Source organism: Lutra lutra, chromosome 2, assembly GCF_902655055.1.
Source record: "Lutra lutra chromosome 2, mLutLut1.2, whole genome shotgun sequence".
NCBI classification, from domain to species: domain Eukaryota; kingdom Metazoa; phylum Chordata; class Mammalia; order Carnivora; family Mustelidae; genus Lutra; species Lutra lutra.
The window spans coordinates 198,486,462-198,630,640 of NC_062279.1; the positions used below are offsets into that span (position 1 = coordinate 198,486,462).

The 144,179-nt window shown below is 36.4% G+C and overlaps 2 protein-coding genes and 1 pseudogene across 5 annotated transcripts; all 3 read right to left on the reverse strand.

Moving 5' to 3' along the window:
* Positions 1 to 308: 308 nt before the first annotated feature.
* Positions 309 to 39,168, reverse strand: LOC125093787 (sulfotransferase 1 family member D1-like). The gene is made up of 8 exons (XM_047719454.1): positions 39,007 to 39,168; positions 15,134 to 15,292; positions 11,291 to 11,416; positions 10,390 to 10,487; positions 8,015 to 8,141; positions 7,047 to 7,141; positions 3,273 to 3,453; positions 309 to 676 (listed from the first exon to the last, which is right to left on the reverse strand). The coding sequence occupies exons 2-8, from the start codon at positions 15,279 to 15,281 to the stop codon at positions 564 to 566; spliced, it is 888 nt and encodes a 295-aa protein (XP_047575410.1). The 5' UTR covers positions 15,282 to 15,292; positions 39,007 to 39,168; the 3' UTR covers positions 309 to 563.
* Positions 39,169 to 50,004: 10,836 nt separating this feature from the next.
* LOC125093788 (sulfotransferase 1E1-like) lies at positions 50,005 to 74,420 on the reverse strand. 4 transcript variants are annotated; one of them, XM_047719456.1, is made up of 9 exons: positions 74,113 to 74,420; positions 73,397 to 73,468; positions 64,427 to 64,589; positions 61,560 to 61,685; positions 59,783 to 59,880; positions 55,947 to 56,073; positions 53,971 to 54,065; positions 52,654 to 52,834; positions 50,005 to 50,373 (listed from the first exon to the last, which is right to left on the reverse strand). In XM_047719456.1, the coding sequence occupies exons 3-9, from the start codon at positions 64,572 to 64,574 to the stop codon at positions 50,261 to 50,263; spliced, it is 888 nt and encodes a 295-aa protein (XP_047575412.1). In that variant the 5' UTR covers positions 64,575 to 64,589; positions 73,397 to 73,468; positions 74,113 to 74,420; the 3' UTR covers positions 50,005 to 50,260. The 4 variants fall into 4 exon arrangements, with proteins under 4 accessions (XP_047575412.1, XP_047575414.1, XP_047575411.1 ...); XM_047719458.1 differs by lacking the exon at positions 74,113 to 74,420 and adding an exon at positions 73,997 to 74,056; XM_047719455.1 differs by lacking the exon at positions 74,113 to 74,420 and adding an exon at positions 73,618 to 73,780 and having other exon boundaries at positions 73,402 to 73,468.
* A 9,471-nt stretch (positions 74,421 to 83,891) lies between these two features.
* Positions 83,892 to 85,004, reverse strand: LOC125091984 (histone H1.8-like; annotated as a pseudogene).
* Positions 85,005 to 144,179: the final 59,175 nt, after the last annotated feature.

A 144,179-nucleotide genomic window follows, 5' to 3' on the forward strand; every position in this document is an offset into this window, starting at 1 on the left:
TTGTTGTTTAAGATCATTAACATATAAACAATACAGGAGACAAAGATTGATTGATAAACTATCCAAAATGTAATCTGTAGTAAAACATTCTAGGGCAATACTTTTCAGTGAACTCCTGGCACAAAGATGTCATCAACCTTATATTACACTGGCATCATTTTAAGCATACAACAAAGAGAAATTAAAGACTTTTTAAAAGAATGCTTTGGTTCTAATCCACCCATCTTGAAGACCACCCTAAATATCTTCTTTGCAAATCCAATGACCCAGAACTTGAATTTAAAAAATAAAGCAGATATACGTATATCGATTTTAAACTTCAGTTTATTATTTTGTCTTTAAGAATAGTAAGAACATTGTGGAAAGTGATTAAAATTGTACAGACAGTGTTGGTTTTTCATATGCAGCTTTTGAAATTCTTTGAATATTCTATTACAAAGCACGAATATTAGTAAGTACAGAAATATTAGCATATAGAATTTTTGTCATTAAATGTTCAAAGGAATTTTTATTTTTTGTAATTTAAGTGCCTGCTAAAGGAGTCGGAGAAAGAACAGGATTTCTTAAATCTCCGAACGAAACCGTAGCGTAGACCCTTTCATTTTCTTTTCATAATCTTCTTCAAATCTTTCATATTGGGCTACAGTGAACTGATTTTTCCAATCTCCTGAAATGCCTGAAAAGAAAGATAAAATGGTACATTTGAGACTACTATAAAATTTCCTTCTTAGATCAGTTTTCATTTGAATTGCCATACGTGTATTTTTAATCCTTTAACTTTTTCGTATCTGCTCCATAACTCCATTCCTCACTCCCAAACTCCTGGTCCTTCTTAGTTTTCAAAAAACAAAAACAAAAACAAAAAAACACATAAACAAACAAGGATTTGTCCAGTATCTTATATAAATAAGTAATTCTTTCAATATTTCAAGAAATGTCACTGGGAGAAATTCCAGTGTTCCAAAATCTTTATTCTTTGGCCTTAATAGCATTGTTAACAAAAAACAGAGAATTTTTCAGTCCTTTTAAGACTGTATTTTTCCAATATCAAGTGGTAATTTATGAAAAAAATTTCTATGACCAAGTAAGATTTAAAAATGACTGGGTTAAATGTAATTAAACATATGTATTATTACAGGATTGTTCAATTTTCTTAAGGATTTTTAAAATTTATTTGACAGAGGGATACATAGCAAGAGAGGGAACACAAACAAGGGGAGTGGGAGAGGGAGAAGCAGGCTTCCATGCTTCCAGAAGAGGAGGGAACCTTATGTACGGCTTGATCCCAGGACCTTGGGATCATGACCTGAACCAAAGGCAGACACTTAACAACTGAGCCACTCAGGATTGCTCAATTTTCAAAAGACTAACCATATCTTAAAACCTTGAAGGAAAGACAGAGAGCATAGCATTTGCAAAGAATATCTGATAATTCACAGACCTGTATTTCTGGGGCAAATAATACATTATATGTTAATAAAAATAATTTAAACAAACAAACAAAAAACAATGCCTTTTCTCACAGGTAATGAAGAAGACATTTGCAAGCCAAGTTTTAGGAGAGAGAAAAAAGGGCAGTGAAGAAAACATGCCAAAATAGCTTTATTAATCCACTCCAGGATTTCTCAACTTTGGCATTTTATTAATTAATTAACTAATTAATTAATGATTTTAAAATTTTTCCACGATTGACATTCAAAGCTAGACCACTGGCTGGGCAGATGTGAGATTGCCCTGTGCATTATAGTGTGTTTAGCAGTATCCTAGGCCTAGTCACATTACGTGCTTATAGCACAACCTCAGTCATGACTCTCAAAAATGTCTTTGGATGTTGCCAGACATTCCCTGGGAAGCAAAATCATACCCTTTTGAGATCTAGATATTCCTAGAAAGACTTACCCATGGCCTACTTTCTAACTTTCTAAAAATTATATAAAAAAAAAAATCTCTGGGATGCATGAAGACACATCATAATTCATGAAATTACCCTTACTTGTCCCTATATAAGCTGTCACCAAAATACTTGTTTCTCCAAAGCTGTCTTAGATTATATTAATAATTATTTACTCTGTACTGTAAGATTTTACACCACTGACATGTGTTGTGTGATTCCTCTTCCCCTCGTTAGCTTTGGCTTGGATTTTGAATATGTTTGACTAATGGAATTTGAATATGTGCAATATTCACCACATCTAAACAGAAACTCTAAAGACATTGCAAGTTTCCAACATCTCTCCTGCTCTTCTTGTCTACTATGATCTTGGGCATGTCCCACAAATGGGTAGCTTTTTCAGCCTATGTTTCAGAAAGAGAAGACATACGAGGCTGAGACCATGAAAGTCAAGTAAAACTGATCAGAATCAAAAAGAATTAGCAAAACTGCAGCAGCTGCTGGTGGCCAGAATTCAACAACATTAATCAAAAATAAAACTTGTGGTTGTAAGCCACTGAGATTCTTGGAGGTACTGTGTTTTTGTTTCTGTTTTTCAAATATTTCATTTATTTATTTGAGTGAGAGAGAGAATGAGAGAGCATAAGTAGGGGGAGGGTTACAGGGAGAGAGAGGGAGAAGCAAGCTCCCCGCCATGCAGAAAGCCCACAACCCCTGGGATGAGGACCTGAGTTGAAGGCAGACTCTTAACTGACTGAGCCACCCAGGTGCCCCTTGGAGTTGTTTGTTTTATAGCAAAACTAATACATACACAACTAACAGAATCTCTCCTTTCTTTCTCTTTTTCTCTCTCTCTTACACACACACACAATTCAATTCAACACATCTTTATTAAGGAACTATTTTTTGCAAGATCCTAACTATACACTGAGATACAATGATTTACCATATGATTTATCAATGATTTATCATAACAAGAACCTCTAGGAATTGCCACTTTTCATTATTCATTTGATATGCTTAACATCATTTAAGCTGGCTACCCATCACAGTAAAAATTTTAAGGAATATGAAGAATATCTAGAGAGTTCAGACAAATGAACTCTTTGCCAAGAATGCCAAGACTCTTGCTTATCAGTGCATAGGCTCTTGACTAAACATTTCTCATTTGAAGGTTTGCCATACATGTTGTGCTTACAGAAATTATAGTTTATGGGCCACAAATTATTTCACCTAAGATTTTTTTGTTCCTATTTCTTTTTTTTCTTGCCAGCATACTCAACCTTTTTCCATTTCCTATAATATTATTCTTTGTTTCCTACCTACACCCTCCATGACTGTAATTAGCAAGCTGTATAGAAACTGGTATATGATTTCTCACCCTTTCTCATGAAGGGAGATACAGAATGATCCATATCAAAATCTGGTACAGTGCTATAATTTGTACTTGGATTCTGCTTCATCACATCAAAGGAGCTATGATAGAGGATTTTATCCACGGTTTCTTCTGACAGTTCTTTGTCTAGAAACTTTAACAACTTCTGAATTTCATGCTTTGGATCCTAAAAAAATTACAAAGAAAAAGAATTATTTCAGGTAGATTTAGTCATAAAATAGACACTGCATTTAATATGGTTCTACATATGTCAATGTGGTGAAAGAAATTATTTTATATTTTTGTGCCCTTTTCATTTTGCTTTCCAAAGTACATGTCCTATTCTTGGCCAGACCACCATCCGCTAAAAGGAAGAGTAAATTTTGATTGTTTGTCTGTTTTTCAAATTTTTATTTAAATTCTAGTTAGTTAACATATAATGTAATATTGGTTTCAGGAGTAGAATTTAGCCATGCATCTCTTATATATATACCCAGTGCTCATCATAGCAAGTGCCTTCTTTAGTACCCATAATTTTGTTCAAACAGTACAAAAAAAAAAAACAGGTTAATATTCAATCTTTCACACTCAAAAATAGACTTAACCTGTAGAATAACAAATGGTAATAGTGCAAGCTAATATTATCATAAGGTATAATTTTTAAAATCCTTGATCTCCTTTTTTAAATCATATCTAATATAAAGAATAGATTATTTACCAAATATTGTTTAAAGATTTTATTTCTTTATTTGAGAGAGAGAGAGATAGAGAAAGAACATGAATGGGCTCAGGCAGGGAGAGGTACAAAGGGAGCAGGAGAAGCAGGCTCCAAGCTGAGCAGGGAGTCAGATGCAGGTCTCAATCCCAGGACCCCGGGATCATGACCTGAGTGGAAGTCAGATGCCTAATTGACTGGACTACCCAGGGAATCCCCACCTACCAAACACTGAAAGAAGAATTAATACCCATTCCTTTTCTTCTCAAACTCTTCCAAAGAGTAGAAGAGGGAGTAACAATTCCAAAAACATTTACAAGACCAGCATTACCAAAAACCAGATAAGAACAATACAAGAAAATTAAAGTCTAACATATCTGATGAACATCAATGTAAAAGTCCTCAACAAAATACTAGCAAACAAAATTTAACAGCACAGTAAAAGGTTTGTATGCCTTGATCAAATGGGATTAATTCTAGTGATACAAAAGCGGTTCAATATCAGCAAACCAATATAATAAGCCACATTAACAAAATGAAGGGTGAAAATCATATGAGCATTTCAAAACATGCAGAAAAAACATTTGACAAAAGTAAAACAGTAAAGGCCATATATGACAAGGCCATAGCTAATATACTCAATGATGAATTTGATGATGAAAAGCTGAAAGCTTTTCCTCTAAGATCAGGAACTGTAGTCAGCAATAACTATAGTTAACAATACTGCATTGTATATTTGAAAGTTGCTAAAGAGTAGATCTTCTCATCACAAGAAAATCTCTTCTTCTCATCACAAGAAAAAAATAACTATGTCAGCTAGACTTACTGTGATCCTTTCATAACATATACATATATTGAATCATTACATTGGTAATATTATGTTATATGTTAATTATGTCACAAGAGAAGAAAAAAACATTACCTATTCCCAAGAGTTATAGTGGAAAAGAAGATGCTCTTTCTACCTCACTCCTCTATAGATTTTTTGATAGTATGAATATAAGAGGAGGAAAGTAGATAAAATCCTATCCATTTCCAGCCAAAGAGTGGCGGAGAAGAGAAAGAGGCAATGATGAAGAGGTGAGATATATTTGATGTATTTCTTATGATTTCCGTCCTCAATGCTTCAGACTCCTTAGGATAGCATGTAAGAACAGGGTAAGAGTAGCACTCAGGCCAAATAGTATGGGCCTTGTTACCCACTGGAGAGGTGATCTTCTTGGTGGTCCAAACCAAGGTGAGACTGAGAGCCATAATCTTAGTGACCTGGTGCAGTCAGGCAGAAAGGCAATCCATTTAGCTTTATTGAGGTGCCCATCTCAATTCATGGAACTAGAACCAGAGTTTCTATAGTGGCTCTAAAATAATCTATTTCTTGTAGAAACAGAAATGAACTTGGTGGAAATCAGACACACATCTTAATTATTCAAGGGGAAGAACCACAGAGAAGTCCCAGTTGTATCAGGTCTATCCTGTGAAAGTTAAATGGAAGCATGATGGGGAAAAGGTTCACTGCTTAAGCTTGGAATGGGAATATTTGGTGTGGATTTGATGGCACTGCCACTCTGGAACCCTTCAGTAATTTTGAGCCTTTTCCACCAGCAGATGTAGATTCTCCTCCCATACTTGAGGAGACTAAACTTCTTTTGCTTAAAGACCTTATTATATTTAATGTGGGAAGTTTTCTTTCCAGATAACACCTATCCTCTTCAAGATCCCCAACAACACCTACTTGTTGTTTCTAGACACATAATTAGGGTAACATGTCACCCCTTAATCTAGAGTAACAGGAAAAAAAATGCTTTAAACAGGATGTAGAAGAAGCTGGGGATTTAACTAATGAATCTCCCAGAGGGGGTCACCTTAGCTGAGTAAGGTGGTTTCCCTAGAGGCTATAGAACAGATTTCTCAAATAAGAGATGAAAGGTAGTCATAGTTATCTAAAGGAATTTAGGTGTGGACAAGCTTCCTGAAACACATTCAACCTAAGAGATATGGAACACTTCTTAAATGGACTATTTAATCAGATCAGAATAAGTTTTTGATCAAAATGGAGAGCGAATTAATTTTCATGCTAATAACCAGATAGAAGATGAAAAAATAAAAACTAGATGTTTTATAAATTAAATTACATGTTTTCTCCACTGTGCTGTCCCTTTGGGGAAACAATCACAAATAAGATAATTTTAATCCCTACATTCAAGGAACTTACATTATACTAAAGGAGACCAAGACAATGTAAGAAACACATATGTAAAATAATTAGAAGTGGGGTGGATGTTATGAAAAAAACATTAAGAAAAGGGATTTTAATAGATAATATAAAGTGAATTATTTGACACTATGGATATGAAAGAACTCTGTGGAGAGTTAACATTTAAATTAAGACATGGGGCTCTTGGGTGGCTCAGTGGCTTAAAGCCTCTGCCTTCGGTTCAGGTCATGATCCGAGTCCTGGGATCGAGCCCCACATTGGGCTCTCTGCTCCATGGAGAGCCTGCTTCCCCCTCTCTCTCTCTGTCTGCCTCTCTGCCTACTTGTGGTCTCTGTCTGTCAAATAAATAAATAAAATCTTTAAAAAAAAATAAGATATGAAGGAAGAGAAAATGTTAATTTGAAAATAGTGGAGAAAAAACTTTTCAGGCAGGCTCACTTAGTAAGAAGAGGAAAAGTGAAACCAGAAGCGTTTGGAGAGATAGGGACTAAATAATGCTGAGCTCTAAATTATCTTAATGATTTTATAGTTCAGGTAAACAGAAATCATTGACGTATTTGAAGAAGACAGCAGGCATACTCTTATTTAGATTTCAAGATCATTTTCTCTGAGTGGACAATAGAGGCAACATGAGGTACTCCAAATAAGTTAAGATAGGTGCCTGAACTAGAGCAGGAGGCAGTAGTGGTAAATATAAGTAAATTGAGTAAAAGATCAATTTTCAAGGCAGCGTTACCAGGGCAGGGGATTAGTAATATTTATAGACCAAGAGAAAGGAAAATGTGATACAAAAAAAAAAAAGATGAAACTTAGGTTTCCTTAAAAAATAAAAATTATAATTGCCTTTTACCTCTTTCATGTCTTCATAGAATAGGTAATGGATACGATAATCATTCCTCTTCTCCCACCAGCCCTTCACATGGTCATACCAAGAACCAAACACCACTAGATCGAAAGATTAATGTTTTGCAAAATTAGAAAAATTTACATAAAGAATTGTTAAATATTATTCCATGTCCTCATTATCAACACAAACACACTTCTTAGTTCAAGGAAGAGGGATGGTAGGATAATTCCCCCTGTTCTCACTGAATTTGCAATCTACTTGGAAAAGAGTGGCAGGAAAGTTCATAGAAGAAGGAGAAAGGGAGAGAAAATCTTAGGGATGGAGAGGTTAGGAAAGGGCTGCGAAGGAAGAAGAGTATATTTGAATGTAAGAAGAAGAATTGGGGTTTGATAATGATAAGAATGAGTAGATATTCTATGGACAGAGAATAGTCCAAGTAGCAGGGGTAGTAAAAGTTTGCAAGAAATCATTGAGCTGTTTTTGCCTTGATAGAAGAATGTTTATATGAGAACTTTAAGTAGAGCTACTACTATTGGCATAAATATGTCTCCCTGAAGGAGAGAATGCATAGGTAGAGAAAGAGATCCTTGAAGATAAAATCTTTACCCAACAATTTTCAGTTTATATAATAAAAATTAGGGAATGGTAAAGAAAAGAGAGTCGATGAAATATATGTAAAATCAAAACAATGCAATGGATGCACAGCAAGAGAAGAAAACAATTGTCACTAAGCACTAATGAAACAATAAGGCAAAGGACTGAAATATCTGTATTACATATTCCCCAAAAGTTCTCAAAGGGAAGAGACAACTATGTATTCTGCTTCCTCTATAGTCTTCTTAAAACATTAGTAGAGTCCTGGGCACATATTAGGTTTATAATAAACACAGATTTATATTTGACCTTTCTATCTCTTTGAAAAAAGACTTTTCTCTATAGAACTCCTTGATTAAAGTAAGAGTTGAACCCACCCTTCCCAGTCATGAATTTATCCAGGAACTCCTCCCAGGTGCCAGGCTCTGGGTGTAATTTTGCCATCTGGTAGAAATAATAGTAAGACACAGCCACATCCTTAGCATTTCGTGCCACATAGACCATCTGTGGGGAGATATGGGAAATCATGATTTCATTTATATTATTTAATAGTTTGTAAACTTTTACTTATCTTGCAAGAATGCTTACTTTCTCTTTTCTATTTCCTCTTTAGCCTTTGAAAAGAACATCTCCAAAAACACAAAAAACCAAGTATCATAGGAATAACAGTAAATATTAACAAAAATGAGATAATATTGTTCTTAAATTTACAATATTTTTCTGTGTCACTTATTAAAACATATAAAAAGGAAAATAAAAGTTACCAAACTTAAAAAGATAAGCTTTTTAAGAAATTTTTTTACTATTAGTTTTTTTGAGAGAGAGCACACTTGTTTGAGTTGGGGGGAAGTTCTGAGAGAGACGGAGGGAGACAATTTAAAGCAGGCTCCACACTCAGTGCTGAGCCCAATGGGGGACTCCATCTCACGGTCCTGAGATTATGACCTGAGCTGAAATCAAGAGTTGGACACCTAACTGAGCCACCCAGGCACCCCTAAAGTAAAATTTTTAAAGCTGAAAAAATGTCCTATTTTGAACTGAAAATAAGTTATTATTTGGGTACATTTAATCAATAATGAATAAACATTCTTCATTCTGCTCACGATCACATAATGATCATTGCTGTTTATAATGATTTGGTGTGAGATTAAAATTTCATTTATGTATAGAGCCCTAAAATCTGCTTGGAAACAGAAATTTTGAGCATATTTTCCAAGAGAAATGACATTGTTATGTCTCGGTGATAATTTGGTTTTCAGGCAAGTCCACTGAAATCCATTAAGCTTAACTTCTCCCCTGAAGTACATCTAATAATAATACTGAGGCCCCAGGCATCCATGCAGTAAATAAAACCTTAAGGGAAAATGTATTCAGGAAGAAATCTCCTTTCATCTAATTAGAAACAGCTTTCTTCTTTTCTTTTAGTTGATGGGAAAAGGAAATGGGAAATTTTATATCCCTGAGTTCCTGATAGTAGTTCTCATATTCTGGGATAAAAGAGGAGTGGGTAGAAAGATTGAGTGTAGAGTTCTAAGATTTGAGACTGCTGCTGATGTAATTTTTTGAGATAAACATGTCTAATAACTTCCTATTTTGATACCAAGAGACTATGTTAATGAGCCAACTGTCTTCTTCTGTGATCATCACCTCTAAGTTCTTTAGGGAGGACTGTTTCTACTTGCCTCAGTAAAGATAGAATGTGCGTTGGAAGTACTATTTTAATTACCAACAAATAGTATCCATCCAGCTATCATTAATAGTACAGTGGGTAAGTTGGTTGGGAATATTCACAAAGACAATGGAATTCCTTATATCAGTGGTTCTCAAACATTAGCATGATTCAAATTCATCTGGAGGTTTTATTAAAACTCAGATTTCTGGACCTCATCCCCATAATCTTTGATTGAATAGGTCTGAATTGGGCCTGAGATTTGCTCCTCTCACATGCTACTTTTGCTCAGGGTACCACATTTTGTGATCCAGCAGGCTACATTAAAGAAAACAAAACAAAAACAAGGTGACAGCATGATAAGAATTGATCTCATAAACATTCTTTTAAATGAAATAAGTTCAATATTCAAGATTATATACTCTCCTTTTACAGACAAACTAATTTATAATAAAAACATTCAGGATAGTGGTTATCTTTGAAGATAGGGATTGCTGCCCAGAGTGTGAAGAAACAGAGCTTTTGGGGTGCTGGAAATGTTCAATTTCTTGATCTGGGTACAGCTTTCATGGTTATTCTCACTTTGTAAAAATTCATCAAGCTCTATGTTTAAGATTTACGTACTTTTCTCCATATATGTTATAGTTGAATTAAAATAGTTATTTTTAAAACAAAGCCAAAAAGGAACCCATTATATATATAAATAATATAAAATATATAATTATAAGCCCATATTTGTAAATTATAATTATATTAAATTCTTGAAGAAGCAGTTCTAGCATTATTTAAATACTTAGATGCTATTTAAAAGTAGATACTGAGTAAAGGGAGTTAGATAGAAAGACAGGCATTTTAGAGAACAGAAAACCTGAGAGACTCTCAGTGTTTGGGCACTAAATCTGTATCTATATAGTTATAGCACTTGTGTCCACTGGTGTTATTTCAACCCTTGGACGTAGGGACCACACTATTATTTTTGCAATGATTTACCCAGGGGTTGTAATATCCCACTGTAATTTCTGCATGATGAATAAAAGAAATTTCAACACAAATAAGGATTTTTTTTTCTTTAAATGTTGCTACCTTGCAGTTATTTTTCCAAAATGAAGAAGGGAGAAGTTGAACAGGCAGGTGTGTTTTCACTAATCGAGGAGGCTTCATGTTTTTCAAGTCCTCCACACCTATAAGCACAGAAGTTAAGCTACATTATAAATGTGGAATCATAAAGGTCAATTGCAATAAACTCTAAGACTTTGTAAACATTAAATCCACCATATGGCTTGAAATAACTTTTTGGCTTCAGATACATATAAAATCTACCATGGGATCAAAAATGATAAATTCTTGTTAGTTATGCCGTTTTATTTCCTATGTAGAACAGACAATAACAGTCCGTAAAATCTTCAGGTGTAATACCTTGCTGAGGCAGAAACAACAATAGGAAAATGTCAAGACATCCAAATTTTTCCTTCATTTATCTTTCTTTTCTCATTTACTATATGGGGAAGCTGAACTAGAAGATTTCAAAACCCCTTTCCAGCTTTCTTATACTCAAATTATAAGACTGAATTAAGCCATAAAGCTCATAACTAATTTTTAAAATTTTAATAATACAAGATCATCCATAATTCTGTTTCTTGAGTCTGTGAACATCAGCTAACAAGCAGTAGACATGATTTTATATTGGATCAGACAATTTTCTGTATATAACAAGTGTACATTTAAATGTTGAAGAGCTCCATCTGTGCAATTAAGAAAACATATATACTCATCAAAATCTCCTCTTATGCAGATATTATCTTTGGGTGCAAGAGGCATATAATATGGTTGTTAAGTACAACCGAATTCTTACTCTTCTATTAGAAACACTCAGGATTTAACTGTCCAAGCTCTGTCTATAGCAGTCCATCGTGATTCCTCCAAACACCACAAAATGATAGGGGGATTTATTCCTATGGTAAAAAGGAAAATTCAGGGAAAATACCATTCTCGATTCCAGGAACAATCAATTCCATGAACGGCACTCGTTTGTATATTACATCCCGCTTACATTTCTCCACATCCCCATTGTTATAGATCAAATCCAATATTTCACTGACCCAGGTTGTTCCTAAGGGGAAAAAAAAAAATGGAACAACTATAAACTTCTCCATCAAAAAGGATATAAGAAGGTCAATATAGGTAGAGAAGTTGTACAATATCAAAAACAAAAAGGTGCTCTTCCTTTCCATCCCCCTTTTCTCTTACCACTTTTCTGAATAAAGATCCTTATCTATCTTGAACATGTGTATTTGTGAGAGAGTGACAGGAAGCCTGATTAAAATAATCATAAAGTAAGCCTTAAAAGGAAAGTAAGATGTGGGTAATCTAAGAGACAGTATGTAAGTCATGTAGCATACCCTTCTGAGTGGAATGCAGAGGGAAGCAGCCAATTTCAAGTAGGCTGACTAGAAACTTGTACAGTTTTTATTAATATCACAAATATGATCAGGCTTTGAGGGCTGAAGAGTTTCTGAGGAAAAACATTCGGTGGAGGTGTGAAGAAAGATACAAAGAGAACTTTGCATCTGTGGTGACCAGGTACTACTTACAAACAAAAGAACATTGATCCTAAGTGAGCGGAGTGGATGGAGTCACTCTGTTTTTTTCTGAGATTGTGTCTCATTAACCTTGAGAAATGGATCCAAAGTACAGTTGATCACCTACCGACAATGGTTCAACTTAGGATTTTTTGACTTTACAGTGGTGTGAAACTCATAGGCGCTCAGTAGAAACTGAACTTTGAATTTTAAATTTTGATCTTCTCCTGGGCTAGTGATAAGCAATATGAAGCTTTCTCTCATGACGCTGGGCAGAGGCGGCTAGCTGCAGCTCCCAGTCAACAAGATAAACAACTGATTCACTTATAACCGGTCTATACCCACACAATCATTCTGTTTTTCACTTACAGTACAGTATTCAATAGATTACATGAGCTATTCAGCACTTTATTATAAAACAGGTTTTGCATTAGTTTTGCCCAATTACAGGCTAGTATAACTGTGCTGAACACATTTAAGGTGGGCTAGGCTAAGCTATGATGGTTCGGTATCAAATACATTTTCAAATTATGATGAGTTTATAGGGAGGTAACCTCATCATAAGTCTGTATTTAAGGATATGGCCTCTTTAATTATCTACAGTATTCAATGATCAGGTTATTGAGGATAGGCTGACAAAGCAATTTTAAGATTGGAGAAAAATATCTTCTTAACTGTTCCCATTCTCTTCCCCTTTATCAAACATATAAGGAATGATAGTCTGTAAAGTGAATAATCATGGGTGGAAACTCAAAATTAACTTAAGTAATTAATCTATGTACTGCATAGATTTTTGGCCAATGACCTCACAAAGATGTACCTTTGATTAGTTCCACAAATTAGAGTACTTTAGGCCTCCTTTTTAGTCCTTTCTTGTGGACAATTCTTCCTTCTTTTCATCCCTAAATCATGAATGTGAGACTATCTCCCTCATCCCTCTAACAGAGACAATTACAGTACTAAGAAAAAGGTGAGTGAAATTAATACTATCCTTGAAGAGTTTGTTGCCTCATCTTGCTTAGTCTTAAGCAAAGATGCCTTGGGAAAAAGAGACCTAAATTCTGGGGCACCTTGGTGGCTCAGTCATTAAGCGTCTGCCTTGGCTCGGGTCATGATCTCAGGGTCCTGGGATCCAGCCCCACATCGGGCTCCCTGCTCTGCAGGAGGCCTGCTTCTCCCTCTCCACTCCCCCATCTTGTGTCCCCTCTCCTGCTATGTCTCTGTCAAATAAATAAATAAAATCCTAAAAAAAAAGAAGAAGAAGAAGAGTGGGGCACCTGGGTGGCTCAGTCATTAAGCTTCTGCCTTTAGATCAGCTCATGATCCCAGGGTCCTGGGATCCAGCCCTGCATCAGGCTCCCTGCTCTGCAGGAAGCCTGCTTCTGCCTCTCCACTACCCCTGCTTGTGTTCCCTCTCTCACTCTCTCTCCCCCTGTCTCTCTCTGTCAAATAAATAAATAAAAAATCTTTAAAAAAACGAGAGAGAGACCTAAATTCCAAAGTACAACAGAACACATTTCATTTCCTGTCAGTAAATTAATTATGGTCACCGAAATCTGATGGAAAGAAATGCCACTTTAGCTATGCTTCAAATTAGAAATGTTTATTTTCCATAATTTTCCATAATTTTAAATTCCATAATTTTTTTCATAATTTTACTCATATATGGAGTAAATGAGCTTTAATCCTTTATAACAAAATTAACAGGGAACTGATATATTAATAACTTTAAAACACGTTCTCAACAGTTTGTAAAGGGAAAAAAAAAATCAAAGACAAAAATGACCAAGAGTATATAATTACTATGTGTAGCCATCTAGCCATCAGCTTTTTTAGAAGAAATCCAGCTTCAAAGAGCACTTTCGTATATAAACTGTTTGTATGATTATATTATACCTTCCAAAGATGATCTTAATGGTTTTCTGCCTGTGAATATGTTTTTTAAAATAGTGAAAACAAAAGAGCATGTACATTTTCAGTAACTGCCCTACCTTTCCTAAATTTGTATCTCAACAAGGAGATGCAGAGCAGTTTTGGTTCCAAACAATTTGGGATTGGTGGATGGCTCAGAGAACAATGTGTATAGTAAGAAAAGAAAGAAAAAATAAGCATTTACAAAAACAAGCTTGCGGGACGCCTGGGTAACTCAGTTGGTTAAGCCTCTGCCTTCGACTCAGGTCATGATCCCAGCGTCCTGGGATCTAGTCCCACACCAGGCTCCTTGCTCAGCGGGGAGCCTGCTTCTCCCTCTGTCTCTGCTGCCACTCTGCCTGCCTGTGCTCCCTCTCTCTCTCTCTCTCTCTCTCTGAAAAATAAATAAATAAAATCTTAAAAAAAAAAAAGAGCTTGTTTTCTATTTCTTCAAAGGTCTGTATTGTACATTTGTTTCTTTCCTGAGAGGATCTCTTTGTTTACATAACAGTGTTGTTATCTTGATATTAGAATCTCCAAAAATTCAGGTGTTTCCTCCCAGGCTTTGTTACATATCCCTATGAAGGAATTTTAATATTTATCATATGAAAAGATTAGTAGTCAATGTACTTATTAAAAACTTCTTGTCCTTAAGTCCTTTAAGAAATGAAGCAGAAATATAAAAGAAAGTTGACTTTAGGGAATTTAACAACTGGAACAGTTGATTGGCTACAGGCTTAAGTTAATTAAGTGGATAAAAGGCAGGAGAAAACCCATTCTCTGATATCTCTCTGTACATCTATCACTGAGTAAATGGAAGACTCTGTCATAAAAAGATCTGGAGAAATAAAAATTATTGATTCTTACTGAGGCATTTTAAATTCTCCTTTCTGAGATCACATACCGAAGTCAGTAGCTGTTTAACAGTATAACAAAATATTTCTAAACGCATTTATAAAGTGTTTAAAATAATAAAATATTAATATTTACCCATTATATTTAAAATATAATGAACAAAATATGTAAACATTAAAATGCATAGAAGGAATATAGATATGTAAAGATCCTAAAGAATCTAAATCATTTTAGATATGCAGTTTTAATAATTTTTATTTGAATTTACAAAGGAAAATAAAACAACAACATTAATTTTCCCTCAGGTTAGCCCCCATTCAAATGAAGGCGCTTTAGAATAGAAAGTGAGTTTATCTGATTTGCGACAAAACTGTGCCAGCAACTGCTACTGTGTACCCTTGACCAATGATCAGAAGATCAGTGGGCTTATACATATGGATGTATAAGCAATCAATGCGTGCAAATACATTAAAAGATCTTACCAGATTTAGGGTAGGTGGCGATCAGAAGGTCATCTGGTCGACTCTCAAAGGTCTCTACCTGGGACCACTCCTCAGCAATGCTCCAGAAGAGTGGGACACCCTGAACATCCACTAACTCCCTCCTGTAGATATCCAGCTTCTTGTCCATTTTTCAGAAACTAGATTTTAAACAAAGGGAAGCATGTTAAGGAGTCTTTGTTTTAAAAATATTAATAATGGGGTTCCTGGGTGGCTCAGTTGGTTAAGCATCTGCCTTCAGCTCAGGTCATGATCCCAGCATCCTGGGATTGAGCCAAGTCAGGCTCTCTGCTCAGCAGACAGTCTGCTTCTCCCTCTCCCTCTGCCCCTCTCCCCTGCCCCTGCTCTCTCTCCTCTCTCTCTCTCTCAAGTAAATAAATAAAATATTAAAAAATAAAAATAAATTGATATTTTATTAAATAAATTAGTATTTGATTACTATAGATCCAGCAGCATTAGATCACCTTCCTGTACATTATGAATCAGTGGGAAAAGAATGAGTACACAAACTAATAAGGTCTTGCAGGACTTATTTTATATACGCTGCTTATATGTTAAATATCAACACCTTCCACTGGTATTTTGAATTGTACACAGCATTGCTTTGGGCAAAGAGTGCTGGGATAGATGATAAAAGTATTGGATTTTGGAGTAAGGGGAGTGTAAGAACCACCGAACTGCCCATTCATTGCAGGGAAATTTAAATAAGCCTTATAACTGCAGTGGGCCTTTTTAACTGAAAACTGAAGAGTAGCCTAACGTAGTACTTCCTTCCTTTAAATTTCTAGGTGGGACTGGTCAATTATTCCATCTAAATTATATGTAACAGTCCACAAGAAGGAGAGTATGGATAGAGGGAGGGTGGGAAAGAGGAACTAAATGACCAAAAAGGCTGGGTAAAAGAAACAAACTGGAGGTAGGTGTAGCATCGGAGATAGATTGCTCTGACGAACTTTTTAAACATTGGTGATGTGTCATTTTCTATTCTGAGCATGACTCTAATAAAGGTACTTTTATGTCTCTTTTGCTGTCATATGTAAGACATACGACATACGACATTGAACTAGATATCCTGAGTCCTACTTCAAAACACGTTGTTGTTTTCCCAATTTTGCAGGAGCCGGAGTGGTTATTTTTCTTTCTCTGAAGTTCTAGAAAAACAGAGATTATCTAACAAGCTTAAGTTTATAAGGCTTCATGAGGTCCTCCGGCACTTGCTGAATTTCTCTTGAACCTTTTTGGATATGCAATTTCTTACCATTTTTTTTTCATGACCTCCCAACTCCACCTCTACCCTGCCCCATGCAAATAATTTTTATTTTCAAAGGTCATAAAATAGTTGCAGAATACCAAATCAATATACAAAAATATTTTGTGTTTCTATATGCTAACAAACTATCAGAAAAATAAAGAAGACAGTCCATTTACAAATCCATCTGCATCAAAAATAATAAAATAACAAGGGCGCCTGGGTGGCTCAGTGGGTTAAGCCGCTGCCTTCGGCTCAGGTCATGATCTCAGGTCCTGGGATCGAGGCCCACATCGGGCTCTCTGCTCAGCAGGGAGCCTGCTTCCCCCCTCTCTCTGCCTGCTTCTCCATCTACTTGTGATCTCTCTCTGTCAAATAAATAAATAAAATCTTTAAAAAATAATAATAATAATAATAATAAAATACCTCAGAATAAATTTAACCAAAGAGCTGAAAGAACTGTACACTGAAAACTCTAAGATATTAATGAAATACATTGAGGAAGGCACAAATAAATGGAAAGATATTCCATGTTCACAGATTATAAAAATTAATGTTGTTAAAATGTTCATACTATCCAGAATAATCCCAGTTATGTTCTCCATTATATCAAAGTGTAACATAGTGTATCACTGGGGCGCCTGGGTGGCTCAGTTGGTTAACCGGCTGCCTTCGGCTCAGGTCATGATCTCAGGGTCCTGGGATCAAGCCCCCATCGGGCTCTCTGCTCAGCGGGGAGCCTGCTTCTCTCTCTCTTTCTCTCTCTGCCTGCCTCTCTGCCTACTTGTGATCTCTGTCAAATGAATAAATACAATCTTTAAAAAAAAAAAGTGTATCATAGAACAAAAGACAAAATGTACAAGTCCTTGCTTGGCTAGCTACCAGGTTTCTGTTTGTTTTCTAGAACAAGGTGTTGTTGCTATTGATTTTGTTACTTATTTTATTTTGTTTTTCAATACACTTGTACATACTAACAGATAATGTCATGAAGGCAAAATTAATTAATTAATTCAAAAATATTTATTCAGTTTCTGGCAGACTCTTTTCATGAGGGAATCTAATGAATATAAAAACTTGTGGCTATGTTCATGGTGCTTAGAAGTAAGGAGGAAAGATAGATACCAACCAAACAATCATATCAATAAACTGAAATTTTCATTGGTGATAAGGTCTCTGAGGCAGAGATATATCCATAAATAGAGGGAAGTTGACAGAATCAAGCTGCTTAGAAATATTTCCCCTGGGAAATAAGTAAGTGTTAATTTGGAGAAGAGGCGAACTTTCCAGCCAGGATAAAGCACGTGCATAGACCCTAAAATGGGAGAGAGAAATAAGACATATGAGCATAGAGTGCAGATGAGGAGTTTCTAAATACTTTGCCAAGTTATGTGGTAAGAACTAGAGACTTCAGGATTTTTTCTGTGTAATTAAATGTGTCTGAAATACATTGGGGTCTCAGGCATTCTCCACCCAAACAAGGAAGTCCACTGACCCACCATGACGCACGGTTCCAGCAATAGTTCTGTCCTGATATGAAAGGGTAGTGACACACTGTACTTCTGGATGTTCAAGAGCATCACTGGGGAGGTGCATATATTTAAATATTACTATTTTGCTTTTACCAAAAGTCTTAGGATTTATAAATGCCATAGCGTTCCAATACAATAGGTAATAAATATTAAGTTGTTTCTTGGGTTTGCTATACCTCTAAAGTAAATTTATGGCAGCATTGGGTTATGATTTAATGGTATTGCTGCTACCATATTTCCTATTAATACTTGCTAATTTTCATGGCTATCTGTCTGTGAAAAGAAAGCATAAAAATTATAAGAAACAAAGTTTTAAAAGCTCATAGTTAGATATTATCTCCCCCTTCTTCCCCTCAGTTCCTAAATAACAAATTCTGTATTTGCTGGGAAGTACTAGGTACCAAATGCTGTTTGCAGGCAAGGACTGCACTTACAACACCTTTTTTTTTTTTTTCTAAGTGCAGAAAGTATATTTTTCAGTCTCCCTTACAGCTGGATTGGGAACATGTGACTAAGTTCTGGTCCCTGAGCTGTGGGTGATGTAAATCCTTTCCTTGACCTCCAGTCCTCTCTTCCATGGTCACAGAGCCCTTCTAGTCTGTGTGTTCAGATGCCCAGATTCGAGACTGAGGTGATCTTCCCACCCTGCTTCAGACTGCGACAGTGAAAATAAATTCTTCATTATGTTAAGCCATCGGTATTTTGGTGTTTTCCTTTTTTTTTTTAACTGTAGTATACAGTACATACTGTATTATCCAACATACTGTGGAAGCTACAGGAAAATTTACAGATGAAATATCTACTTTTATGGAGTTTACAATCAATGTGCAGTTAGATAAATGAAGAATAGACAATATATGGGGATAAGTACAATGAAGAAAAATAGAACATGGTGAAGTGATAAAGAATGAAGAGCTTAGTAGTAAGAGAAGAATAATAACTAGAATACATACAGAAAGGACAGATAAGTGAGTGTCCACACCTTTAAGGTGACAAGCCTCAAATGTAGCTTCTGCCTTCTCATCTACTCTGTAAACACACTCCACATGCTGATCTACACATATATATCACCAGCCTGACAAAGACTTACATATCTGAACATTTCCATGAGTGTCGAAACTGTTCCACAAACTTAAAACATTAAATCCGAGGTCATTTCTTTCCTCCCAAATATGTTTTTCTTACTATGTTATCTAGGCCCTACCTTAACTGTAAATCTCTTTAGAAACTCACTAGAAACAACAGAAGGGAGCTCCTCTCTACTTGCCAGATGGGAGGCTACCCAAATTATGAATCATTTAATAAATTAGATCTTAAGACTTGCTCTGTTGAATTTTGTTACCACATTTGAGATCCAAAGTAAATGATATTCAGGGACAACAAGAAACATGGGTGTGGCACTCTCAAGCCCTTTTGAGTCCATTGTTTTTCCTGCCCTTTTGGAAGGCTATTGGTAAGTGCCCTTGGTTTCAGCTCTGTTGCATTCAAGCTACTGATTCAGTTCAGGTTAGCGAATCAGTATAGACTCATAGGAGGCTCTAATGGAGTACCTCCTTAGCCCTTGTTTCAGTCCACAATTCCATGTTAGAATCTCTTCCCCATTTCCTGTCCAAAGTCTCCCTGAATGGAGTCTGCTGGTTTAGTCCACATTGGGGATTGCTGGTGGCGTGCATAGGGACTTCTCTTGGCCAGTCCATAGTGACATGTTTTGATTACTACAGGTGTGTTAAGGTGCACATGCTAGTTTGTCTTACTTTATATAAATAAAGGCTATTGCTAAAGGAATCTTGGAGGCCAAAATCTGCAAAAATTAGTGGGCACAGGTTGAAGTAGAAGTCAGCAAAAGGTAAAAATTATTTTTTTTTCTCATTTTTAAAAATTTAAATAAAATTAACTAATTTACATATAGTGTATTATTAATTTCAGAGGTAGAGTTTAGTGATTCATCAGTCTTTTATAATACCCAGTGCTCCTTACATCATGTGCCTTCCTTAATGCCCATCACCAGTTACCCCATTCCCCATTCCCCTGGCCTTCAGGCAATCCTCAGTTTATTTCCCATGAGTAAAAGTCTCTTATGGTTTATCTCCCTCTCTAACTTCATCTTAGGAATTATTCTTCCCTCCCTTCCCCTATGATCCTCTGTTTTGTTTCTTAAATTCCACATAGGAGTAAGACCATATAATTGTCTTTCTCTGATTGACTTATTTTGCTTAGCATAATACCCTCTAGTTCCATCCACGTTGATGTAAATGGTAAGTATTCATCCTTTGTAATGGCTGAATAATATTCTATTGCATAAACATACCACATCTTCTTTATCCATTCATCTGTCAACAGATATCTTGGCTCTTTACACAGTTTGGCTATTGTGAGCATTGCTGCTATAAACATTGAGTTGCAGGTGCCTCTTCAGATCACTACATTTGTATCTTTGGGGTAAATGCCCAGTAGTGCAATTGTTGGATGGTGGAGTAGCTCTGCTTTCAACTTTTTGAGGAATCTCCATACTGTTTTCCAGAGTGACTGCACTAGCTTGCATTTCCACCAAGTGTAAGAGGGTTCTCCTTTTTCCACATTCTTGTCAACATCCACTTTCTGACTTGTTAATTTTAACCATTCTGACTGGTGTGAAGTGGTATCTCATTGTGGTTTTGATTTGTATTTCCCCGATGCCAAGTGATGTTGAGCATTTTTCATATGTTTCTTGGCCATTTGGATGTCTTCTTTGGAAAAATTTCTGTTCATGTTTCCTGCCCATTTCTTGACTGGTTTATTTGTTCTTTTGGTGTTGAGTTTGATAAGTTCTTTATAGATTTTGGATACTAGCCCTTTATCTAATAAGACATTTGCATATATCTCTTGGTTGTCTTTTGGTTTTGTTGACTATTTCTTTTGCTGTGCAAAAGCTTTTTAACTTGATGAAGTCCCAAATGTTCATTTCTGCCTTTGTTTCCCTTGTCCTTGGAGACATGTCTAGCAAGAAGTTGCTGCAGCCAAGGTCAGAGAGGTTGCTGCCTGTGTTCCCTTCAAGGATTTCGATGGATCCCTGTCTCACATTTAGGTTTTTCATCCATTTTGAGTCTATTTTTTGTGTATGGTATAAGGAAATGGTCCATTTTCATTCTTCTGCATTTGGCAAAAGATAAATATTCTTACTAGAATGAGTTCTTCCTTTTCTTTTTTTTATATTTGCATATACATTTACTAAAAATGGATTCCAAATTTCTATGACAATACATTGAATACAAAAATAAGAAAGACAAAGGGGAAATGTGTATAATTTATCATAATGAATTGCATATATGGTATTTTTATACATTACTATTAAATACCCTAAATTCCAATATCTTCTACTTGGCAGTAGTATAATAATCTTACTCAAAAGTCAGCATGTCATAAAATAGCTAATATTAATATTGCAATCCCTGTAATTTATTATTTATTTATTTATTTGGTTGGTTGGTTGGTTGGTTTTGGTTTCAGGTTTTTATTTAAATAAATAGTTAACATATAGTGCAATATTGGTTTCAGAGGAGTAGAATTTAGTGATTCATTACTTATATATAATACCCAGTGCTCATTGTAACAAGTGCCCTCCTTAATACCCATCACCCATTTAGCCAATCCCCCTGCCTACCTCCCCTCCATCAAACCTCAGTTTGTTCTCTACAGTTAAGAGTTCCTTATGGTTTGCCTCCCTCTCCTTGTCCCCCTTCTCCTATGTTCATCTGTTTTGTTTCTTAAATTCCACATGTGAGTAAAATCATATAGCATTTGTCTTTCTCTGACTCTTATTTCTCTTAGAATCAATTCTTCCTAATCTCTGTTTGTAGTGCTCAGTAGAGATTATAAAATAAAATGTCAAATTGACCTTTGTTAAGGTCATTGTTAATTGAATTTTTCTCTCCCAGAGATAGCAATGGCCTTCTTGCTTGTCTCATTTTCATAATTGTGCTTGGCTTTCTGCCTGCCTGGAACATGTAGGCTGTTGGGTTTTTTTGTTTTGTTTTGTTTTTGTTTTTTTGTTTGTTTGTTTTGTTTTTGGTTTTTGGTGTTTTATTTTTGGTGGGTTTTGTTTTGTTTGCTATTTTTGTAAGTGACTCTGGCTTTTGAGAAGGTAATATTTTTTGAACCATTTTTGGGAACCCATCTTACACCTGAGTGGGGTTATTTAATATTGCCAGAAATATTTAAAATTAAAAATATGTATGCAGAGTGAAAGAAGCAAATTAAGGATAATGTAGTTGGATAGGTAGACCAACCTATAATGTCAATTAAGTTACCACCCAATTCTTTGAGGACTTGAGAAAAAACTATCCTTATCTTACACACCCTCTTATAAAACAAAAGTCAGCTCTACAGGCTATTCTTTTCAGCAGTATTTATGTCTGCTTAGTTTTCCTAGATCCTTTTGGTAAGCTAAAACCTTAAAGTTATGCTAAATTAAATGATGAGTTAAGTTTAATTAATGTCTAGGGGGCACCTAGTTGAGTCAGTCAGTTAAGCATCTTTCTTTGGCTCAGGTCATGATCATAATAATTTGTGATCTCATTTAGTGAAGTGCTATAAGGTTGTTTATAATATTTTTGACAAACTTCTTCAAATCAAATTCTAGATGAAGTCTTTTTCACTGGAATATTTCAAAGGGTTTTTAAATTAATCAAGCTTATTTGATATGTAATTTACATGAGAAGCATTGTCAAATAAGTAATACTAAGCCTTCTTTATACTGTATTTGTAAGATTGTGGCACATGTAGATAAAGCTCATTCTGGTTCTGCAAAAACTGACCCCTCGTTTTCTGACTTTTGCCATCCCGATGGCCTTGAAACATGGCAATGGTCTGTTTCAAAATCAGAAAGTAAAATGAATAAATAATGGTTGTAAATTAAAGAATGTTAGGACTCTGGGAAAACCAAGACACCTGTTTGGTTCTTCCCAGCTCCCTGACAAACCCCATTTTTCAGTTTTTGCAGTTTTTTCCATAATGCATTTAAGATGACTCAAATTATGAAATTATGAACAGACATTGGTGGAGAGTCTTCTGCAAAACTTGTAAAAGCAGTCTATTAGCAATGTCTGACTTTTCAGGCCCTTAATTTTGGAAAAATAATTTTTGTCTTCAGAGGCCTCAGACTCCTCCCTCTGGACCCTTTGAACACCCACAGCTGGACTTCATTCAACTACCTCTTAGTGTGGGTTATCAATATGCTCTAGTTATTGGATGAGTGTTTCCCAAATGGGCTGAAATTTTCCCCTGCTGCAAGGCTAATGGCCCCACCCTAGCAAAGAAACTGTTGGAAAGTGTGTTCCCCACTTGGAGTATACTGTGCATGATCTCCAGTGATGGAGGCACCCATTTCACTAGATAAATCTTATGAGCCTTAACAAAAAACTTACTAAGTTCTTAAAATTCTTTCAGTATAAAACCTTCTGCTGGTCCCTTGTCATCTTATGCTAGTATGACCAATGACTGTAAATCTCTAATATCTTGTGCTCAAGCCTGTTACCAGCAGGTTAAAGAAGGCTTTTGGATCTAAATTCATGGGGTCCTGCTGGTCATAGTCTGGATCTCAATGACTGGGTGTTGTAGAACATCATCAGAGGAAAACAGCCCTCAAGCCCCATCAAAAAGGACCTTACTGAGTGCTCCTGACCACTGACACTGCTATAAAACTAAAAGGTATTAAGTCTTGGGTACACATCACATAGCTGAAGAAGGTTCCATATGATACCTGGTCCTGTAGAGATGCTTAAGACCTCTACAACAAATTGATGAGGAAGAGAAGTAGCTGACATTGAGATAGACTGCTTCTACCCAAGACAAAAAAATGTCAGGACTCCATACTTTATTTTTTTTAATTTTTTAAATAAACATATAATGTATTATTAGCCCCAGGGGTATAGGTCTGTGAATCGCCAGGTTTACACACTTCATAGCACTCACCATAGCACATACCCTCCCCAATGTCCATAAGGACTTCATACTTTAAAAATGAAACTCTTTCTCCTTTTCCTTTCCTTTATTCTGACATTACCCTGGAAAAAGAATGCCCTCATCTGTATCTCCCAGGTCATTACTAAGTCAGGGAAGGAGAGATGGGGGTAACCATTTAAAAAAAGAAAAAAAAAAACATTTATATGTCAAATCTGAATGAATATAAGTAGCAAAAAATGTTTTTTATAAAGATTCAAAAAAGAAAGCAAATGGGGACATTAGGAAAGACTTGGAAAAGGATAATAATATTTGAGATAACATATGAGGGGTTGATTGTATTTTAATGAGCATAGACATTAGGATTATTCATGACAGTGTGCAAGCATGAACAATGATAAAGGAGAAGATAAGTATAAGATATGTTAAGGAAAGGATGAGTGGGTCATGTTGACTGAAAGTTGCTATAGGTTTAGGAAGGTGTCTCATGCATTCATTGACTCCTTTAATGATACCCGGTAAGTGCCATCCATGTGCCAACAATTGGCCAGGCAAAAGACAGTAAAGCTTTTTCCCTCTATAAAATTTGCTATCTAGTGGGTAATGAAAGACATGACTGAAAAATTGTCCTTATTGTGGACAGCTGTGAATGTTGGACTGCCCAGTTTGTATTCAATTAATAAAGAGACAAAGGGCCACTTAAGATTTTGAACAGAGGAATCATGTAACTGAACTAATATGGAAATGTGAGGAAGAGTTAAGAAGTGATGAATGTAAATAAGGAAATTTATATAATTCTCCTTATAACTTTCTGGTGCCCTTGCAATGATCAAATACAATGTAAGTGATTAAATCCATATATTCTGAATTTCTCCTCTCTTGATTTCCATGTTATCACATTCTGACTGATCTCCTATCTCTTTGTTAATTCTCAATTTCCCAAAGGAATATTTCTATCTATTTAGGCCAGAAGTGTCATTTTTCTCTGGAGTCCCATATTTGGCTCTCTTAGTTCCCCAGAAGTTCCTCAACTTCTCAAATTCAGTAACCACAGTTTAACTCATTAGCTTTGCTCACCACTGGACTAGTTCTTGTCCTGGATTCTTTGTGTATCTCATATTCTGGAGATACCACATTCATTCCACTACTCAAGTCAGAAATCTGTGAGTCATCTTAGATTCCTCCTTCTCGAATCTCCTTAATCCAGATGGCTCATAAATCTGATTATTTTTATCTTTCAAATATTCCTGGGAAAACAGCTTTTCTTTATGAAAAAGACCACTAGCTTAGTGGTTTAGACTGTAAGGTCTGTAGATTCAGAGTTCATATGCCAGATCCGTCATGTACTATCAGTTGGACTCTGGACATATCATAAACACAAATTTCAATTTCTTAATCTTAAAACAGAGTTAATTATTTATTTAATTTATAGCGCTATCTTGGTGAAACAAGATGATGCATATAATGTGTATATTGATAAAACATAGGGTATATTTGGTAAGAGGTAGCCGTTATTAATTATTATCATAATATATATCATTATATATATATAATATATATATCATTACTATGAGTGCCCCTAAATTTGCCTTTATGTCCTTTTAGTCATCCACCTTGTACTGTGACAATGGTCTTAAAATTAGTTTTAGTTTCTTATCTCCAAGCTCAGTTCCTCTCCCTCCACCTGCCAACTACCAGTATGATCTTTAAAACCTGATCACAACCCCAAAGTCAAAAGGCATATCCTGAATAGACTGATACTACTTCACATATTTCAGTGTGTTGTTATCTGTTTACAATGTCTGTTTCCTTGATTAGAATTTAGATTCATTGTCCCAATATTGCAACAAATATTTGATTTTGTAATCCCAAAGCCTTTACTTTATTGATACAGATAAGCATATTGAAATGAAATGGAGCTTATGCAATTTTCTAGGTGGGATAATCAGGGATTAAATTATTTTATCTTACCACTGTAATTATAATTATTAAGCCAGCACTTTGGGATGTCCTGAAAAGTATCAGTAAGTCATACATCCGATCGAGAAGGAGCTTGCATTCTAAATCATTATTCAAAATGCACACACATTTACACATATTTACACCGATGTACACAGACACACACATGGACACACACATACACAGCCCTGCTTTAATGAAACATTTTGTTATTTAATTCCTCATAAAAATGCTCTAAGTTTAGTCCTATTATACCCATTTATCAAGGGGGAAATTAACATAGAGGAATTTGCCCAGATCACACAGGTCAGTAAGTAGCAGGACTGGGTTTGAACCCTGATCGTCTTGATTTCAAGGCCAGTGATCTTAATCACTATCTTGTACTACCTTCTAAGTCTAAACACTGAAGACTTAATTCCTAATGCAAGGTGACATTTAAAAAGTGCCGAATTATGTGGAGGTAGTCACCTAATCTATAGAACAAAAGGTGTGATTTGATTTTGACCATGAGGTTTGCCTAATAATAGATACAGAAGACTATTCCAATAGAAGAGAGGAAAAAAACAGTATTCCTTTTTATCCAATGTCTCACACACAATAAAGTACCTTATAACTACATAAAGAAATCATCTACTAAAATGCATATGAAATTATTTTTAGAAAAACAATCATGCTAATGATTTGTTTTAATAATATTTATCCTCATTTATTCATATGTTTCATCTAAAATTTTATTTGGAACAATTTCTAAAGGGAGAAATTGTACATTTTTAACTTTGTTTCATGTGTGAAAACTGTATAATGAAATATTTTAATTTATATACAGGTTTTTGTAACTTTTGGAATATTTCTGTTTTTAATAATATTTGGTTATTATAAAGTATACATTAAAGGTGATAAGTGGGTGTATTTTAATATTTCCTCAATCTGATTCAGATTTTGCATGAGCTTAATATTCTAAATTAGCATCATGACTCCTAAAAAGTTCTAAGCAAAAGTATTTGTGTAAAACATGCAGTCATATTTAACTTACCTTTAAACTCCTCTGAGAGTTTTAAATGAATATCCTCAAGTTAAGAATCAGAGCCAAAAAATCATTAAAAGAATGGTATATTTGAGTTGCATAGCACTCACTATGTGAGAGAAATTGAGTTGATAAGAGCTCAGGATATGTTGAAAGAAGATGATTGTTTCCCTTGGGTCTCTTTTGTTTGCTTCTCTGAAAATGTCCCTTGAAATATAACTTCCTTTGAAAGATCATTATAAGCCCTTGGAAACTACTTAATATTCTTTGCACTGATAAAAGCCAATGTTAGACCATGTTAATTGAACAAAACAATTGACTTTCATGCCCATTAATGAGTTAAAATAATGAAATCTTGAACCTGAGGATATGATGTGCCTTAATCATAAAAATATTAATATTAAGATCACAATAATCAGGGGCGCCTGGGTGGCTCAGTGGGTTAAAGCCTCTGCCTTCGGCTCAGGTCATGATCTCAGGGTCCTGGGATCGAGCCCCGCATCCGGCTCTCTGCTCGGCGGGGAGCCTGCTTCCTCCTTCTCTCTCTGCCTGCCTCTCTGCCTACTTGTGATTTCTGTCTATCAAATAAATAAATAAATAAATAATCTTTAAAAAAAAAAAAAGATCACAATAATCAATACGTTATTCTCCTGGGAAGTGACAATATTTTGATATTCAACAGATTCTTGGCCTAAATGGGATAGATTTTATTAACTCCTTTTTAAATGTGTAAAAACTCAACTGTTTCAACAATACAAGGAACCTGAAGAGAGACATTTGGGCACACACAGCTCTCTCACGACTCTCTCTATATCAGCAGTAGAGCCCTGAGCTACTCACCTCATATTTCTGAGCCATATTTTACCTGTCTAAAAAAATGTGGGAAATGCACAAAATTGTCACTCCTATTTATTTCACCTCTAACATTACCTAATTCTAACTAAAATGAATATATGCTTTAAGTCACAAAAATAGAAACAAGAAAGGAGGAAGATGTTTAACAGAACACTCTAGTGCTAAAAAATTCTGTTAGGAGCCAATAATTAAAACACTGCTTCACTTCTATCAAAATTTAAAGTGCACATTTATAAAAGCTTCCCACTCATGAAATCTCAAATAATACAGAATATTCTATATTTCTCACATGACCTTGTCAATTTATCTCTGTAATAAATTATCCAATTAGTTGCCTTTCGATTGTTGTTTTTTGTTTATTTGCTGTATACATAGAAATGAGACCATGTTCTTTTCCCACACATTGTATCTTATAAATGATTGTAGCTTATGTTGTCAAATTAAATGGCTAAGATAATATGGTTTAACATTAAGGCATAATAAATGAAGAATATTAAGATTTATGAACACTTATAGTCATTATAATTTCCACATTGTGTTTTTCCATTTCAACTTAATAGCTTTGAAATTCGTATTATCACTAGAAATTTTCAGAGTGTAAGAAACTTGCCCTATGACACAAGATGTATATATGGTAAAGTCAGGATTTCAAATCCTGGATATTAACACATCTAATGGAGAAATCACTCACTTTGTTGCCAGAAAGGCCACTGTTAGAAAAATCTAGATCTTACCAAATATGCAGTTTTGGGCAAGTGAACATTTTTTGAGCTTAGAACACTTTATGTGACCAGATAGTATCCATTTCATAGAATCATTGTCATTGTGTCATGGTCATTGTTATAATCTCATAAATGAAACTAACTAGAATTTAAATAAAACTTGAATAAAATCTCATAAATGAAATAATTTAATGTGTATGAAAATGCCACAGGCTAACTGTTGGGCTGGCAGAAAGAAAGGGCTACTTAAGATGGCAAAAGTTCCCGCCACAAAACCTGAGCTCGGACAGGAGAACAAAGACCCAAGCAGGAATCTGAAAACACCCCCGCCCCGGGCTCCCGTGGACCAATGGGACCCTGACAAGCGGGAATCTGAGACCCCGCCCCGGGCTCCCGTGGACCCATGGGACCCCGACGAGCAGGCGAAATATCCAGATAAGGGAAACTTGCCAAAAGACCCCTGAACTCCCCTCGAGGCCCCTTAAAAGCCCCCTTCTCCCTGCCTTGGGCGCGACTTGCGCCACTCTGCTTTCCAGAGTCGCGGAACCTCGCCCGAGGGTGCCCACCTCCTCCCGGCGCAACTTTCCTGGCTCCCCCCCTCCTGAGCCCCGAAACTTCCCCGGAGACGCCTTTAATAAATCTTGCCTTGCACCACTTTGCCTGGTGTCGTGTTTATCTCGCCGGAAAAAACTTTACATTTGGTGCCGAAACCCGGGAAGGAGATTGAGCCCCCACCCCAGTGGGGAGGCTCTCCTTTCCCTAGCCGGACCCGGACCTGCCTTTCCGAACGCCACTTCTGAAGCCGAGTTGAGTTTCCCCCGATTCCGCGCCTCTTTCCGGAAAGCCCTGCCCTAATCGCAGCCGCGTCAGGGCGGACCCCGCCGGTCACCAGGTGGCCTCCGTGACTCCGAGAGGCTGGGAGACGTCCTAACCTCTATGGCAGTCGACACAGTTTTTCCGCAACCCAGTGGTGGACGAGGGGACGCCTTCCTCCAGCCCTCGGGTTGCCTGGCAACGAATCGTGGGGACCTCCCCATCCAAATTCGACCCTAAAACATCCTGGGGGTGTTTTAGGCCTGTTGGCCAATCTTAAATCAGTCCCAATGGCCTCCGGAAGGCAAGTTTAATTATCGGATTCTCATGGACCTAAATAACCCCAGCAGACACCAAGGCAGATGGGCCAAGGTCCCTTATGTTCAGGATCCCTGAACAGGCGCCCTCGTCTACCCCTCCCCCTTCCCCTCCCCACTCCTATCCGAACTCCTGACAAAGTTAACAGCAGTAAATGTGAAACTTCAAAGTTTACTGAAGGTCAAATAAGCTCGTGTTATTTGTTAAAATCTGTTAGCAAAGAAATGACTAAACTGATGGTTAATTGTCTGTCTCAAAGTTTTAAGGGGTAATTGCTGAGATAGGTTTCAAAGTCTTTGGTAAACTGAAAGTTTAAAGTTTTGCTTGGATGACAAATGGAATTAAATTTGTTAAACATTTAGGTCTTTTCCAAAGAGGATAAAATGCCAAGTCATTGAATACTGAACATAGGTTTGTGCTTTTGACTTCTTACAGCAAAGAAAATAAGAATATTTAAATCTGTTAGTAAGCTTGGTTTGTGCTTAACTGATTCATGAATTGGCATCTAAAGAATTCTGTTATAACTGTTCACAATTGATTAATAACTGACTAAAGGTTAAGGAGTTTCTAAGAGTACAAAATTCTGCTAACTGTAAGACTGATGGAAATAAAGGAAGCAACTCTGTATGTAGGAAAGTAGAAGATATGTAAGAAAGATTTAAGGAATGAGAGTACATTTTGTTGAATGTAAAAGGAGGTAATTTTGTCCTAAATGAGATGGTTGTTTAGGACAAAACCTGAATGCAAAGGAAAGTTGTAAAAGGTTTGTGAAGGGAAATCATTCAGGAACCCAATGAAAACCCGGCCATGTTTCTTTTTTTTTTTTTTTAAGATTTTATTTATTTATTTGACAGACAGAGATTACAAGCAGGCAGAGAGACAGTCAGAGAGAGGAGGAAGCAGGCTCCCTATTTGACAGAGATTACAAGCAGGCAGAGAGACAGTCAGAGAGAGGAGGAAGCAGGCTCCCTCCTGAGCAGAGAGCCCGATGTGGGGCTCAATCCCAGGACCCTGGGATCATGACCTGAGCTGAAGGCAGAGGCTTTAACCCACTGAGCCACCCAGGCGCCCCCCGGCCATGTTTCTTAACCGACTTAACTGAGGCGCTGACTCAATACACTCACCTAGAGCAGGCCTCTCCGGCAGGGGCGACTGTTTTAGCTACCCACTTTATTTCTCAGTCAGCTGCCGACATTTGGAAAAAATTAAAGAAAGCAGAGGAGGGCCCTCAAAATCCCATTTCTGATCTGGTGAAAATGGCATTTAAAGTCTTTAACTCCCGAGAGGAGGCAGCGGAACTTAAGTGCCAAGCCAGACTCCAACAGAAGGTCCAACTGCAGACCCAAGCCCTGGTAGCAGCCCTGAGGCCGGCAGGTTCTGGGGGTCAACAGAAGGGAGCACCTAACTGCGTCCCTCCAGGAGCCTGTTTCAAGTGTGGAGCCAAGGGACACTGGGCCCATCAATGCCCCAGTCCAAAAGCACCTACTAGGCCGTGCCCTCAATGCTGCATGATGGGCCACTGGAAATCGGACTGCCCCAGCCTCAGGGGATTCCCGGCGCCTCCACATGGGGGAGACCCTGAGACGGTAAGTCCTGCCTTCCAACTTCTCGGATTGGAGGATGACTGATGGAGCCTAGACTCAGACACCCCTCTCACCCATGCCGAGCCCAGGGTCATGCTCCAGGTAGCGGGTAAGTCCACTTCCTTTCTGCTGGACACTGGACATTCTGTCCTGCCTTCCTACTCGGGTCCTACTCCTCCCTCCCCAGTTGCAGTTATGGGAATTGATGGTACTTCCTCCATCCAAAAGCCAGCCCACCCCTTATATGCAGCCTGGATGGGTTCCCGTTCTCACCTCCTTCCTCATTACCCCTTCCTGCCCCATTCCCCTACTAGGCAGGGACATCCTCCACAAACTTCAGGCCACCATTCGTCTCTCTCCCTCTCCCTCGACTTATGCTCACCTCGTCCTTCCTCTACTTCCCTATGACTCGTCCTCTATCCCGGGCTGTCTCCCCTCTGTAGACCCGCAGGTATGGGACATTTCCAGACCTGTAGTAGCAACCCACCAGTGAGGACTTAAGCTCATCAGCAACCGCCTCGGCAGCAGGATCTCCTTATCCCCATTAACTCTCCAAGCAACTAGATGTCACCGCCTAGGGATGGCAGCCCTGCCTCAGGGCCCTAGCAGCAGCCACTTCTCTGACAAAGGAGGCCCTCAAACTTACCTTAGAACAGCCCATCAGGGTCTTCTCCCCCCATCGACTGATGGACTTAGTCAGCCACAAATCCTTGGCACAACTCACTCCTTCCCATCTCCAACTCAACCACCTGCTGTTCATAGAAAACCCCCAGGTCACACTCTCTGTCTCTCCTGGCCTAAATTCCACCACTCTCTTGCCGACACCTTCGTCTACCCCCATTCCTTCCCATTCCTGCTCTCAACTCCTGGAAGAACTCTTTCCCTCCCATCCAGGACTTTCGGACCGGCCGCTGCCTAATCCTGATCGCACTCTGTTCATGGATGGGAGCTCCCTCATAGCTCCAGATGGACAGCGACATGAGGCCTATGCAGTGGTCACACTGGATGCAGTATTAGAAGTGGCCCCCCTTCCCATTGGGACTACTTCTCAAAAGGCAGAACTCGTGGCTCTTACCAGGGCCCTTCACTTATCTGAGGGCCAACGGGTCACTATTTATACTAACTCCAAATATGCTTTCCTTATTACCCACACTCACTCTGTCCTCTGGCGAGAAAGGGGATTTCTCACAACCAAGGGAACCCCCATAGTCAACGGGCCTCTTATTGCCAAACTCCCTGAGGCTCTCAAGTACCCTACTGAGGTGGCTATTGTCCACTGCCATAGCCATCAGGCCTCCAAGGACCCCATTTCTTTGAGGAACAACAAGGCTGACTCTATTGCCCGACAGATGGCCTTAGACTCCTCCCCAGCCCCTCTCCTGTTTCTCAACACTCCTCACAGTCCCTCGTACACTGATGAGGAGACTCAGGCCCTCAAAACATTAGGTGGCAGGTTGGGTGACAAGGGATGGACAAAATTGCCCTCCCGAACAGCCTAATCCACACCCTCATTACTGACATCCACCAGTCTCTCCACATGGGTCCAAAGGCCCTATACCAATTTCTCCAACCTCTCTTTCACCACCCCCTCCTACAAAAGACCACTAAGGAGGTTCACTAGGCCTGCAGAACCTGTTTTTCGGTCAATGCCCAGGGCGGCCTCCGCAGACCAGGACCCACCTACCAGCTCCATGGGCATCAGCCAGGCTAGGACTGGCAACTTGACTTCACTCACATGCCTCGACACAAAACCTTCAGATACCTGCTAACTCTTGTGGACACCTTCACAGGCTGGATGGAGGCATTCCCCACCACTAGGGAAACAGCAGACGGGGTCACCGCTGTTCTCATTGAGCACATCATCCCGAGGTTTGGACTCCCTCGAACCCTACAATCGGACAACTGACCCACCTTCATCTCCAGTGTAACCCAACAGGTAGCTGAGAGCCTCAACATAACCTGGAAACTTCACATCCCATACCACCCACAGTCATCGGGTAAGGTAGAAAAGGCCAACGGGCTGCTCAAAGCCCAACTCACCAAACTTACCCTAGAGACCTGCCTTTCCTGGCCCAAGCTTCTGCCCCTGACTCTCACCAGACTCCGGGCTATGCCCCGCGGGCCTTGGGCTTAAGCCCATTTGAATTACTATAGGGCCGGCTGGCCCTTTCTTATAAATCATAGCCTTCCGGCCATTTCCCCACCTCTTTTATCCTATCTACCTTACCTCACTCTCCGAGCTCTCTTAAGGGCCCATGCCAACACTGTCATCCCAGCCCCAAGCAACCATGCTTCCAAGGGGGGACCTGCCTATACTTAAATGAAGAATGTTGTTACTTTGTTAACCAATCAGCTATAGTTACCGCCAGGATCAAAGAACTCAGGGATCGGATTCAAGCACGGCAGCGAGACATGTCTTTCTGGGGCCTGGACCCCTACACCTGGGTAACCTGGCTGCTCCCTTTGGCGGGACCTGTATGCATAATCCTTCTTCTAGTCTCAGTTGCTCCCTGTCTTTTCCAATGCTTGCAGAGTCGCCTACAAGAACTTGTCCGAGTGTCCATCAATCAACTCCTTCTCCAGCCCTACTCTCGACTGCCCACTTCCGAATACCCCTATGACGACGCCCCCCCCCACCCCCCTATGACGACGCCCCGCCCCCCCCATCAGCAGGAAGTAGCCAGAACTGAGTCAACGCCCCTGGCACCATTATATAAAGCAAAAGGTCGGAATGTTGGGCTGACAGAAAGAAAGGGCTACTTAAGATGGCAAAAGTCCCCACCACAAAACCTGAGCTCGGACAGGAGAACAAAGACCCAAGCAGGAATCTGAAAACACCCCTGAGATCCCGCCCCGGGCTCCCGTGGACCAATGGGACCCTGACAAGCAGGCGAAATATCCGAATAAGGGAAACTTGCCAAAAAACCCCTGAACTCCCCTCGAGGTCCCTTAAAAGCCCCCTTCTCCCTGCCTTGGGCGCGACTTCCGCCCAATTTGCCTGGTGTCGTGTTTATCTCGCCGGAAAAACTTTACACTAACATATATTTCTAAAAGAGTTATATTATCACCATTTATACCATCATAATCTCAAAATTCATCCTCTTTTTAAATTTCAACCCTGACTCAAATCAGGAAAAAAAAAATTCTCTTTCACCTGGAGAACTATTCTCCATGCCTGATTCAGTCCCATGAAAAGAGATTATGGGTCAAGGTTTTTATACTTAATCTACGCTTTGTAATCAGTCTTGAGCAAGTAATTAACCCTAAAAGTGCTTGGCAACTTTAGCCTTTAAGTGGAGATAATTGCATCTGCCTGTCTTCTCCATCTCATACAGACATTCCCAAGTTAGATGGACCCTATTACTTGATATCCTCAGGCCCTCTTTGTACATAGGCAGGAAGGACTGGATGCCATCTGCTCTTTTATCACCAAAATCTTTTATATAAGAATTTGATGGTGAAGAGTTAATTATACTCTTCTCCATCTGCAATCCCCAGGGCCTAATAAAATCTAGAAAACAGCTCTCCAGTACCATAGCAATGGAAGAGAATGGTGAGGTCATTTCAGTTCCTGAAGCATAAACAACTCTGCTTTAAATTGGGTCGGTTTGTTTGTAAGCCTAAATGAAATGTTAGGAATAGGGTAACGAACATGTATCTTCCTTAAAAATATAATTGTGTCATGTGTGCTTGTGTATGGGTTGTTTTTTTCTTTATGTCTATTTTGTCTTTGTTTCTTTCTTTAAAATTTGGTTTTTCGTCACCATGGTGCTGTATGATTTTACCTGAAAAGTAGGAGATTTGGATTTCTCCTGCAGAGAGATAGACTCCACAGAGTTGGAAAAAAGTTGAACAAAAGTTTCTGTTTTATAAGATCAAAAGGGGCAGGGGTAGATTGGAGAAGGTAGAGAAATAAACATTTCACAGCACCTACAATGGATTGGAGCCAGTTTTCAAAAGGACCTTTCAAATGTGATTTTGAATAATTTATGTAAATTTTCTTTGCCAGATTATTCTCATCTGTAAAATGGGAATTATTTTATGTCATATCACATTGAATAGCTGTAAGAATTAAATAAGTAGGGATGCCTGGGTGGCTCAGTTGGTTAAGCATCTGCCTTTGGCCCAGGTCATGATTCCAGTGTCCTGGGATTGAGCCCCGTGGCCCCTGCTCCACGGGGAACCGATTTCTTCTTCTCTCTGCTGCCCCTCCTTTTGTTCCTGCTCATGTGCGCATGTGTGTACATGCACACACTCTCTCTCTCTCAAATAAATAAAATCTTTAAAAAAACGAAGGAAGGAAGTATTTGGAACAATGTTTGACACAGAGTAAAGATCAATAGAATATTAACAATAAAAATAACTTTAATAATAATTTACATTTATAACAATATTTGAGATAGATATTATTTATCCTTGTCTTTCAGAAAAATAAACTGAAGCTTAGAGACGTTATAAGCAATTCCCAATATCAAACAACATGTACATAGTGAAGTAAAGAATCATAACCACAGGCAGTAATTTCTCTGACATCAGCCATAGCAACATTTTTCTAGATATGTCTCCTAAGGCAAGGGAAACAAAACCAAAACCAAACTATTGGGACTACATCAAAACAAAAAGCTGTTGCACAGCAATGAAAACCATCAAAAAAACAGAAAGACAACCTACTAAATGGGAGTAGATATTTGTAAATGATATATCCAATAAAGGGTTAATATCTAAAATATATAACTAATTGATAAACTTAATACCAAAAAACAAACCAACTGATTAAAAATGGGCAGAGGACCTGAATAAACATTTTTCCAGAGAACATACAGATAGCTAACAGACACAAGAAAAGATGCTCAACCTCACTAATCATCAGGCAAATTCAAATCAAAACCACAATGAGCTATCACTTTACACCAGTTAGAATAGCTAAAATCAAAATGACAAGAAACAAGTGTTGATGAGGATGTGGAGAAAAAGGAAGCTTTGTGCATTGTTGGTGGGAATATATATTGGTACAACCAGTGTGGAAAACTGTACTCAGTTTCCTCAAAAAATTAAAAATAGAAATACCGTATCATCCAATAATTCCAATACTGGGTACTTTCCCAAAGGAAAAAAAAAGCACCAGTTCAAAAAGATATATGCTTATCCTATGTTTATTGCAACATTATTTACAATACCCTAGATATGAAAGCCACTGAAGTGTTTATCAATAGACAAATGGATAAAGAAGATATGGACTACTTATCAGCCATAAAAAAAAGATGGGATTCTGCTATTTGAGGCATCATGGGCAAAGCTAGAATGCATTACGCTAAGTGAAATAAGTCAGAGAATACTGTATGATTCCACTCAAAAGTGGATTCTTAAAAAAAAAAGAAAGGAAAAGGAGAAGAATAAACAAACAAAAAGCAGAATCATAACTATAAATAGAGACAACAAACTGATAGTTGCCAGAGAGAGGGGTATGGGTTTGGGCAAAATAGTGAAAGGGAGAGGGATAATACAGGCTTCTAGATATGGAATGAATATATCATGGGAGTTAAAGGCACAGCATAAGAAATAGGCAATGATATTTTAATAGTGGTGTAACGGGACAGATGATAGCTACACTTGTGGTGAACCTAACATAATGTATAAACTTGTCAAATCATGGAGATATACACCTGAAATTAATATAACACTATGTATCATCTATACTCAGAAAAAAATCATAACCAGTTTCATGGATTCTGAAGACCATCTTGTTCCTTTTTTGTTTTTTTGTTTTTCAGTTGAATAATTAGGTTTTTCTTATTTAATTTGATAGGAAAGTATTTAAAGTTTTGAATTTGTCCCTGGTCAGTTTTAGCCAAATCCCAGAGACTTTAATATTTCCAGGTTTTATATACATTTACAACATAATTTGTATTTAATTATATGATGACTGCTAACCTATAGATTATTTTAAAGAAAATGTATTTGATTTGCTAATTTAATTTGTTGCATATTACAATAATTTTTAATTAGATTCTCTATGTTAATCTGCTGGTCTAAAGAATATAAACACCATAAATTTTGTATTTTATATCTGATTGTGATTCTGTGTCCATAAATGATCAATTTGTTGCAAGTTATGTTGTCTATTGATAGTATAAGCATAAATATGTGCATATATATATATATGCATATGTACAAATGAATTCAGTATCAATATATTTTTAAATCTCCAAAATCTTTTTTAAATTTAATCTATTTGAAGATTAATATTGTATAAGATTTCCCTCTGTACATGTTTCTATCAATTTCTTTCAAACTTTTAACATATGCAGTATATGAGTTTTTCTTTTTACTTTGGACATATGCTTCCTAAAATATAAAATTGTGATTGTGTTTATTATGGAATATAATATTTAATATCATAGATTCACCTAACACTTAATCCTTTTGATTCCTATCTTATGAGACAAAAGCATTGTTACTTTTGTCTTCTTGGTCTATATTTGTTATGTTTCTTACTCATCCTTTAAAAAATTGATATATATGTGTGTGAGTACTGAAATACTGGTGTATAGATATGTGTGTGTGTATATGTGCATATACATGTATGTATGTATGTTTTTTCTGTTTTAATGTTTAAACCAACTTGAGAGCTTTTCTTTTTTTTTTTTTAAAGATTTTATTTATTTATTTGACAGACAGAGATCACAAGTAGGCAGAGAGGCAGGCAGAGAGAGAGAGGAGGAAGCAGGCTCCCTGCTGAGCAGAGAGCCTGATGTGGGGCTTGATCCCAGGACCCTGGGACCATGACCTGAGCCAAAGGCAGAGGCTTTAACCCACTGAGCCACCCAGGCGCAACCTTGAGCACTTTTCTTAACAGAAGTATTTCATCATTCTCCTTTAAAATATTTCCTTCTTCACCTGGGTGGCTCAGTCGCTTAAGTGTCTCCTTTCTGCTCAGGTCATGATCCCAGGGTCCTGGGATCGAGCCCCGCATCGGGCTCTCTGCTCAGCCAGGAGCCTGCTTCCCCCTCTATCTCTGCCTGCCTCTGTGCCTACTTGTGATCTCTGTCTGTCAAATAAATAAATAAAATATTTTTTTAAAAATGTAATGCTTTATATTCTCATTACTACAATAAGAATTTAATGATATCAAGTAAGTCTTCATTCATTAAAACTTTCTCTACTGACATGGGGTTCTTAGACTATTGCTTTGATAATAAATCCAGGGGAAAAGTCAAAGAGCTATAGAAGAGACCATTCTGAAGTAACTATTCATTAAAGTGACAATAGAAGTGTGCATGTTGAAAAAAAATACAACATAGCTCAACTCTTATCAAAAATTTATGGAAATTGAAGAACACATCGCTCTAGTGGTTCTCTAATTTAAAAATTAAAAGAAGGTCATACATGTATTGTAATGAAAAACATGCCATATAGTCAAATTATATTTGAAAAAAAGAAATAAAGCAGTCACCAATGGAAAATGCATTTATCCAACATCTGTACAATACAATTCTTTGGGAATCTCAAGAAGTGCACAAAAGCTGACTTGTATCTTTGCCTAGCAGTGGACCATACAAGAATATTCCTTTGAACTAAACAGAAACTGAGAAGGTGGATGACTAATAACCTTTAAAACTGTTTTTTAGCTTTACAAAGCTAAAGTTAGTAGAGTAGACTACACAACACTATTTTAAATATGGAAAATAATCCTGTAAGTTTCTGACAGAAAATCTGAACCTAAGAACTCCGAATATTTCCCTTCTTGTAGTAAAACATCCATACTAGAATTTTCCATTTTTCACTTTCTAATTTTTCAGTTGTTAAATTAGTCGTATACAAAATATGGGCACTTTAAGGAGAGAGCTGACAAGTCACTTACCAGATAGATGCCTGTCTTGAGAAACTGGAAGTCCAGATTTTGTTTCTACAGAAATTGAATACTAGAAATTTCCCTCTGTATATTGTTTAGGCAACCAAGACAATTCATCTAAGCATTAAGAAGGCAAACGTTAAAGTCTGTAGAGCTTTATGGGGTTAATGATTAACTGTAGAAAATCTATTACTGGTTTAAGTATTAAATGCTTAAGTAAGGCTCTTTATTATTACTTGTGGTAGTAGATAGAAACAAAGAGCCCATGGAAATCTCCTAAGCCTGGCATCTAGAATTAACTCCTATCCAATAATTATGTGTAGTAAATAGAAGCCTTTATTTTTACTTTTGCTTCTGACTCCAACTGTAAAAGCCATACAAAACAGCCACATGCTGTTTCATGGCTCCTGTGCTCTCATTAGTAACCCTTATTTAAAGGTGCTTTATCTGTACCTCTAGAACTGCATGGGCAAGTCAGACTAGCAAGAACATGTTCCTTGGGTAGAAACAGGGAAAAGGATGGGAAACCCAGGAAAGTTGTAATATATTCTTTTCCTTAAATGATGCCTGTACTATCCAGAGGCAGATCTGTGTATCACTTTTTTAAGCTGCTGGTAATAGTGATGACTGTGGTAAAAATTCTGTTTCAAAATCGAAAAAAAAAAATGGTTTGAAACTATTGCCATTTTCCACATGATCAAAATATTATCTATGATGTGGTTTCTTTTGTCTCTAGATCTTTATAATGTGCTGCTGACAAAAGGCAAAATTATTTCAATCTGTGAATTTATCAGTCTGTACAAAAATGGAATTTGAAGTTGAAACCTCTCATCAACAAAGTATAAAGATGTAATTAAGTATGAAGATCTAAAGTATAAAGATATATCATTATCCTTTGTGAACATCGCAGTGTCTTTGACCGTACTGGAAAAATCTTAAAATTTTATCTTGTAGTCTGCTTCAGGGAAGAAACTAAGAAACAACCTGAATGTCACACTGTTATGGAATTATAGGAAGGCAAAACAACTGGAGACAATTAGATACTTTTCACAGATTAGTCTGAAAAACGGGGGAAAATATTTCTAGTTTGCCTTCCCCCAGGCTTTACAGCTAGAAAATGATCCTCAAGTTCTTATCATGTCTCCAGTTATGTCCCTTAAAAGAGATTGGAGATTTATGTTCTAGAAAAATTGCAATTTAGGGATTCAGGATTTAGGGTCACTAAGATGCTGCTGAAGAAAATGTGTCATTAATGAAAAGAAGGGAATTAAGTGATGAGACCCTTCAAGTTAGTTTTATAAGAAGGATGCAGCCCATTTAATTTGATCTCATAGGAAAGACCCAGGGAAATAATCAACTTGACTTCATTCTCCTCCTTCTCTCAGATCTTCTGTCAGATAGAAACCAGAGACCCCTGCATCTTGTTCATGTAATCCATACACATCAGCCTCATAGGGCAGAAAACAGGATGAAATCTGGAGGGATAAACTAAAGATATCCCACATAGTAAAATTGCCCCACTTTTCAGAGGGTCTATTTTCCCAAATTCTAATTATTATTTGTCTAAAAAGCATTGTCAATTTGATTTCTGAAACAATATTTTAAAAATTATTTTCTGTAGTGTTACATTTCATAAATAAATATTATTTAAGAATAAATTTTACAAATTTGCAGAACATTATGTGTATATACATATACACACATATGTATATACATATATACATACATATCATATACATACATACATATATACATGACTATGCGTAACCAGAATGGTGGTAACACATTGGTGGATTTCATCCTACCCTACCCTCTTGGACAGGACTGAAACTTAAGGCAAGATATTTCTAAGTTTAAATCTCTGGTTTCTTATACCTATGTTAGTGTGTATGTAGTACGTTCTCTGGGTGATCTTTAAGGTATGGAGCAAGGCATGGTATAACAAGTTATGGTATGAGAAGTTATCATATGGTAAGGTATGTTATAGTAAAGTATGGTATTGTGCATTTCACAAGCCTTTATGTGATGAACCCAGCATTGTGTGATGAATTCAGCATTTTCACCAGAAGAAAATGAATAACTGACTGAGCTGTAGTGGGGCAGGGGGTTAAGAGCAAAACTGGGAAATGCTTGAACTCTTCATTATGAAATTCTTTCTGTAGGATATAAAATCAATGTCAACATTTTTTGGTAATAAAAGGTTGAAAAAAGTGAGAGAAGACCATGGGAGCTGATGATATTAATGTAGGCAAATATTCATTATTCTCCACTTTACTTCTGAAAGAAGTATATTATCCTCCCCAGCAAATTTGAATTTAGGCCATGATCTCTTTGACCAATTAAATGTGAGAAGGAAGAACATGCCAATGATGCTATGAGAAGCATTGCATTTTACCATGGATCTCTTGTTTTTTGTCTACCATGCAAATGAGCATGTCTCAAAAAAGGGCTGCTCCTTCACCCTGAGACACAAAATGAAAATACATGTGTCAGAATCTTAGCCTGTCTAAATTCTGGAACCATGGCAGACCAAAAGCAACATCAACAAGAATAACCCTTTGTTGTAGTTAACAAGAAGTTTGAAATCATTACATTTCTTTAGTAAAGCTAATACAATCTCTTTTGACAGAACTTCCCTAAATCGTTGCTAAGTTGGAGACTAGTTTAATATTCTTCCTATGAGCAGTTGCTCTAAAATATCTGCAATAAATATGGCCATTCACTGTATCATAATAAAGGAACTAACCAACAAGATCTAACAATTGTAAACATATATGCCTCCAGCTTGAGAGCATCCAAATATATAAAACAATTAACAAATAAAAAGGAACTCATTGATAATAATACAATCATAGTAAGGGACTTTAACGCCCCACTTGCATCAATGGACAGATCATCTAAGCAGAAAATCAACAAGGAAATAATGGCTTTGAGTAACACACTGGACCAGATGTACTCAACAGATATATTCAGAACATTTCATCCTAAAGCAGCAGAATGCACATTCTTTCCAAGCGCATACAGGACACTCTCCAGAATAGATCACATATTGAGTTACAAATCAGGCCTCAACAAGTACAAAAGATTAAAATACCATGCATCTTTTCTGACCACAATGCTATGGAACTTGAAGTCAACCACAAGAAAAAATTTGGAAAGATCACAAATATGTGGAAGTTAAAGAACAGTTTACTAAAGAATGAATGGCTCAAACTGGAAATTAAAGAATAAATAACAAAAATAGATAGAAGCACATGAAAATGAAAATATGCCAATCCGGGGCGCCTGGGTGGCTCAGTGGGTTAAGCCACTGCCTTCGGCTCAGGTCATGATCTCAGGGTCCTGGGATCGAGTCCCGCATCGGGCTCTCTGTTCAGCAGGGAGCCTGCTTCCCTCTCTCTCTCTCTGCCTGCCTCTCTGCCTACTTGTGATCTCTCTCTGTCAAATAAATAAATAAAATCTTAAAAAAAAAAAAAAAAAGAAAATATGCCAATCCAAAATCTTTGAGATGCAGGAAAAGAGGTCAAGGGAGGGAGGTATATAGCAATATAGGCTTACCTCAAGAAGCAAGAAAAGTCTCAAGCATGTCACCTACCCTTACACATAAAGGAGCTAAGAAAGGAACATGAAGCCAGCCAAAAAGGGAAGTAATAAAGATGAGAGCAGAAATAAATTATATAGAGACTAAAAAAGAGAAAAACAGATGGTGAACCATGAGAGACTATGGACTCTGAAAAACAATCTGAGGGTTTTGAAGGGGCAGGGGGTGGGAGGTTGGGGGAGCCAGGTGGTGGGTATTATGGAGGGCATGTATTGCATAGAGCACTGGGTGTGGTGCAAAAACAATGAATTCTGTTACGCTGAAAAGTAATACAAAAAAAAAAAAAAGAAGAAGAAGAAGAAGAAGAAAGAAAGAAAAAGAAACTGGGAGATGATTCTTTGAAAAAACTTAATAAAATTGAAACCCACAGCCAAACTGATAAAGGGAGAGAGAGAGAAAGGACCCAAATAAATAAAATCACAAATGAGAAAGGAGAAATAACAACCAAAAACAGAGAAACAGAAGCAATTATAAGAGAATATATGAAAAACTATATGCCAACAAATCAGACAGTCTGAAGGAAATTGATAAGTTCCTAGAAAAATGTGAACTACCAAAGCTGAAACAGGAAGAAATAGAAAATTGAAAAGACACAATCAGCAAAGAAATTTAATCATATCTGATAAATGGTTAGTAACCAAAATATATAAAGAACGTATAAAACTGAACACCCGAAAACAAATAATCCAGTTAAAAATTAGGCAGAAGACATGAATAGACATCTTTCCAAAGAAGACATACAGATGGCTAAAAGGCACCTGAAAAGATGCTCGACATCACTCATCATCAGGGAAATACAAATCAAAACTACAATGAGAGATCACCTCACACCAGTCAGAATGGCTAAAATTAACAACACAGGCATCAACAGTGGTTGGCAAGGATGCAGAGAAAGGAGAATATTCTTACACTGTTGGTGAGAATGCAAACTGGTGCAGCCACTCTGGAAAACAGTATGGAGATTCCTCAAAAAGTTGAAAAAATAGAACTACCCTATGACCCAGCAATTGCACTACTACATGTTTATCCAAAGGATACAAAAGTACTGATTTGAAGGGATACATGCACCCCGATGTTTCTAGCAGCATTAGCAATAATAGCCAAACTATGGAAAGAGTCAAATGGAGAAGAAGTGATCTATATCTGTATCTATATCTATTATCTATCTATCTATCATCTATCTATCTATCTATCTATCTATCTATCTATCTATCTATCTATCTATCTATCTATCTATATGAATGATGGGATGTTACACAACCATTAAACAGAATGAAATCTTTCCATTTGCAATGATGTGGATGGAGCTAGTGAGTATTAGGTTAAGTGAAATAAATCAGTCAGAGAAAGACAAATACCATATGATTTAACTCATATGTGGAATTTAAGAAACAAAACAGGTGAACATGGAGTGGAGGAGAAAGGGACTAACCAGAACACAGACTCTTAACTGTAGAAAACGAACTGAGGGTTACAGGAGGAGAGGTAGGTGGGGAGATCGGTTAAATGGGTGAGTAGTATTAAGAAGGGCACTTATGATGAGCACTGGGTGTTTATGGTATGTACGTAATGTATCACTATATTCTACATCTGCAACTAATATTATACTGTATATTAACTAACTGGAATTTAAATAAAAACTTGGGAAAAAAAGAATAATAAATAAATCTGGCCCTTTAGAGACAACTTTGGTTTTGATATTTGGAGATTTGGACAAAATTACTAAATAATTCAATTAAAATTAATGTTCAACAGTTTCATGAGTTGACATAAATAAAAAAATGGCATTTTCATTGGTAAATCAGTAAGGATTTTTTTTAATTCTTTTGATAACAGATATACATATGTACCTGGATAGACATTCATTCATTCATCAAATACACATGAATACTACGGTGAATAAGTCTCCTTTCTATGCCCTTTGTTTTGATCAGTGAATAACACAAACTCCCTGTCTCCATGGAGTTTAATTTGATTTGGGTTAGAGAGAGACAAAAAAAAAAAAAATGTTATCCTTGGTTCCTTTGTCAAACTGGAGTCTTAATTTTACCATTTTACCATAATTACATCTTAATTTTACCATTTCTCTTTCTTTGTAATTGATTAGTATTTTCTGGAAAGATACACTTAGTATTTGCAATATCCTGTTCCACACTGGGTTAGTTACATATTGTAGTGTAACAAATTACCCTAAAATACAGTGGCTTAAAACAACAAACATTGATTATCTTGTACAGTTTCTGAAGGTTAGGAAGCTAGATATGATTTAGCAGGATGGTTCGGTCTTAGTGCTCTCACAAGTTTATAGTCAAAATGTGGGTGCTCCAATAATCTAAAGGCTCAATTTGAACTCAAGAATTCAATTTTAAGATGCTTGACTTGCATCGTTGTTAGCAAGAAGCCTCAGCTCCACTCTGGTCAATGACAGATGACCTCATTTATGTGCCATGAGGGTCTGTCTACAGAGCTAAGTGTACTTATGACAGGACAGCTTTATTTTTTTTTTATTTCCAGATGTTAAAGGGATAATTTTTTTAGTTGAAATGAAATTGACATATACATTAGATTAATTTCAAGTATACAACATAAATCGATATTTGTATATATTACAAAAATTACCACAATAAATCTACTTAACATCTGTCGCCATACATAGGTACAAAATTCTTTCTTGTGATGAGAATTTTTAAGATGTACTCTCTTAAGATGTACTCTCTTAGCAACTTTCAAATATTCAGGACAGAATTATTATTATTATTATTATTATTATTATTATTAGGAAGGCTTATATAATCTGTGTTTTAAATGAGTCCTGAAAACTTTAGGCCACAAAAGTATGCAAATTCCTCTTTTTATTTCTTTCCCTTGCAAGTGGAAGCATTGCTAAGGGCTAAGAAGCTACTGGGGTCTGGCAGGCAAAAGCATGCTTGGAGAATGAGAAAGTGGCAATGAGGCCAAGGGTCAAGTAGGGGGAAGGACAGAGAAGGTGGCCAAGATGATCATAGGGTTGGGGGAACTGAGCAAACAAATAAGTACATTAGAGATAGTGGGAACAAATTTACAATTTTGGAAAATAAGAAGGCTAGACAATCCCTTGAGGTTTTGGATTTGTAGGTATTAATATAAACTTGTATTTTTTTATAATTAGTATAGTCAGACTTAGAAATAAATTTATATGTATTTATAAAAATGCACATGTGTGTATGAATATCTATGTTCTTTGTATTTGTGAATGCGTAGTGAAATTTAATGAAACATTCAGAAAAAGACACAGGAGAAGGGTAAAGTGAAAAACTGGATGCAGTAGTTATAGACAATTCTCAAATGTTTCTGATATAAAGAAGAACAGAAAAATGTAGGACTATCTGAAGGATGTTTGATGCAAATATTTGTTGTGTTTTAAATTGTAAGATATTCCAACATTTTTGCTGATGGGAACTGATCATGCAAGAAGAGAAAATAATGAGGATACAGAGAGAAATATCAATTGCTAAACTAGATGACAGTTGAAGAATTTAGTGCACAAGTAGAGAGGCTGGCATTACTCAGATACCAAGGACTGTTCCTCTGCAGTAAAGGAAAATTCAGATTTTAAGGAGAGACATTTTTGTTGTTGACAATGGAGAAGCTATTTTTTTAATTTGCAATTAAAAGAAATAGCAAAAATCCTTAAAGTACTCTTTCTAATTCCAGTACTCATATTTTTTAAAAACGTGTTGTTTAATTTTGGTACAGATTAACCCTAGATAAAGATTTTAACTTCCAACACTTGTCTTAATATACTTGTATATTTAATATAAGCTAAAAGACACTTGATTCTAGCAATGTGGTTATGTAGATATTTTGAAAGACAGTCAACAAAGAGCAAGTAAGTTATGGATAAAATATACCATTTGGTGCATTCCTAGGCTTTCTAAAAATGGAAGGTGTCTCTACACTTCCAAAAATGGAAGAAAGAAAAAATTAGAGAGGCTGGCAAATTACAGCCTTCAGACCAAATCTGCATTTCTATTTGTTTTTGTAAATAAATTTTATTTTAACAAAGTGACACACTTATTCACTTGCGTGTTGTTGTCTCTGTCTCCCTTCAAGCTATAGTGACAGAGCTGAATAGTTGCAATGATGACCATATAGCCTGCAAGTTGGAAATATTTACTATCTGTACCTTTACAGAAAAAAAAAACAAAACACAACAGTTGCAGGAAAGAAAGAACTTCAAAGAGTTTCTGTACGATTAGCATCCATTTCCCCCTATTATTAACCTCTTATACTTCAATGGTACTTTCATTACATATTAATGAATTGAAGTTGATACATTATTATTTGCTAAAGGTTATTCTTTATTAGAATTCTGTAGATGTTAGTCAAATTTACATCTAGGGTACCACATTATATTTAGGAGTCATGTGTCTTTAGACTCCTCTTAACTATGACGAGATTCTCAGATTTTCTCTGTTCTTGATGATCTTGATAAAACTGGAGCCTTGGTCAGGTATTTTTGTATTGTTCGTCCTTCAATTTGGTGTTATCTGATTTTTACAATTTTTTTTTTATTTTTTAAAGATTTTATTTATTTATTTATTTATTTATTTGACAGAGAGAGAGAGATCACAAGTAGGCAGAGAGGCAGGCAGAGACAGAGGGGGAAGTTGGCTCCCTGCTGAGCAGAGAGCCCAATGTGGGGCTTGATCCCAGGACCCTGAGACCATGACCTGAGCCGAAGGCAGAGGCTTAATCCACTGAGCCACCCAGGCATCACTGATTTTTTTTAATATTTTACTTATTTATCCATCATAGAGAGAGAGAGAGAGAGGTTGAGAAAGAGAGAGCATAAGCAGGGGGAGCAGCAGGCAGAGGGAGAAGCAGGTTTCCCACTGAGCAGGGATCCTGATGTGGGACTCAATCCCAGGATCCTGGGATCATGAGTTGAGTCAAAGGCAGATGATTAACCAACTGAGCCATCCAGGCATCCCTATCTGATGGTTTTTCTGTGGTTATACAATGGTTATAAGTTTTGGGGGAAAAGATCAGCAAGTTTAGAGACATTTTCATCATGTGCCAGAGGTATTTTCTATGAATGTGTCTTATCATTGAAGATGTTAACCCTGATCAACTAGTTGAGCTAGTATTTGCCAGGTTTCTCCACTGTAAAGTCACTCTCCCCTCCCCACTCTAGCCTTGACCCTTTCCATACTCTTTTGAAGTCATTATTGAATCCTATACTTAAGGGATGGAATGGGAGTTATACATAGCTAGAATTCTTCTGTATGGGATATTTATATATGTTCCCTCACATAACTATTTATTCAATTAATTTATATCAGCATGAATTTGTGGATATTTATTTTATACAGTGGGTTTTAATCTAGTACTATTTTATTTATTTTGTTGCCCAGATTGAATTCTCAGGTATTTTAGCCATATAAAGGAACTCTATGCCATGGTTCAAGTTATGTGCAGTTAAAACTGTCATAAATAAATGCTTACTAAGCACTTTCTGGTCTTAACATGGTATCAATCAGTTAGTCAGTCAACAAGCATTAGTGCTTTTAAATATCTAGCACTTGTCCTGAAGGCATCATTCTAGAGATTTAATTATTGGGAAACCTTAAACACTAAGGTAACCAGAAATTTCTAACTTTCCAGGATGCACAGAACCAAAGCTACAGTGGTTATACCTGCAGCCCCGCTACATGATGCTATCCAAGGCTCAGTTGTCTCTAGCTCACACAGACATGAAGCCCAGCTCAGGGAAGATGACAAAAAATCTCAGAGGGTTTGAAGTTCCTATCTGAATTTCAAACTAGATCCTAGTCTCTTTCTTTCTCCAAAAAAGTTACAAAGATTTCTGGACAAGCTATCAGGAAATGTGATTGATCTAAATTTCAGTCAGGCCAATTTGGAATACACTGGTTCACTAAAGAACTAAAGTCAGAGAGATACATGAGTTTATTCTTGTTTAGTTATACAATTGGCAACAGCCACTGTCAGTTCTACAAACTAGAAAATTAAAAAGCTTCTGTTATTATAAACTATAATGTTAAATGGAAAAATAATCAGAAAATTTAAAAATTATTCCCTTCAGAGATTGAAATTCTACTTCTCATCCCACCCCAAACAAATCTTAACTGTTTTTGAGACTTTCCAATTTTTACATGATGTATAACTATGTTACACATTTTTTAAAAATAACTCTGATTCTGAAAAATCATAATTACTGAACAGAGTGTTGAAAAATCCCAAGACTTTTCTCCAAGGTGTAAGAATACAAATCATATCAATTTATCCCTGGATTTGGCTTTTTAGCTTACTAATTAAAGATACAATATTCTACAAAAGGCACATAGTGTATTTTTCATGACCTTGTGTGTCTTCTGATTTAGAGAAAGGAAGCATTTAGTGTTATGATAAGCATAGTATAGAAAAGAAAATCACCAATAAGATATAGAAAAATAGGAGACATAAGCCAAAACAACATTGCTTAAATACAAAATAATAATTATTCTTCTCTTACTTTTGTTTTTGTTTTGTTTTACTGGCAAATATCACATTCTTTAATACTTTAGTTTACAGAGCTTACATTCCATACATTGCATATTGGACAGAAGGACCTCTACAGCATAAATGTTTCAGATTAGCTGAAGACATTCAAGCATAAATAGTACTCATTAGGATTATTTATACAACTGGAAATCAGTTCGGTTCTGCCCAAAATTTATATTAGACTAAGGTAAATTCCTAAGTGATTTTGCAGAAAATGAAAGAAAATCAAGAAGGAAATAATATTATAATTATGCCTCCAAATGTATTTATTCTTTAGTTTTTCTCCCACGGTCTCCAAAGTCCATGCAGAGTTATTAATATACATATTTATGCATATATGTGTATATAAATATATTCATATACTAAATGTACTACTAAATGGAAAAAAGTAATCACAAAAATAATTTGGAATGCTTTGTTGTTTTAAATGAGACTCTGACAATTCAAACTGTATGTGTGTTCCTACATCATACACATAGATCATAGATTTGTAATAATTTATAGATTATAGATTTGTGTAATATTTGTAAAAGATAAGAAGAAAGAAAAAAGATTGTAATGGGGAAAAAATCTTCTTTTTATATGAATATCTCAATAATCATGTGAATCTGATCATGATCCTTCATATGACTTCTTTTTTTTCTTTTTAATATTTTATTTATTTATTTGACAGAGATCACAGGAAGCAGAGAGGCAGGCAGAGAGAGAGGAGGAAGCAGACTCCCTGCTGAGCAGAGAGCCCGATGTGGGGCTCAATCCCAGGACCCTGAGATCATGACCTGAGCCCAAGGCAGAGGCTTTAACCCACTGAGCCATCCAGGCACCCATTTCATATGACTTCTTTACCAATCTAATTTTTTTTTTTTTAAAGAGAGAGAGCCAGCACGAGTTGGGGAGAGGCCCAGAGGAAGAATGAGAAAGACTCTTAAGCAAGTCCCACACTCATCACAGACCTCGATGTTGGGCTTGATCTGACAACCCTGAGATGACAACTTGAGCCGAAATCAAGTCAGACACTTAACCAACTGAGCCACCCAGGCACCCCTCTACCAACCTAAACTTTGAAAGAAAGTGAAGAATGATGAAAAGAAAGCTTTAATCTCATATATATTAAGAAACTCTTCTTAGATTTCAGTTCTTAACTTCAGTGTAGACCCCTTCATTTGCTGCTCATAATGTATATCAAATTTCTCATTCAGAGCTACCGTAAAGTGATTCTTCCAGTCTCCTGCAATCCCTATAACAAAAGAGAAAACAGTAAATATTATGTTTTCCAGCCAGAATCATGATGTTTTCTAATATTCATACTTTCATTAACACCTAATCAAATTTTATTCTTATAATCTTCAATTATAAAAATAAAATATATACTATAAATAGTGTGTGAGTGTGTGTGTGTATACACACATATATATATTTGAGCTTGTAAAGAAAGATGTGTCCTGATTATTAACAAATAAACAAAACCCGGCAAATTTCTTTCTCTGACCCTTTCCTCTTTTGCTACTTTATTTAATTTTTCTTCCCCAATTCCCCCTGAAATGTTGGAGTTCTTAAGATGAGATCCATTTTTGCCACACTTCCAAGATATTAAATATCATCTTCAAAAGACAACTATCATATGATCTCCCTGATATGAGGGAGAGGAGATGCAACATGGGAGGTTAAGGGGGTAGGAGAAGAATAAATGAAACAAGATGGGATTGGGAGGGAGACAAACCATAAGTGACTCTCAATCTCACAAAACAAACTGAGGGTTGATGGGGGGAGGGGGGGTTGGGAGGGGGGGTGGGATTATGGACATTGGGGAGGGTATGTGCTATGGTGAGTGCTGTGAAGTGTGTAAACCTGGCGATTCACAGACCTGTACCCCTGGGGATAAAAATATGTTTATAAAAAAATAAAATTTAAAAAATAATAATAATAATAAAAAATATGAAAAAAAATATATCATCTTCATACTGACACTCAAATCCAGGCTTATGTATCCATAGCCCGTTGCCTCCTGGATTCCATAAGAGTATCTCAGATTCAACTAATTCAAAATTAAATCCATTTTCTTCTCCACCAAATTGTGGGTTTTTCATGTGTACTTTCCTATAACCTGATTAATAGCAGCACCAGGTATCCAAAGCATAAATTTGGAAGTTGTTCCTCAACCACAATATTTGATTTTATACTCATATTCAGACTCTCTTCATATCCATTTCTTCCATTCCATTTTTGCTGCCACTGACAGGTAAGCTTCTCAGCATCTCCTACCTTGTGTTATTGCAAGACTAGCAGGTCCTTTTCTTTTGAATTCCAACACATCCAACGTTCCCCCAGCAGAAGGAGTATCTTAAGTTAGTAGTGTCCTTACCCCCTTAGTTAAAGGAGCTCTAAACTTTCCCAGTGAAGTAACCCCAAAAGAGAGAAAATCTGTGTCTTCAGAATTAGGTAGGGTCTAAGGGTATAGCACTAAGCAGCCCTTTACAAGCATGACAACTATTTTAATTCCATTAGTCTTAAAAATACATGTGGACCTTATGAAAAAGAAAACTGAAATCATCTGAGAACTAGGCAATTAAAATATAATCCATACATTAACTCGCTTTTTGGGGCTTTGTGGTGGTGTCAGTAGCAGGTTTGTTATTCTTATCATCTTAAAAATTCCTGGCCCTGTCACTGAAAGTTCAGTTCAAAGGGCAAGATTTTCTCTATTCTGTTTCTGTTTCACATATTAGTAGACTGATGTCCCAATAGTCTACATATTCTACATGCCTTTGGATTTATAAACTGATCACAGCTCCTCAGATCATTCCTCCTCCCAATAAAATGTCACCTCATTGTATTTTGATATTTTGCCAAACAAGGCTATATTTGGCAGTAAGTGCTTTGAAACTTAATCTTTTCAAACAGCTTTAATGAGATTAACTGATCTACAAAGAACCGTACATATTTGTATAGCTTGATGAGTTTGGGTATTTGGCACTTAGTTTTGAAAAATGTTTGCTGCTTGGTCAAGGAAAAGATAATTGTTCTAGGCTTTTTTCCTCATCTCAAGGTGAGATAATTATAGAAGTTTTCTTTTGAGTTTCTTACATGACTTTGAAGAGAATAAGAATTTTAAAATTATATACATTTATATAACATACATGGTATAACACCAAGGCACACAGGCTTTATAAATGACCGTAGCGTGTGGTATTAGTGCTGATAGTGAGGCTTGGGTGGCTGTTGACAATTCTTAGTATGCTCCATATACTAAGTAATCAGCAAATAGTAGCAATTTAGCAGCAGCAGCAGCAGCAGCAGCAGTAGTAGTAGTAGTAGTAGTAGTAGTAGTAGTAACACTACTATTTTAATCTCCCTACAGAACTGGTAACTCAGGAAAAATATTGCTCAAATGTGAAACAGCTTTGAGGAAAACAAGCTGGGTCCACAGGCAAGAACAGACTTCAATAGGTGTTTGCCTATAACTCGTTCAACTTGCCACTTTGTAGAGCAATCGAGGCAAATTACGTGACTCTCTCACCCTTTCTCATGAAGGGAGAAATTTTTTGGTTCATGACTTCATCTGGTAGTGTTGTATAATTGGTAGATGGATTGTTCTTCATCTCCTGGAATGAAGTGTGTTGTACAATCTTGTCCACAAGCTCCTCTGACGGCTGTCTTCCCAGAAATTGTATCACTTTTATCACCTCCTTTCTGATATCCTAGGAAGAGAAAACATTTTGAGGACTCAATTACTAAAGTTAAATTCATTACTATTTAGATTAAGAGAGAGAGAGAGAGAGAAATTCTTCCCTTTTGTCCCCACTGGTATTGGAATTAGACTTTTAATGAAGAAAAACACTTCCTGGAGAAGTGGTATTTTTTTAACTTCTCTAAGCATAATTGCCCTTATCCATAAAATGGACATAAAAGTTGCTTCAAAGATTGTTATAATACTAAATGAAATGATGTTTATAAAATATTTATTGTAGACTTTGATGCTTAGTACATGCTCAATAACTATTATCTATGAGTATGAATATATACTCTCAAAGACTAGAGTCCCCTGTGAAAGATTAAGTTTGGGGTTGAAAATATGTACATAGTTTTACTTTTCTCTTCTAATTTATTGATGTACATACCAAGAAACAAAGTAACCAAAAAGATTAAGAAAAGGTATAAAAACTCAAATATCCAACATGGAACATCAGATGTATATGAACCATAGCTCAAGTATCCCCAGCCCTACACGTCATTTCTGTAGTGTACCCTATTATCCAGATAAACCACTTATACAAATATTCACAATACCAATTATAATGCTTATTTTGTCATATAGTTCTCTTTACAAAGAATGTTATTCTCAAATTCTCTGTCCTGCAAATTACAACTTGCCTATCAAACTTCAGCTTAAGTATAACCTTCTTTGGCATGATTTCCTTGACTACTTCAGTTTGAGTGAGATGACCCTATTTTCTCGCCTGTAAATTCCCACATAAAAGTCTTTATTCTCATAATTTTATTCACTTGTCTGTTTTTCTTTATTTTATGAACTTAAGTTCTTTCAAATTTTGTATTTGGTAATTTTTGGAGATTTGGGTTTCGACATATTCACAGTAGAGTTCTATTTATTAGCTTCAAATCTATGCTAAAGTATCTGGATTATTGTGATTTTGGGAGGTAGCTGCATCATCTATTTAAAGGCAGATTTTTGTAACTACATTGTTGTCAAATGCTAATATTTTAGAAATTACTAAGTTGCCCATATGTTTTCTTTTTCTAAAGTATTTATTTTAATAACATAAAGTGTTATATTAGTCTCAGGTGTACAATATCCCATATGTTTTCAATTTCTCACCTCCTTCATGTCTTCATAGAAAAGAAATAGCACTTGTGGATTATTTCTCTTTTCCCACCAAGATTTTGCATGTTTATACCAGGACCCATATGGCACTAAAGTTAGAAATAAAAACAATGTAAGAGCATAGTATCATCTTTATACAGCTTGAAAATGAGTATTCAAACAACAGTAGCAACAAATAAATATAAGTGAATTATCATGGAATGAAAACAAGAGATCAGTCACACATCTTTTTTTTTAAGATTTTATTTATTTATTAGAGAGAGGGAGAGTGAGCACTATAGAGAGAGAAAGAGAGAGCGCCAGCGGGAGGAGAGCCTGAGGGACAGGGAGAAGCAGGCTCCCCACTGAGCAGGGAGGTGGTGCAGGACTGGGTCTTTAGGACCCTGAGATCATGACCTGAGCTGAAGGCAGATGCTTAACCAACTGAGCCACTCAGGTGCCCCATTGTCACACATCTTAAGCAAATTTCTCTGCAGCAAGAGAGGCAAAGTATGTTGAGTAATTTGTGTGCAGAAACATATTCTAAACTTTCATCATTATGACATGGTTAATGACACAGAAAAAGTAAAGGAAATTCCCCTTTCACTAACTTGTTTCAGGGCTTATGAGGATTTTTGAGGGGTGTGTGTGTGTGTATGTGTGTGTAAAATCAAGCTGTCAGTGAGGAGAGTAGAGTGGGAACTATTAATGATCTTATAATCTGAATTCAGTCTAGGTCTCAAATTTACCATTTACAAACTGTCTTTGGCAATTAAAGCTAGTAATTATATAATTTCTTATTACACTACTTGCAGTTTATATAGCAGGGGTGATTTGTTAGGGAGCCTTAGTGCTATTCTCATTTCAAAAAAGTTAGATTTTCAAGATGATATGATATGACATGCTGAAATGCTGTCTCTGTCTAACCCTCTCTTCCCTTATCGTGTGTCATGCTTATCTCAATGTTTTACCCAATAAAAAGCTGACAGAATAATATAATGTTGTCTGAGTCAAAGTATTCTGCTTTGCGTTGTCATTGACTACCATTTCTGTTCTTTGACTCTATTTACAATTGCTCCTAAAAGAAAAAGTCACACAAGGATATTTATAGTGCCTCATTCATCCGTTTTGCAGAAGAGTAATACTGTCTTTCTCCACCTTACAATGGGGATTTTGATGATCTTGTGGCATTTGTTTAATTCATGATGGTTTAGCATAATTTTTTCCCAAAATGTAACAAACATAAAACATATGTGTTCTGGTTTTATTAAGCCAATATTATCTTCTCTGAATATAAAGATGATATTTTATTATTATTATTGCAGTTATTATTACAGGATCAGGATGGCCTTCTTTAGATAATACTGGACTCTGCTGAACTCTTTCTTCTACAACTTTAGATAGTTGCTGTAGTCTGAAGTTAAAGAAAAAGGTAAAATTTCCCAGAATTTCAGCTCAAGTAACCCTTGTATGGTTCCGAGAAATCTAGCTGAAACATTCAGACTGTACCCTGGTGGAAAGAATAAGAACTTTGTAGATATTCAGACTTCTTTATGAATTCTGACCCCACAAAACACTTGAAATTTTCCTTGGAAACAAATGGGCATTCTCTCTTCTCTATTTCCTTGCCCTTTATTCAGTAGAATTGTAACACTGTGAAATACTTTTCTAATAAAAAGAAATGAGAGAAAATTGGACACTGAATCTCAGTCGTAGAGCAGAAAATCTGTTACAGCCAATCTCCAAACACACTTTTATATATTTATTTTTAGGCACTGAACTGGAATGTCCAAATTCTGCAATTTGCCACCCACATCTGGAAACCCTATGCTTGCTTCAGAGTTCAGAATCTTCTGGAATTTCTGTGTTTTATTTAAGGATCAGAGAAGATAACAGACCATAACAAGAACAACAAAAATTTTTGCTCAGAGATGTCATTTGTCTTGTATTATTTACCTTTAAGGAGTTGAGAGTAAAGAAGCTCCTCTTACCTTGTCCTTCCATGAATTTTTCCACAAACTCTTGGAAAGATCCAGGATCTGGATGAGCAGCTACCATTCGAAAGAAATAATAATAAGAAACAGCCACATCTTTGGCATTCCGGCAAAGATAGATCATCTAAAAAGAAGAAATTATATATGAAATCATTTTAATTTTTTTCAAACATAGTCTCCTCAAGATGTAAAAAGAACACATTTATGTTTTCAACTACAAATATAATACACATTCATTGTAGAAAGTGGATAAAATATATGAAATTATATAGAAGAAAAATTCTTCAGTAACCTAAAATGATAGCATCTTGTGTACAGTTGTTCAGGGCTAGTTCTCACCTTACATTTTTCATGCCATTTTCACATATAATAACTTATTTTAATGTCACAAATTTCATTCAATCTTAGAGAGAAAACTTGTTTACTAAGGGTTTACTTAAATTCACACTTATCTCAGTAAAAATATAATCTTCACTAATATTTTTGAGTTTCCATATTACATATAGAAGCAGCACCAATCAGACATAGCAATCAGGAAGCCTTGTTTTCATTGTCAGTCTGGCACTAAAAAGTTCTATCATCTTGTGCAAAGCACCAATTTTGGTTCTAAATTTTCTATCCAATAGAAATTTTCCATCCAATAGAAATCCAGTTTTCTCTCCAATAAACAAGTGAGTTGGGATCTTTAGTCAGTCTGCAGAAGTAAACTCCAATATCCTGTGGTCTCCACTCTCTCCCTTGGCCATCTGAGTTAGGGAAGGCTACTCATGACTCTACACTGTTTACTGGTTTTCATTTGGCTCACAAGCCTGTCTTAACTTCGCAGGCTTCTACACTTTCAAACTATTTTAAAGAAATCTTCTAGTTTACTTTGAGAAATATGGTTCTTCACTATCACTTTCTCTTAGATAAATAAATAAAATCTCTAAAAAAAATATGGTTCTCATTCTGAAGGTCATGCTAGAAAAACTTCCAATTACTGCCCCCCCCAAAAGTGAGTTTTCTTTTCTTATCAAAGCTATCATTAACCATATTGAACTTTTTCAACCTAACTAAATACTCTTCCTACTTCTTTTTGCCTATTAGCTGAATGGAACTCTTTGCCACTATATCTATGAATTCCCTTCAGAATTTTCATCCCTTGCATTTCTTCAGGCTGTTCCCTCTGGTCTTGAATATTCTCTACATCTCAAAATGCTGTCCATATTTAAAGCTTGGCTCCAGGTCTCCATGAAACTTTTTATTTCCCCAGATGGGGATAAGGTGTGAACAAAAGCCGTCCTTCTTCCCCTAAACTCCCATTAGTTTATTTTATCTCCATTTTAGCAGATATTACTCTATACCTCAAACATTTTACCCCACATGCTCTTCCTGCCTTCGAGGAAAAGCTAGTACTGCAGCTCTCTCAAGTCAAAATTTCTAGTTGACATACAATTCACTTGGGATCATAATCCATTTTAAAAATCCTACACTTGAAAAACCTCTGTTCCTGTGATTCTCAGTTCATACCTCTAGAAAGCTAAAGCCCTTCTACGCTTGTGGTCATTCCCTGGCTTTAACTGAAAATGTGAACATCGGCCTCATAGTATTATTCTCCGTTCCTAATCTTGTCCTCATCCAGCATAATTTTAGTATCTGTATGCATGAACCATTTGATTCTCTAGCTTCTTATATTCATTCATTGTTGCTTTTATTTTATTTCAGCCAACCACTTTTATGTCCAAATCATGAATCTTGTTATCACTCTAAAGGTTTCACTTCGGAAGCCTTATTCCAGAGCATCATGTTTTCTTTCAAGACAGTCTTACTCTTCCCGTCTTCCTTATCAGTTATTCCCAATATACTTGTCCAGCAACAATTCCAAAGCCTCACATTTATTGGCCTCAATTGTTTCTCTTATTTGTTTGATCCCTTTCCCCCCACTTTTTAAAAATCACTTACAGCTTCTGGTTCACCACTCCAAATACATTTTTACTAGTACTTTCAATCCATATATCTTTCTGTCCCCCAGTGAATTATCCCAGAAATACTCAGGAAATGAATCCATCTAACTGTTTGATGAATCCCTAAGATAAGCAGTTTTGTGAAGGCTGAACAGTTTAGTGAAGACTAAGACTATTGTAAATGTTTCTGTTTTCATTTGAGAAGTGAAGGGGATACAACCCATTCTCCAAAGGAAAAAAGTGACCTGGTCAAATCTCTTGAAAAAGAGGTGATTACACATCTCCTGCCAAATAAATAAATAGCATTAGCTAATGAGAGAATATTTATGTATGGAATGATGTCAGCAGGATGTATTGTTCTATCTAGTATTGCTTTTGATAAAAGTTAAAAAAAACAAACAAAAAATAGACTCTTCAGAATTTTAGACCATGGATCTCCAGAAAAATATCAAATACACCAGGTAACATTAGAGTACAAAATAAAAATGTTTCGTGACAATGATAAACCCCCTATTTTGTTATTAAGACTACATATAGTACTTTAATATCTCATACGTGTAGCATACATGGGTCATAGTGTATCCTAAGAAAAAGCTTAAAAGGTTTTGAGAAACAGCATGAATGATCCAAGACTTAATGTTTTAGGGTCTCATGTATCATTCTTTGTGAAAAGCAAAACTGATCATGTCAATCATCAATTTAAAATGTCTGTAACTTGTTACCATTAAATAAAGTCCAGACTTTTCAACTTAGCTTCAATGTCTGTTGTGATCAAACCCTAGCTTACCTCCCTTCATTTATTCAGCTAATGTGTACACTCAAACTTGCAGCTAAACTGAACTTTTTTTTTTTAAAGATTTTATTTATTTATTTGACAGAGAGAGATCACAAGCAGGCAGAGAGAGAGGAGGAAGCAGGCTCCCTGCTGAGCAGAGAGCCCGATGCGGGACTCGATCCCAGGACCCTGAGATCATGACCTGAGCCGAAGGCAGCGGCTTAACCCACTGAGCCACCCAGGCACCCCATAAACTGAACTTTTTTCAGATCCCCGCTGGGGTTGCCTCTGGGATTGTACAGACTAACTCTTACACATCTTTTAAACATCATCTGAGATGTTACTTGCTCTTAGTTACCTCCCCTACCCTCATTGTCTGAGCTTATTTGCCCCGTCCCACACTGGACCATGTGATCGTGAAGACAAGGATTGCATGGGTCTTATTAATCTTTATTTTGTTGGCACATGATAGGCACTCAGTAAATAATTACTATATGATATTGTCTGGTTTATCTTTGTCTAGTTCACTTCCACACCTCATGGCACCAAGCACAATAGTTTGCAAAAAGGAATACATTCAGCGTCATTGGTAATAATGACGAATATAGGGGCGCCTGGGTGGCTCAGCCAGTTAAGTGTCTGCATTTAGCTCAGGTCCTGATCTCAGGGTCCTAGGATCAAGCCCTGCATAGGGCTCCCAGCTAGTCTGCTTCTCCCTCTGCCCCTCCCACTGCTTGTGGGCGCTCGCACTCTCCCTCTCAAATTAGTAAATAAAATCTTAAAAAAAAAATAGCAACAAATACAAAAGTAGTTACCATTTAGTAAATGTTTACAATATACTAGATACTGTGTTAAACATATAACAAGCATTATTTTTATTTAATCCTTATAATAACTCCATGAGGAAGATTGTATTTTTATCCTTCTCTTACAGATAAGGAAGCTGTGGCTTGGAGTTTACTTGTTTTTTTCCAAATCACCTCGAAAGTTGGAGTTGAAAGCTAGACTCTGACTATATTGACCTTAATACACATTTTATTTATTAAATGTCCATAGATTCCAAAAAAGAACAAATAAACAAATGTGAAGTTTTAAGAATATTTGATTCTGCTTACCTTACAGTTCTTTTCCCAAAATGAGGCTGGAAGAAGTTCAGCTGGCAGATGAGTCTTCACTATTCTAGGAGATGCCATCTGTTTTAATTGTTTTACTCCTGATTTTTAAAAAGTTAAAGGTTATATAACTTTAAAAAATTAGAAATACTGGGCTCAGTGGGTTAAGCCGCTGCCTTCGGCTCAGGTCATGATCTCAGGGTCCTGGGATCGAGTCCCACATCGGGCTCTCTGCTCAGCAAGAAGCCTGCTTCCCTCTCTCTCTCTCTCTGCCTGCCTCTCCGTCTACTTGTGATCTCTCTCTGTCAAATAAATAATCTTTAAAAAAATTAGAAATATTTATATGAATTTTATAGACATTTAAAAAATAAAAGTAACCTTAAGATTCTAAGTATATTCATAATAATAATAGTACATACCATGACAGAAATTTAGGTAGAGGAAATTATAAAGAAAAAATAAGATAAAGTAAAATTTCACCATTTGGGAAAAATCTTTATTAACACTTTAGTAAGATATTAACACAATCATTATCAACATTCTGCATTGAACATGTACTTGAACTGCACAGGTCCACTTATATATGGATTTTTTACAATGTTATAAATATAAAATTTATATTTATACATTTTATATAAATATATATTTATGCAAATAAATATTTATGCAAGTAAAATCTTTTTAAAAATAAGAGAAATTATATATAGTAATATTTATGCAAATAAATATATATTTATATAAATTTTATATATATTTATATAAATTTTATAGTACTATATATATAATTTCTCTTATTTTAAAAAGATTTTACTTATTTTATTTGCGAGAAATAGCACAAACAGGAGGAGCCGCAGACAGAGGGAGAGGGAGAAGCAGACTCCCCACTGAGCAGGGAGACTGCCTTGGGGCTCAATCCCAGGACTCTGAGCTGAAGCAGACATTTAACCAACTGAGCCACCCAGGCCCCTCTTATAATTTTCTTAATAACATTGGCTTTCCTCCAGCTTACTTTATTGAAAGAGTATAGTATGTAATACATATATAACATACAAAATATGTGTTAACAACTGTTTATGTTATTGGTAATGCTTCCAATATAATAGTACACTATTAGTAGCTAAATTTGGGTGGAGTCAGAAGTTATATGCAGATTTTTTATTGTGTGAGGGGTGATCATCCCTAACCCCACGATTGTTCAGGGGTCAACTGTGGATCCATATGATTAGACTCAGAGCCATCTAAATACCACACATGCAGATAGAATTTTTAATACCTCCTAATTGATTTTTTTCCTCAATATATTATACTGAAACTGCAATGTGAAGAAACATAAGACATCCTAAAATTTTTAATTATATCATAGAGTTATTATGTCACTTTATTCTTTTATTGATCAACACATTGTTTCTAATTTTTCACAATATTAAAAGAATCTGTGATGAATATCCTTTTAGATATATTCTTGAAAATTTATGGATATTTTTCTACTTTTTAATGTATTATCACATTCAGCCCATATAGGGACAAATGCTTAAATATTACTAGGCTCTCATATGAAGACATATAAGAGCTATCCTTATTCAATCTATTTCAGTCTAATGTTACAATGTAAACTCTGTCAAGATTTAAATTTAAATTTACATGCTTTTCATGGAGAAGACATAATACTAATTGCCACTTTTGTTTACAGTCTCTTTCCTTGCACTGTCTATATCCACACTTTAGAATATATGTACATAGTTTTTAAAATCTAAACTTAAAAAATCTACTTAAACATTACCATTCATTAACTCTTCTTTTCTGCATTCCAAATAAGGTATTCGATTAAAAATGACATCTTCTTTGCATTTTTCCACATCGCCCTCTTTGTAGATCATGTACACAATTTCACTAACCCAGGTTGTACCTATAAAAATTAGACAAATCTCAGTGTTTCACCGACCATTCAGGTTGACAATGCAAGTAGTGTATTTATAGCTGGATAAAGCAGAAGTGTCCTAATGCAATATAATTTGAAAGATGTCAGAATAACTTTAGAACTCAAGAAATTTCTTCTCATACTTAATCTTACAAGACCTCAAAATAACCTCAATAAATGAAGATGAATATTGTAGTAAGGCACACCTATGGTAGGAGTCCAAATTTGTCCACAGTGAATTGGGACATTGTGCAAGCTGGTAACAGTTTGGGATTTAAATTTTTACATTTAAAAAGTTAGGAGGCTTGAATTATTGAATTCTTACTACATAGAAAGCATTGCGTTTAATTAGACATTATCAAGAAAAACAAAGAGGAATAAGATACAGTTCCTGGCATCTAGGACACATTAACAATAAATATATTTAAGCTGACTAAAGTCGTACAAGTGAAAATAATGCACAATTGAATCCTGAGTTTAATTTAAAGAAAGAAAAGATGAGTATTCAAGTAGGGAGGAGGAAAGCTTTCAGGTAAGTCTTGAAGAATGGACTAAACACAGATGGGCAAGAAAGAAGAACTGAACAAGTTGGAGAAGCCAGAGAGCAAGCATGTCCTCAGAGGCTCCCACATCATGTACGTGTTATTCCTGCAGCCTGGAACAATCTTCTAGGAGCTAAATCTCTCACATCTTTGCTTTGTTTACCCTAAGAAGCCTCTGAAGTGCCCCAAGCAAAGTACTCCTGCTATATGTTCTCACAATACCCTAATGGACCTCCTTCACCCACATTTTCATACTGTATCATATCTGCCACTTCATTTATTTATATTCCCCTCTGGGTTATTTATTTATATTCCCCTCTGGGTTATTTATTTATATTCCCCTCTGGATTATACACACTGAGAAGGCAGAGATTAAATGTGTTTTATTCACCATTGTATCTCCAGTGGCTAATACCACCCTTGACACATAGCAGAAACTCAATAAAAATTTGCTGAATGAACAACTGAAAAAACAGAAAAGGGAAAAACATGCAAAGAAATGGTGAAGAGGCAGGTCAATGAGAATAGAGGGTTTGTACTTCGGGGGAGATAATGTGCATAGGAAGGTGTCATTCATTCATTCATTCATTCTTTTCAACACATGTATATCGAGAATACGCTGGTCATTATGTTAAATGTCAGGAATACACAGTTAAGTAAGATGTAGTCACTATGCTAGTGTTTCATGTGTTATGGAGACTTATACTCCAAAGACATGTATTTTGAGCACAGGATTTGAACTATCTTTTTGGTCTACTAGATATCTACAAACACTGCATGAAAATAAAATTGTTAATTTTGAAAAAAAGAAAAAAAAGTAAAGAGACTTGAATAATAGATGATGCACTCAAGCATGCTTCAACCACAGACTTTACTGTTAACTTCTGATGCCTCAAGCTGAGCCCCAGTACAGAGGAAACAGAAAAAAATAGACTTGATCCTTGCCTCCTAGTGCTCAAAGTCATGTTTAAGAGTTGGAAACAGTGCACAATAATTACAAAACTTCTTTTTTCTTTTTTTTTTTTTAAGATTTTATTTATTTGACAGAGAGAGATCACAAGTGGACAGAGAGGCAGGCAGAGAGAGAGGAAGCAGGCTCCCCGCTGAGCAGAGAGCCCGATGTGGGTCTCCATCCCAGGACCCTGAGATCATGACCTGAGCCGAAAGCAAAGGCTTAACCCACTGAGCCACCCAGGTGCCCCAAAACTTCTTTTTTTTTTCTTAAGATGCTATAATACACGTGGGCACAGGAATTTCAAGGACTACAAAGGAAGACTATTTAACTCAGCGTGCTTCTGCTGCTGTGATGGATCAACAAGAAATGCCTTCAAGACAACATGAGAATTGAACTTAGACTTAACACATTACTGGCATTAGTTCACCAGTTTTGTGAGAAAAAGATTCTAGCAGGCAGAACCATCTCCCTCCCACCCCCCCACCAAGATCAGATGCTTAAGAATGAGGAAAATAATTGGAAATACATTATAAAGCCTGAATGGAAGAAGAAATGGGTGGGAAGGAGGCTGCAGGAGCAAGCAGATGGCGAGCATGACATGCCTTGGAGTTCATATCAGAGTTTGCGTTTTTTACAAGTTCTGGAAAGGCAATGATACACATTAAGCAAGAGAGCAAGATTATGAGGACTCTGTTTTGGAAGAATTCCTTCAGTAAGATAACAATATATTTAACACATATATAAGTGTTAAATGTAACAACCAAATAGAGAAGTCTCGATCGGATCTAATTTCTAAAGATCTATGGTTGTGAGATTCCAGAACTATAATTAAGTTGCGCTAATCTCAGGAAAAAAAATATGTTACTTAAAAAAGGAGTTTGGAGGCAAACTTAAGGAGAGCTAGTTAGCTGAAAAAATAATTTTTTAAAAGTCTGGAAAAAATTGTACTTTGTTTATACAAAATGACAATATGGTTCTATATTCATGCATTTATATTAATAATTTTCTAAAGGTACATGGAATTTGTGCTGCTCAAGTCACAGGTACCGAACGTGCTCTTAGAACAGAGCTATAATATCCACTTTTTCTGTATCTGTACCAAAACTACTATGTCTGTCTTTAATATGAAGAATCAGTGTGGAAGAAGCGAACAGCTTAATATTCACCATTCAAGGTGGGTTTGTCATTTCTAAATGAAAAGAGAACAGAACTGAGGTAATAAGGAAACTTACCAGATTTGGGATACGTGGCAATGACAATGTCATCTGGTCTTGCCTGGAATGTATCCACATCATCCCAATATTCTATAAAGTCTTTATACATTAGAATTCCGTGGACTGTGCCAAAGTATGCATCATAGTCAGATTTGGAAGAATCCATCCTAAGGGTCGTGCCCTGAAAGAAAAATGTATATTTTCCACTTATATGTACTTTAAAATGTTTTAAAAATAATAATAGCTCTGTACATTGAGGTTCTCTTGGGTTTCTAGCATTTCTTAGCTTTTGAGTATATAGAGTAAAGGCATGTTTAAGAAGTATATAACATAGTCTTGGTGCTTTAAGAATCTCTAATCCCATTCAGAAGGTAAGTCTTACAACATAAAAGAGTAAGAAAATACAAGGCACTATAAAGTGTTTAAAACAACATAAAAAATAGGGGCACCTGGGTGGCTCAGTCTGTTAAGTGTCTGACTCTTGGTTTCAGTTCAGGTTATGATATTGGGATCATTGGAACAAGCCCCATATTGTGCTCTGCATGAAATATAGAGTCTGCTTGGGATTCTCTCTCCCTCTACCCCTTTCCTCCCCGGTCTCTCTCTCTCTTTTCTCTCTCTAAAATAAATAAATAAATCCACCCCCCCCCCCAAATAAACCTATGTAAAAAATAATGTGAAGTGCTTGTATTATGTTAATTTTTTTAAGGATTTTAAAATCTGAGCCACCCAGGCACCCATGGATAATCTCTAAGATTTTTAACAATTGTATTGTACTCTCTTCCATGGACCTAAAAAAACACCACTAGGGGCACCTGGGTAGTTCATTCTGTTAAGTGTCTGCCTTCCACGCAGGTCATGATCCTAGGGTCCTGGGATCCAGCCTGTATGAGGCTGCCTGCTCAGCAGAGAGCCTGCTTCTCCCTCTCCCTCTATCCCTCCCCCTACTCATGCTTTCTCTCTCTCTCTAATAAGTAAATAAAATCTTTTTAAAAATTTGTATTATATTTATGTATAGCAAATTCCATGATGAATAAAAACAGAGCCTTCCATTTCCTTGTCAAAATTGATGGAGTATATGAAAAGACTAAGAGATTTAAAAAATACAACAGTATTCTGGCAAATAATCATGGTGATTAATCATGTATACATCAAATAACATGAAAAGATGGATGGTCACATTTGATAGCCACTGCATGATCTCAAAGTCATAGCTTCCTTAGTTCTTGAATGTTTCATTTAATGAAAAAGTTCAAATGCTTGATAAGTGTATTTAAAAGATGAAATTAATGACACTGTAATGGATATATCTAAAACATGGGTTCTTGAGGATATGATAGATTCTTCTGGGACCTCTCACATTACCTTCACCTTTCTTTCTCGTTTGATCAATAAAGTAGTACATATTCCCATTGAATGACTTGTCTGAAATATATAAGGTTAAACAAGATGGTTATAACTGATACTTCATTTCCTGATCCCATGACAACTCATTTCATGTTCAGCATTGGTCAAAGGATTTTTAATTAAGCAAACTTTCCTTCATTGACTTTCAACTTCTTCCACTATCTTTCCTTTTCCAATCTGAGTTTGTGATATAACAAACATCTCAACAAATTTAGTCCTTTGATATTAGCCTCTTTAGATCTCCTTTTTATTCATCTGTGTGAACCAGATTAGTGCACATGTGCCATGATGACTGCTCTGTGATGTGAAGCCTTCTTGAGCACATCACCTCCCTACATTCTTTCCCTTTGTTTAACCACACCCTTAAGTACACCCTCAAGGCAAAATGTCTTTGGTCTGCTCTGGAGATAAGACTATGACACACACTTATTCTTTAAAAAATTTTTTTTTCTTAATTTAAATTTTAGGTTGTTAATATATAGTGCAATATTTGTTTCTGGAGTAGAACTCAGTGATTCATTACTTATGCACAACACCCAGGGCTGTTCATAACAGGTGCACTCCTAATACCTATCACCCATCTAGCCCATCCATCAACCCTCATTTTCCTCTCTATTGTTAAAAGTCTCTTATGACTTATATCTTTCTCTCCTTTTTTTTCTTTTCCCCCGTCCCATATGTTCATCAGTTTTCTTTCTTAAATTCCACATGTGAGTGAGATCATATGGCATTTATCTTTCTCTGACTTATTTCACTTAATATTATACTCTTTAGCTCCATCCATATTGTTGCAAATGGCAATATTTCATTCTTTTTGATACCGAGATATATAGATAGATAGATGGATAGATAGATAGATAGATAGATATAGATATAGATATATCACATCTTCTTTATCCATCCATCTTTCCATGGACATTGGACATTTGGGCTCTCTCCATAGTTTGACTTTGTTGATAATGCTGGTATAAACAACAGGAGCGTGTATTCCTTCCAATCTGTATTTTTGTATCCTTTGGATAAGCACCTAGTAGTGCAATTACTGGATCATAGTGTAGTTCTATTTTTAACATTTTGAGGAACCACCATACTATTCTCCAGAGTGGCTGCACAAGTTTGCATTCCCACCAATGATGTAAGATGATTAGCCTTTCTCTGAATCCTTGCCAACAACTGTTGTTTCTTATGCTGTTAATTTTAGCCATCTGACAGGTGTAAATGATATCTCACCATGTCTATTTTTTTTTAAGATTTTATTAATTTGTCAGAGAGAGAAAAAGGAGAGATACCAAGCACAAGCAGGGGGAGTGGCAGGCAGAGGGAGAAGCAGACTCCCCGCTGAGTAGAGAATCCCCCTGCCCCCAATGCAGGGCTCCATCCCAGGACCCTGGGATCATAACCTCAACCAAAACAGACACTTAACCAACCAAGCCACCCAGGCATACTTCATCATGGTTTTGATTTGTATTTCCCTGAGATATCTTGAACATCTGTTCATGTGTCTATTAGCCATGAGGATGTCTTTTTTAGAAAAGTGTCTTCTGCCTCTTTCTTAACTGGGTTACCTGTTTTGGGGGGTGTTAAGTTTGATAAGTTCTTTGTGAATTTTGAATACTAACCCTTATCAGATATGTCATTTATCAGCCCATTCTGTAGGCTGCCTTTTACTTTAGTTAATTATTTTCCTTGCTGTGCAGAAGATTTTATCCTAATGAAGTCCCAAGGGCTCATTTTTGCTTTTTTCCCTTGCCTGTGGTGATGTGTCTAGTAAGAAGTTGCTATGGTTGAAGTCAAAGAGGTTTCTCCTTGGACACACACATTCTTAAACATTCTCTTCTTGGGTGGTCCCCTAGCAGTACTCCCAGCCTCTAGGTCTACAAAAGCAAGTCTTAAGGGAGGTGGGGTTGCAGAGATCTACTCATCTTTCATGACCCAAGACACACTTCAGTCCATAAGCTCCCTTAATAAAACCATTTCTTGTTAAGCTGGAGTTGGTCTTTTTCTTTGGTTTTATGGTTCCTTTGGACTTTAGAGGTTGTTTTCATGTACCTCCCTTTCACAAATATCACCCTTGCCCAAAAGCCACCTGGTAAGTTATAGGCTTATCCATTTGTAACAACTATGACTTTTATTGTCTTTTTCAGAGAGCCTGTAGTGTAATAAGAGCCTTCTGGAGGTAGTAGTAGTTCTTTTAGTCACTTAATGTGCTTCCTTTAATACAGAGAATCCCAGTTCATGAGAGATACATTATAAAAAGAAAATGAAATTTCAATTACTGTGACAGATCGATTATCCCAACATAAGAAATAACTGGTGTAAAATTTTAGGATGATAAATCCTACAAATTAAACCAAATGGTTATACCATTGACTTATTCTGAAGGTTTTCTTCCCCCGTCATGTTTTCCCCACTATATTTCTAGGCTGCACATTATAGCTGGAGACTTTCAGATGTTGCCTCCTAACTCCCCATCACCAGCACCAGGCACTAAGTCCCACAGACTCAATCCCTCTCATATCAATCATATTCCTATCTTCGTGATCACTGCCCTTGTTCAGAGCCTCTCCCAACTGTTGACTGAATATGAGAGTAGTCTTTCAGCTGACCTTTCTGTAAAAAGTACAAATCTCTTCTTTCTACAATCACCAGAAGAAAAGGAATGGATATTCTTTACTAGACACTTACTTTGTGCCAGATTTGAAAAGTCTTATTTTAAAATCTTATTTATAGGTCATAAAATTATATGAAAAAGCAAACATCATTATCTATTAAGTTTGTCCTGTAACAGACCTTGAAGACAGAAACTGTTTTTGTCTTACTGAAGGGAGAACAAATATGCACACAGTTATGCATACATGTAAATGTGCATATATAAATATTCTTATTTTTGACACATGATTGGTGAAAGCAAATTAAACAATATAGAGACAATGAAAATGCCCTCTTTATTCTACTCTGAAGAGATAATCACTCCTAATAGCACTATATTTATGCTTCCAAATATTTAAATATATATAAAGCCTATATACTTACATATCTAATTTAATTTGTATTATAGTTTACACTCTTTTTGCACTCTATTTTTTCACTATATAGTGTGAACAAAATTTTCTATTAATACATAAATTCTGTTTTTATTCTTATAAATGACACATGACAGTCCATAGTATGGGTGTAACATAGATAGCACAATTCTTTACTGAAGGAAATTTCTGTTGTTCCCCATTTTTTAGATATAAGTAGCACCATAATGAATGTCTTTAAGCATATGTATTTTCACACTTACCTCTGCAGTGACAATGGAGTTGCAAAAATAAAAGGTATGCACATATAAAATATCATTAAATATTTTTAATTGCTAAAATTATACCAGTTTGCACACTCTATGCAATTGCCTATATTCTCATATCCTCACCAGTATTAGAAATTATTTGTTGTAATCTTTCATAATTGAAAATATGTTTTTAAAATTGTGTTTCAGGGATAGTTTATAATTTTTCATGTTTCATCTTTTATAAGTTAATTAGTTATTTTAATTATTTTAATTTTATTAAATTGATAACTTTATTATTTTTATTTTATTTTATGTATTTTAATTTATTTAATTTAAATTTATTTAATTTTTAATTTAAATAAAATAGATTAAATTGTTTAATTTAATTATTAAATTTATTATTATTATTATTTTATCCATCAAGAGTGTTGCTTTTTCCTCACTGATTTATAGCTAGTAATTTATTGTTGATTTTATACTGAAGATATATGTGCTTTTTCTGTTTTATATGTCAGTAATCTTTAAACTGTCTTTTTTATTTTAAGATTTTGTTTATGTGTTTGACAGAGAGTGAGAGTGCTCACAAGTAGGGGAAATGGGCAAGGGAGAAGAGAGCAGGGAACCTGATACTCAGCTGGACCCCAGGTCCCTGGGATCATGACCTGAGCCAACAGCAGACAATTAACCAACTGAGCCACCCAACCTCCCCTAAACTATCTTAACAAACTCTTTTGATACAGTTGCATAGAAGTTTATTGTTCACATAATCAATGTGTCAAATTTTTGCCTTATGGTTGGTATGGTTCCTTAAATATTTAAATGTGCTCATACAATGAGAAACATATATATGTTAAAAGTATATATAATCATATTAGTTTAGAGGATTAATGTGTACACAACAGAGAATAGAATATAGTTATTCAGAGTGTGGGTCCTAAAGTATACCACCATGTTTAAATCCTAGTTCTGCTATTTGAAATTGTATGATCTTGGCAAATTACTTCAGGTCAGCTATGCTCCATTTTCTCATCTACAAATTAAGGATGATAATAATGATAATACTTACCAGAAACACTGAATGGAAATTATAAATTCCCATTATAAATTCTTAATAACTATGAGCTTATATTGTTATTATACCAAATCCATACGATACTATGGAGGAGTGTAGAGAGCAAGATGGAGTCTCTCATGTCAAGCAGGGGGCTGTGTCAAGCAATGATGCAAGCAGTTAAGTACTGCATCTTGGAGATATGCCAGGACCAGCATTGGTTGACATCCCACAAATGATAACAAGCAGAACCAGAAGAGGTCTTCTGGGCCCCCAAACCAATTATACCTCTTTAAAAAGGGGAAAATTTTGGCAGCAAACTGTCAGAATCTTCAGAGGTGATCTCTTGATCTCTCTATGTCTGACCACTTTAAAAAGGCAGCCACCACCCAAGGTTCTGCCCACTTGCTCTCTGAACAGAACCAAGCCCCTCCATTGTTTGAGTATGATAAGTAGTAAGTGCAGAGAACTGACCCAGACTGGCCCAAGGCCTTAACTCAACTGCGCATCCACAAACTGACTTCAGGTTGGTTCATTAACTTCCTACACCCTTCTGTTGTTGTTGTTGTTTGTTTGTTTGTTTTTGTTTTTAATTTTTTTTAAGAGAGAGAGAGAAAAAGAGAGAGAAACAACAACTGGGGTAGGGGACTACAGAGGGAGAGGGAGAGAGAAAATCCCAAGCAGACTCCATGCTCAGTGAGGAGTCCGACACAGGACTCAATCTCACAACCCTGAAATCGTGACCTGAGCTGAAATCAAGAGTAGGACATGCAACCAACTGAACCACCCAGGTGTTATCTTGTTTGTTGTGAGGCTTGTCTTATGTTCTGCTCTATGTGCTGTGTAAAAAGCCACATTAATCTCATGGTGAAATGTCATTGAGTTTGAAATCCTGAAACTGTTTTATAATTATGACTAACTTTGCTTTTTGACTGAATAAGGCTGACATAATGTGTTACCTTCATAGCATGCTCATGATAAGGAGCCAGACACTTTGGACACTCTCAGTTAGAAATAGTACACATAACATGGTAACATCTCCTCTAAAAGCAGAGGAAATATATGTTGTTAAAATTCCCAAGAATAAGGGCACCTGGGTGGTTCAGTCATTAAGCATCTGCCTTCAGCTCAGGTCATGATCCCAGAGTCCTAGGATTGAGACCCGCATCGGGCTCCAGCCCTGCATGGGGCTCCCTGCTTGGCAGGAAGCCTTCCTCTCCCTCTCCCACCACCCCCTGCTTGTGTTGCCTCTCTCGCTGTGTCTCTGTCTGCCAAATAAATAAATAAAATCTTTTTTAAAATTCCCAAGACTATATTTCATAAATACAAAGTTACCTGGAGAAACTGATAATCAATAACCTGTTTTCTCTCTGGAGAGGGTAACATCTGTAAATATCTAATATGATTTTTACAATTGACTTCTATTTGCTTCTCTTAAGTTCTTTGGGACAACCCAATATATTTATTTTATTTGGCCTCAGATTACACACCAGAAGACAGACACAATGGAAGAGAGTTTTTCATTTGTTTTTGACTAAAGAATGGCTTAGCATGTGTTTTGGAAACACAGAACAACACTAGGCCTGCATGTTGTTACTAAAACTTAAAAAAATCCCAGTCCCTAAGAGCAGACTCAACTCTTTGAAGACCTCCCTCTCAGGTAGGTTAGATGTCATCTCACCAAAATTATGAGATTTTGATGAAAAATTAGTCTTGTTAATAAATCAGCTTGTTGGGAGCCTGGGTGGCTCAGTCGGTTAAGCGTCTGCCTTAGGCTTAGGTCATGATCTTAGGGTCCTGGGATGGAGTCCTGAATCCAGTTTCCTGCTCAGAGAGGAGTATCCTTCTCCCTCTCCCTCTACCCTCCCCCCTGCTCAAGGTCTCTCTCTCTCTTTCTCAAATAAATTTTTAAAAATCTATAAAAATAAAATAAATATAATAAAATAATAAAATAAATCATCTTGTTCCCTAAACCTTTCTTGCTCTCAGAAACAGAAATCTTTCACTAGAAGAAATGTGTATAACAGATGTTACTTGCCCAGCCTATTGATTTGTTTATTCATGTGAACAACTTTCTTGGTGTTCTGCCAAGTTTGCAAATATTGGCTTACAGTCAACTGGGAGTAGCCAATTTTATCATTCAGCAGTTGGCTGGCTTCTGCTTACCCCTTCATGGTCAATTTTTTTCTCAGAGTTAAGCTGAATGGCATATAATAAAATCTCTTTTCTTATTAACTTCTCTTAGTAAGTTATCTCATATCACAATGTATGGACTCACCCTTTAGCTACTTTCTTCTTTCTCTAAAGATGTGTTTCAGTTAGAAATTGTCAATTTTATTTTCTGAGTATAAAGGTTACTGTTGTCTAGAAACACCAATCAACAAAAATCATTAGAACTGTGCTTTATAAATTCAATAGAATTCAGAAAGAATTTTTCTTTTTCCTCTTTATTTCTTTCTCCTTTTCTCTATCTTCCCCTCCTCTATCCCCTAATCTGCCTCTCATCCAGCAGCTATTATGTGTGTGGGCACCTACCTCGTTTCCAGATGCAGTGTTAAGGGTCGGAGACACATGGTGAGTGCAGATGAATAGAGCTCACTTAGTCCCCACCATCTTCTACTTACTCAGATTTGGGGAAAATTGTTGAACGCAGTGAACATCCAGTCTCCATACTATGTCACAAAGCAGATGTTCAAAAATACTTCTTAAATTTAATTGCCAAATTGAATCTCTCTGCTCTCTCTCATTTCTATTAAGGACTCCTAGATAAAATAGCTACTATTTTGCCGATAATCTACATCTATGATGGGCCAAGGACTTGGATTTATGCTATATTCTCATTTAAAAGTAACAGTAATATACATAAAGGCCCATGGTGGCATTCAACTACTTCTGTCACACTTCACAGAACTGATCACCACACTAGAAGTCAGTCTCCACTTTAACTGTTTCTACCCTGCTTGAAATGGAGGAAATGTCCAGCATGCAGAACTTGCAGAGTCGCTATGATACCATAGTTTTATGTTAAAACTCTTTAAACACCAAAGCACTATATAATGCAAGATTTATTTTTAGTGACAAGTGATTTAAAAAGGCTTCGAAATGTTTTACATTATTAAGTAACTGAAGTATTAATAAAGACTTTATTCTCTCTGTGTTTCTTTTTCTAACAGCTTTGTGATGTATACTTTGCATCTAAATTTTCTACATCTAAAAATCTAAATATTAACATCAGTAATAATAGTAAAAATACAACCTGTCCTGATGATCCTGGGAAAAAAACTGGGTGATCCAATTTAGTTTTCTTCCATCTCCACTCAGGTTTAAGCTGCCTAAAAAGATGAGAACCACTTAAGCATTTGAAATGTTTCTGGTGAGCTTTTATTCCCAATGCCAGAGAGGGAGGCGGAGATTAATTTGTGGGGCTTGGTTTTCTGTGTCTGTGATGCAACAAGGATCAGAAATACATATACATACCTGCTGATGGATTTAGCCACAGAGTCATGCTCATTCATACAGGGATGTGAAAAGCCTCTGCTGTTAGTTTTCATTCTTGGCTCATAATCAAATTACTAAATTTGCCAATAGCAGTCAGTGAGTTGGGGAGAGGGAGGGAGAGGAAGTGAAGAGGAAATGAGGGAGAAGGGGTTTGGAGCAAAATATATGCTAGGAAGGGGAGGTTCTTTATTTATTCACTGATGAATAATAAAATGAGATTGACCTTCAAAAGAATAAACTTCTTGGGGGAGCGAGAGGAGAAAAGAAAAGGAGGGAAAAACCAGGAGGTCAGTGAGGACCCCGGATCAGTAGACATAGCTCAGTTTCCTGAGGGATGTCAAAGAAGGCTTTGTAGTACCTGGTTGTGTCCTAACAAGTCAATTGGAAAACACCTCCTACTTTCAACTCTGAAGCGGACCTGAAAATCAAAAACAGATGACAGCTAAAGAAAGAATGTAGATAGACATCACTCACCTTTGAATTATTATTTAAAAAATCTCACTGCTCTCTGCAGCCAGTCACATGCGTAACAGGATAGTGTGGTATTTCCATGTGATGTTAACCTTTGACGCCAATGTAATTTAGATAAGAGAATATGAAAAACAAAACCCTAAAGATTTGTAGAGCCCAAGAATCCTTCACCTTTCTTCTTCTCAGGCCTCTGCACCTGCTGAGGAAATTTTCCCTTGCTCCCACCCCCTGCCCTAATCAATACCTCTAACCCAGTTAGTTCCAAATCTCATTAGTTCTTATTTGTCTCTTGATTATAATGAGAAGACACTTCCTTTAAAAAGGTTTGTTATGACCCTTGCAGAACTGAGCAACCCTCTAAGTGACCTTCAAACCCTATGCTACTCATTAGTACTTAACCCATTATACTGCAATTAAAATTTACTTGTGTAGCTTTCTGATAGTACATAACTTAGAGAGAGGGTTTTTACTCAGTGATTAGCATGCTGCTGGCGTGAATGTATACTAACTGAATGAAAGTGGCTGGTGTGTTCGAGAGAGCAGAAATTTAAAAAAAAAGTAATTGTTAGTTATAGAAGTTACTAATATCTAGCCCTACCAAAAGTAAAATAGCCCAGTTGCGTGGTTTTTGAGAAATGAGGCTTCTCACAATACAAAATCAAGGTACAACAGGAGTAACAGAGGGTCAAATATAGATTTTATATTACTTGGTTTTCTGTGGTTGGTCATTTATATATTTCTATTTTTGAGTTAAATAAAATGTGTGTTAAAAGGATTTGATCATTATAAAATGTAATCATTAAACATACACATTTAATAGAGATGATAATTTTTAACCTTGTTGCATAGTTTAACCTTTAATTATTATTTTTTAATAATAAGGATCTGGGGGCGCCTGGGTGGCTCAGCATTAAGCATCTGTCTTTGGCTCAGGTCATGATCCCAGGGTCCTGGTATCCAGCCCCACACCGGGCTCCCTGCTCAGCAGGAAACCTGCTTCTCCCTCTTCCACTCCCCCTGCTTGTGTTCCCTCTCTCACTGTGTCTCTCTCTGTCAAATAAATAAATAAAATCTTAAATAACAATAATAATAAGGATCTGTGAGACTTACTTTATTGTTTACCAAAAATAATCTTTTATTCAAAAAGTCAGGATACAAATACAAGCTAACTTGAGCAGGTTTAACCTCAGGCCATCTCTCTCATCCTTCTCTTGTAGACAATTGGCCACAGGAACATTACAAATGCTTCAGAATCACGTGATGTTGGTAAACTCCAAAGGCAAAAACACATTGAGCCTTAGAAAATTTATAAATAGGGATTCACTTGCTGATCAAATAAAACAACAGGCAAAAAGGCTACCTTAACTAACCTTTCATTCTTCTCTAGGAGCAATGAGTAGAGAACTTACAGAGTGATTGGGTCCTTGGTCTGAGCTTTATTCCTTTGTACCCCCATGCTAGGAAAATAAAACCCAGATAAGGACTTTTTTTTTTTTAAAGATTTTATTTTTTATTTATTTGACAGAGAGAAATCACAAGTAAGCAGAGAGGCAGGCAGAGAGAGAGGAGGAAGCAGGCTCCCTGCTGAGCAGAAAGCCCGATGTGGGGCTCGAACCCAGGACCTGGGATCATGACCTGAGCCGAAGGCAGCGGCTTAACCCACTGAGCCACCCAGGTGCCCCAGGACTTTTTTTTTTTTAATAGTTATCGTGACTAGTAGAATGTGGGTAGGATTGCCATCATACCACTGTCATTCTCTAAAACACTGAAAATAAATGCAAGATGGGCATATCTGTGTGACGAAGTGTTCCCAAGGCAACAGTTACTTATTCCCTCCGTGTGACTGTTAAACTTTTTCTTCTCCTTCTGATCACACACTTATTTCTTTTGGGTCAAGTTTGAGGGTTTGTTTTATAAACAAGATTTCAGAATTAATTGTGAAAAGATAAGTGACTTTTTAAAAAATTATTATTGTTAATAGACTATTTTTTAGAATAGCTTTGGGTTTACAAGAAATTGAGCAGATAATACAGAAAGGTCTGATATAGCTCTTCTCCCCTGTACAGTTTTCCCTAGTTATTAACATCTTGGATTAGTGTGGTACATTTGTTAGAATTGATGAACCAATATTGATACACTAATATTAAATAAAATCCATAGTTTACATGAAGATTTCCTGTTTGTTCAGTAAAGTTCTATGGGTGTTGACAAATGCATGTCATGGGCCCACCATTACCATATCATTTAGAATAGATTCAATCCCCTACAAACTCTTGGGCTCTACCAATCAATCCTGCCTCCCTTCCCCTGAACTTCTGACAACCACTGATCTTTTTACTGTCTCTGTAATTTTGCCTTTTCCAGAATGTCACAGAGTTGTAATCTGTTATATAGCCTTTTCAGACTGGCTTCTTTGACTTAGCAATATACATTCAAGGTTCTTCCATGTCTTTTGGTGACTTGATAGCTAATTTCTTATTGTTGTTCATTATCATCCAATTGTCTGAATACCCCACAGTTTGTTTATCCCTTCACCTTGGCTGTTTCTAATTTTTGCAATTATGATCAAAGTTGTTACTAACATTAACATGTAGGGTTTATGTGGACAGAAGTTTTACCTCACTTGGGTAATACTTAGGAGTTCAACTGCTGGATTATATGATAAGACTACGTTTAGTTTTGTAAGGAATGCCAAAATGGCTGTATTGTTTTGCATTCCCACCAGCAGTGAATAGAAATTACTATTGATCTGCATCGTCACCAGCATTAGTGTTCTCAGTTTAGGATATCGTGTGCTGTAGTTTCACAGATCTCCGTTTTCTCTAATGTCCTTGATCTATCTCTTTTGTCTTCCTTTCTCCCATTTATGAGACAGAACGGCCAGGAAGGCTATAGTTAAGTATTTCTCTTCTTCTGGGTTACATACATCTCTGGTAATGACTTTTTCCATAGTGAGTAAGACTTTGTGGTGGAGAGGATGTTAGCTTTATTTGTAAACGGTTATCCCCAACCCCCTCCTTCTGCCTGAAGCTCAAGGAGATTTTTCTCCATTCATTCTTCACCACCGTAAGCTGGTGAGACTCCCAGAAGTCAAACTCAGGAAAACATGGAGCGGATTTAAGACTGAGCCTCCTGGAGTTTTTAAGTCTTAAACTCATCCACACTTAGCCTCTAGCATTTCACTAGTTTACATTCAACTCTTCCTACCAGTTTAAGGTTCCACAGGCTTCTACTCTCACTGTCTCTCATTCTATGTATTTGGAGCTGCAGTCTTCCCTGTGACCCCCTTTCTCTGATAAGTCTAATAATTCTTGATTTCTAGTTCCATTTTTGTCATTGTTACAGGGACTATTTAAAGTTCATTATGTGTCATAGCTGAAACCAGGGGCACCATTATTATGCTCTGATACATTGATGAGCCTCACTTTTTAATATTCCATGAGCCTAAAAAAGTAAGTGACTACAATCTTCTCTCACTCAGGAAAAGTCCCTGGGAGTCTTATCACAAAAAAAAAAAGACATAAACACTAACTTTTTAGTAGCATGTAATTGAGCATATGGGTACTTTGAAATGCCAGATAACTTAATGTTGGGAATTTTGAAATAATTTACAAAACTCAACATCTTCATGTAATCTTAGCAAAAGAAAATCTTAAATTCATATTTTGTCAATGTCAAATTTACTAGTTATCTTTTATTGTCATTCTTATCAGATACAGTTTTGTTATCCAATTGTTAGAGTTAGTTTTTTTTTTCTTTAAAAATTTTATTTATTCATTTGAGAGAGAGACAGAGCATGAGCAGGGGGTGTGGCAGAGGGAGAGGGAGAAGCCGACTACCCACTGGAGCCTGACCCAGGACAGATGCCAGCCAATCCCAGGACCCCGAGATCACGATTTAAGCCAAAGTCAGATGCTTAAACAACTGAACCACCCAGGTGCCCCTAGAGTTAATTTTAAAGCTAAAAACAGGAGTTTGGACCTATAAATTACATTGTTGATTCCAAATTAGACTTATCCAGTTATTTAACAAATTTATACATTAAAAAATAATAAACTACGTGTAAAATAGGCTATAATTTGTATTCTTTTACTACTTGTACCATCACACAATTAGTGTATTATTGCTGTATCTTTAAAAATGGCACTGATTATTTGGTAAAGACGTTTGAAAATCCTCACCACTTATTTTTTTGTGGGTCTATTTATTTTGTAGGGATTTCCTTCTCTTGAATTCAAGCAAGTATCAGCATGTGGGAAGATTGTGAAATCACATTTTTCTTTTATTATTTTGATTCCTTTTCTCCTCAGTCAGTCTAATCCTCAAAGACAATACCAATACATAGGTTTAAGTTCTTTTCATTTTAACCCTTCTCAAACTCTCCATTCCAAATCCTTGGCAAATTATAAAATATTTTGAAAAAATATTAATAGTATACTTATTTGTAAGATTTTATTTATTTATTTGACAGAGAGAGACCCAGCGAGGGAGGGAACACAGCAGGGGGAGTGGGAGAAGCAGGCTTCCCGCTGAGTGGGGAGCCTAATGGGGGTCTCGATCCCAGGACCCTGGATCATGACCTGAACTGAAGGCAGACGCTTAACAACTGAGCCACCTAGGTGCCCCAGTATACTTATTTTGTAATAACTCAACCTTGTTATTGGTACCATGTTAACCTATAACTAGTTACTGGGCTCGCTCCTTATTCATCCATCTGTGACAGCAACATGATTGGAAGAGGAAAAAAAATAGAAATATACCTACTATGTGCCATGCAGTTATGTATAGTTACCTGTGATCCTGTGATCATCACATTTATCATTAGGAGGTATGTCCTAGAACTGTATTCTGAGACTTTGTCAGCAGGTGGATACTGGAAGGATGATATTGTGATACTGGAATCTAGCTCTAAGAAGAAGCTTCACAGTAAAGAGAGAGAGAGAAGACAGAATAATTGTAAACCCTTCCAATAAGGTATATTCTTCATCTTTAAAATGATTTAGATTTGAATTAGATATCTTGATAAAAATAAGCAAGAATAATTACACAGCAGATAGGCAGAAGGTGTTAGGACCGTGGAATGGAGAGAGCATGGTGTAACAGGTTAGGTATGTATGTGTCAGGAGTCAGGAGCTGGAGCGTGGAAGAATCTGTGGTATTCTAAAAGTCAGGCAGGACATTGACAGCCTCCACACAGGTTGGGAAAGCGCTAAGCCTGTGACAGAGGTGTTGCCACATTCCAAGAATGACAGAAAAAAAAACGCAAGTCTAATTCCTATCTGAGAGGAGATAAGGTGCTCAGATGAAGATTCGGATACGGATATGTGAAAAAAAAATGTGAGAAATCTGGGACACAAAGCAGGTTTGGGGTCATAAGAAAAAGTCCCTTACTTGTTAAACTGTTAAATCATAGCTAAATAACGATAATAATATCTAATGTTTCACAAGGGGTTATTGCTTTTCAGAATCTGCTAAGTACCATACATAGATTATCTCTTTTCATCCTCACAATAGCCTTACAAATTAGTACTATTATCCTCACTGTCAGATGCAAAAATTAAGCCCAATGAGTAAGTTATGTTGCACAATTTGGGTTTTGAACCTGAATCAATTAATTCAAGAACTCAATCGTAGACCCCTGTGCCAAAGGACTGTAGCAGTTAAGTACACTTAATCTCTCTGTACCATCCCTAGCTTTGTCCCTCTACTTCTCACTTCCTCCTCATTCCCAGTGGGATTGGTCTCAGAGCATAGGAAGATGCCACGTGGAAACCAGAAAGATCTGACTGGGATTTAGGGTGTCCTTATAGAACTTCTCTCAGATTCCTGTTGCTGATCCTTGCAATGATACAGAAATCCTTTTAGGGGTCAGAGGAGATTGCTTCTTAGACTTCTCCCAGTTGCTTAGTCTAGTCCGGTAATTCTCAACCCTGGTGGCACCTGGTGACATTTAAAATATTGAATTTCTGCATCATGTCTCTTACCTTGTTCCAATTCCCTATAGTTCTATCTCTGACGAAATCACCCAGTTAGACCTGAGTCAGTTTTGAAAGGGCAAGACATAGCATCAGAATCATTCTCACCTACCTAAGTGCTTTTGCTTCCGTGTGGAGAGCCTTGGGTGTAATTCCCATGTTTGAATTGCATCCCAACCCCCACCCCACCTTCTCAAGAATCTTTCTTAGATCCAACAAGACCAGGGGACTGGTACTCCAGGGGCAAGTCCTGAGGATCTGAAGGTACGGAAATAGCTTACACTCATGCAGTTCCACAGCACCTGTGGGTTTCTGCTCTGATCTCCACTCTGTAGTCAGCCCACTTTCTATTACTTCAGCCACTTCTTAGGAAAGGATTCCTTTTTGAATCTCAATCCATTCTCTACTTCCTCAATTTCTTGTAGGTTATATAGTTTATATTCTTCAAAGGTCAGAGATAGGGGAGAAGGAAGAAAAATGGTGGTAGATTTGTAGTGTTTATAAGAAGGTATTTCCCTCCCTACCTGTTATAAGTTGAATTGTGTCTCCCCAAAACAGATATTAAAATTCTAACCCTAGGACTTCAGAATGTGACCTTAGGGTCATTACAGATGCAACTAGTCAAGATAATATCTTACTGTAGTGAAGGGCAGTTCCTAATCCAATATGATAATGTCCTTCTAAGAAGACAATGGTAAAGATATGAGGTGAAGACAGAGGTAGAGACTGGAGTTATGGGCTGCAAGCCAAGGAACACCAATGCTTGATAGATGCCACCAGAAGGAAGGAAGGAGCAAGGGAGGATTCTGTCCACAGTCTCAAAGGAAGCATGATCTTGATGACATTTTGATTTTGGACTCTGAGCCTCCAGAACTGGGAGAGATAAATTTCTGCTGTTTAATCTCTCGGTTTATAGTAGTTGGCTATGGCAGCCCAAGGAAATTAATGTCCTGCCCTTGCTACTTGCAGGTAGAATATAGTTCCTCTACTCCGATAATCCTTAAATTGACCATGTAACTTGCTTTGTTCAATTGAATGATGAACAGACATGACAATAGGCTATTGTCTGAACAAAAGCTTGGAATGTCTTTGTGTGTTTTGGTTGTCAGTCCTTGCTCTAATCATCTACCATAAGAACATAATGTCCCAGATAGTATTTCTTCCTTCACCTTCAGTCCCCCAACGAGAAGACAGGTTAAATTCAGCAGAGCCCAGCTAAGCCATGATTGAGTGACAGTCCTCAAGCAGCATGATCAAGAAATTAATTTTTCGGGACGCCTAGGTGGCTCAATGGGGTAAGCCTCTGTCTTCAGCTGAGGTCGTGATCTCAGGGTCCTGGGATTGAGCCCTGCATCAGGCTCTCTGCTCAGCAGGAAGCGTGCTTCCCCCTCTCTCTCTGCCTGCCTCTCTGCCTACTTGCGATCTCTCTCTCTGCCAAATAAATAAATAAAATCTTTTAAAAAAGCAATTAATTTTTCTCATTGTAAGTCACTGATGTTTTGTAATTGTCTTTTCTTTCCAAAAATGCCAACTAAAATAAGAGTCCTAAAAAATAAAGTTAAATTTTTCCAAATGAACCTGATTAAATAAATAATGGTCACATCAACACAGACCATGATGTATGTGCTGTAGATTAAGGGAAGAACACTGCATTTTAGCAAAATATTGTAGAGGACAATAAAGTAATCTAAGATTTATGTGCTTTTGCACAGATTTAAGAAAGAAAACTTAGTTCTATAGTACATCAAAAGTTTCTTTTATCTAAGAATTATAAGGTATATATACTTAGAAGTACGGAGCTATAAAATGCTGTGAAAGTTCAGAGCTGATATTTTGAGGATTGGGCAACAGCAAGTAATCCAATATTTAGAGCTAAGAATATGTGAATAAATATCAAGGTCAGATTAATATTAAAAAGCATTTACCCAGGCAGTGACAGAGAGAATGATCTTTCAGGATTGTAATATTGTAATGTCAAAAAGAAACCCCCAAACCAAAAAAAATCTGGACTTGGTAAGAAGGGATTTTATTTGAAAGAATTATTGCAAGGTGCTAGGGAGCCTTAGTTGGGGGAGAACATTACAGTAGGGAGAACATTCTGACTATGAGATTAGCAAGCATTCTAAGAGTAAAGCAAAATAAATACTGTATGATCTGACTTATATGTGAACTGAAAAGTCAAACTCATAGAAAGCAGAGAGAATGGTGGTTACCAGAGGGCTGGAAGTTAGGGGACCATGGGGAGACATTGGCCAAAGGGTACAAACTTCCAGTTTATAGAATGAATAAATTCTGGGGATCTAACGTACAAGATGGTGACTATAGTAACTAGCACTGTATTGTATATTTGAAATTGGCTAAACGAGTAGATCATCAGTGTTCCCACCACACACACACAAAAAGTGGTTGACTATATGAGGTGATACAAGTGTTCATTAGCTTGATTATGGTAATCATGTCACAGTGTACACTTAAATCATCACATTGCACATCTTAAATATACACAATTTGTGTTTGTCAGTTATGCCTCATTAAAGCCAAGAATGGGGGTGGGGGGAGTTACTTACACAAAAGGGATTTTCTTTCATACAAAGTCAACAAGGCTAGAAAGACCCATGCATGGAGTAGTTGGATGAGAGGGTGGCATTGAGGGAAGAGCCAATAAGAGAATGTTTATCCAGAGGCCAGTCTATCTTTTCTCAGAATGGGCTGTTAAGGGAGGGGTTGTCAGTTGATTCAAGCTGAAGGTAAGAGAAAGTTCAGACTCCTAGAGGAAGGAGGAAACAGTTTTGTTTCGTTGTTTTTTTTTTTTAACTTACTATTGCCAATTTATTTCAAAGGATATTTTAAAGGATACAAATGAACAGCCAGATGAAGAAGTAAGCCAGATGAGGTCTGGAAGGGCCTTGAGCACAGGAGTTTCTGTCCCCATGGATTTGAGGTGTGCCCCCCCCTCCCAGCAAGTGAATGTGTTTACAACCATGAAGCTCTATGACCCCGTACTTTGAGATTTTTCTGGAGGCTTCATCACTTAGCTGCAATCAATTATTAACTCAGTTGCCTGTCCTACTCTCCCTTCTAGAGGATGGGGGATAGGGCTGAAAGATCCAAACTTCATGGGTTGGTCTTTCTGGTAAACAGCCCCCATCCATGGGCCATCCAGGACCCAGCCAGAGTCACCTCATTAGAAACATGCTCCAATCACCCGGGAAATTCCAATGGATTTAGTCGATGTATGTCGGATGCTTCCATCACTCAGGAAATGATAAAGGTTTTTTTGTTTTTGTTTTGTTTTGTTTTTTAAAGATTTTTATTTATTTATTTGACAGAGAGAGATCACAAGTAGGCAAAGAGACAGGCAGACAGAGAGGAAGGGAAGCAGGCTCCCTGCTGAGCAGAGAACCCGATGCAGGGCTCGATCCCAGGACCCCAGGATCATGACCTGAGCCGAAGGCAGAGGCTTAACCCACTGAGCCACCCAGGCGCCCCAATGATAAAGGTTTTAAGAGCCCTACGCCAGGAACCAGGAGCAGAAACCAATATATATTTTCTTTCATTTCATAATGGAGGGAGGGAATCTTAACCAAAGTTCAGTTAACAAATATTTTGTTCCCATTGATCCATGGGACACCATTTACATGGCAAAGCATAGGAAACCAGAATGTCTTGGCTTGTCTGTAAATAAAGGGCCATCCCTGAGCCTTAATCTGAGTCCTATGGGGAAGAAGTCCTCTTCTTATGGGGAAAAAAGATGACCTCTTTTTTATGATGGAAAAAGAAGTCTTTATTGATAAATAGGTTACAATGAAATAAACAGAGGGGCAGTTTTTTGGGGAATAAAAACTCGGGTAGGATTCTGTGTCTCCACCCCAGCTCTAGCTTTCACCCTCTGCCTTCCTACTGGCCAGTTTGGATAATGAGGCCTTGGTGGGCATGCCCGACCTCCTCGGGCCCTTGGGAGCCTCTATCTTCCTGGCCAGAGGTTCAGGTACTATCTTAGACCTGCCACCCCTGGGACAAGCAGAGGCCTTGGCTTTGGGCCCCTCCTTGGCCACATGGGCAATGACCTCTTTAGGGATGTGGTTGTCCTTCTTTTTGGCTGGAGAAGCAGCACCATTCTTGCCCTGAGGGACTGTGGATTTTACACTCTGACTCCCAGCTTTTGTCTTCCTGGGGGCCTCACCACCTTGGCTCTTCCTTCTGCCTTTGACCTTTGACTTCCCACTGAGCCCAGTGACACTGGGAGGGGCCCATGGGGCCTTATCTGGCTGTTGGGAGGCCTTCCTGGCCTCACTCACTCTTGCCTCTTGATTTTTGGTCTGGTTACCTTTCTTGGGAACCTTCTCTTTGTCTGCACCTGGTTTGGGAGGAGCCATCCTCACCTCTCAAGGCTTCCTCGGTCCCCTTTTAACCTCAGCTGGGTTGGAAGGGCCCTTCTTTGTCTCTCTTGGTTTCTTAGGGACCTTCTCCTTGGCCTCACTGGGCTTCCTGGGGGCTGTCATGGTAGATGTCTTTCTGGGTTGGACTTTCCTTTTATGCTTGGAAACCAATTTGAAGCTGCCAGTGGCGCCCCTGGCCTTGGAGTTGGTGGGCCTGATGAGCAGACCGCGGTGCAAGCCCGTGGCCAGGACCTGCTTCAGCAGGTGCTTGAACCGGAGGCTGTCCGCCATAGGGTACTTCTGCAGGATATAAAGCTTGATGGCGGCCACAGAGGTGCCCCGGTGCTGCTCTTCCGTCTGCAGTGCCTCCAGGACCATGTGCAGCCCAGGGGGGGTGGCGGCGAGGTCCTCAGATGGTGCTGTGACTCGGGCCTGGCTCTTCAAACCCAGACAGTCCGGACGACCCCACTGTGGAGGGCAAGGGGGCTGAGGATGCTGAGGATATTGAGATGTCGTTGGAGGCAAAGCTCCCAGGAGCCATTGCATGGGTAGACACGGATGCAGACGCTGATAGTCAGATCCCTCCCAAGGGGTTTCTTTGCAGTAAGCCCTTTTCTGGGACACGAAATGGTGAAGGAATTCCTTCAACCTCCCCTCTTTTCCAGGGACGTGGTGTTCAGGTACAGTTCAATGTCATCAGCAATATCCCAAAATTATAAATACACTGAGATAAGGAATGAAATGTTCAAGAGGTCACAGTGCCCTCCATGGTATACTGTATAACACAGGATAGCGAATGAGAACAGACTTGATAATGAGGCTGCCTGCCCTGCTTGCTATGAACTGAACTAGCCAGGTAATTACTTTAACTAGTATTCTTAACATGAAAGATTAACATTTACCTCCCCTACTAAGTGGAAAGGGGTAATTATTAAATTTTCTGTAAACTGAAAAACATCACACATGTTATTTTAATATGTGTAGGATGAACATTGGCTGTAGAGATACAAGGGGACAAGAAGAGCCCTGTGTTCTCTCTTTGCTAGTTTGTTAGAACACATTGCTTCCTCTGCCTTATGCTTGCCTCCACATCTTGCTCAAATAGAAAAGAAATTAAATTTAACTTGCCAGAAATAGTAATTTTGAAATCTATGCTGTCCAGTACTTATCAAATGCCTGGTTAGGATAAGCAATGTTTATGGAGAGTTGTTGAAGGGAGTGGGTTCTATCTGTTCCCTGGATATTTAAAATGTTGCCCTTGGATTAGGCCAGGCCATCAAAGAGCTATGTACTTAAAATGAATTATTTTAGATTGAATGTTTTATGAGCTGCCTTACGAAAAATTGTCAAGTGTATGAGTTTGTGTCTTCCTGTGTAAAATGATAGAATCTTCCAATTTCACAAGTCTTCATTTGCATCCTTCTGTAGGCTTTATGGTTTTTGTTTTTGTTTTTGTTTTTTAAGTCTTACATGATTCCAGCAGTGTGGGTAGGCATATTTCAACTTGGTTATTCTCATTATTATTATTGCTATGTGAAGAGCTGGTTTAATTAATTGTCTCTTCTAGCAGGTGATTCCATGATTATTTGCAAGTTCTTACACTGATAGTTGAATTTGGAACCAGCCTTTCATCTTAGAAGGTAGGACATTGGTGGTGGTTACTAAGCCATCACCAGTGAGCACTCTCCTTGCCCTCCTATCTGCTTCCTCACTATCATATTTGGCTAATCTTAGTTCAAACAAGCAAGTTGGCACCAAATGTCATAAGCATTTCCCCTCGTTTATACTTCAACTTAAAAACACATGCATGGGGCGCCTGGGTGGCTCAGTGGGTTAAGCCACTGCCTTCGGCTCAGGTCATGATCCCAGGTCCTGGGTTCAAGCCCCACATCGGGCTTTCTGCTCAGCAGGGAGCCTGCTTCCTCCTCTCTCTCTGCCTGCCTCTCTGCCTACTTGTGATTTCTCTCTGTCAAATAAATAAATAAAATCTTTAAAAAAAAAAAAAACATGCATGGTCACTGTATAAAAAAAAACAACAACATACAAACCAAAAACATTTTAATAGATGAAATGAAAACATTCTTTATACTTCCTAGAAATAGTCCCTTATTAATTAATTTTTATTCTTCTGTGACATATATTGTAGAAAAAGAAGGCATATGAATAAATAAATATGAAGTCTTTCACACTTTCAGTATTTAGGATCTTGTTAAAGTCTCACTATCCAAGAAGGTTTGAACAAGATTGTTGCAAGGTCAAAACAAAAAGAAAAGGTTACTGGTTAATTATATAAATATCAGCTCTATGAGGGTAAACACTGTATCTTTTCATTATTTGAATTTTTTTAAATCCATGTAGTACATTTCTATATATATAGAAGTAGAAGGGATACCTGGCTCGCTCAGTTGGTAAAGCAGGTGACTCTTGATCTCTGGGTTGTGAGTTCAAGCCCCATGTTGGGCATGGGGTCTACTGAAAGAAAGGAAGGAAGAAAGGAAGAAAGAAAGAGGGAAAGAATTTACTGTTGAAAACTTTGTACCACCAGACCAACTCCAGATTTTTCTGAAGCTATGGGCTAAGCTAGTTTTAAAGAAAAAAATTATTCATGAAACTTGTTAAAGACTATAAGGCAGATGCAGATGATTGCAGTGGGTACCGGGATTAGTGAAATGAGTGTTTGCAGTAGGGGAGAGAGCCCCCTTGCTATATAGCAGGGCAGGATGGGGATTTATAAGGTGCATACTATGTGAGAAGGGGTCAATGGACGGAAAATTACTAAGACGGTAGAATGCCATTCTTTGCTAAACTAACCGAACAAGAATCTTCCTGAAAGTAGCTACAGTTACCAGGTGTTACCCTGGGGGATAGTCGGGGATGAGGAATTTGATCAGATATTGAGGGTGATCAGATATTGCTAAACTGATTTGGCAGGATTCCTGTCAAAACTAGACTCCACAAGCACTGAGATGACGCTCAAGACCAGGTCTCATGAGCAGGGGCTCCGAGGAGCTTGAGGAAAGTTTGGTCCGGGAGAGCAGCTTTATCACTGACAGGATAGGATCATGCTACTGTCCAGTCACACAGAGCATCTGTGACAATTGACAAGCGAACATTAATTTGCTTTTGAATTTCGGGCTTGGAGCCCAATAAAAACCAAAAATGATCAGAAAGTTTATTATTTAAAATTAATCCAAGGAACAATTTCTTAGCATCAACTAAGTACTGGACATCATGTTGGTCACTGGACACACATAGTTTGGTCAGCAGTAGATGTTACCTTTAAGAAGCTCACACTATAATAGAACACTATCAGTAAAGGTCATTTATCTTAACAGTAAAGTACAAAGGAAGTACAGAGAAGAAGAGTAAATGTCTTCACTCTTCTCACTCTTGATCAGTTACAGATAAAAGATTTTCATCAACAATGTCTAGTTTTTGAACCAAATCTGCTACAGCTTGGTAGAGGAGAAGAGGGTTTTAATTATTTTTCTCATTTTAGGTTATTCCTTATGTTGAAAAGGAGATACAGGTTCAGAACAGAGTCACCTCTACTAAACACCACCTCAACAAACCAAGGACTTGCTACCAAAGCTAATTGCATTAGCCCAGCCAGGAATGCAAAATTTTAACCAGTCAATCTGAAATTACCTTGTTCACACTAGTGAGGTTACCCATTCCAGAGGCCCTCCATTCTGCTTAGAAAGGCAACCTTTCATGAAACAATGCACTTTTTGCAACTAATTTCCTTTTTGCCCCCTTCCACCATTGAAAGTCTTTCCTTTCTACAGCCCAGTTTTCTAGCTCATTGCTAGAATGTTGTCTTTCCTTTTCTACAGCCCAGTTTTCTATAGCTCATTGCTAGACGGGATGTTGCTAGATTCATGAATTGCTGAATAAAGTCAATTTCATCGTCAAATTTAATCAATTAAATTTTTGCTTTTTAACACTCAGAAAATTTTTTTCCCTTTATTCACTGTGTCCCTGAAGCCTTTTCCATTAACCTCAAAAGTGTGTTTTTCCACAAGAAACTACTTCTTCCATAATCCTTATAGCGGGGACTGGTATTCTGTGCTGAATTTCAAATTAACCAGAAGAGACTCTGACATGTACTTCAATTCTAAGTCCTTGAGGAGTAGATAGACCCAGTGCTTTCCCTAGTCACTCCTATTAGTGGGGAAACCCTTTTTCAAAAAAGGATAGCCCTAAAACCCGAACACCCCACCTTCCCCCTGTTTAGAAATACTACCGCTATTGGAGATTTCCCACCTAAAACCCTTTTCCCCCACGGGTAAGGATACTGCCCACAACCACCTGCCAGTTTGTCCTACTCCAATAGACTGCGCCTTGATTTATGAACACTCCAGGAGGACAAACCTTGCACAGGGTTCAGTTCCCTTAATCCTGTGGTTATTCCTCCATTCCTCATTGCCTCCCAGCCTGTTAGAACAGGAGTTAATGTGTACGGAATGTGAAGGAGAGCCTTCGTAAAAGAGATGGTCTTTGAGCGGCTTCAAAGGGCAGCTCAGATCTCTTAAAAGGGCAAGAAGGAAAGGGAGAAATAGCATTCTAATGAGGGAGAAGAGCAGACCCAAGGCATTTGATGACTTAGTCCTTAAAAATAATGATGTGTGTCTATTGAAATAAATTTTCTCCAAATATTCCTGAGTGACAAAAACTGGGGGAAAAACAATTCATAGAGTACATTCTCCTTAATGTAAAATAAATATTACATATTCTTAGTATATGTATATGTGTATTACTGTATGCATACATTACAAGCAAAAGTTTGCAAATTGATCTTCAAGGACCTCCAAAAAGTTGTGAAGTTGGGTAGTACCAAATAGCGACTTTGCTTTATCTAATTGTTTGAATTCGTATTTTGTCATAGAATAGAATTTTGTGGGGGGTGTGGGTGTATTAGTGTATTCCTTGGGAAATTAAGAACAACTTGTAGAGAAGAAAGAATAAACATGCTCAGTAGAAAAAAAGAGCATAGATGAAAGATAATTGGATGGCAGGATGGAAAGAAAATATTTTTGTATTTCTGTGTGGTTAAGGGTTTCTGCTTTCTGCCTTTCCTTCTTGCCCTTTTAAGAGATCTGAGCTGCCCTTTGAAGCCGCTCAAAGACCATCTCTTTTACGAAGGCTCTCCTTCACATTCCGTACACATTAACTCCTGTTCTAACAGGCTGGGAGGCAATGAGGAATGGAGGAATAACCACAGGATTAAGGGAACTGAACCCTGTGTAATAACCCTCCAGATTAACAAACGAGGCTTGAAAGTTAAAAAATGGCTGAATAGAGAGTGAGAACTGAGATTCACTCTCCCTTGGACTTACTTACGTGTATACATTTCAAAGGTGAATAAAATCCAGAATGAGGAAACTTTCTTGGGTTTGCCAAACTGCAGGACTTGGCATTCCAAAGGATAAGTACCTTGAAACTCTCTTATTCATGTCCCAGTTATAGTTTGTTTAGATTGGGAGATTAAGCTTCCTTACATCTCTCAGCACCAGAGAAGGATGACACGTATAAACTCCCAAATGCATCCTTTTGGGGGTTCCTCTCCTGTAATGCAAAAATTGCCTTTGCATTTACAGCTTGTCACATTGCTTCCGGAGAAAGGCGCAGAGAAGGGGCAGAGGGGGGACTGGTAGGATTGTCACCCTAATAGTACCTCTGATCTCTGCACCAAGAATTTCATGTTTACTTTCAGAGAGCACAAACAAACATAGGTATTAAACACTTACCACAGTACTGATATCCATTCCATTGAAGAGTAAAACTTCTATGGCAGGGTTGAAGGTGGCTGTCTCTCAGCTGGTTTTTTAAATCCCATCCTTTTCAGTACAGAGATTTAAAGACATTATTTTCACTGGATTTATTTCACATGTATCTATTAAGGGCTTAGTAGGCACCAAAAAACAGACCAAAATCTAAACCTAAATCTAAATCTTTTGGGATGAGGTAGACAAAAGACAAACAGTAAATATTTAGAAAGTCAAATAGTGATTAGCTTTAATTTTTAAAGGAAGGGAGGATAGTAGGGTGAGGAGTTTATTTTAAATATGATGCCCAGGAAGACCCTTTCTGAGGAGGTCGAATTTGAACAGAGATCCAAATAAATTGAGTGAGTCCTAAAGGTATTTTGGGGAAGAGCATTTCAGAAAAGAGGTCAGAGCTAATGCAAATGAGCCAAGTCAAGGACATGGCCAGTATATTTGGGGAACAACAAGGTTAGTATGGATTCAGGAGGAAAAGGGACAAAAATGAAGACATGGGGGAGAGATGAGAAGCCAGATGCAGAGTTTTGTAGCCCAGGGAGACTGCTTTGGCTATTCTGGGAGAATTTATCACAAGGATCTAAGCAGAGGACTAAGAAGAGATCCAAATTCTATTTTAAAAGATTTACCCTCACCACTGTGTCGAAAACAAAGACGAACTTGGAGGTGAGATGAGAGCAGAGCAGAAAGAATAGTTGGAGCTTTTGCAACTATCCGGGCCATGGTCCATTTACTTGGACAAAATTAAAGTGAGGGATTTGCAAAGAAATGACCATAGAGCTAATGGGATCTGGAAATGGTAAGTGAGTTGTCTGGACCATCAGGCAGTAGGCAGCCATGGCCTTGGGTTACGCCTTGGGAACTGCAGTTCTCTATTGGCAGCAACACAGGCAGTGGCTGGCCCCCTCCCAGGATGACACTCATGGTGTTTTCTGCTTTGTAAGCTGTTCCCCAAAAGGCAGGACCTGACATCATAGGAAGGGAATGAAGCAATTATGATTCTAATCTTTCCCTATAACTCAATCCAATTTCTGGCATCCGAACATTATAAAACGTTCACTACTACAAAGGTGGGGATTTCTGGTTATGGGTACAGGTTAATCACGGGATCCATGAGATATGACACTTATCTTCTTGCCATGGTCAAAGTACCTAGCAATGCAAGTGAAAGGGGAACACTGCAAGGTAGGAATGATTTGCCGTGGTGCTGCTGGAGCCATAATAACACAGACAATGCATTTGATGTAAACATAGGCGAATGCAATTCAGAACTGTTGGGCAGAATCTGAAGTGTTTTATCATGAGAGAAACAAATGAGCTATGTCTATGGACATCAAGGAATTCCAAAGAGATTATAACATGGTTTATCTCTTAATGACATTCAGGGCATTCCCTCACAAGCTTGGCCTTATACATGAACTCATGAAGCAGTTTTCTCACCATGACTAAAAATAATATCCTGCCTCTCACCCCACTCCCCATTAATAAGCTGTCAGAGAGAATAAGGATGTTATTTTAGATGGAACATTTAGTTGAATATTACCAGGTTATAGGAACAACTGCTATTTTAGTTTCTTTTTTTTCCTTCATTTTTTTCCTTTTTATTCTTCCTTTCTTTGTTCCTCACAAATCAAACATATTTCCTATACTTTTTTTTTATTCCAAAAGTTGCAGTTTAAAATATTGAAAAATCCTTAAGTTGATGCCAGATAATTCTTTTTTTTTTTCCCCCTTAGGAAAAAGTTTTGAAGCGCTATGTGGAAGTAGAATTTCAAATTATTGCCATTAGCAAATAATGTTATTCCAAGATTTTCATGATAGTTACAATTTTTAAACATTCTGATGTTGTATTTAATACGAAAATAAATACATTCGGTTATGTTGCACAGAAATATGAGAGCTGAACAACAACAACAACAAAATGTGAGAGCTGAATTTTAAGTTTAGTTAACACACAGCTTACAAACCAACAATGAAATCCTGTTCTTTGTTCTCATAATTGTACCCCACTAGATAAAAGAACAACTTTTAAAAAACGTATTTTTACCAACTGAGTCACCCAGACACCCTGTATGGCTAACTTTTAAAGCAATATTTACTTTTGCTAAAAATGTTAAAAATACGTTTCCTGATTCTACACCTATGTTTGAGATTCTTTTTTAACTTTTTAAAGATTTTATTTATTTATTGACAGAGAGAGACAGATCACAAATAGGGCAGGCAGAGAGAGAGGGGGAAGCAGGTTCCTCCTGAGCAGAGAGCCTTATGTGGGACTGGATCCCAGGCCCTGAGATCATGACCTGAGCTGAAGGCAGAGGCTTAACCCACTGAGCCACCTAGGTGCCCCTGTGTTTAAGATTTTTATATGTTCTAGAACACTCTCAGTCTTGTTTATACTTGTGTTGGAATCTCATGAGTTGACTACACTGACAGTTATTTGTTAACAAAGATTATTAATTCAGAAGGTATAACTGAACTTCCTTAAACCTTTTTCCCAAAACTCTGAAATCAGCTTGATACGTAAGCTTATCCTTCCCAGTCGTAAATAGGTCTAGAAAATCATCTCAGATGCTTGAATGGCAAGTAAAGATCACATCCTTTATATTCTGAACCACAATGGATTATCTGCAAGAACAGAAAAGTCCTTGGGGATATATTCAGCCCCAATGAAAGAATTTGGCAACCAGTGGGAGACTGTTTCTCAAGACTGATACTGAGACTGTCTTTTGTACTCAATGTGAGGCACTTGTAATTTTTTTATTTCCAGGCATGAATGTATAAGAATAAAATATCATGAATTGTTTGTTCAGGGGAGGCGGAGGAACAAAGCATAGAATCAGTTAGAATTTTTTAAAAAGCATGGTCAAAGCATTAAAATAACATGAGATTTGAAATGGGAAGGAAGAAGGACGTGAACATATTATGATGATTTGTGGTGTGGTGTGTAAGGGGGTGGAATCTCATGTTTTAAGGAGAGAAAAGGAACCACAATATTTAGCTAGATAGTAGTAAAGGTATGTTGTTAAATGATGAAACAACAAACTTCTAGATTATGATTTCTAGAGATTACCTGGAAGGTAAATCCTTTTAGAAATAAAATTCAGTGATTACTATTATAGCCCCAATTCTTTTATTGTAGCTTCAGTGACAGGGGGTATGCATTATGTCCCAAAGCCATTGAATAGTGTATGTAAGCAGAATGAAAAAAATCAGTCCTGTAAGCTTTTGTATGTCTTATGTCCAGGAATGTTAAAATATTTAAACACCTGGAAAAGAATATGAACACTTGTTGAGTCAGGAAGGTCGCCGATTGAGAATAGAGCTTTATGATTCACTCTCCTTAAATAATATTGAAATCATAGAATAACTATAAGCACACATTCCCCCAAATTCTGATAAGCACCAAATGACCAAAACAGGGACCAACTATCAGGATGGAGTACATAAAACAAGTGAAGTCATATATCAGCAGAATTACAGTCCCCTGGAGACAAGTCTTCAAAGATATTGAGTTATCTCAGCAGAACAGGACAACCTCAAGATCAGAGAGGGCAGAAGTGCACAGAAGGAGATGCCTGTCAAGGTAGCTTTTAACCTATGCATTTAACATTTGCATTTTAACATTATGCATTTTAACCTTGCATTAACCTATGCATTTTTAACCTATGCATTTAACCTATGCATTTTTAACCTATGCGTTTTAACCTATGCATTTAACCTATGGATAGCCAAATAGCTTTCTAACGCTCGCTTCTTGATTGTGGAGATTTCCCTGGACAAAAGCTGGGAGTGAAGCTATCTAAAATGGGTTTTTACAACAGAAATTTCAATTGACAACAGAATTTACAATAATCAAATTTTAGTTGGTAACAAATTTCTAGAGCAAATACTACAGATGGAGAAGCACAACCCTAGTAACTTAAGACTGTAAAGTTTTGCAGGCGAGGTAAACACACCAGACGAGGCAGGCCCAAGGCGAGATTTATTAAAGGCACTCTCCGGCAAAGTTTCAGGGCTCAGGAGAAGGGGAGCCAGGAAAAGTGGCACCGGGAGGAGGTCAGCACCCTTGGGGCGAGGTTCCGCGACTCCAGAGATGAGTCGGGGAAGTCTTGCTGGGAGGGAGTCGGCTGGGGTCCTTTTATCGGGCCAAGGCAGGGCATGGGCTCACATCCATACATGGTAAGGTATTTGGTGATCCGAGGGTATAGGGTGGGGGATCCTGATACTCCTGTTTCCTGCATAGGTATCGGGTTACCTATGGAGACCTGACCTGGACATACATCCTTTTGGCGGGAGAGTCAAGGTTAAGGAGGGGTGATGTGGGAAACAGAGGCAGAAGAAAATCATTAAAATTCCTTACCTCCTGACAAGCCCTTGAACAGACAGAGTGGCTCTCCCCTGGGGACTCAACTGCCCTCACCTTGAGGCTTTGCTAAGGACAATCCTAGCCTGACTGACCCTCTACTCCAACAGGTCAACCAAGATCCTGTAAGTCTACTTAACAATTCCTTTAGGAACTTTATCTCTAAACTGCCAAAATAGTGTCAACAATCTTCCCAAACATATGACCCCTGATTACAGTCTAAAGCGTCTCAAGAGAAGGTTTTATTACTGGTAATGAATAACCTTTCCACAGGACAATAGCTAGCCCCTCAAGGTCCTGGAGACCTTGCTTCCGAATCCTTAGAGACTTACATCATCCCTAATCCCCTCTGTCCTCATCTACCGCCGAGTCCACCCCTACTCTGCCTTAAAAACTCGGACTGTAATCTGGTTCGGGGTCCAAGTCCCCTACTCCGCTGTGTCAGGTATACGAGGGCCAAGCTTAAGTTTGTCAAATAAACCCTCGTTGTGATTGCATTGGTGTTGGCTCCTTGGTGGTCTCTCGGACACGAAAAACTTGGGCATAACAGGGGGTCTGGAAAATCGTGACCCCAGCGGTCATTTCTATTGTTCCTCCTGCATTCCCGGAGCGGCCGGACTCAACAAAGACCACTTAAGAAAACAAACTGATTTGTTCAAACAGAAGTTAAATGTACACCGTAAAGAAAAGCACACGAATACATGTCTATTCTCTCTAGTTGTTAATTGTGCAATATACCTCAAGAATACTGTTAAATATACTTTGAGAATAATGATATGCAATATAGTGAATCATGTTCTAGTATAAACAGGACACACAAAAACTGGTAGAGAGACACCCAAGTTACAAAAAGAAGTATTAATACCTGAAGAAACTGGTTTATGCAGAAAACTCAAAAAAACTTTAGAAAATGAATAATTGGTATGCCATTAATTATCAGCAGGATTATTATAACCTATTTTAAATCAACTGCTTTGAACAAGCAAAAATTACTACTTTTAGAACTTAGTCACAATGATTATTGAAATAAATTCTCTAGATATTAAAATAAAATATCAAATCAGCCCCCAAGGTCAAGAGACACAAATGTAGGAGAAGAGTTAAACTGAATATGTATCTAGATACTCAAAAACCTATTTAGTAAGTATCCAGAGACAGACATGAGAAAATGCAAAGCAAAGGAAATAAAATAAACCAGGACAAAATAGGTGTTTGCGGTTTTGTTTTTTTTTTTGAAAGAGCCATTATAGTGACAAGGAGTAAAAATGAAAAAAAAAAAAAAAGCAGACCAGAACTCATCCACATCTTGCTAAGAAACTTTCATTAATATATTAGAAACAAATTGATTAGATTGTTCACAAAGACTTTCACTTTTCTTTTTGCTGATAAGTCAGCATCTTCTGTTAAGTCTGACCTTTCTCTCCACGTGAGACACAAATATAAGAAATTAGAAGGACAAATTATAAGTCATGTTGTAGACTGTGACATCCAAAGGCAGAGGTCTGCTAACTGCCTCTAATGGCTAGGTAGAAAGTTAATTGCTCTCTGTGTAAGCACGTTTAGCACACACATGGTAATGTTTTTTCCACAGTGAAATTAAAAAAAATATTAATGCATATAGAAGACTTACAAACATAGACACAGATGTAGGGCATCTGAAGGGTATGTCAAGGAGAAATTTCAGAGCAAGAGAGCCTGTGGGCATCAGAATAAAGGGCAGAGCCCCATTTACAACATTGTAATGTAAGTCTTGGGATACTTAACTTACACTTTGGTGAGTGGTGGTGTTGGAATTCTTCCTCAGGCAGATTGACATACAGAGCTGCGATGACTCAGCCCAGGATAGGTGATTCTAGAATTCAATCTGCTGAAGGATCCCGCTGGAAGAACAAGAAAAGAGACTCTCCCAGCTCAGCTTCAGTTTTGCCATTTGAAAAAAAGAAACAAAACATTCAACATACTATTCAAAGTTGCAGAAATACTCTATTGGTAAGATACACAGGCTCACAAAATTGAAAATGTGGACAAATACGTGTTTATTATCTGAAAGAAGTCCTCTTTGCAGCTATAACTTAGTGTCCACATTCCTTTTAGAAGAGATATTCAGACAAGTATGCAGGTAAATAAAATACAGTGTTACAGATCTAAGATCGAGCATGGTCAGGTGCACAAGGTCGGGTGACTTCCACCTGGCAAATTGAGAATCACGTAGGATGTCTGAGCCAAGAATCGGCATCCAAGGCCCTCACCAGTCAGATGGAGAATGGGGGAGAAACATCATCCCAGGCCATGAAGCAGTGTGAATAAGGAGCAGTGAGGAAAACACACCAGGGCACAAAGGGAACTTCACACAACTTGGATCACTACAATGCAAGACAAGGCTAGCGAGTCTTAGGAGCAAAGACAAAATGTGAAGTGGTCTGTGTCTATTGGCACAGGCAGGAGATTCAGGAGAGTTTTATGGTTTTTAAGCAAGAAGTTGAATGTTCAGTTTGACTTTTTAAGTGGCTCTAGGACCAATTTCTGGATAGAATAGAGAAGTTTGAGGTAGGAGGCGAAAGGCTTGACCCTTACTCCCTTATTCCTTTGCGATGTGACTGTGGGTTCAGGGAAAGAGAGCTGAGATCACCGGCCACTTTTATAGACGGCTTTCCTAGGAGCAACGGCGAGAGCAAAGCTTGAAGAGTAAGTGAGAATAGAGAGAATACACGCATTACAGTAACAACATGTCGGGAAGTTTACCTTACAGTCTTTCTCCCAAAGGGTTGTGGCAGTAGGTGAATAAGATAAGTCTTTACAACTCTCTGATATGGCATTTTATTCAAAGACCCCATAACTTAAAAGGCATCCATGAGTTATTAAAGGACTGTAGGATGCCACAGGTTTCTAATAGTCTTCGCACATAATTTTATTTTTTATTTTTTTTTAATGTTGGTGCCTATCTCTCAACTTGGCTATGAAACTAACACTGCTTTTATTTTTTTTAAGATTTTATTTATTTATTTGAGAGACAGAGGGCACATGAGGTGGGAGGGTCCGAGGGAGAAACAGACTCCCTGCTGAGCAAGGAGCCCCATATGGGACTTGATCCTGTGACCCCAGGATCATGACCTGAGCTGAAGGCAGTCGTTTAACCAACTGAGCCACCCAGGTGCCCCGTCGCACATAATTTTAATTGAACAGTTCTCAAAATATGATATCCCTGGACCAGGAGCATCAATATCATCAGCCAAACTGAAAAATGCAAATTCTCGGTGGGGTTCATGATTTGTGTTTTAATTAGCCCTCAAAATTAATTAATTCCTCAGATGATTCTAAAGCATACTAAATTTGAAAACCACCAGTCTAACTCATTCCAAAGATCACAGATAAATTAAGTAGAGGCACAAACTGAGGCCTAGTATCAACCCACTCAAGGCGTTATAATAATATTTTTTCATCAACGTGACAATTGAAGTTGTTGTGAATATCTATATCATATATTAAGTCAAGTATATGACATCACACAGCTTGAGCAAACTTGCTATTTGCAATTTCAGACATAATCAATTCCATGAATACAGCTCGGTTATAAATAGATATCTTATTTATATTTTTTCACATCTATTTTATTAGGAATGAAATTATGGTAATCTGCTCTATCATTTTATTAACCCTGGTTGTCTTTGAAAAATAAAAAGAAATCAGATTTATTCTTTTTCTGGGGTTTACTAGGAAAATGTACTGACATAATAGTTTTCCTTTCATTTTAATGAGACATTACCACTGTATTATATTACTATCTAATGTAAATTGAATGTTACCATGTGCCAAGTACTATTTCAATCCTCAGAAAACTCTATAAATTCAAAAGAATTATCATTTACATTTGTATATAAGGAAATAGGGGCACAGAAGTGATAAGAAATGCACACAACATTCTTCACCTAGAAAGTAAGAGAGCCAGGATGATTGTTCCAGAATCCACAGTAGTGGTTTTTCTAAATAATATTTAAAATTCTTTTTTGTTTGTTTAATTATTTAAGTCAGCTTATTGAAGCATAACGTATAGACAGAGAAATTCACCATCTTTTATGGGCCACCACTGCTCACAATTCATTCTATTCCTTCACAACAGTGGTTCTCAAAGTGTGGTCCCCAGACTTGCTAGCAGTGTCAGCATCACTTGGAAACTTGTTAGTCTACCCCAGTCTTATCGAATCAGAAACTCAGGAGGGGATGAGATCCAAAGCACAAAGCGCTTGTCATATTTGTTAAACTTAACAACAACAGTGATAAATCATGTTAATAGTATATATGCTTGATATGCTAAAATCAAAATAGCACTTAACCTGAGGTGCTCCTCCCCAAAACTCATGACCCAGTCTAATGATGAGTAAACATCAGACAAATCCCACATCTACATTCTACCTGACAATTATTCCTCAAAATTGTCAATGTCATCAAAAACAAGAAAAATTGTTATAGCCAAGAGGAGCCTACAAGACATATGAGCTAAATGTAATCTGGTATCCTAGATAGGGTCCTGGAACAGAAAAAAGATATTGTGTAAAAACTAGGAAAATCTGAATCAAATATGAACTTCAGTTAATAAAAAGGTACCGATTCTAGTCTATTCAGTGTAGCAAATGCACAATAGTAAAGCAAGATGTTACTAGAAGAGAAAATCAGGTTGGGTTATGTGAGAAATCTACTGTCTTCACAATTTTTCTATATATATGAAACTGTTCTAAAATTAAAATAAACAAGTAATGAAGTAATAATTCAACTTAAAAGTTAGAAAAAAATATTATATCAGAATAGACTTCAAGTATGGAGAACTCAATTACAAACAAGAGCATGAAAGACTGCTTAGAGAAGAAAAGCAAGGCATACAATCTTTGTCTTTAAGATAAAGATTAAAATGGAGGAAATCAAACCAAAATGGACAAAGATAAAAATATCACCCCTATAAACAATATTGGAAATGAGAACAAGTGATTCGTAACATGAAACTGATGAAGACATCTATAGAACACCTTTGTTTTTGTTAGTAAATTTTAAAAATAAACAAAATGGGGACATCCCTGATAAAATTTGATTTTAATTAGTAGCAAATACAGAGAAAATATCAAAGACATTGTTTTGATTATATTCCCTTTAATGATTATTGAATATTATATTACCACATTAAGAAATTTCATAATTTAATAACCAATTAAATAATACTATACCCTTTAAAGAAACTTAATAAGCTTTTTAGTACTTTATGGAAAATAAGTATCAGATTTGACAGTTTCACAGGAGAAGTCTATTAAATATTCAAAGAAAAATTGATATTTCAATTTCTGGTGGTGTTGCAAGTGATATTCTCTTTTGTTCCAGTAGGAGGAGGTAAGACCTAAGGATTTTAAATGGAAGCATCAGAGAAGAAACATTGAAAGCTAAGGCGAAACCCAGACCTTAAGATTTAATTCCACACACCTTTGTCAAACATACTACAAGTCTTGATGCAGTGCAAAGTTTTGCTTTCTAGGTTAGGTGTTTTCTGACCATTCTAAATAAAGATGTTTAAATTTTGTGTCTTGGGAAGAGTTGTGGTGGCAAAGCAATGTTAAATGAATGGACTAGAGGAAATTACAAAATATTACCTCCCCTCCCTCCCACTTCCTTTTCTTCACCTTCTCTCTCTCTCTCTCTCTCTCTCTCACACACACACACACACACACACACAAAACCAAGGGAGACTTAATCCCCTCTGTACCTTCTAGGATTTGAGAAGGGACAATACATCTATTTTTATTTCAATTCCTTTCTTTTCAAGAAAGAAGTATCTCCTTTGATCATTAGGTGTCACCAAAGAGCAACATAATATGCTCAGATAAATGTAAAGTAAGAGAAAAGCAGAACAAGTCCTGTAATAAATCATCTTTAATTAGGCAGGCAGGACTGGACTGAAATAAGGTTAAACAGATTTATTAAAATTTCCTGAAACATAACCTGTCAATCACTGAAGATCATAACAATACTTCAGTTAAAAATTCCACAAAGTCTATATAACTTTATTATATAAATTTTTTTAAAGATTTTATTTATTTATTTGACAGACAGAGATCACAAGTAGGCAGAGAGGCAGGCAAAGAAAAAGGGGAAAGCAGGCTCCATGCAGAGCAGAGACCCCGATGCAGGGCCCGATTTCAGGGGTTCTGAGATCATGGCCAGAGCCAAAGACAGAGGCTTAACCCACTGAGCTACCCAGGGGCCCCTAAATTATTTTATGTTTGCTAAAAAATAAGCATTACTAATTTTAATTTGTCTAAATATTTCTATCATCAATAGATCAGATCCTAGATATTTAAAATCATTAGTTACTAGACATCAAAATGAACAAATGAATTTGTTACCTTCATGAAAGTCCTTACTTGTTTTCCTGAGTTTATGTCAAGGCTATGGGGTTAGGGATGAAGAGTTAATTCCATTTCAGTTCCATTTCTATTTCAAGTGCTGCACGTTGCTGATGAAACAGTGATGTCTGTCCTTGCCCTCCAAGATCTCACAAACGAGAAGAAAAGACAAAAGTGTGAGTAAGCAATTAAAATATGGTTCCGATAAAATACAATACTGCTCACGTAGGAATTAAACACTGTCCAAAAGACTCAAAGAAGGGTCACTTAAACAGTGGAAGGGAAGTGATGACAAAGCAGGTGTAGGCCAGGAAGAGCGGGGAGGCAGCGCAGTAATAGAACACGGAAATAGTCCATGTGAAGGAAACGAGGTGACCAGGGATAGAGGAGGAAGAGCTTCATGCATTCTTGAAACCAAAAGAACTTTGTTGTGGATGTGTCCTTCAGAAAAGATGAAGAAAGAAAAGATGCCGGTTGGCGAAAGTGGAGCTGAAGAAGTCAGCAATGCTCATATCATGCAGGGGTTATAGGTGACTTTAGGTGAACAATTATCCTATAAGCAATGGGGAGCCCGTGGGAAAACAGGTACCTTGATCAGCTTTGTATTTTGAGAGACTCATTGTTGCTCAGGAGTGGAACACAGATCAGAGAGGAGCAACATTAGAGACAGTGAGATGAGTGAAGAGACAACCACTCCAGGGAGTTGGTGGTGGCTCGCTGTAGAGAGAAAATGGAGTCTCCCATGTCAAGAAGGGTCCCGGGTCATGCAATGACACAAGTAGCTAAAGGTTCTGCAGCTACCATATATTTCTGGGGTCAGCATCAGCTGATACACAAGCAGAATTGAGGAGGTCTGTAGGGGCCTGAGACTCATTAAATCTCTTTAAAAAGGGGAAGCTTTTGGCAACAAACTGTCAGACTCTTCAGATGTGACTTCTCTGTCTGACCACTTAAAAAAGGCATCTGCCACCCAAGGCTCTGCCCACTTGCTCTCTGAACAGAACCAAGATTTTTCATTGCTTGACCATAAAAAGCAGTAAGTGCCAAGAGTTGACCCAGACCCGACTACAGAGGTCTTATCTCAACTGCCTGCCCACAGACTGACTCCACGTTTGGTTCGTTAATTTCCTACACCCTTCTGTTATGTCGTTGGCTGTGTGGTTTGTCTTACGCCCCGTTCTGTGTGCTGTGTAAGAAGCCAAGTTCAACCACATGGTGAAATGTCATTGAGTTTGGAATCCTGAACATGCTTTATAATTCTGATTAACTTTGCTTTATGACTGAGTAAAACTGATGTTGTAGAAAGACAGAACTCGTGTGTGTGCCTTCGTAGCAAGCTCATGACCCTCACCTAGACCTGGGACATTTGGTAGGTACACTCAAAACCATTTAGTGCTAGATTGGTGGTTGGGGAGAGAGAGGTGTCTGAACAGAACAATTGGAATGATCTAGAGAAGCAAGAGCTAGGCTCGGGCAAAAGGTGGTATGTTCCTTTTAGACACTGAGTTGGACATGCTTGTAAGGCTTTCCCGATCTTTTCCTCAGAAAGATGGCTGGGTCAATGAAAGGCTCTAACATCCACACTTGTGTTATTTCCCTTTTCCTTCATATCCTTTGTGCAAAGTTCAATACACGTATTCCTTTCTGAGCTTTCTTTAATCTGTCCACTTCTTTCCATCCCCACCAACATTATTATTTAAACATTATCATCTCTTATTTGGATAACTTCAAAGACTCTGAACTGGTCTACCTGCTTTCACTGCTCTCTGAAGCCAGAGTGAGCTTTTTAATATATAAATCTGATCTGGTCACCTCCCAACATAATCCTACTTAAAACCTTTCAATAGCTTCCTATTGTTCTCAGGATTAAGGCCAAATCCTTAAATTAGCCTACAAATCCCCAAATGGCCAAGCTCATATATTGTACATCCCCTTTCTGTTTCCCATTCCCCCATTCGCCTTCCCTCCAAAACCACTGGTCCTGTCCATCCTCAGCCGCCTCTTGATCTTCCCTCAACAGGCTTTGCACGTCATGCTCTGTTTTTGCCAGAAATGCTCTTCAATCCTCTTTTCAACTCTTTCATTCCATTGACTGCAGCTGTAAAAGCCAGTTCCTCAGGAAAGATGCCTTGACTGACCTGTCTAAATCAAGCACCTCTTTCACAGCACCCAGAGCACCGTGTACTTCTCCTTTGCTGAACTTGTCAAAATTGCACTTTTGCATATGTTTATGCTGATCGTGTCTCCTGACCCACTAAGTGTCAGCTTTCATGAGGACAAGACTGAGTCTGATTTTAACTCATCTTTGGGTTTCTGGAACCCAATCTGATGTTGGCAGATGGTGAACACATACTTCTTACTTGTTGAATGGAGCAATGAAGCAGTGAGGTACAGAGCATACTTTATAGACAGATGTGAAGCTTAAGAAACAAGTCTACATGGGTCATATGATTCAGGTGTCTTTTTAAAACAAAAATAATACTCACAGCCATGGAAGTGAATCAGATCACTCAAAAAATGCATGGAGAATGGAAAAGAAAGAAAGGTAGGAAGGGAGGGAAGAAGGAAGAAAATCAAGGCTGTATTGATCACTATTCTCAGTTGTTGACATAAAAACCTATTCTGTGTAGGGGCGCCTGGGTGGCTCAGTGGGTTAAGCCGCTGCCTTCGGCTCAGGTCATGATCTCAGGGTCCTGGGATCGAGCCCCGCATCGGGCTCTCTGCTCAGCAGGGAGCCTGCTTCCTCCTCTCTCTCTGCCTGCCTCTCTGCCTGCTTGTGATCTCTGTCTGTCAAATAAATAAATAAAATCTTTAAAAAAAAAAAAAAAACCTATTCTGTGTTTAAGCAGAAATGATATGCATTGAAAGATTTTTAGTAGTTTACAGAATTTGGTTCAGCAATCCAAGTCTAGCACTAGACAAGAGCAGTGGTAAAACCTAAAACATAGCATTTCTTGAGAAAATAATGAGGGTCATGCAGTGTATGCCAGTCCCCTGAGGATTTATAGTTCATATAGACCATACTAGAGAATAAACACCAGAAGTTCTACCAACCTAGCCAGCAAAGAGCTAGAGCCCTCATCCATCATCCTCACTAAGAGGTTAATTCCCCAGATACCTGCTTCTTCATGTTCGCTGAATTTCCAACTGTGGTACTTTGAGAGTGAATTGGTTGGGCAGAACCTAGGTCACATGCCTTGCGGTAGTATCAAGGGAGGCTCACAAAGCAAATTTTTAGGTTTCCATCATGAGAAGATGAGGAGTCATAAGAAATTAGCCAAATATGGAGATGGCATTCCAAAGAAGTTGAGTATCACTCATACATAAGAAATATCTCCTACAATGGCTCATTAAAACAAACAAACAAACAAACAAAAAAACCTCTGAAAATATCAATACATAAGCGATGGTTAAGGAAATATAACCAGCTAAAGAAACTAGAGAGAGAAGAGGAAAATAAGAAGGATGTACTCTTAGAGATGACATATGAAGAGGGTGTTCTTTGAAAATAGGAGAATTTGTGACACAAATACTGCACAGAAATTTAGCAGGATAGTCTAGGAGTATCCATTGGGAACCAACCAGAAAGAGGTCATTAGTGACCCCAGAGGAGGCAGTTACTAGGGATAATGAGGCAAGGTGAATTTATAGTACATAAGGAATGGGAGGGAAGAATGTAAGCAGCATAAGTGTAGGACATCATTCCAAGAAACTTTTGGATCCCTAGCAGTAAAATGTGGGATTAAAGAAGACTTTGTTGCTGCTTCTTCCAAAAAAATTCACAGTCCTGGAGTGAGATACTTGTGATAAGGACAAGCATGAAAGGTTAAAGAGTACAGAGGAGAGACACCTAAATAGCCTTAGGGAAAAGTGATGAATCAAAGATCCCTTGGCCTCCTGAGGATATTCATTGTTAAGAATAGCATATTTTTCCTTCTCTTCCCCTATGATCCTCTGTCTTCTTTCTCAAATTCTTCCTGTCAGTGAGATCATATACAAGATGAAACCAGAGAGGGAGACAACCCATGAGAGACTCTTCATCTCAAGAAACAAACTGAAGGTTGCTGGGGTGTGGGGTGGGAGTGATGAGGTGGCTGGGTGATGGACACTGGAGAGGGTATGTGCTATGGCAAGTGCTGTGAGTTGTGTAAGACTGATGATTCACAAACCTGTACCCTGAAACAAATAGCTCATTATATGATAATAAAAAAATACTGTTCCAGAATATCAGTATTTCAAACATGCAGTCTGATTTCTCCATCATAACTAGAAATATGGCAAAAACCCATGGGAGGTAAAAACCAAGAATCTATTTAGCCGAATTCATTTTCTGTCTTGGTGGGTAAATATATTTTGATTACCATAAATTAAGGCACTTGCCAATCTTTTTAGGCTCCAGTTTTTAGGCTCCAAAATCTCTAAAGGTAATGATGAAACATCAATAAATTACCCAACTATTTGCTCTTTTATCTTGAACTTATATTGCTGAGAGTTACTTGTTTTTATCGGAGAGGAACAAAAAAAAGAATTGCCAAACAGTCTTTGGCTTTAATTCCAATGGAATTTTTCTGATCAATTTTGTAGTCCTTTCCCTTTTGCTAGCCCTTTCTCTCTGTGTGTTCTTATTTTCTGGAGTCCTAAAGAAATGGTGATTTCCAGTTTGGCCTGGTCTTCCTACTGCCTTACTCCAGGTTGGGATGCAAAAACAGGGAGAATTAAGCCTACTTCTTATAGCAACCTATGTGCTTGGTCCAATTACTCATTTAAATAGATAGATGATAGATTGAGAGATAGAGAGAGAGAAAGAGAGAGAGAGAGAGATTGATAACCAAGCCACCAAGGCATTGAAATTCACTGTTGGCTTTCACTAATTCACTAGTCCACTTTGCTGGACAAATAAAATGTAAGCTCTGTGAAAGCTAGGACCATGTCTGTCTTGTTCCTTGGTATTTCAACATCACCTACAATATGGGCAATAAATGAATGGGTCAATAAATATATGCTAAATTTAAAAAATAGTATCATAAAGAGGGTGCCTGGCTGGCTTAGTTGGAGGAGCATGTGATTTTTGATCTCAGGGTTGTGAGTTCAAGTCCCACATTGGGCGTGAAGATTACTTTAAATAAATATGATTTTTAAAAAGAATAGTATCATAAAGGATACAGTTTTACTAACCCGGCTGATTAATATAATACATGATTTTCTTCCTTAAATTTCCATTTATTTAACATGCCATATTATGCTTTATTAAGATGTAATTCCTCTTATTTCAAGTGAATAATTTAATGTTTAAGAGGATAGGTTCCAGACTATTTCAAACTCCTGTATATTTTATCTATTTATTTTTTTAATCACAGTCACCTGAGAATTCAGGGGAGTGTGAGGGTGCTATTCATTTCTAAGAAGAAGACTCAAGAGATATTAACAAACCAGATGAGAAAAGTATGTGTCCTTGAGTTGTTGAGTTATGATGTTCTTGTATTGGAATGCTTTCTCTTTTCCACTGATAAAAGAAGTTACTATTACAAATATAGTCATTATATATCATGGTAGTGTTACCTCTGAGGCTGCATATCTAGGTCAAATCCTGGCTTTACCACTTTCTATTTTGCCATGGACAAGTTGTTTAACCTCTCTTAGACTCAGACTCCACATCTATAAACTAGACATAATTTCATTGGTTGTTGTAAAGATTAAAAAGTAAAATTTATATAAAATACTTGGAACTTTATTCAACAAACATGTATTATTATTCTAATAAACAATCTAATGGGGTTTCTTTAGGCTCATGAAAGAGAGTACAATATAATCATTAAAAACCTTGGAGATTTTCCAATAAAATTTGCAATACACACATACACAGACCCAGACATGTGACTGATTAATATCAATATAATCTCTGTATTTATAGGCCATACAAATATGTCATAATGTGCACACATAAATTATATACAGATGATATACTAATATACATATCATATAAATTAACCTAAATTACTTTCATCTATTGCCTAATACTGATAGTCTTATGGAGACTTAAAAGGGTGTAGTGGTTAGTGTGTAAAATGAAAATCATACCCTCTATAAAGCACACACTCACAACCCAATATCTGTCAGTTTAACCCTGTAGGAACTTAGACCCAGTTTTTTCAAGTTATCTCCTATATCAAGAGAGGCTACAATTACTGAATTATGTATGAAAGTTTTTAATGTTGCAAACATTTGAACGCTTCAAGTGAAAGAAAATAAAATATTCAGACTTTGGGATACTAGATAGCCATCTCAGATACTGTTAAGTGTGCTGAGTAAGCCAGAGGCTCAAAAATTTATCTTCCCCACGTCCTCTCCTTCTGCCTTCCCCCCCTGATTCCCACTCCATATGTTCTGTTCTTCTAAATTCCACATCCTCTCACATATTAATTCCCTTCTATTTCCATCTCTGATATTTTCTAGTTTGAGCCCAAAGGGATAGTAAGCTTACTTAGGGTCATTATGACCATTTAGCCACACACAAAATCGAATACCTGATCCGCAAAGAGGTGGTTCCAAAAGGGGAATTTGAGGATGAAGTCTCAAGGGAACAAGGAAGACTTGGGATCATCAGCTGAATTGAGGGGATGAAGCATAGCACAAATTTCATGTAGTTAGTAAGGGGAAAAGGTAGGTTTGAACCCCAGGAACCAAACAATGAGATCAGGACAAAATAGATTGTTTTTTTAAGATTTTATTTATTTATTTGAGAGAGAGAGAGAGAGAGAGAGAGAGCATGAGAAAGGAGAGGTCCAGAGGGAGAAGCAGACTCCCTGCTGAGCAAGGAGCCTGATTCGGGATTCAATCCCAGGACTCCAAGATCATGACCTAAGCTGAAAGCAGTCGCCCAACCAACTGAGCCGCTCAGGCGACCCAGGACAAAATACATTTTAAGAATAAAGAACTAAAAAAATTAAATTAAATTGAATTAAAAAGCAAAAAAAAAGAACAAAGAACTAGGGCTCCCAGGTGGCTCAGTCATTAAGCATCTGCCTTCTGCTCAGGTCATGATCCCAGGGTCCTGGGGATGGAACCCTGCATTGGGCTACTTCTCCCTCCCCTCTACCCCTGGTTGTGTTCTCTCTCTCACTCTCTCAAATAAATAAATAAAATCTAAAAAAAAAAAAAAAAAAAGGACTAAATCCAAAAGCAAAACTCAGTGAAACTGATTTCTGATTGAAACCGCCAGGGAACTCAGTAGCTGCTGTGGTTCCATGCTAGCCATTTACTGGTTTGATATTGAGTAGTTAGGTATGATCTATGGCTGCTAATTAGAAATTTCAACCATATTTAACAACCACATTTGTTTCATGAATATTAAATATAATTATTACTTTTAGAATTATATTTTCAAAATGCAAATGTCTCTCTTCCCATTGGCTAAGCCATTATCAGTGCCCACATTCATATCATGAGAAATAATAGCATTTTCTATTAAGAATCACCATTTTTCTATGCCTCTATTTCTTTTCCAAATATTAAAGAACTAAGTATAGAATTTTTTTTTCTGAGCTCAATATGGCTTCCAGTCCTGAGAAGGATAAGTATTTATAAAGTTTACCAAATTGTATTTTTTAACTGTGAGAACCGATATATCAATATTAGCAGATCAGTAACAGAACTGAATTCCATCAGACTATATAATTCGATTACATAATAATTTTCTAGTCCTTTCCTTTCCAATATTCTGAGATTCCAAGTTTAAAGAACACATGTGAAGTGATTGTAGTCTGCCTTTAGATTATAGTATAATTAGTCTATGTTATGGAGTCAAAGACTGGTGTGTTCTTATTCATACTTACACATTAATTGTGGCTGAAGAAAGGTATTGAAACCATAGACCTCATGTCACTGAAATATGCTTCGCAAAGAATGCCCTGGTTCTAATTCTACCTTTATTTAAATAGTTGCCAGTTAGTCAAAGACATTCTTGAAGAACACCTGGGTGGCTCAGTCAGTTAAGCATCTGCCTTCTGCTGAGGTCATGATCTTTGAGTCCCGGGATCAAGTCCCACATCCAACTCCCTGCTCAGTAGGGAGTCTGCTTCTCCCATTGCCTCTTACCCCACTTGTGTCTCTCTATCTCTCTCTCTCAAATAAATAAATAAAATCTCTTAAAAAAAAAAAAAAGCATTTCTTGGTACTGTATGGTGTTTACTTTCCAGGCACTTTATCCATGACATCTTAATTTCCTAATGCCTCATTTTAACTTTTTTTATTATTTCAAATTCACGAATGTTTAAACGCCTAAAAACATACACTATTTTCCTCATCATATATCTAAATTGTAACCCTTTTTTATAAAACTTATATAATTTTGTAAAGAAATATCCATAAACTTAATGTATTTAGAGATCACAAAGCAATTAGTGTACTCCTGAAATGTACACATCTAAACACTGACTTTATTTTTTTTTAGGTTTTCGTGTAAGTTCCAATTAGTTAACATACAGTATAATATTAGTTTCAGGTGTACAATGCAGTGACTCAACAATTTCATGCATTGCCCATTGCTGAACACTATTTAAATCAATAGAAGTCAGAAAGAGAAAACTGGGGCGCCTGAGTGGCTCAGTGGGTTAAAGCCTCTGCCTTCAGCTCAGGTCATGATCCCCAGGTCCTGGGATCGAACCCCGCATCAGGTTCTCTGCTCAGTGGGGAGCCTGCTTCCCCTTCTCTCTCTCTGCCTGCCTCTCTGCCTACTTGTGATCTCTGTCTGTCAAATAAATAAATAAAATCTTAAAAAAAAAAAGAAAGAGAAAACTAAATATGACTTCTAAGAATAAGAATAGATTTGTAAGGTATGGCATATCAGTATAAGGAAAAATAACCTTTATATTATTTAAGAATCTCTAAATTACCATTTAGTAACTATGTTTTATCTCTTTTAACTACTGAAATTCTGTTTATTGGCTATATACTGTGGGTCAGGCACTTTCTTAGGTACTTAGGATACATTAGTGAACAGCGCTGGCAAAGATGCCTATTTCTTAGTACTTGAATTTCTACAGGGACGTAGCAGACCATAAACTTTTAATAGATATAATAAAAATTATACATTACATTAGAGCATGGTACAGGATTTTGAAAAAAAGAGAACTTGGGATGCCTGGGTGGCTCAGTAGGTTAAGTGTCCAACTTGAATTTGGCTCAGGCCATGATCTCAGGGTTGTGAGATCAAGCCCCACCTTAAGCCCCATGTTGGGCTCTACACTCAACTTGTTCAGCTCAGAGTCTGCTTGAGATTCTCTCTTTCCCTCGCCCCCCACCCCATCTTGTGCACACCTCTCACATGCATACACATGTCCTCTCTCAAATTAATTAATTAATTAAGTCTTTGAAAAAAGAAAAGGAAGGAATAAAGGTTGGTGGAGATCAGTATGGTAAGATGGTCAGGGAAGAAGAAAGCTGTGAAGGCCTCTTGTGAGAATGAGGTGTCTGCCACACAGAAGGCATTTGTCAAATGGCAAATGTAATTCCCTTTGTTAACAATTTATTTATCACTTCAGATAACACAGTCTTTCTGTAAAATTAGGTCTGTTTGACACCAGGGTAAATAACATTTTATAAAAGAATAGATTTGATCACATGGACTCATACTTCAAAGGTTATCACTTTTATATTTTATTTTCAAGTTCTAGGATTAAGTATATGCATGTGAAATAGTATCTGTTTGGTTTTAAATAAATACTAGAGGGTTATTCCTGTTTATCTACCCCTGTAACAAAGTCTAGAATCTAATTCTGAGTGGCAAATTTTTTGGCCAATAGCACAACTCAAATTTTAATTATGGTATCATCAATTGGGTTCGTCTCTGCAGTTCAATTTTATAACAAAATAGTTAAATGGTCTTCATAGAATGCTGACTAGAACTTGCAAAGATTACAATGGATTACTTCTCTTATCTACTTATTATTTTTTGTATCTCTTCTCACCTTACTTTCCTGCTCTGTCTCTTCATTGGCTAACACATCTACCAAGTTTCAGGTTGTTCATCATTAAATGATTGAATCATTGAATAATTCTGGTTGAGAAAAGTGGCATGCACTAAAGGTGGAAAATATGTGAATAGCTATGTTTGCACAGTATTATCACGTTCGCTTTACACCTACAAGCTCAAATCCGTAATTATGGATTGGTAGTTGTTGTCTCTGAGACACAAAAATCATGGTATATCTCATTCCAGGAAATGTAATACTTCCAAGTTTTTAATATATTTATTTCCATATCTGTTTAGAAATATCGCATCTCTATTAGAAGCAACATACTATGAGGGTGACAAGAATGAATGATAATGTTTAACCTTTCAGGGAAAGAGAGAGAGAAGGACCAGGAGTAGGAGGAGGAGGGAGAGGAAGGGAGGGAGGGAGGTAGTAAAGGAGAAAACGGGAAGTTTGAAGACAGGTTTCACAAAATTGATCATTATAAATGTTACAGTTCTCTAACTACCTTAAGAGAAGTTCAATGTGCTATAAAAGTTGAAAGTGAGCATAAATTCCTTCCTACTGAAGCAATCAGGGAGATGAGAACACAACAGTCTTCGACAGGAAAGGAGTAAGCAATAATGAATTTAAAGTTATTGAGCACCTCCACATTCATGAAAATTTTCCAGAACTTACATTTTATTTTATTTCCCTTCACCTGTATAACAACACTAAGAGTCATCATTACCTCCAATTTTCGGTGGAGATTCATAAACTCTAACTTCCCAAAATCACACAGTGAGTTTTCTCTCTTTCAACGACTATTATTTTCTCAAAATATCTTAATGAGACACCACAAAATCACATCCCCTATCACTATAGGAAATTGAGACCCCTCCAGAATATTGCTGGTGGTTTTTCTAAGCATTTTAAAATCCTTACTGTGAACTGTTGTTGCTGGCGTCAACCCCTGTGATTGCATCAAACCTTCTTCATGCTGGATTCTTCTTATCTTACTATTTGCGTCCAAGCATGAACACATGCTTCCTCAGCTCCCAGAGATGTAAATTACGCAAGGTTGTTGGCTTTGTCAGAATTCCCTTACCACTTAATAATGTCAAAGGGGACTACAGTGCAGAGGAAAGGAAAAAAAAAAAAAGAAAAAAGAAAAAACCTCTGACATTAGTATATCATGAATGACCCTGACATCTATTAGATAAACTCCAACAAAGTCTTTCACAAGACTTCATTTGTCTTGGCACCAATCAGCTGTCATATGCTGTTTTTTGTCTCTTTTGAAATCAGAGTTACTCACCACCTGTCATACTCGGCTGGATTCAAGGCCCCCGTATTCTTGTCCTAAGGTGCCTAATGGAAGCCATAAAATGAACTAGCATCTTTCTATGTTTTTCACCCTTAACAGATACTCTTTTACATCATTTTATAAAACAGTTCAACACCTCTTTAACCTAAACTTGACCAGTCAAGGTTTTCCTAAGATTTTACAGAAGTAAACGAAATTAAACACGTTTTGGGGAATGACAAAGGAAAGAAGAAATGTCTGCACTTAATTTTATATGAAAAACAACCATGGCCCTCTATGGAGCTTGATGCTGAACTGAGGTCTGTGTTATTTCGGATCTCATTCTTTTTTCATTAAGTTACTTCCTTCACATGAAGGTAAGTATATTTCAATAGTTTGGGAAAGAGTCACAAGTGGTGGGGGGGAACCCAAAGGTACGTTTGAGAAATAACAGCTGGCCAGTTGAATGACGCACAGGTTACATTAAAAACAGTATTGTGAGAATTGGTTGGAAAGATAATTTCAGTTTTACTCCATATGTGAATAATTAAAACTGAATTATTTTTACCTAATTTACCAGGTGCCATGTAATGCAGTGGCACATTTAAAAAAAAAAATTAACTAACTCAGTGGTGTAAAACCCAGCATCTTGGTAATCTAGGAACATTAGGTAGATTGCAAAATTTTTCCTAAGAAAATAAAAATGCTATAACTATTGATTGTTTGCTTATTTCTAACAAAACAGCAATGGCAGAGGCTTCGCTGAAGTTTTGGACGGTATTAAGATGAAGACCATGTTGTTGACATACTCTGGGAAGGGAAAAGTAGAAAAGTTCATCCTGACTTTTTATGTTATTGGGTATATTATGCTGAATTAAAAGAATACAATTTCATCTCCAAATTTTGATGGTTATATTAAGAGTTCTGAAAGAACTAGAAAATTATTAACTAAACGCCACTTTTAATACCTTTTGTAGCCAACAAAATAGAAACTCGGGAGGATACAAGAAGCTGGATGTGAAAGTTCCACTGCCTAACGTAGGTTGTGTCCAAACTGCCAACTTGGAGCAATATCCATTCATCCATGGAATCCCATGTAACTGCACACCGATCCCATTGCCTTTGTTCCCAAGTTTTGAACCAATAGTCTATACATGTGTAGGCACTAGTGAAATATTCTCTTTTTGGATTTAGTACCACTCTATCTTTGCCATAGTAGAGTGGAGGATTCAGATTGTACTTCACTTCCCAAGATTGCCCTGGACTACCTAACCAGTAGCCTTGGACAGAAAATTGAATAATGAATGAAACAGTGTGCTTCATTTCAGAAACGTGTTAAATCAGTATGCTTACATGTTCAGTTACATTTTTTTAAAAAATGATCTCTTCAATTTTTAATTTTTTTTAAACTCTTTAATTTTTTTTCAATTATGGTTTCTAGTTTTCCTCAGAATGGTTCTGTATGCCCTATTGTTTCATTATATTCCTTAACCAGTTTCTTTACCTACTTTAACTATAGAATGAACTGGGCTCAAGCACAAAATATATCCATGCTTTTGCTTATAATTTTAAGTCTTAACCTTCATAGTTCTAGTTCTTTCAGACCTCTTAATATAATATCAAAATTTGGAGATGAAGTTGTATTCTTTTAATTCAGCGTAATATACCCAATAACATAAAAAGTCAGGATGAACTTTTCTACTCTTCCCTGACCCAGAGTATGTCAACAACATTGTCTTCGTCTTAATACCGTCCAAAACTTCAGTGAATCCTCTGCCATTGCTCCTTTGTTAGAAATAAACAAGCAATCAATAGAATAAAACCTCTGGATTAGACTAGAAACATTTATTCAGGTATTGCTAAATTACCTTTGTAAAAGAGAATATGTATGTGTGTGTTTGTGTTTTCTTAGTTTTCTTTGTAAAAAGGGGAGTATTATGGTCCTATTAGTAAGTCTAGACATTATGCTCTTTGTAAGATTTGTAAGATTTCCCATTTCAAAAGATTGGAAAATTATTAACTAAATGCCACATTTAAAAAAAAATTAACTAACTCAATGGTGTAATGGCAATCTAGGAACATTTGGTAGATTACAAAATTTTTTCTAAGAAAAAATGATCATTGTACAATGATTTTTATGTTGTGTGAGTTTATTTTGTAAAATACTTTGTAAAAGTACTACTTTTACAAAGAAGATCAGCATTATCTCTGCAATATTTGCCAGAAAACTTTGTGGGTTTTTTTTAAAGATTTTACTTATTTATTTGAGAGAGAGAGAGAGAGCATGCATGAGCAGGAGGAGGGACAGAGGGAGAGGGAGAAGCAGACATCTCACCCAATAGGGATCCTGAGGCAGGGCTCAATTCCAGGACCCGGAGATCGTGACCCTAGCTGAAGGCAGCTTCTTAACCAACTGAGCCACCCAGACACCCCAGGAAACTTTGTTTTAAAAGTTAAAAGAATGTTCTATAGAGTGGATTAATAACTTCTACTCTTTTTGCCTATGCAACATCATTTTATTGCTATATTATGTGAATATAATATAGGATAATTCTATTACTATGATAATATCACATAAAATTCTGTTATTGTTGGAATATTACAGCTGGAATGTTCTTCTGAGTACTAAATTTAAGTACCAAATATGAGTACTAGACGTTAAATCTCTATAAGCAATTTTATCATATACATTCTTTTGACATTCTGTTCTCTGGGACTATGATCTCAGTATTTTAACAGGTCTTCAATTCATGCCTTTATTCATTCATTCAACAGTAACGTATTAGTTGAATCTACCTGTATAGTAATTGACATCTATTGAACCATTACTGATTTATTACCATCAGAATTGTAATTTCTCTCAGCTATGAGCTAATACAGCCTATAGACCACAACAGAGCCTGGAAAAGTAAAGTTCTGTATCATGTCAAGCAAATTCTCAAAGCTCTTATGCAGTCTGTGGTCTATTCTACATTTGGATTACAACTTGGCCAAAGAATACTCTATATCTTGGAAACCCTCAACTTGCTAACTAAAACTCTTTTTTATCCCACTGGGGGATTCATCATTTTTTTTTTTTTTTTTTTTTTTTTTTCAGAATAACCAGTGAAAATGTATTTGGCAACCTGAGAACAGACAACGTACACCACTGAGGAGCTGGAAAATCACTATCAAAACAGAAGCCTGTGCAGAATTTATGGCAGTGGGTGAGAGTGTGTAATAATCAAAGCAAATAATTAATTTAAAAAACTAAGATGCATCAACAAGGCCTCTTTTAAATTATCTGTAGTGGTATTTCCCCACATTTTCAAGGACTTGTAATCGGCAGGTCAAAAAAGAAAAAGTTCCTTTATCAAACATGTTTTAGAAATATTGCACTGTATAACCTTTCTCTTGGAAATTTGTAAGGCAGATTAGTGAATTAAAGGATCTGAAAACTTTTGCAATTAAAAAAAGACTATCAAAGTCTCTTGACATTTTTTAAGATTTTTTAGAGATTTTTTTTTAAGATTTTTAAGATTTTATTTACGTATTTGAAAGAGGGAGACAGATCGTGACAGAGATAGGAAGAGAGCACAAGAGGGGAGGAGAGGGAGAAGCAGGCTCCCACTGAGCAGAGACCCTAATGAGGGGCTTGATCCCGGGACCCCAAGATCATGATCAGAGCCAAAGGCAGATGCTTAACCAACTGAACCACCCAGAAGCCCCAACTTTGATAGTCTTCAACTAACACTTACCAAGTATATTTGATCACAGATCTTTTTTTTTTTTTTTTTTTTCTTTTCTTACCTGGTAACATTTTGCAAAGTGCTACTTAGTTTACAAAATGCAAATTCAGCGTTATCAGCTGAATTCAGCAGAAAAAAATGTGTTAACTTCCCCAAGATTGCTAGAAAACCACTGATTGTTCCACAACTTTATTTATTTTATGCATGAGTCTTAAAGTGAGATAACCCTGACAATCAAAAAAGAAGGTCCGTCTTGTGTCAAACCTTGTTAGGTTTCTCCGGGGCTTTTGATCTTCTTGGAATTTGGAGAAAACCCCATCTTATGGTAATTACTTTCACAGTTATAAAGATAAGAAAAACTTTCTATAATAAATGCAATCTATAAATACTGTTTTAGTGATTTCTTTGTATAGATTTGAAAAGAAACCACATTTATTCAAATCAAAGCACTTCCTGAGCACTGTTTCTTGTGGGAATGAAAGCCAGAAAGCCAGAAAAGCATAAGTGATTGGGGAGGACTTCCAGTTTCTTTCAAGTTAATTAAAGTAATTAGAATGAGAGTATTATTGAATAATATCAGAAGAACTCAGCAAATGAAATTCAAAGAACTTATTATTTATTTCTTATCTATCCAGGAGATGAATTACCTCTGAATCTGGCACATACACTTCCAAGCAAATTGCTAGGTACTAAGATTAAGATGAAAAAAGGTTCCTGCCTACATTCCAATAGAGAATCCAGGAAATAAAAACTGAATAAATATATATCAGGATTAACAGATTATAATAACATGCAGATATATGTTATCTATATTAAAATTTTTTTGTGTGCTAGTTACTCCCTTTACAGATACATGCGATTCTAGCTAAAGTGGATGCATCCTGATTTAATATAAGTATCAAATATAGATGATTATAGAAATAAAAAGCTACTGGGGCACCTGGGTGGCTCAGTGGGTTAAAGCCTCTGCCTTCGGCTCAGGTCATGATCCCAGAGTCCTGGGATAGAGGCCCACATTGAGCTCTCTGCTCAGCAGGGAGCCTGCTTCCCCCTCTCTCTCTGCCTGCCTCTCTGCCTACTTGTGATCTCTGTCTGTCAAATAAATAAATAAAATCTTTAAAAAATATATAAAGCTACTGATTATTTGATTTATCAGTACAACTGAGATCATTTCCATCCATGTTTGAGTAGGATTTATATTATGTAAATCTTCAAATGTCCACTGTTAAATAGCTCTCTGAATTTCATTTGGAAATGTTTCTTTCCTCAATTGTGTGTAGTCTTAGTGTGAGGGCATGTGCACATACCTGATTCTCACTACGGAAGCTCAAAGAGCGAGATCTTAATTTTTTATGTTTTGTTATAACCAATATGACCCAAGTGGGATAATCAGAACTTCTCACTTGGAATTGTGACTCTTGATTAAATAACCCCAAAGTGGAGACAAGTTTATATATTTTCACCCAGCTGCTGTGTAGTGCTCAGACTAGCTAGAAGGCCTTGCTGTTGTTCTACCTTCCACTATTAATATTAAATTTATTTAATATTAGATTATCCTTCAAATCTAAGTCCTCCCTTTCATTAACTTTTTTTCTCAAAGTAGCCTGAGTTGGTTTCAGGGCTTTGCAACGAAGAACCAAATCCTCCTGGTGTTTGAAAAATTCCTGACTCCCTAGTTCTATAACAAATACAGGGAAATTTAGATGCAAAGAGAGAAATGATGAGTAAGGTCCTAGAATTAGACAAAATGATGAAATTTCAAGTTAGACACATTTCCAGTCTTTCTCTTATCACACAGGTGACATTATTTTGCCAGTCTCAGCAAACACTGAATAACTTCATTATCCCGTACTCCCAGAGCAGTACACCCCGACAAATCCACACGATCCAGCCCCTTCCTTCTGCTACTAACCTTTCAAAATCGTTCTTGTCCACCACATTCTAGGTGTCCTAAGGCTCGCATTGGCATAACTCTAATTTCTTCTAAATTATCTAGTCTAAAAAAAAACAAAGCAAAACAAAGTTTACTGCATATAGAAAATTAATCTATAACTTAATAGGAGTGATTAGCTGAAAGATACTACCTTTACCAAAATTCAGAATTTAAAATAGGTAAAGTTGTAAGGAGGGGGAGTCCATTCTTATGCTACATTATTATAGCTATATAGGGCTTAATTATTAATTATATGTCTTTTATCTGTTTAATGAATTTGGTATTTTTATATGTTTTCAGTACTAATCCTAACATTTCTGTATTTATAGGTCCCTTCATGAAGAATTTTGAATGAATGAGAGTAAAGTTACAAAATGAAACAAAGTAACTGAAAGTAATACAAAAAAGCAAGGACTATAGGTTAACCAATGGTAGAATAGGAGGGGAAAAAAAGACACACAACCAAAGAAGGTAAATAGAAGGAAAGCTTTCTCACAACTATAAGTTCATAGCCCATTTAATCTTTTTAAAAATCCTCCTTTGTGTATTTCTATTCCTGTTTTCTTTTATTGCTTCTTTCTAGCCTTCATTTTAAGACTTTTTCAATTCTCATTTCTGTTCATATTAATATAAAAAACAATTAAGGTCGTGGGGTCCCTAAAACTTAACTCTAACTGACCAAATGTGATATAATTATGAATAAAACTGAAAGCCTTGATTCACAACTGTTTGAAGAGTTCTGATAACTTTTTTGAGTGTTTCCTATTTAAAAACTTTATTAAATTGTCACACTTATCATATTAGTTTCTAGACGTCAAGAGATTGACAATTTCTTGAGTCATATTGAAAAACCCCTTTACTGGTTTATTGATTTGGTACTGTCATATCAATAATATTCCAAAACACTCAGGGAAATTATTTACATGACAATTATCATTTTGCAAGATAATTGACTTTAGTCAATGACATTCTAGTCAGGTGGCACTTCCAGTCTTGGGCTCTCTCTCTCATTATTTTCCTTTTGTTTATTGTTTTTTTCCAGAGTCATCCATCAGAGAAAATCTTGACCTCGTTTTTTATGGTCTTTCTGGTATTCGTCTCCTTTCTTAGTTTCTTCTTTCCCAAAATCAAGGGCCCAAAACAAGATCTGCAAACTTAGCTTGCTTAAAAAGATTCCCATGGAGTGAACTTTTAAGTACTTCAAAATGTCTCTGAACTTCAGTTTCAGAAACTTCAAGGGTCTGTGACTTTATCTTTCCTGTAAGATAAGGAGACAGCCTGCCACAGAGGTATCACAGACTCCTGAACACAAGACAACAAACTTTATTATACATAGCAATCACCGTAGAGTCTCAGTATCTGCACTGGTCCCTCCTCCCCATTTCTACCATGAGGGGGGGCAGGTGATCCCCGCATACACAGCAGGTTGTGTGTTTACAGGGGAGGAATGCCACACACTTCAGGAACTCAGTTTTTTCAGAAAGAGCATGTAAGCTTACCTGATATTTACTCTGGAGAGAGTCATTGTCTTTATTACAACAGCAAACAAACCTGCCCTTTAATCTGAAGGAAGACTATCTTCCTAGGATGTTTGTTATAAAAACATTCTTAAAAGATAGTTCACAACAAAGGCAGCCAGTGTCTCCACTTGTAAGACATTTAGAAAAATAAGAGATCCATGGGGGACTGTCCTCAATCTTCTAGGAAGATAGACTCATTTCTCATTTTTTTCCCTCCTTTTTTTTTTTAGAGCAGGGGAGGGGCAGAGGGATGCGGGGCTCAATCTGACACTGCCCTGAGATCATGACCTGAGCTGAAATCAAGAGTCATACCCTTCACTAACTGAGCCGCCCAGGCGCTCCATAACTTTTCCTCATTTTTTTTTCCCTAAATGTATTTATTTATTTATTTATTTTTTGAGCAAGAGTGGGGGAGGGGGCCAAGGGAAGAAGAACAGAGGGAGAGGGACATAATACAGAAAAAAAGAAACACCAAACAAGAAAATTTTAATTTCTTTATCTAAATATTGAAAACTCAACATCAAAACCATCATAGCATGAAAGGCAAACTTCATTTGTGAAAACATGTTCACAAAATTAATGGCCAAAGAAAAATATATTTAGGGTTAAATAAAAAGCTACAAAAATATAAAAGCCTTCCCCAAGAGAAAGACAAAGGATATGAAATAATTCAAATGAGCAGATATGGTAAGCATGTTACAACCATACTTATGTATAATAGCAGAAAACAAAACTAAACTCTGAAAAAGTAAATGCCCCTTTAAGGGTAGCTAAATAAATTGTAACTTGTCAATAAGATGAAATATTGTGGAGCCATTATAGAAGATTACATAGAACTATTGTTTTTCTACCAGTGGTCCGTAGAGTCTTAAGAGTCCCAGGGAAGGAAAAGGAGAATATTCCATCAGGTGGGGGGACTATTCCAAACAGGTAAACTCACATTTATCTAATTTAGGTTTTGAACTTTGAAGAACAGGATCAATTGCTTAAAATGTGTTAAATATTACAATGTAATCTATAAATCTAAGGCAGTGGGAGAAAATGATGCTATAACAAAAGGTGGAAAACTAGTTTATAAAATCAATGGAATTTCCTATACACGACACTCATATACAAAACATACTTCACGTTTTTTTTAGCCAATGATTGGTTATTTTTGGGTTGCGGGTTAACAGATTTTCATTTCTTCTTATTGATTTTTTAAAAATCCTGTAAATATTTAAATAGCCCACTAAACTCGAATCTGCAACTGTCCTACAAAAATGAAAGCTGTCACTTAATATATCTCAACTTACAAGTTGAATGTCAGAAACCTGTAAAACTGAACTCGGTGGGTGTTTCATTAACCTAGTTGATTGTGAAAATTTAAATAATAAAACACAGAGTACGATCAGGTCATTTGTTGGATTCTTATCTAGAGCACAGAAAGTCTTTTGGGGGTAAATTTTTAACAGTAAAGCACAGTACTTTAAAGGGGGCACCTTGGAATAAAATAGCCTGGTTCAAGCCAGATTAGCCATTTTGGTCTTAGCGCAAGAAAGTTATCTAACTATTCTGCGCCTTAATTTCTCCATCTCTAAAATTGAAATAAAAATAATATTCATTTCCTTGGATTCTCATGTGAGAAATCTTCATAATGAGCGAATCTTTAGAAATTGCTAACACACTCTGCGTATTAACTAACTGGAGTTTTTAAACCTTTAAAAAAAAAAAAGGTGCTAAGACGGTGCCTGAGTGCCTGGCTTATTAAAAGTGCTTAACAAATGTCAGGTTTTATTACTGTTGGAAGAATCTGCTTGCATTAGTAGACGGGCTCTATGACCAACAGTACAGGATAGTCAATGTCCTTCCGTGTCATCTTAGCAAGGTGCTTAGGAAAGAGAGAACCTAAAATCCAGAAACCTGGCATGTGAATTGTTGGACCAGGGCAGGATTGAACTCTTCTACCCTTCTCAGAGGAAGAGGAAGGCCCTGGAGGTACTCAGGCTGGGACAGTCCACGACCATCCTGATCTGAAGCAACAAGAGGAAGTAAATGACATCCTGGAAAGAGCTGGTGTGAGAAGGACTGGGCAAAGGTAAAGAACATGGCAGAGCTTCACTGCCAGGCCGGCGAAGACAGTGCCAGCCTTTCAGGCTTCTGCCTTCCTCCTAAGGAGGAGAGATTTTGATTCTCAATATCAAGTCCAAATTCCTGTTGGTACTGCATAGTCTTCCATGTCCTGCTTGTGAGGTGCACTATCACCTCCAACCATGGCCATTAACACACTTTCCTGCCTCCCCTCTTCCCTCACCTCCTAAGCTCACAGGCTTCTACCCATCTTCCAAGACTCCTTTCCTGATCTTTTCATGTCAAAAAGAACATATCCTCTTTTGTGCCTTCAAAGTTCTTGTATTCTTCAACAACCATAGCACTTTTCAATAGATAAAATTTAATAATTTATAAGTTTGTTTTCCCAACAGAGTTATTTTAGTGTTTTAACTCCTCCATCTACATGTCATTAGCACTGCCCTCATCTGTCAGCCTCTCTCACTTCTCGATTTTCCAAATCTCACCCTGATATTAGTAGTTGTTTTAAATTTTTGACCATCTCATCCCATCATATGCTGTCTCTCTTCTGGATTTCTGTTGTATTTCCCTTATTGTATCAGCTGTCTAGAAATTAAATCTTAAAATAACTTCTATTTGTTAAGTTTTTATGACTTCCCACATGCTTCTATGAAATCTTTTCCACATTAGTACACCCTTCATGGCTGTAACTTAATCCCCAGCCATGTTCAAAATCTCCCGCCTGCTCTCTGCTCCTCTTCACTTTCTCAGAGCTATCCCTCTTCTGAAATAATCCAGCTCCACAGCCTCCCCATGGTCCTTTGCACTGTGTCTAAAAACATTCAGTTATATTCCTAGAAACTCCTTCATCTCCTTGACTTCCAAGACAGAAGTTTGAACCTGAACCTTCCCAGATAAAAATACCCTATAACTCTCTCAAGTCGGAGAAGGTGTCTCCTTCCTGTTGCCACCTCTACCTGGAGGTCCGAAAGAGAAGGAATTGTCATTCTACCACCACTTCCACTTCCCGAGGACCTCCTGCACTGACTGCGTAGGCTTCCTGACCTTGAAGTCTCCTACTCCGCAGTTCGAGCTCTTCCTTGTCTCACTGCTGCCATCTACTGTCCATCGGGCTCCCTAGTGCTATCCTTGTTCCGAGTTTCATACTCATTCCATCTCGAAACCTGTCATGATCTTGGGCTATATTAGGGCCCACACAAATAGTCCAATCCAACTCCTGACTTTAACTTAAAAGACTTTCACCTGGAAATAAGTCAGACAGAGAAAGACAAGACCTTATGAATTCATTTATATGTGGAATCTAAAATACAAAACAAAAGAACAAGCAAACAAAAACCAAACAGACACTTACGTACCGAGAACAAACTGCTGGTTGCCAGAGGTGAGGAGAGCGGAGGGATGGGTGAAAGAGATGAAGGGGGTTAGGAGGTACAAACTTTTAATTATAAAGTAAAGTGGTGGAGATGAAAAGTACAGCATAGGGGATGTAGTCAATAATATTGTAATGATGTTGTACGGTGACAGATGGTGACTATAGTTACCTTGGTGAGCTTGAGAAGGGTATAGACTGGCCAAAACACTATGTTGTCCACCTGAAACTAATATATCAACATATGTCAACTATATTTCAATTATAAAAAAGACCTTCACCTCACATGACCAGGAAGCCTCTTATTGCCATTAGCAAGAACTTTATCTTTAAATTTTTTCAATTCTAATATTTTCTTCTCTGCCGTAATTTTTACTTTTGGGCACTTCTGTACTTCCATATAAGTGACAAATATTCTTACTAGCTATTAAATCCTGGCTAATCAATGGAGAAACATTAATACTGATAAAGTCACAGTTACTAAAAGAAAAAAGAATCAGAAGAATGTGATTGGATAATGCTGGAGTTAGAACATTGCATATCTTGGCAGTGGCCACACTTCTCCAGAAGTAGTATGAAGCTTGTGTTTGCAACACTGTGACATTTTTTATTCTGCTAGTTCTTCTCACTCTCACACTATCCTCTGATGGTTTAAATCAGTTCATCTTACATGCATGTTAGGCATTCTTCTCTTGCTAGGATTTTACTTTATCTCTTATCTACAGATACAATACCTCGTATATATCAAGTGTTCCTGTTGAGTGGTTTATTAGTCAGAACACAGGCTCACGTGTTGGAAGATCTGAGCCACCATGTACTCATTAGTTGATGCATGACATTGTATGGAAATCACTTAACTTAGGGAAGGTTTGGTATTCTTATCCTGCTATCCCTACATTGCATGGTTCTTGGGAGGGGCAAATAGAATAATAACTGTAAGATTTTAAACATTGCTTAGAACCATATAAATTAATAAATGAATATATTCCATTCTATTGGTGGATGGCTTATCATTCTGTTATTTGGTTCTGATAACTACAGGGAAACTACATTTGGTTCTAATAAGTAATAGTCCGTCAAAGCCATTATATGTCTATAGTAACATTATTAACAAGGACATCTAATGATGAGTCCCAGGAAAGCATATCAGTAATGAAAACTACATTCTGTCAAGTCAGAGGAAGATATATTTCTTATAGGTAAAACTCCCTTTACATATCAAATTTCATGGTCTTTTAGAAATAACTCACTAGGTAGCATTTAGTTAAATTTTAGCTCAATTTTCCCTGATATCTTGAGTAAGTAAAAGACTCATTAGTGGCAAAATGAATGAATTCTGGTTGGATGTGGAAGGAAGATGGTAATACCGGTATTACACAGACAAACTGTTACTAATAGAACATCCAACCTACAAAAAGCTAGGTTTGGTAAGAAAATGTTTTATTCTAAACATTGGTATAAAGAGAAACAATCTCATGGAAATATTATTCAACATTTTTTTTAAAAGATTTTATTTATTTATTTGACAGACAGAGATCACAGATAGGCAGAGAGGAAGGCAGAGAGCAGGAAGCAGGCTCCCTGCTGAGCAGAGAGCCCTATGCGGGGCTCGGGATCATGACCTGAGCTGAAGGCAGAGGCTTTAACCCACTGAGCCACCCAGGTGCCCCGATTCAACATTTTTTAACATCTGTTTTTGCTATGTATGTTACATGTTTTTATAATTTTTCTATGTTTTTAAGTATTTTTAAAATTTTTATATGCCAACTTTCACTGTTGGTAAGTTTATTTATTTATTTTTTTTAAAGCTATTTTTTTTTAAGATTTTATTTATTTATCTATCTGACAGAGAGAAATCACAAGTAGGCAGAGAGGCAGGCAGAGAGAGAGGAGGAAGCAGGCTCCCCGCTGAGCAGAGAGCCCGACGCGGGGCTCGATCCCAGGACCCGGAGATCATGACCTGAGCCGAAGGCATCGGCTCAACCCACTGAGCCACCCAGGCGCCCCACTGTTGGTAAGTTTAAAGAAGAAGGCTATACATTACATTTTCAAATCTCCTAGCTGCTTGCTACTCAAATTGTGTCCCATAGATCACCAGCAATGACATTACCTGAAAACTTGTTAAGAATGCAAGATCTCAGGACATACATCAGACCTACTGAGCATGAATCTGAAATTTTAACATGATACTCTAATTATTCACAAGCACATTAAAATTTGAGAAGCAACTTCTAATTCACTGTTCTGTGAAAATATCAAATAAGACAAGATTTTATTAATAAAAATTCTAAGCTCTCCATGCAATACGTGCCCTCCTTCCATTGAGCACTGGGTGTGGTAAATAAACAATGAATTTTGGAACACATACAAAAAAAATTAAATTTAACTTAATTTTTAAAAAACTAAAAAAAAAAAAAAAATTCTAAGCTCTCTTTTCTACTCTCTTCTCATATCCCAACCCAAACATTCTTTAGTTGTGGTCACTGTTAGAAATTTTGTCTTTACCTTTCTACACTTTTTCTAATCACATGCAAATATACAAATGTAAGTCATAAATTCTCAAAAGTTCACAAATCTATGAGGTAGGAAGATAATTTAGGCACAAAATAATTAGTTGAGACCTTTAAAAATCATGTTCCAATCATGGATAATCTTAAACGAGCCCCTTGTTTCAGGTATATCACACTTCAAAGTGTGTAATCTCATTTTTTTTCCTTCCTGTAGGAAGTGGATGTTACTGAACAGATGAGAACATTGAGGCATAATGATTTTTCAGATAACGGCAGGTTAATGAGAGCCAAGATTTAAACTTACAATTCGACCCCAAAGCCTTGCCTTACAACCACCCCTTACACCACTTCACTCAGACTGTGTGTTTATTTTAGATCTCCAGAGACCTATTGACAGGCCCCTGAAGAATTAAAAAGGAGATTTTTCTAAATACAAATACAAAAGTAAACATAGGTTCCATATTTCCAGTGATACCATATAGTCATACTAAACAACGACTTCCTGAAAAAACTTTATTCAATTTCTGGGTGCCATGGTTCTATTCATACTATACCTGAGAACAGCTACTAAGCATCCATTGTGAATCCTCTGGTAGGTTTTCCAGAGAAAAACAGAAGTATCTTTCACATTTCTCAGTAGATTTCCTTCTGGAAGTTTAGCTGTTTGTTACATAGTTAAAGACACTTTCCTAGAAGACTCACCAGCCATAAAGCCAAATGTTTCGAGAGAATCATGACAAACTAATTTTGGAATTTTATGTTCTGAATTACTGACTGTCTCAGGCAAGTGAGTCCTCCAAAGAGATATGAGTCTGGAGGAGAGCATGCCACAACAAGACACAAAACCTCACATAGTAAAGTTTACCACTTAGTAAGTTTTCAAAATCTAGGTCTATTGCTATATTTCTTTTCATTTTCCTGCTAATTAGTTTTACCAATAAATATGAATTCAAGAAAGAAATAACTTTTCCAATATCAAAAAACTGGAAAACAAGAAGGCTTTCTATTTTATTGTCTCTTAGAACTTGTTTCCACTTTGACTTGCTTAGGGACTCCTGAAATTTCAAAACCAATTGTGTGATATCATTGGAGTGGCCATGCCACAGTGTGCCTAAAATAGTCCTAGTTTATGTCTGTTTTTCTATTATAATTACTAAGAGCAGAACATTTCACTATTATGAATGTTCATTGTTGAATGATCAATTACATGTTCACCTTACACGTGACTCTATTATAACAGAAAACTGATATCCAGGTAATAATGTCATTTTTTCTTTACTCATAGAGCAAACGCCCATTGAACTATAAATGGTCCGAATATGTGTTTCAGATCTAAGCTTTGTTTTAATGGTTGGAACTGGTCAAATTTAACTGATAAAGCAAATGAAAAATATCAATAAAAGCAAGTGAACTTAGGCTAAAATTTTGTAGGACACTGTAGATTGTACAATCTACAGTGAACACATGATATCATGTTTTCTCAGATTATAGTAAACAGTTATATTTTATAATGATAAGAATGATTTATTAAAAATTAAAACCTAATTAACTATCTTTAATACCTAATTTAGACAAAGTAGAGATTAATCCTTATCCATTGGGGATTATAGATAGAAAAATTTGGATTTGGGGTTCATGAGAAGTCCCATGGTTGATATACAAATTCACTGAGAGATGCCTTGTCCTATGAGACAGATTAGACACTCCTAAAATTTGATTGTTTCCTTTTGACGATAAGCCTTATTTTTATCAAATGCCTGCAAAAGTTATGGCCCCATGCAGAACTGTTCATGGGTACTCTGGATGTCCTATTCAAATCTTTATTTTTGGACTATCAAAAATAATAAAATTATTTGCTTTTTGTGTGTTAATTACTCACCATAGTACTAGGCCAATGATTTTGTCTTGCTCAACTTTTATATCCCCAGTTCCTTGCCCAGTTTCTTCACCTCCATGAATAAATAAGTGAATAAAAACAAATAAGCAAATGAAGATACGTAGCTTTGTATAAATTACAGTAGATTTTTCTATAGTGTGACTCTGAGTAAGGCATAAAATAAGTCAACCATTCTGGATACACTACCGAGAAAAGACAAAAAATATGATGTTACAATGTAGCTGAGGGTGCTTGTCCTTACTCCCTTGAATGAATCAGAGTACAGGCAAGCCTCATTTTATTGCATTTCACCTTCCTGCATTTTGTGGCTATTCCATTTTTTCAGATTGAAGGTTTGTGGCAAACCCGAGCCCAGCAAGTCTATCAGAGTCATTTTTCTAACAGCATTTGTTTACTTCATGTCTCTGTGTTACATTTCGGTAATTCTCACAATAATTGAAACTTTTTCTTATTACTGTATTTGAATTGTTGCAATCTCATGATAAGATTTAAACAGATGAAGAGTTGCTTCTAATGGATGAGCAAAGAGAGTGGTTTCTTGAGATGCGATCTGCTCGCGGGGAAGATACTGTCAAGATTGTTGAAATGACAACGAAGGGTTTAGAATATTAAGAAACTTAGGTGATAAAGCAAGAGGGTTTGAGAGGATTGACACCAGTTTTGACAGAAATTCTACTGTGGGTAAAATGCTATCAAACAGCATTGCACAAGACAGAAAAATCATGTGTGAAAAGAAGAGTCAACCAATGTGGCAAGACTACGGCTCCTTGAACCGCTGGCAACCACCACTATGATCTGTCATCAGCCATCAACATCAAGGCAAGACCTTCCACTGGCCAAAGCATGATGACTCACTGAAAGGTCTGATGATGGTTAGTATTTTTTAGCAATTAAGTATTTTTTAAATTAAGGTATATACATTGGTTTTTAGACATACTGCTATTATACTTAACAGACAACACAATCGTGTAAACATAACTGCTATACATATTGGAAAACCAGAAGTTTATTTGACTTGCTTTATTACAATATTCACTTTATTGCAGTGGTCTGGAACCCAACCTGTAATATCTCCAAGGTAGGCCTGTAAATAGAAAACACTAGTAAGTTGTTAAAATTGATATGATGTAGTCAACAAGGAAGATACTATGCAAAGAGAGCTTCAGTATGGAAAACCACTGTCTCCTCTGATTCCTGGTGTAGAAAGATTGAACCACTTCGGTATTTCTTTTAACTCTGAATAATGTCCCTGTCTTACGATTGTGACTAGGCTGTAAATATCACTGTAACTTATATTTTTAATTCAAAAATATATGGCATGATTCCTTTCCAGAAGAAAAACTCACTGATGATCAAAAGTAGTAACTTTTAAAAACCATAATATTTTTTCTAAAATGTATGATGCCAGCTCACTCTAGGAGTAGAATTAAGGATTAGAGAGAGGGACTTTCATTTTTTTTCCCTTTTATTTACTTTAAGGGATGGAGAAATCACAGATATGATTTACTTTTTACAACACTTAAAAATTTAATTCTTGAATAATTATTACTTTTAATTAAACAATCTAATAACTAAATTAATGAATGCTATCACAACTAGTACTCCCAAAACAAACAAACAAAAAATTATGTGATGTACTTAAAATGCTACCAAAATTTATAGGAAAATTTTATTTTTCTTTGTTTTGGAAAAAAAAAAAAGATCTGAGCACGTACAATGTAAGTTACCCCATAAGGGGAATAATTAAAATAAATAATATGTGACAAATTGAATTTTAAAAGAGGAAATGAATAATGAATTCTCCTCATGCTCTAGTATGTTGGTAAAAACTGAAAAATTTTGAAGACCCTAATTTGTCCCAAGAATTTTCTTTATAGATAATGGATTTTTCAAAAGATAAAAAAGAGAATTTTATTGCTATATTCATCTTTCCAATAATCCATTTAACATAAAATCATGATAAAATCATGTTCATACCATAACCATAAATCTAGAAATTTTTGTATTTTATTTTTGAATACTGTTACTCCCTTTCCTCTATAATCTGTTATCATAGTATGAATCACTCCTTTGTTGAAACACTCCTCAGAATTTCTGGGGAAAGAAATTAGACTGAAAATTAATTTCCTGCTTGAGAAAATTCTTAGAATTTAAATAAACCTATTGGTTGAACTGAAACCACAAAATTAGCATTTTATTAATCACTAGGTTTAAATAGCAGTGGAGCAAAGATATCTGCCATCACCTTAATCATCAACCAAGTTTGCTTCTTCTTCCCAGTCTTGGGTTCAAGGTATTGTCTTTACATTTAACAAAATGTATGATTTTGACATTTGACAAAATCTATGACTTCACATTGCCTATCTTTCTTTCACTCTTCATTAGGATGCATTTGTTAATTTTCTATGTGCTTGCAAACATTGATACCTTCTTGATACATTGATACTGGTAGTTTAAAGGTGCATTTGCAAATTTTGTCACCATCCATCTCAGATCTTTAGGTGACAAATTAATATAGTGTTATAAAGACCAAATAATTTTTTTTGATGACTTAGTAACTAAAACCTTATATATTGAAAAAGTAAATATATAATTTCAGTAGAGTCTTGTGGGGAGGTAGTTTGAATTATTTTACCCATTCCGTGGAAATTCATTATGCAAAATAATTTCTGGTCTTTTTAATTACTATAAACAAGGACCATTTCTGGTAGTATTTCAAGGCAAGTTTTATCTCATGTCATTTGGCTAAAAAAATTAATTCTATAAAAGTATATCAATGAAAGACTACTTTTTGTAAAGATGGTTTAATTTGGAAGGATGCAAATGCATAAAAATAGTAAATTCATTTTGGGCTTATAAATATGCCTTCTTTACTAATGTGTTTAGATTGTACAGTTTGTAAACTGAAGCAGTATATATAAAAATGTCAGTATTAATTTGTTGATGGAGGCATCAACAAACTGCATATATAACATGATTTATTAAAAACATTCTCTGTGAACCACTTTCCTATCACATTTAAATATCAGTAGTTGTAGATTACTGCAATTTGATGGGACTCTGGAAATCAACCTAACAAGGTATCTGAATCTTATGATTCTGTCTAATCATCTTCATAGAGTCATGTCATGGATATATCAGTGTAGCAAAACATGAAGTGATAGCTAGATTCTTTTGAAAAATTACTGACGGAGATTAATAGTTTCTACATAACGCACTGATATAGTTTCTCATGAAGATTCTGAAAGAGCAGGATGCTCTGAAATAGATTTAAAGGAGGAAGATATTTTCCAAAATTTTCAGATAAAATTAAATGCTAGCTCTTACTGGATTTCAGTTTAGTACCCCCTCCCCCAGCAAATCTGATGACCTAGAAGGAAAAGTTTGGATTTTTTAAAAATTGTGTTCAAATATTGATTATTCCCTATTCCTCTGACAAAACCATATTACCCTATTCAAGAATCCAATGTTTTGGTATAGAATGTTAGTGGATAAAAATAGTGGTAAGAAATTGGTATTTCTTAAGATAAGCACTGATCAAGATAACTGGAATCAGAAACTAAATTTATATTGAATAGCAAAATTTAAAAAATCATGTTAATTAAAATATCACTTCTCAAATTGACATATCTTAACATAAATTTTCCTTTGTTGGAAAATCAAGGATTTCTTTTTTATCTTATTAGAAGATCTAACTCTTTTTATTTCTCTTACAGAGGCCTTGACAACATGAAGTTTCTCATCCTTACCTGCCTAGTGGCTGCTGCCCTTGCCAGGCCTGTGAGTTTAGTAGAGAATTTAGAAGGTTGTAGATTCTTGTTATAAATGACCTGATATCTTACCAAATGTAAAATATAGAGAATAATGAGCTTAAAGCATGGGATGATCTCTACTTAAAGTCTTAATATTAAAACCATGGTAATGCTTCACAAGTCTTAATAAAATGTCTGACTTGAAATATAAGCACTGGTCAATAAAAAAATTTTTGAAGAAAAAATTTTTAAAAAAGAAGATATTCTATAACATAATAAATAAGATCAAAGAATAGAATTAGGCTCTTTTCCTGGGTCCCTCACAGAATTAGGATATTTATAGACATATAATAGGTCTCAGTATTTCCTTACAAAATATAACATAAAGACACATGTTTTTGTGCATTTACTTTTGGAACCAAAGTCAACCCTCATTTGAGCCAGGCTGTGTCAACCAATTTTTTCCCAGGGCATAAAAAATGAGGCTGATTCTGCTGATTCAGAGATCAAGTTATTATGGTCACCATAGACAGTGAAACTAGATAAGGAAATGAAAAGAAGCTTTCTTCTCAAAAACAATTTTTTTTAAAAAGCTATTCCATTAGTTACATGAAGCAGCATGTTATTCTGTTCCCTTGTGATATGGAACTAATGAAGGGGGAAGGAATAAACAAAGACCACCTGATGAGAAAACAACTCATAAAATAATGATCTGCGGTATTTGGACATTGCAGCTATCAAATATAGAAGAAAACATTTCTGAAGTGCTGACACATGATTCTGTTGATGAGACTCTGCCTCTCTCAACCTCTATTAGGTTAATGAAGAATCACCAGTAACTCAACTTCTTACCCAATAGAATTTTGCTTGTGGTACACTCTAAGCACCAATAGAAAGAAATCTCTGACTTAAAACTGGGTAAAAAGACCAAGTCCCCAGAAACGTGTCATTGGAGTAGTTCTCTTGTCCTTTTACAAATGAAATGAATAAAGGTTCCTCAGAAAACAGATTCTACTCCCCTATTCCAAAGAAAACATCAGATTTTTTTATGCTATCATTTAATCAATCTAAGCCTCGTCTCCTGGTCAGAATGCAGATTGAGAAAAATTTTTATGTAATGAAATTGGTGATAAAAACAATATCCAGACAAATAACATTTAATTAGAAAAACATATATTTTGTTCCACAAATTTATAATGGTTTAAAATCACCTTTAGAGCTATCATGTAATATAAGTAGTCCCGGAAACTAAATCATTTATTTATCACTCTGGATTAATTTTAAGAATTTTTTTTTAGTCATTTTATATAGTGTTCTCAATTTTCTGCCGTTTCCTAAAGAGAGAAAATAATTAACCTATCTTGCTTTGATTTTTGTTAATAAAATAGTTATGGTCCTTTTTTTTTCTTTTTACTATTAAAATATGAAACTTTCTTAAATAACAGTGTTTAAATTCAGAGTATATGTGTATTGTGATATTGTTATTGTGTATTTTGATTGCTTTTTTTTGCTTTGTTTTACAATTCTCTATTGTCTTTCACAGAAACTTCCTCTTAGACACTTAGAACTCATTCAAGTGAGTATTCTGTGTTCCAAGAACTCCCTCTAACTATGGAATTTAAGTGATGATGTATTGATAACACATTGACTCTAAACCTATTCCTCTCTTCTCTATAAACCAGTTTCACATTTACTGAGATACAGTATCTCCTTTTGATGTGCTGACAAATTTTGTTTTCACAAACTTTGTTAGAGAAGAAGGAACATGGACTTAACATAAAAATTTATTATTAATAAAAACCTCAATATTCAAGAGAAATAAACAGAATGTATTAACATGATTTAATTTAATGTATTCTTGCTTCATTTTCTTCTGCTTGCACTCTAACATGCGATTTATAATTTGATTTCATTTTACACACTGGATCTTGAATTAGACACCTCTACCACACATTTCTGCAAGAGCCATTGATCCTCCACTGTGTCCACTGATTGAACTAATATTTTTTATTGATTTTTTTATTCTTTGCAGAATGAACCAGACAGCAGAGAGGTAAAGTTCTTATTCTACACCCCCTTCCAGCCTCCAGCTTTTTTTGTTAGCTGTGATGAATGGCGAATGTCTTCTTCACTCCAATTTTATTTCTCTGAGTATCCAAGTACTCAGTTACTTGGATAACTCTCTCAAATCTCTGTTTTGATTAAATCCTTATTCAATTCCTCCTTTAACATTTTACTAAGCATAGACTTACTAAATCTCTAGGCCTGGTTAAAAAAAAAAAAAAATGAAAGAAAGAAAGAAAAAGAAACCAAACAGGTTGTCTCTTTAGCTTCAAAAATTAGGTCATAAGACTAAAGCTATCTTCTCTTCTACCTAAGAAATGTGCTGGTTTACCTGATTAAAATTGATAACTTGCTGTCAAATGGACAAACATGCTCCTTTTTGGGTGTGTTCTTCACTTTTTTATTATTCACAATTTAATTCTACCGGAAGTTCTCAAAGAAAGACAGGTTCCCAGGTCTCGTCTGGTGAGTATTACGCTTTTATTCTTCTTAAAAGACAAACATGTTTTTCTGGGAAATTTACTTTAATTTTAGTTTATAAACGTCTTTTCACTTGGCTTGATCAAATCTTCCCTTCAGTCACCCAGTCACCCACAAAAAATACTAAAACCAGATATTCAAATACTAAAAAGCTGTTTTAAATTTAATTTGTGCCTGCACATTTGCCTCTTTGCAAACACTAAAATGTTTTCCTTTACATAACCTAGTTAGAACACATAATTTCCATACACAATCTGATAGAACATTCTCTATCTCTAAATAATACCCCCTTTATGTATCATGTTTTCTGTAGTTTTGTGACATGTCAAATAAAACACAAATATAAATTTTACTTCAAGACTGCTATTTTAAAAGTTTGATAGGCAACCCAACTTTGACTGATTTTTAACCTTTTCTCCCTTCCTTCCTTCCTTCCTTTCTCTTTCTCTTTCCTTCCTTCCTTCCTCCCTCCCTACTTCCTTCCTTCCTTCTCTTTCTTTGTTTCTTTTTTTTTTTTTAGCCTACACCAAAAGAGCTAAGAAAGGGAAGGAAGTGTCCACAAGATACACTGTCAAGTTAACCAAGAGAAGCAAGTGTTCTGCTGTCCATTTCTTTATTGCTTTTTTATGGAAATAGATATTTCTTATTGAACCAGACAGACAAGATCAACAGAACTCAGAATTATGATTTAAACAAGATGAAAGATAACAATAAAGTGTAGTGAAACAAAATTTTTTATTATTTTAAGTGAGTATTTATGTACAACTTAAGCAAAGAAAGATTAGCAAAGAGAAATTAGTGTTAGAAGTGATAAAGTAAGAAATATTAGTGCATTCATAACAACATTTATATTTTAATTTGCAGCAGCACAATGCAAAGTACATTTTTTTACAGATGTTCATTCATTTATGTCTCTGTTCACGAATGTTGTTTCTCTTTCTTTTGTATCCCTCAGGAATACCTCAGTGAACTGAGAAGGGTAAGGAACACCAATGAGATTAAATTATTTTCAAAGTTTGTCCTTTCAAAATTAGATTTTATAAGCTATGCTTTCATTGGTTTCAGCAGAAAGAACTTCTGAGAGAAAAACAGAATGAAGTAATTAAGGTAACAAGAATTTTCTTTAAATAGTGTGGCAAAAAAAAAAGTAGTCTTGCAATAGAAAAACTGTTTTAATTTAGAAAAAAATTAGTTTTTCTATGGCATTTATAGTTTCCTTGAACTTTTCAGTCAAACATTCAAAGTAACTAATGAATTCTGCTGAGAATTCTAAAGAATACTGATATTATTGCTGTTATTTTAGAGCTATGAGGAGACAAAACATTTATGAATGAATGAGTGGATGGATGAAGAGAGGAAGGAAGGAAGGAAGGAAGGAATGTGTGCACCTATGGATGCACTTATAGACAGTCAACAGTTTGTACCCGTTGCCAAAGCTACAGAAATGCTTCATTCTGGGTATTACATGAAGCAGTATATCTGCTCCAGGAATGTTTTACATAACCACGATTGATGATTCACTTTATTTAAATATAACTTTTAAAATCTGGACTGTCTACTAGATTTTTAATAGATTTAGTATTAAGAGAACACACAGGTGCTCAAAATTTATACAATAAATATATCTCCTATCCTTCATACCTGAGTGATTATCTTTTCTTGGCAGAATACTAAAAATAAATCAACTGAAGGATGATCCTTTATTTTAAAATTATTTGGTAATTATTATTTTGCATTTGAATATTTATCATGAAACGCAAAATTAATTATTTTTTATTTTCCTAAGGGACAGGCCATGGAAGACCCTGAGGTAAGACACCTTTATTTTTATAAACACCACTTATACATCATATGTAATATATGTTGTATGCTTTATTTTGGCAAAACTATCTTCTCAAAGTGAGCAAGATTAAACTTCTCAAACAGTCCTATTATATCCAAGAATATACAATTAAACTTCATTTTTATCACAAAAATCCATATGCACTTTGCATGTTACTCCATCATATATCTGTGTTTATTTTAATAAAAAACATTTTAAGTTATTGTGTAAGTTATTGTTCTCTTCCCTCCATATATTTTAAATAAAACTGACACACAAAAAAATACATTATATTGGCCCCGAGTTTTTCCAATTGCTTTTTTTCAAACCTGAAACCAAGAGTTAGCAACCTAGGATGAAAGTGTAACTAGTTTCCTTCCAAATGTAAAAGTCGCACGGTCATTAACACTGGTTTTCTTTTTCTTAGCAAAGGCCATCTAGCAGCAGTTCATCAAGTGAGGTAAATGATTTTTTATGTTAATTCAATATCCAAATTAGTTAGGAAACATTTATGAAAGCTTGTTGGACCACGAAGGTTACATATTTTATAAGGTCTCATTGTACAAGGTGCCATGTGTATCGCTTGATTCTAATTTTAACATCAGCCTGACAGACTTAAGAAAACAACTATTTGTCACAGACAAAATTACAGAATTGCTTTTGGGCAAACAATCATATCTGGCCATCTGTAGTGTCCAGACATTTCTTTTTCCTATTTATTTTGCCCTTACCAGATTTTGGTAGAACTCAATCTTGTCATTAAAAATTATAATAATGACCATGCTTCTAAATCAAATATGTAAACATGTTATATCCTGTGTAGAAATCAACCAGTTCTAGGTTAATTAATCATAAATTCTTTGCCTCTTGTTAACCTATAGAAAAAAAATTACAGGCATAGAAGGTGTTGAGGTCCTGCCATTAACTTTGGGATGACAGAATAAAACTAACCCAATTATGTGGAGTGTCTGTGAATTCAGTAAAGGTGAATATTTTGTATCCACCTTCAACATTCTGAATAACCTCCCTGATGAAAGCAAGAAGAGAAAAGGAATTCTTGACATAACATGTTCTTCAAATTATTCATCCTGTCTTAGTGATGCAGGAATTTGTGGCTAAAGTCAAGTAACCACAGTTATTTAATAAGAGTGGCTGGTTAATTAGTATTCATACCTTAAATATAAATTAATAAGTCATAAAATTAAAAGTGTGCCTGTTTCTATTTTTTTTTGAAGGAAGTTGTTCCCAATAACACTGAGGTAAGATGTATTTGTTAAATTTAAAATACACTATTATCCAAGATATGTTACAATTTACTTAATATATTTGTTTGTTTAGCAGAAACAAGTTCCAAGAGAAGACATACTCTCCCAAAGCTATCTGGTAAAATATCATTAAAAGTTTATCAAAGGCAAATGTACCAAGGAATAAGAATCTTAGATTGATAAATTATTTCTCCTTCTCATTATCTGCTAAAATTTAACCCATAACAAGTAGTCTGATGCACTGCAGATATTGGCTGGTTCCTCTCTGAAAGTAACACTAACAACTTTTTTATCTCAGGTATTTAATTCACACTTTCAGTTGAATATTTTTATTGTATAGTCTGCTTTGGATCTGAATATCTTAGTATTTAAATGACTGCCTATAGATTTGGCCAGTCTTGAATCTGCCCCTAAGTTTTAGCTTTTCCCAGAATGTGATGTTTAGACAGTTTACTTATCTGCTATAAGTCTATAATCTAAATTCTAAAATGACAATAAAAAGAAATAGTAAATGATGTGAAAGCAGTTAATACAATCCATAAAATAAAGTAAATGATAAATAAATGTGGTTAATATCAGAAACATCGGGGCACCTGGGTAGCTCAGTGGGTTAAGCCGCTGCCTTCGGCTCAGGTCATGATCCCAGGTCCTGGGTTCGCGCCCCACATCGGGCTTTCTGCTCGGCGGGGAGCCTGCTTCCTCCTCTCTCTCTGCCTGTCTGCCTGCCTCTCTGCTTACTTGTGATTTCTCTCTGTCAAATAAATAAAAATCTTTAAAAAAAAAAATCAGAAACATGATCATTTTTCCCCCAGTTCATCTAATATTTTTATTTCATTTGACCAAGGTTAAATCTTTAGTCAGAAAGCAAAAATCATTTTTAATTTTCTTAGTAATTCTGACACAAGATACCTAATAAGTAAAATTGCCTGTCACTTATATCTGACTGTACTTTATCTTATTTTAACTTTAAAATAAGTTAAGAAAGTAGTTTTTCTATTGTTTTGAAAGGGAATAATTGATTTAGTCCAAATTATTTGTGTTAGAAATAACACTGAGGTACAATTAATATTTCCTCATTCTTTACTTCTGGGAAAAGCATTGTAGGATTCTAGCTTCATTACTTGAAAATGATAGGGTTGTACTGAATGGTATCCAAGCAACTAAGAATGTTTTTTCTTTTGAATAGGAACAGCTTCGTAGACTGAGCAAACACAACCAACAACAGATGGTAATATTTTATTTATTATAATACAAAATCATATTCTGCAGAATTAAAATACATTGAATTTTAAGTTAGATTCACTTCAAAAGATTTATTCATTTTTCTCAAAAAATTATTCTAGCCTTGGTAGTTAATAATAATTGAAAAACTATTCATATGATTGCCTATATATTTTCTGTCAAAGCCATTTCTTTCAATTTGTGCATAGACTAATGCTGTCTATCGTATCCGTAATTACTAACCAAGGAGAAATGTACTTTGACTAAATTCCATTTCAAATCCTCTTTTTTTTAAGTTTTTATTTATTTATTGGAGAGAGAGACACAGCAAACATCGAGAGAGGGAACACAAGCAGAGGGAGTGGGAGCAGGAGAAGCAGGCTTCCTGCTGGGAAAGGAGCCAGATATGGGGCTCCATCCCAGTGCCCTGGGATCATGACCTGAGCCAAAGGCAGCCGCTTAAGGGCTGAGCCATCAGGAGCCCCTTTTTCAAATCCTTTTATAGTCTCTCTGACGATGCGTTATATTAGGACTTTATCATGTGTTTATTTTCCCAAGTCCAGCCCTGGTGGGGAACTCCATAAACATTCCTGCTTATGAGAACACAGATGTGCCCATTAAACATTCCATTTAAGGAAACAGTATAGACTCTGTAGGAGGAATCATAAGTCTTAAACCTTCAAGTTATTTTTGTCAAAGCTCTCAAAGAAAGGTCAAGTTGAACTTAATTGTCTCTGGACATGTTTCCTTATGTGTGTGAAATTGAAATATAGTTATTCTCGATTCCTGATGTTATTCTGAATATTGAATTAGTAATCTCCTATTCAGCTAACCCTGAGTCTGGCTTGCAGCAAGTCCAATAAAATGTTCATTCCTTCTCCTCCTACCTCAACTTATCAGTCTCTATAAAATTTGCTGTCCTCACGAACTTCTTGACAGCCTTATGAAGGTCTTTTATCAAGATACACATTTGAACTATAATGCCTTAAACTCTTTTTGCTGAGTGTATGAATAGATCAGAAACATATCAATCAGCGCAACTATTTAGTTTTGATCCTTTTAATTATTATAAAGTCACGCCCTTGGAGGGAAAAAAAATTAGTTACAGCAAATCAACTTAATTAAGACTTTAGGGAAAAAGTCCTGTCCTAGTTTAGCAAAATTACATTTTTCGTTTCCTTCTGTTATCAATGTAGGAAGAGTAAAGCCAATAATGAATTTAATTTGGACCCCAATTGTTACTCTTATATCGGTGTCCAAGTTGCTTGTGTTTAAAATAAAGCCCAAATAAATTTATCAGTACCCCCACTGGAATTCACCATTACTGATCTAAGAAATTACTGGGATGAGATATTTTTTTATTTTAGTTATGATGTGACTAAACCGTAACCTTCACAACTATTGGCCTTGCCGATAGTATTCATCATATTTCATGGTTGTGTCCTCAGTGCTTAGCATAGTCATTCCTGAATGAATGAAAGTACCTACTAAATATTTGTTATTCATAAATGAATAAAATCAATATACTAGATAAAATGTTTTCTCTTCCTTAGGAAGCTATCCATGCCCAGGTAAGATTATTTATTAAATCTAGAATATTTTAATATTTCCTTCATGTGTTATGTTTTTATAATATGTGCTTCTCTTTTTTTTAACAGAAATATATCCCAAGAGAGAAATTGTTCTACTAACCACACCTGATAATATTTAAAAATTTACCAAAGATCAAATTTAAATAGATGTTAATAAATAGCCATGAACAGAAAATATGTAGTCTTAGAAAATTAGTAGGTCATTTTCCCCAGTATTTGAACCTCAAAAATTCTTTGTTTTTCCAAACTATAGTAAGCTTAGCCTTACCTGAACATTTTTTCTAAAGTTGCAAAATAAAAAGGGTTTGATACTTCTTCATGATTCTGGCATAGAGTACAGTTTATCCTAAATATCACAGATGATGTTATATTCTTGGTGCATTGTAAAATGAATGGGTTGTACCAAATGTCTAAGTAATTCAGAATGTACTTTATTTCCTTTTATACAGCAACAACTTCTCAGAGTGACTGAAAACAACCTCCTCCAATTGGTAATATTTTGCTTAATAAAATACACAGTAATAATACAATACTGTCAAGTTTAAATATATTTGTTTTTAAATAACCTCACACTTTGGAAGTGATTGTTTTCTCCCACAGCAGTTATTTCTCACTCCCAACTTCCATGATAATTTATCTTAATTGGTATGAGAGATTAGAACTACTTGTTTCTATTCTTTGGAAGGGAAGTTGTCCCAGTCTGTGTCTCAGCTGATGGGAACATTGTATTTAGAGCTATAAGCACTATGAAGTGTTAATCTCCATGGTTACATTAATTTCTCTTTTAACATATTTCTTAATTTTATATTTTTATGCCCATGATCTGTTTCTAAAATTCAGCTTATATTTAGGAATCTCAAACTATCAAGCTGGTTGACATACTTTTCTTCTGAAGAAACCATCTGGAGAGAGACTGAATGTCTCTGCCCAAATACACTCTGATCTTGTTTTCTCCCCTGTGAAATGAGATTGTCAGTAATACGTAACAGATGCTAGTTTCTCCCCTGCCCTAAATTCCATTGATTTCTCAGTGTTCCTAGGGATTCTGATCTCATTCTTAAGGCAATAAGCAAGTGTCAGGAACCATGTGCCGCCATAACAGTTCAACCCTTTTGAACTGGTCAATTCCATACCAGCCATGGAGCCCTCCAACCACTACTTGCCATTTAGTGAATCTTATAAAGATTGTTGAGAATGTTCCATATGTCCCAAAAGAAATTGACTCTAGGTAGTATGGTTGGCAAAGGCAGTGTCACGGCCCAAATCTCTAACACAAAAAGTATTTCAAATAGGTTACTTCTTCCAACTTTGAAGCTTTATTCAACCTTCGAAAGTAACTCTGGTTCTGGTTCTTTCCAGAGATCTCACAGAGTAATCATTCTTTTTTTGCTAATAGCTATGTCAGAAATGAAATGATTCATTTTCAGAGATTCAGAACAGCAATTGTTTATACATTGTTGTTTTTCAATGAATGGTCTTTCCTTCTAGCCTTTCCAACAATTCTACCAACTTGATGCTTTTCCTTTTGCTGCTTGGTATTCTCTTCCACAAATCAGGCAGTATGTGGCTTTTCCACCATCCTTCGTCGATATCACTAAACCCACTGCCTCTGAGAGTACTGGAAATGTTGATTTTGTGCCAGAGTGGCGGTAAGTTCATTTAAATTACTGCATATTAGTGTTCTACTGAAAGACATAAAAGAAAATCGTTTACAGAACATGCATAGAAACAGATGTAGAATCAATATGACAAATCAGTGTTTAGTGCCTCATAAACAGAAATGGAAAATTGATATCTTCTGTGGTATCTATGGCTAATGTTAAACCAATGAATCATGTGGAGCTGTGCTATCTATTCTATAAGTGAAATTCATTCTTTAGGATGGTAAAAAAAGAAAGCTTTTTCTCCAAATTAAAAATAAAAAGAACGCTGATATAAAACTCAATTTTATTCTCCTTCCACTTTTATTAATCTTTGAATGCCTTTCTTTTGGTTATACCCATGATATACATAAAAATAGAGCATAGATTTTGCTTTCCAATAGTCCTAAATTCAAATCCTGACATTTTTGCTTACTTAAAATAATGTAATAATACTTAGTTTTCATAATTCTGAAGATGATTAAATATAATCATCTTTGCAAAGTGTAGCGATTGGAAAATAAACACAGAAAATAAGTAGCAGTCATTTTTTTTTTACCTAATAAAATTTTATTGCTGACTACCTTGATCACATAATTTTAATGATTTTTGTTCTTTCAGAAAAATTAATAAATTCTCAGGAACTTCGCAATTATGGCTATGGGTAAGTGTGGAAATTAACTAACAACTAATCCCATTTCCATTTGAAGACAAAGTACAAAGATATGATTGTAGGCTATATATTTTTTTTCTTTTTGCTGAAGTCTAGCTACCCTGAACACATTACCACTTAAATAATTACACTGCTTAGAAAGTTGTGAATTTTTTGTCCTACTCATACTATATTTAAACACCAACATAAATTACCTAATTTTAACTAATATAATTTATCATAATGAAACTCCTATACAAGTATAGGAGTATGGTTTTTACTAATTTTCCATGAAAATGGTGAACCCAACAGTTATATCCTATTCTTTGTGGTCCGTGCAGTAGAAATTCTTAACAAGTCACATAGTGAAACCAAATGATTATCTCTCATCAGGCAAACAGACTGAAATGTCAACAAATTTTTTAAATTGCCTTCATCCATTATATTGGAGCTTTTAGTTTTGTGTGCATATGTGTTTCCCTTCACAATGGCAGAAACTTCCTTTTCAACATATCAAACTCTGTTTGATGATGATAGAAACTGATATGGCTCTGAAAATGATAAAGAAAGATGATATGATAAAGAAAGTGATGAAACTGTGACCCATGTGAAAGCTTTTTCTTCTAATTGCCTTGTTGTATTTTTTATATTACTGCAAAGGAAAATTCTATCTGGTAATAAATTATTTTCAAAACTTAAAAATCAGGAACAATGGTTATATTTGTTAGCAACAGGAAAGCACAAATAACACTGTGAACTTTATCTTAAAATGAAGAGAAAATGACAATTAAAATTTGCATATCATAAAAGTGTCTCTTCAACTAACATGTAGTATAGCTAACCATATATTTCTTTTTCTATTTACAGATGTGACTGAAAATCCCATTCTCTAAATTTCTCCGATCTGCCATGTAAAACCATCCTATCCAAAGGCTTTGACTGTTATGTTAGAATAGGACAATCCCAAATTGAGGGCAATCTTTCTTTTTCAGTTCTCTACTGTGCATTAGATAGAATTATCATTATTTTCCTTAATCTAAATTTTCCTAACAGTTTGTTGTCTAAATTCCAGTTGTATCATGCCAGTTTGAAGGCCACTGAATCAGAGGGTATTGAAGTCTTTACTAAGTTTCTAGTACAGAAATTTTGTGTAAAAAGCCTTTGAATCACTTTTTTTGTAAGTGTCATCATTCCATATAATTGTGTGCAGTGACTGAGATTTTTTCCTTTTCTTTCCAATAAATTATAATTTTAAAGCACAGTCCATATTTTCTGTCATTATTCTATTCACCAGTATTTACACAATCCTTTTAAGAGTACATATAGAACATTTTGTTTTCACTAAATTTTTTATGATACTTTCAATTACATTTTAATGAAAAAAATTAAAATGTCACTTCTGATTTGACAAATTATAAACATGGATAAAGATCGTTCATTCGAAGTCAGTTGTTTACAGAATATTTCCCATGAGAACATAGGTGTGGCTGCAGAAAGGACAGCAATGTGGCACTTGTGGGTACACTGGGAATTTGAATAGCCCAGGTTGTACAATTTATTTTTGCCAACAGGACCTATTTGGGCCCAACCCACCTAATCACAGCTGAATTTATATGTAGGTAGAATCAGTCATAAGCATTTAAAGAGTCACCTCAGCACACACAGTCGCCTAGTAGCTCGGGTGGGCTGAATAGCATCCTCCAGAGCCCAAGGAAGAGCTCTTTCTCAAGACAACAGTCCTCACTTGTTCTGATATCCTAAAAGCCCCAGGTGAGATGTACTTTTGAGGGTATATTCCAGATTCCCAACCAATCCAACATTCTATGACCCTTTAAGAACTATTATATTTACCAGGCAATAACATACATGTGAGAAGGCCTCCTGTAGCATGGCCTAAGCCATCAATGGCTCTGCATCTTACCTATAATATATATTATATATGCATAACACCCAAACATGAATTTTTTACCTTGAAAATGAAAAGAAAGCCATTTAGCATTGGGTCTTCCACCTTCTCTCAGTGTCAAGAAGTACATGGTGAGACAACTTGTTTTTTTTTGTCTAGAGAAGGTGTAGCCCATACTCAGACGACTGGACCAGCAAGAAATTAATGGGGAGTGTAGACCCCCGTGTCTTCGTAAAATTTATCTACCAGCTTCTGTCATCATATCACTTCCCGAGCCCTCAAGGATACTTTATATTTCTTGTGTCATGAATCCTATAGAAATAAGGTCTTTAAGGGGCACCTGGGTGGCTTAGTTGGTGGAGAGTCTGACTCTTGGTTTCCACTCAGATCTCATGGGTTGTAAGATTGAGTCCCATGTCAGACTCTGCATTCAGTGGGGAGTCTGCTTGAAGATTTTTCCCTCTGCCCCTCCTCCCCACTCTTGCTCTCTCTCTTTCCTCTCTCAGATAA

Bases quoted from the DNA above. Each gene is read 5' to 3' on its own strand.
- LOC125093788 (XM_047719455.1), bottom strand. From the start codon at position 73,691: ATGAAAACTAACAGCAGAGGCTTTTCACATCCCTGTATGAATGAGCAT. The intron at 64,590-73,401 runs GACAGGTTGTAT...TTTTTCTTTCAG, and splicing joins TTTTTTCCCAGGATCATCAG to GGCACGACCCTTAGGATGGA. The intron at 61,686-64,426 runs GTAAGTTTCCTT...TAATTTTTATAG, and splicing joins TGCCACGTATCCCAAATCTG to GTACAACCTGGGTTAGTGAA.
- LOC125093787 (XM_047719454.1), bottom strand. From the start codon at position 15,281: ATGGACAAGAAGCTGGATATCTACAGGAGGGAGTTAGTGGATGTTCAG. The intron at 11,417-15,133 runs GTAAGATCTTTT...TTTTCCCCTTAG, and splicing joins CGCCACCTACCCTAAATCTG to GAACAACCTGGGTCAGTGAA. The intron at 7,142-8,014 runs GTGGGTTCAACT...CTTTCGATCTAG, and splicing joins TAAATTCATGACTGGGAAGG to TGGTGTTTGGTTCTTGGTAT.